This window comes from Bubalus kerabau, chromosome 20, assembly GCF_029407905.1.
Source record: "Bubalus kerabau isolate K-KA32 ecotype Philippines breed swamp buffalo chromosome 20, PCC_UOA_SB_1v2, whole genome shotgun sequence".
Lineage (NCBI taxonomy): Eukaryota > Metazoa > Chordata > Mammalia > Artiodactyla > Bovidae > Bubalus > Bubalus kerabau.
The window spans coordinates 21,743,033-21,887,211 of NC_073643.1; the positions used below are offsets into that span (position 1 = coordinate 21,743,033).

At 37.7% G+C, this 144,179-nt stretch overlaps 1 pseudogene; it reads left to right on the plus strand.

Annotated features, from left to right (window-relative positions):
- Positions 1-86,317: 86,317 nt before the first annotated feature.
- Positions 86,318-86,859, plus strand: LOC129635400 (tRNA-splicing endonuclease subunit Sen15-like; annotated as a pseudogene).
- The last annotated feature ends 57,320 nt before the right edge of the window (positions 86,860-144,179 follow it).

Genomic DNA, 144,179 nt, shown 5'->3' on the forward strand with positions numbered 1-144,179 from the left:
GGTGATATATTTTCACTGGGATATTTTCACTGAGGCAACTTGGGATAATAACTATTGTCTAGCAGTTAGCCTAGAGCTTCCTCACTCTTGGTCTGAATGTATTCTGGAAGGATTTCACTGGCTCAAAGAGTGCTACAAATATCATTCAAACCCCAGACTGATAAATGTGAAAAGATTTGGCAGTTGAGAATAAGGATTGTGGTGAACATAAGCAGCAGTCTAAATCTAGAAATCAGACTATCAGATGTTTGAAAACCAACAATACCAAATATACCACATCCTTACTGAGACTTTCTCTGATGGCATTAGCCCATTTTAATATGACCAATTTCTGAGTTTTTGAATGCCTTTGTTATTTCAATGTCACAATTAAGACAAAGTTAAAAATATATTTATTATCATTGCATGTGAAGTATTTTACTGTTTTTATTCTCTCTGCCTGTATATGTTCCCAACAAGCACTTAAGAGCCTTACAACATATATGACTTTGTATAGAACACATTAGATGATAACAGGTTGCTACATTTAATATGTTTGATGGATACAACGATATGAAAGAACATGATGAACTGAAAGGTTAAGATAAGAGAATTTAAACAATTTTTACTTTGTTGCATGAAATTTAATTTGGTCAATTTGGGGTGATGTTAGATGGGAAAAAGTGTCACTCTCTACACCAAGCTACAGTATATGTGAAAAGAGGCCTGGGTGAGATCATAAAGGGCCAAGCACAAACAAAAATCTTAATCCCATACGAGGTAGACAGGAGATCAGAAAAGAACCAGAATAGGCATGAGGTGGTCTTAAGGACTGAGAACTAGGCAGTCATTCAGGGGTGGGGTGGGGGGTCATCTGCCTCAAACACACTAGAGGAAAGTTCAGTAGGGTCCCCCACAGTCAAATAGGAGTAAGGCAGTATGGTGGCTGAGAGCCTGACATACTAAGCCAGACTGCCTGAACTAGATTTTTGGCTCTGCCTCTTGCCAGCATTACAAATTAAGATGCTGAAGTAAGTTACTTAACCAATGTGTGCTTCAGTATCACCATTAAAAACAAATGAGAAGCTGATGATAAAACAACAGATTTCACAGGGCCATCATATGGATTAAATGAGATAGTTTAAAGCTTCTAAAACTATACCTTGCAATAGGGATAAAGTATTATCAGGAGACACCACCTGAGGTTTAAGAAGCCAGAAAGAAAAACACCAATACAGTATACTAACGCATATATATGGAATTTAGAAAGATGGTAACAATAACCCTGTGTATGAGACAGCAAAAGAGACACTGATGTATAGATCAGTCTTATGGACTCTGTGGGAGAGGGAGAGGGTGGGGAGATTTGGGAGAATGGCATTGAAACATGTATAATATCATATACGAAACGAGTTGCCAGTCCAGGTTAGATGCATGATACTGGATGTTTGGGGCTGGTGCACTGGGACGACCCAGAGGGAGGGTATGGGGAGGGAGGAGGGAGGAGGGTTCAGGATGGGGAACACAGGTATACCTGTGGCGGATTCATTTTGATATTTGGCAAAACTAATACAATATTGTAAAGTTTAAAAATAAAATAAAATTAAAAAAAAACAAATAAAATGCAATAAATATAGTTCAATGCATCAAAAAAAAAAAAAAAAAAAAAGAAGAAGAAGACAGCCAATTGCTATTAAGAATCTTTGATAAGGGGCATTGAGGTTAAATCTCAAGTCCTATGTTTAACAGTATTGACACAAAATAAATAGACTGCCATATAATTCTCCAACAAAGATGGGTTTATTCTGCAACAGCAGAGTCACAATTCAGGGTCTGCAACCTTTGCGAACCACATGTAAGACCACCACAAGGCATGAGAAAAAAAAAAATAGAGAGAGAGGAAAAGGAAATTGTGGGGACTACAGTAAACAGATAGTCTATGGCCTTTCATCGGCTGAGTCCTTGCCAAGAAGTAAGAGGGGTCTTTCTTCTTCCTGTAGGGCTCTGCTCTCACCACAGGGCATGGGAGCCCCTCTTCTGGTCTCCCAACTCTATTTAATTGTGGTTTCTATTTATTAACTTTTTTACAAGGGTCTGGATGAAGGTTGAGTCTTTTTGGAAGACACACAATTTCTAGCTCAAGGAAGTAAAATATTCCTTATTCCTGTAACAATCAGGAATACTCAAGATGTGATGGGACTTTTAAGAGTCCAGTTACTAAAATATAGGTTCAAGGATTAAGAAACCCCAGGAAAGGGATGCTGGGTGGACATAACCTTACACTGAGCCATCAACTACTTGCAGAGATTTGGTGAGTGGAACAGGATTGGTCTCAGGTAGGCCTAAACGCAGAGGCTGTTTAGTGATTTCAGTTCTGGGAATTTGCAAGTGGAAGGATCAAGAAACTAGAGGGAGCACTGGAATCTTGAGAGGACAGCTGTCTCTCTGTGACTATCAGTTACAGGCAGAACACGGCGTATTTGCAGGGAGGACCACTTCTCCAGACACTTCATAAACTCTGAAGCCAAAGGGTGGGGCTCATCTTGACCTTGGTGGTGATCACCCTTATCCTCTGTGTAACTTAGTTACTCTACAAAATCTTCACATGAGCATGCTCACAAAACAAATGACCACATAGATTTTGTAGCAAACACTGGTCAGTTTGTCTTTTTGTCTTATCATCTTCTTAAGGATAACATTTTTAGCTGAGTTTTATAATTTGACTACATACTCTGAACATCTGTAAAGTAAATCAGTTTTTCAAAGTGTATTGAGATATAATTGACATATAACATCATATAAGTTTCAGGTGTACAATATGTTTTGATACATGTACATATTGTAACATGTTTGCCAGAATATGGTTAGTCAACACAGCTTTCACTATACATAACTACCATTTAGTTGTTTTTATGGGGCAGGCATTAAAGTTCTATTTTCATAGCAACTTTCAATTATATTATAAATTATTATAACTATAGTCACCATGCAGTACTTTTCAGTCCCAGAACTCATCTTATAACTTAAAGTTTATACCTTCTGATGAACAACTCCCCAATTTCCCCCAACCCTCAGGCACTGGCAACCATCATTCTACTCTTTGTTTCTATGGGTTCAATGTTTTTAGATTCCTCATATAAGCAATCTCATACAGAGATTGCTTCTACCATCAATCTCTTCTACCATCCAACTTGTTTCAGTTAGCATAATGCTCTCAAGGTCTACTCATATTATCACAAACGGCAGAATTTCCTTCTTTCTCATGGCAGGATAATATTCCATTGTATACATATGTATGTATAACTTTATCAATTCATTTATAGAGGGATACTTAGTTGGTTTTCTTATCTTGGCTATTGTGAGTAGTGCTTCAAAGAACATACTGCAGATATCTCTTTGAGATATTGATTTCATTTCCTTTGGCTATATAACTAGAAGTGGGATTGCTGGATCATATGGTAGTTCTATTTTTAATTTTTTAAGGAAACTCTATACTGTTTTTGACAGTGGATATATCACATTACATGGATGGAGAAGTCTAATGGGCTGCAGTCCATGGGGTCGCTAAGAGTTGGACACGACTGAGCAACTTTCCTTTCACTTTTCACTTTCATGCATTGGAGAAGGAGATGGCAACCCACTCCAGTGTTCTTGCCTGGAGAATCCCAGGGACAGCAGAGCCTGGTGGGCTGCCATCTTTGGGGTCGCACAGAGTCGGACACAACTGAGCGACTTAGCAGCAGCAGCAGCAGCATACCACATTACTTCCCTTCCGAGAAGATTGGAGGGATCTTTTTTCTCCATATGCTCTCCAGCACTTCCTTATCTCATTTCTTTTGAGAATACCCATTTTCACAGTAGTGAGGTGATATCTCATTGTGGTTTTGATTTGCATTTACCTGATGATCAGTCATGCTGAGCACCTTTTCATGCACTTGTTGGTCATTTGCATATCTTCTTTGGAAAAGACATTCTATTAATGTGGCATATCCCATTTATTGATTTGTATATGTTGAACTATCCCTCCATTCCAGGGATGCATTCCATTTGATCACAGAATATCATTATTTTAATGTGCTTTTGAATTTGGTTTGCTATTATTTTACTGAGTTTTTTTGCATGTATGTGCTTCAGGGATATTGGCCTATATTTTCCTTTTCCTGTAGCATTCTTATCTGCTTTTAGTATCAGGGTGATGCTGACCTCATAAAATCAGTTTGGGAATGTTCTCTTATTTTTTTGGAAGACTGTGCATTCATGTTTTTCTTTAAATATTTGGTAAAATTCTCCTGTGACATCATCTGTTACTAGACTCTTCTTTGTTAGAATGTTTTGGGTTACTGATTCAATCTTGTTGCCTGTCTGCTCAGATTTTTTATTCCTTCTTTCATACTTGGTAGGCTGTATGTTTCTAGGAATGTTTCCATTTCTTCTAGGTTTTTCAATTTGTTGGTGTCTAATTGTTAAGCATAATCTCTAATAATCCTTTGTATGTATGATCCTTTTTTGTAAAGTCTTCTCTTTCATTTCTAAAGAGGTCTGGCATATTCAAACGCAAAGAACTGTGGTGTGAAACAGGAAGAATCTATAGGAAGTCCATGGTGATTGTGCTAGCTGCTGTTTCCTTCAGGGCATAAGCTTCTGGGGTTATCTGTAGAGCAGATTACAAGGAACTGTGGTCACTCCTGCCACATAGCTGATATGGTAAACTCTGCTCTTCATCTTTTTCCTAGCTGTCTTTCATCTTTGCAAGTCTCTGGATAGGGTGAAACCAAAGCCAGGTCTATCAGTTTCTTTCTGGCTGAATTTTAGACTTTAAGTCAGTATTTTGAGTACCTGTAAAGCAAGCTATTCCTTAAATCTCATTTACACTCTCAGCTGTGTATTATGTGTATTTGTATCTGTATCTACTGTATTTGTATTTAACCACCATCTCTGACCACCTTAGCATCTGGCACAGTGCTAAAGACAGACAGATATCCATTAATGACTGCTAAAAAAGTACATGCATTTATAGAGAAGAGCCAGATACATTTTTCCTGTTAGGGATGCACTAAATTGTGTGATGAGCACATGGCTTGGTTTGTGACTCATGGACTAGTGGGATTTGCTAGACAGAGTGGGGTTTTCTGGTGACAGTTTCTAATCTCTGTTTCCCTCATTCTTAACACATCTATTTTTGGCCTTTGTTGCTGTTTTGAAGCTTTTCAGAGCTAAAATGGAGTGTAATATTACGGAAGAAGAAGAAAGCCGAAGGGGCTCTTTCTTTTATTTTTAAATTCTATTTCTTGTTTGAAGGTCTAGGAAATGACCCTAAGATGCCAGTCTAGGTCTTCTCAACTGATCCATCAGAGCTTCAGTTTCCCTGCTTTGTTGGCCTGCAGCTCTTTCAGTCTTAAGATACTGGTGTATCCATCCCTTTCTAATTTTCCAGGTCATTAGATAGCAGTTTTGAGAGAATCACCAGGGATCAAGAGACTTCAGGAAATCCGTACATCATCCATTCCTAACGCAAGATCATAGGTCACCTCTTAGGTTCAAAAGTCACAGTGAAATGAAGGACTAAACAGAAAATACTTATGATTGGTTTTTATTCCCAGGATATTTTATTGAAGCCTATAGTTTGAGATTATTCAGGCATTTATATGGAACTATTTTTTAATGTGATAAATAAAAAGGTGACAACTGCCCAGGATTTAGCTTTATTCAAGGCAATCCTATTCCAGAATCATTTATTAAATTTGCACTTAGGAACTATTTTTTTTCTATCCTTATTTTGAGGTTAAATCCACTAAATGTTAGTTCTACACTATGATTTGCAGGTTAAGAATGAAATACATGAGATTTGTCCAACACAAAAACATGATAGACTGTTGACCATGATGTTTTAATTTTTAAAATAAAAAAATAGTTTTTTCTTTATTAGAAAGAACATGGACCACAAGTTTGATTTAAGTGATTTGGGGAAAGATCGGTGATTTTATCTAAACAAAGCAGCCTCTTCTGCATGAGCACCACTTGTCTAGTATTACCTGTCATAAGGTCATAAAGTGCCAAAGTTTGGATTTAGAAAGCCAAATTTTAGACTCTTACTTCTGAGCATCATGTAAAATGAACAATAGTTTGGGACAGTACAGGGTTATAATCCTAGTTTCTCCACTTATTCAGCATGAAGTTGTGGGTGAGTTACTTAGATCTTAGCTTTAGTCTTTCATCTGTAGAACGGCAAGCATCTATATTTCTTTCTTGGGGTTACTGTGATATTTAACAATAATATTTATAAAAGACATAAGGTGCCATCTAGCACTTGGTAGGTTGGAAATAATTCTTCTTTTTTAAGATTTATTATTTTTTGAAAATATGTCAAACCTTTCTGGCCACTTATAAATCCTTCCACATACGATCTCATCTTTTACATGTTTTCTTGATTTCCTCTTGCCCTCCTTTACTCTCCAACTCTCAAAATAGAGAAGGTAAGACATGTACTAGATAGAAATAATTCAATTAAAAATTCTTACCATGTATCTACATTATTGTCTCTTTGAACATGTAAGACTATGGTATGGTTGTAAGACATCCTTGTCTTAGGGATCAGACATTTGGATTTAAATCCTAGCTTCATTTTTTATAGCTGATTAGTCTTGGATGAACCTCCTTATAGAGAATTAGCATACTTAAGTGCAAAATAGAGTATACTGGGTTGGCCAAAAAGTTTGTTCAAGTGTTTCTGTAAGATGTTACTGAAAAACCTGAATGAAACGTTTTGATCAGCCTATTATATAATATACATAGAGAGAGTCATAGATATATGTGCATGCATATGGGTATATATATGTGTGTGAGTATGAAAGTCATTTTTAGTCACTCAGTCATGTCTGACTCTTGGTGACCCCATGGACTGTAGCCTGCCAAGTTCCTCTGTCCATGGGATTCTCCAGGCAAAAATACTGGAGTGGGTAGTCATTCCCTTCTCCAAGGGATCTTCCTGACCCAAAGATCGAATCCAGGTCTCCTGTACTGCAGGCAGATTCTTTACCTTCTGAGCTACCAGGAAGCCCTGTGTGTGTGTATATATGTATGTATATTATTTTGTATATATTACAAAGTATATACCATAATTAATCATATTGTATATGTATACTCTTCTATATACTCTTTATGAGTATATATTCCAAAAATGTTGAAGGAAAAATCCAAGATACAAACAATTGTGTATGGTTTGATGCAATTTATATAAAACATCCATAAAAAATTGTTTATGGTTAGATAATTGATGCAGTTATTACAAAGAGGATGTTTACAAAGCACCAGAACATATTTTAATGTTTCAAAATTATTAAAAAATTTGCCCCCATAGATGATGTTACAAAGGGTAAAATAGCTCTGTTGGTAAGTTATCTGCCTGCAGTGCAGGAGACCCAGATTCAATTCCTGGGTTGGGAAGATCCCCTGGAGAAGGAAATGGCAACCCACTCCAGTATTCTTGCCTGGAAAATCCCATGGACAGAGGAGCCTGGCAGGCTACAGTCCACAGGATTGCAAGAGTCGGACATGACTTAGCAACTAAACCACCAAACCACCACAAAAGGAATTTACCTTCATGTCAAAATTTTTACTTAAAGAATGCAAAATGCTATAGGATAACTGTTGTGGATGTGGAATCACACATACTTTCTTTAACATCCCTTATGTGATCTCAGTCATAAAAATTATTTTTAAAACTTTTTTTTATTAGATCAGTTGGGAGAATTCATATAAAATGATTATTAGTAAGTCATACTTTTTAAGAAGTGCAGTTCTCAAAACCTAAAGGAGTCAGGGACCCCTCATAAGGATTACATGAAGGACTACTAAAGTAAGAATCTTGCAACCAGTTATTAGTGATCAGAGACTTGATTTATCACCCACTCCTATCATAAATGTTGGCTTTGTTATTCATTTGTTAGTCATATACCAAACCTATCTACATAAAAATATGATTTTTCCTCTTTTCCTCCTTTGCTCCTCCTGCTTCTCTTTCTCTTCTTTTCCTTCTTCTCTTAAAGTAGAAAACATGTTGAGATACAATTGAAGTTAAGAACTGAAAGAACATGTGATCTGGATGTACCACCAGCTCATCTGAGCCAGAAAAATCTCAAACAATACTACGTAACAACAACAAGTTAAAAATGCTTACAGCAATTCACTCCTCTCCATATTTTCAAAAAGTAAATCTAAGAGTAAAATTTATTATTTTTGAGCAACCTATGTGATTTGGCCATGTCCAGCCATCACCTATTAACTATTTATTTTTTTCAACTTGATGCCACTTTTTCTAATAAAGGGGAGATTTGATAATACTATATATTTCTCCTCTATAAATAGAAAGTCTTACCATAAACCGAAGGTAAAAGTAAAAAAACAAAACACACACACACAATAAAATAATGTTATTAAATTAGTTTGATGCTATTTTCTGCACATTACTCCAAGCATAGAACACTTTATTTGTTCCAAAAACATAAGATTATTAAATACTCTAAAATTTATTCTTTTGATGAAATGAGAAGGATGAGTTTATGAAAAATTCAAAGTAATTTAGCATTGTATCCACATATTACCTAAACCATTATGCAGACTTCCCAAGGGAAATCTCACATTAGGGAATCACTGCTATAGTCCTATACACCAGAATATTTGCTATTCCTAATACATTTTATCTTTTCCTACACAGGTCCTAGAAGAGTCTTTACTGTCTTTTCCACTTAGGAATAAGGGACTAATATCTCTACTATCTATAAAAATCTTAAAAATTAGAAAAGTGGACAAAATATATAACCATACAGTTCACATAGGAAGATATACAACTGATCTTCAAACATATGAAAAGATGCTCTCATTCACTAGTAATGAAAATTATGCATATTAACATTACAATGAAATACTGTTTTCTATCTACTAAGAAGACCAAACTTGGGTTCCCTGCTAGCTCACACAGTAAAGAATCTGCCCGCAATGCAAGAGACCCAGGTTCAATCCCTGGGTTGGGAAGATCACCTGGAGAAGGAAATGGCAACCCACTCCAGTATTCTTGCCTGGAGAATCCCATGAACAGAGAAGTCTGGCATGGGATCACATGGCATGGGGTCACAAAGAGTTGGACACGATTGAGTGACTGACACACAAGAAGACCAAAATTGACAACAAAATCCTCTAAGTACATAAGACTTTTTGCAAATGATTATATACACTTAGGGCTTCCCTGTATGCTTCCCTGGTGCCTCAGATGGTAAAGAATCTGCCTGCAATGCAGGAGACCCAGGTTCGATCCCTGGGTCAGGAAGATATCCCCTGGAGAAGAAAATGACAACACATTCCAGTATTCTTGCCTGGAGAATTCTATGGGCAGAGGAGCCTGTCCAGTTGGACACAACTTAGCAACTAAACAAAAGCAACAAACATACACTCATACTGTATTTTTCAGTAACTTCTTATATGACTTGGGAGTATCACTATCCATAGTTAATCAATAACTGTTGCTGCTTTTCTACATAGCTCAGATGTGCTCAAACACTGTTGTGTATGAGAATCGTGGGAGGAACTGACAAAATTAACAAGGCAAAGCTGTCCAGTACTTCCACAAACCTAAGCCTCTGAATTCTGATTCCAATATATGTTTGAGAATCACTGTCATAACCCTTAAGAGTTTTCTATGACAGAAGCAACTTAAAACTGAAACACCAGAGATTAGAAATATCTACTTTTGATATTATTGCTATGAGATTCTTATTTAAAAATGCTTCATGATTTTTTTCCCTCTTTCCAAAGGCAATTCTGGTATATACCATAGTTTGAAAACTACAGGTCAATCCTATTGACACTTCAATCTAAACAGAAGATGCTGCCATATACATACGTGTGTGTGTGTGTGTGTGTGCATGCACGCACATGTGCACACACACGTGTGTATTTCAAAACCAATACCAGGGAAGCATAGTACTCATCATATATCAGAAATCATGGAAAGAGAATACCCCTTCTCTGCCTGTGGTATTATTGGAGCTGTCTGTGGTTCTGAAATTTTTTTTACTGCTTTTCTGGAGTGAAATTTAACATCATTGTTTTTTTTTTTTTTTTCCCTTCCCTCATTTCCAGTTTGTTGTTCTACAGTAAATCAGACATTAAACCTATCACTATAGTAAAGTAGTTCTCAACTAGGTGAGATTATGCCCTCAAAGGACATTTGACAATGCCTGGACTCATTTTTTTAATTGTCAAGACAAGTTTGTGTGTGTGTGTATGTGTGTGTGTGTGTGTGTCCTATTGGTATCTAATGTGCAGAGGCCAAGAATGTTACAATGCACAAGACAACCCCTCATACCAATAATACCAAATGCCAGTATTTTTGCTGTTGAGAAAATCCATCATAGAATAATGGTTATATGCTGGGTATCCTGACCCTGATTAGTTGAATTTTTTTTTAATATAACAAACAGCAAATGCATTCAATATGCTTTGCTTTTACAACCACTACCCATACCTAAGACACTTCACCTGAAATATTACTAGTGCATTTTTCATAAAGGACCCAATGATTGTTTCTCCCCAGTTAAAAAGAAAGCCACCTGCCTCTCATTGTCCTTAGCATAAAATCCAAACTTTTAACCAAGATCTATGACACCTTTTGTGATGTGAATAACATCTACATCATCAGCTTAAAACAGGACCATTTTCTTCATGTTCATTTTTCTCTATCCTCAATGCCTTTGGAAATTAATAACACATGAGAAAACATTTCCTGATTTAAAGAATTCACTCTTGGCCTAGAAAAAGCTCCCACCCTAACTTTTGCATGTTAATTTATAGTCAATCATCCAGAATCAGCTTGGAGTCCCTCAAAACGGTTTTACTTAGCTACTCTATTTAAAATGACTGCCTTTAGGACTTCCTTGGTGGTCCAGTGGCTAAGACTCTGTGCTCCCAATATGGGGGCCTTGGTTAGATCCCTGTTCAGGGAAACTAGATCCCACATGCCATGACTAAGACTCGGAATGGTCAAATAAATATTTTAAAAAATAAAGTGACTGCCTTTAATTATCAGTTATCACAGATTGGTTTTATATTTAATTATACATTTACTTATGTCATTTTTCCCATCCATACCTCAGTATAAGCTACATGAGGAAATATATCAAATATAACCTCCTAATCATGTCTTTCCATATTTAACCCAGTGCTTGACATACAGTAAAAAATAATTTAAAAATAAATAAATAAATAATAATCGGGCTTCCCAGGTGGCTTAGTTGTAAAGAATCTGCCTGCCAATGCAGGAGATACAGGAGACTCAGGTTCAATCCCTGAGTCGGGAAGATACCCTGAAGGAGGAAATGGCAACCCACTCCAGTATTCTTGCCTGAAAAAATCCCAAGGACAGAGAAGCCTGGTGGGCTACACTCCATGGGGTTCCAAAAGAGTCAGGCATCACTGAGGACTGAGCACACATGCAAAATATAATTATTCAATGAAGAAATGACCTATAGAAATATTACATGCATCCAAAACAAAATAGAAGTGTTACAGCAAATTGCACTAAGACAAAAAAAAAAAAAAAAGAAAATGTAAAAATGAAAAGAAAACACAGATCATTCATTGGGACAAGACTAAAGAGAATCATTCTCAGAGAAGTAAAATTAAACCATCCTAAAATGATTTCACTTTGAAAATCTAAATCAGTGTTTAACAGTGCAAAGGCTCAAAATTACAACCGAAAAACAGATCAAATCACTGGAAGTAGTCTCATTTTTAATTAAACATCATCTCTACACCTGGATCCACTGCATACCCTGTTTACTTTGTTAATTATGTTGTTTGAAGAGCAGAGCAAGGCACTTATACAGAATGATTTATTGACTCAACAATGTAAATTCTGTGGTTTTGAAGACACTTTGGGTGTGCTTGAGACAAAAGAGATAATTGGTCTGCTCAAAGCATTTTAGTTTCAGTTGTTCTTCACTTTCACACATATAGAACACAAAACAAGATCATTTGGTTTCATTTCTATTAGTAGGTCCATAGTGAAAGCTACATTGTGTTCTTTGTTTCTTGGAAAGAAACCATTTTCAGACCATTGAAAGAAGTTTGTCTTGTGCAACTAACACACAATAAAACATCTACCTAGTACAGAAAAAAAATATATGCCAGCATGCACACACGTACATAACAATAGCAGACACTCTAAATTTTCAAAGGAAGCCCAAGAATAGATATCAAGGAAAGCACTGACTTGCAATGAATTAAACACGAATTGACTTTCTCCCTTTTCTACGCAAAAGAAATATTTTTTGTACATGAAAGTATGCACACATTTTTTTTTTTTTTTGGTGTGGGGGGGTGAAAACTACTTTGTGTTAGGTTGCTTACTGTTTAATTTAAGTGCTCATATCAGAACCTAGGGAAACAGTTTTATCCATTCCCAGGGTTATACATTCAGAGACTTCTGAGACTTTTGTCCTGGAAACTGCACAGAGGATGGGAGATGGCAGGACAAATTAGTGGTTCACAAATTTTCATTCCCTTCTGGTAAACATTGTTTATGGTTATTTTTGACTCTTCCTTCTTTCCTTTTTTCTGTTTCTTTCTCTCTTGCTAGGAAACTTTTGGTTGAAACAAACATTAGGGATTCCTAGAATGTGGTTTGAAAACATATATGCCGTATTAATTTCTTCAATGGTAGACAAAATCATAAGTGAATCTTTTTATAATAAAGAGTATGGCTGGATCTCTTTTCATAAACTTTTTGATTTGAAAAATATTTTCATACCCATATATGCAATCAAATAAAAAAGAAAATAAATTATAAGAGTTCTTACCATTAACTAGAAACATTTTGCAGTCCACTTGAAATAGGGGAAAAGGGATTGCATAGTGTAAGCATTTTAGTAAATGAATACTTTTACTCCTCTAAAAACAGTCAGTAACTTCATTTTCATTTAATATTCCATTATGACACATATGACTGGAGAAGGCAATGGCAAATCACTCCAGTACTCTTGCCTGGAAAATCCCATGGACGGAGGAGCCTGGTGGGCTGCAGTGCATGGGGTCGCTAAGAGTCAGACACAACTGAGCGACTTCACTTTCACTTTTCACTTTCATGCATTGGAGAAGGAAATGGCAATCCACTCCAGTGTTCTTGCGTGGAGAATCCCAGGGATGGGGGAGCCTGGTGGGCTGCCATCTATGGGGTTGCACAGAATCGGACACAACTGAAGCGACTTAGCAGCAGCAGCATGACACATATGAATAATATGCTATTATAATAGCTATGCTACATTCAGAATTATATATTTTTCTGCTTGTTAATGGGTAAATATTTATCTGTCTTTAAAATTATTTTAAAGTTACTTTACTTGAGTACTTGATTTTTTTCAACTTAAACTTACTAGAAGATAAAATACACAATTCTCTACATTATTTTCACAACCAACAATGAATAAAGATCTCCTACAAATAAAAAGGAAAAAAGAAAAATATGTCTTTAATCAATAACCATAATTCTACAGATGATCTCACCAAGCATTAGCGACCTTGAATGAAATCATTACATTTCCTTCTCCAACAGAGATCTCTTTCTTCACTGTTCTTGACAAAGTTCAGTAATTTTCCAGAATATTTTCTTTTTATACAGCTGTATTGACAAAAATACCTTTGAGGGAGGGAAATACTTTGATAAAAAACAGTATTTATATTTCACTTATATTTATAAGTGAACAGAATATCCAGAAATTTCTAGGCCATGAGACAATGTAATATAAGCTTGCTTAATATACCATAAAAGTGCCAGTTAATGCACAGAATATGTTCCCATTGGTATTATTTCCCACTTGGTTCCATCTCACAATTCAAACATAATTTTCTAAGCAATCCTTTTTAATATACCTATAATATTTTTTTCTTTGCCTAATGTAACACAATAGTCATATTTCGATGTAACTGCCACTCACTAGAATTTACATTTTTTATTCCTTCAAAAGCAAAATGGTAATTATTCTTCCCACTGTGTTGAAGATCTGTGAACCTAATCTACTATTGTTCTGTCAAGATTAGGATTTCTTTCTTTTTGTTTGTTTTGCACTGCCTCTCAGTCTTGATATCCATATTCATGTGTAAAATCACATTGCATAGAACAGTTTATAAACTTTTAAGTCAATATATGATGAACATTTTTCATGTCATTAAACATTCTTCTATAACATTATAAAATCATTTAAAATAATCTCATAGGATAGCCAACAAATAAGATCTTACAACTTGTATTTGATGAGCATTTATGAAATTTTTGTTATTTTAACTAATTTTATGATCAAAATCTTTTCAAATTTTCCAGTTTCACAAGTAAAGAATGGTGCTGTGTTACATGTATCTTTTGAGAAGATTTCGTATCAGTTCAGTTCAATCACTTAATTGTGTCCGACTCTTTGTGACCCCATGGACTGTATCACGCCAGGCTTCCTGTCCATCACCAACTCCTGGGGCTTACTCAAACTCATGTTCATCGATTGGGTGATGCCATCCAACCATCTCAGCCTCTGTCATCCCCTTTTCCTCCTGTCCTCAATATTTCCCAGCATCAGGGTCTTTTCCAATCTGTCAGTTCTTCGCATCATGTGGCCAAAGTATTGGAGTTTCAGCTTCAGCATCAGTCCTTCCAATGAATATTCAGAACTGATTTCCTTTAGGATGGACTGGATGGATCTCCTGGCTGTCAAAGGGACTCTCAAGGGTGTTCTCCAACACCACAGTCCCAAAGCATCAATTCTTTGGTGCTCAGCTTTCTTTAAGTCCAACTCTCATATCCACACATGACTATTGGAAAAACCATAGCTTTGACTAGATGGACCTTTGTTGGCAAAGTAGTATCTCTGCTCTTTAATATGCTGTCTAGGTTGGGCATTTTCTTCCTTTTCTAGCTTTTCTTCCAAGGAGCAAGCATCTTTTTATTTCATGGCTGCAGTCACCATCGCAGTGATTTTGGAGCCCCCCAAAATAAAGTCTCTCACTAATTCCATTTCCCCCCCATTTATTTGTCATGAAGTGATGCAACCAGATGCCAACATCTTAGTTTTTTTGAATGTTGAGTTTTAAGGCAACATTTCCACTCTCCTCTTTTAAGTTCGTCAAGAGGCTTTTTAGTTCTTCCTCACTTTCTGCCATAAAGATGGTGTCATCTGCATATCTGAGGGCATTTTGATTTCTCACAGAATCTTGATTACAGCTTGTGCTTCATCCAGCCTGGAATTTCTCATTATGTACTCTGCATATAAGTTAAATAAGCAAGGTGACAATATACAGCCTTGACATACTCCTTTCCTAATTTGGAACCAGTTTGTTGTTCCATGTCCAGTTCTAACTATTGCTTCTTGACCTGAATACAGATTTCTCAGTAGGCAGGTCAGGTGGCCTGGTATTCCCATTTCTTGAAGAATTTTCCATAGTTTGTTGTGATCCACACAGTCAAAGGCTTTGGCATAGTCAATAAAGCAAAAGTAGATGTTTTTCTGAAACTCTCTTGTTTTTTGATGATCCAACGGATGTTGGCAATTTGATCTCTGGTTCTTCTGCCCTTTCTAAATTCAGCTTGAACATCTGGAAGTTCAAGGTTCATGTCCTGTTGAAGCCTGGCTTGGAGAATTTTGAGCATTACTTGGCTACAGTGTGAGATGAGTGCAATTGTGTGGTAGTTTAAACATTTTTTGGCATTGCCTTTCTTTGGGATTGGAAGGAAAACTGACCTTTTCCAGTCCTGTGGCCACTGCTGAGTTTTCCAAATTTGCTGGCATATTGAGTGCAGCACTTTCGCAGCATCATCTTTTAGGATTTGAAAGAGCTCAACTGGAATGCCATCACCTCCACTTGTTTTGTTCGTAGTGATACTTCCTAAGGCCCACTTGACTTTGCATTCCAGGATGTCTGGCTCTAGGTGAGTGATCACACCATCATGGGTCATCTGGGTCATGAAGCTCTTTTTTGTACAGTTCTTCTTTGTATTCTTGCCACCTCTTCTTAATATCTTCTGCTTCTGTTAGGTCCATGCCATTTCTCTCCTTGATTGTACCAATCTTTGCATGAAATGGTCACTTGGTATCTCTAATTTTCTTGAAGAGGGCTCTCATCTTTCCCATTCTATTGTTTCCCTCTATTTCTTTGCATTGATCACTGAGGAAAGCTTTCTTATTTCTCCTTGCTATTCTTTGGAACTCTGCATTCAAATGGGTATATCTTTCCTTTTCTCCTTTGCCTTTGGCTTCTCTTCTTTTCATAGCTATTTGTAAGGCCTCCTCAGACAGCTATTTTGGGGTTTTTTTGCATTTCTTTTTCTTGGGGATGGTCTTGATCCCTGTCTCCTGTATAATGTCATGAACATCCATCCATAGTTCTTCAGGCCCTCTGACTATCATATCTAATTCCTTTAATCTATTTGTCACTTCCACTGTATAATATAAGGGATTTGATTTAGGTCATACCTGAATAGTCTAGTGGTTTTCCCTACTTTCTTCAATTTAAATTTGAATTTGGCAACAAAGAGTATATGATCTGAGCCACAGTCAGCTCCCGGTCTTGTTTTTCCTGACTGTATAGAGCTTCTCTATCTTTGGCTACAAAGAATATAATCAATCCGATTTCTGTATTGACCATCTGTGATTGAATATAGTTATCATAAATTGAAGAGTGAGTATAGTTATCATAAATTGAAGAAACTGGGCAGTGTGTTTTAGATGATGCATTGTCTCATTCAATATTCATTAATATTATTAAGTAGACATATGGTTAATTTCACAAGTAGATATTAATTTCATTAGTAGACATTAATTTCATAAGTAGAAATATGGTTCACATTTGATACTGGAGACAAACAATTGTAGAAAGTGATTACCTTACTCTGTGTCACAAAGTTAATACTTACTGGACTCTGCTATATGACCCAGACATGTTTGATATACTTTTATAATGGAGTGCTGATAGTTTATTACTTTATTTATATATTAAGCTGTTAAATTTTTTATACTAATACTATGCCATTGTATTTTTAAATGAGGTACTTTTTATTTTAGTAGAAATAACAGAATCACATGAAGTTGTAAGAAATAATTTAGACATATATCTTATATTCTTTACCCATTTTCCACCAATGGTAATGCACTGCAATGCTACAGTAAAACATGACAACCAGCATACTAACAATCAAGATACAGAACTTTTCTATCATCACAAGAATTTTCCCTTATATTGCCTTTTAATAACCACACACTTAGTGGAAGAAACAGGGAAAAGTACATCTATTCTACATTCCTGGAAACAGAAGTCTATAAGTGCCAAAAGAATAACTTCCTTTAATGAAAATAGGATATAAAATTATCTCTATATAAAGTATAAGTTTTACCACATTTTAAATTGATCTTGAGGGCACCTACCAGAAGTCCTGGTAGAAATATTTTTCTGTATCCACACGTTAGTTTGCAGTTGAATATTCTCTTTGCTAATGGGACCTTGTGCAAAATGGCAGTCAAATATTTCATAGATGTTGCTATAAAAAATGAATCACTTCAGTGGAAACAACTATCCTACACTCACAGTATTAAATTTAGAAGCTGAAAAGAGTCATTTATTTGTATCACCTACCGCCTAGGAGACTTGAGTCAAATTACTTTATATCTCTGGGTCTCAGTTTCTTCCTGTGAAGAACTGGAATAAGCACTTACCCTCAAATTTATGAATCTTACGTTATAACAATAGGAGCAATATATTGACACCTAACGTGCAAATAGAACCACTCAGGTGGCCAATGTTATCCTACTCATTTAGCAGATTAACAGATAAAGAAATGGAGTCTATTAAGAGGCACTGTCTAATGTCAAATAGATCCTATGTGAAGGGAATGCAGAATAAATACTGAATAGCTTTCCTCCAGAGCCTTACTCTTTTAACTTGATAGATGAGAAACCATTTTACTAAATGGATCCACTGAATAAAAGAAAAACTAATACATAAGAGGTTGTAAGAGTTTGCTTTAAGAGAAAGGCCAACAGGTATGCTTATGTATAATAGACCTTTATCACCAAGAACAGAGGTTAGGAATAGAATCCATTCCCGCCATCTCTATCCACTGATTGTCTAAGTATCTGCCAGCAACTCATAATTCTAGCTATAGATAATATTTCCAGGCTTAAGAAATAGCAACTGCAAATGGACCTTTGTCAGAAAAGACTATCTATGCCTGCAGTCTTTTGACCTCCACAAAAGGGAGAGCTGAAACACTTCCTTAACAAGAGAAAGCATCCTGACAACCTATGCTAGGCTTGTCACCTTGTGTGGGAATTTCTCCCTGATTCAGACTCAATGTGTGTTCTATGTTGTGCTTAAGCATTTGTGTGATATGGCACCTGGACAGCCCCACTGCCATCTCTTTTTCTTTGGGGAAAGGGGCATGGCTCTTTGTTTTGTGGCATAAAAGAGATGTGTGCAGGCCAGTGGTCCTGTGTCAACTGCTAAGAAGGACCTGCCAGCCATGGGGGACAAACTACTGAAGCTAGTCTTGCTTTGTCTCATCGCTATGTGAATATTGCTTCACCCAATGCTTCAGTGCATCATGTTTTTCTTGGCAACTCCAATACCAAGAGCACTAGACTGAAGTGTTTGTTTGGAATTCTACTCTTGATTAACATATGCCACTTGGGCTTCCCTTGTGGCTCAGCTGGTAAAGAATCTGCCAGCAATGCAGGAGACCTGGGTTCAATCCCTGGGTTGGGAATACCCATGGAGAGGGGAAAGGCTACCCCTCCAATATTCTGGTCTGGAGAATTCCATGGAGTGACAAAGAGTCAGACATGACTGAGTGACTTTCACTTTCACTTTTAGAGAAGAGAAAATGAAATACCAGAGTATGGATTGCCATTAACAATGGGTGGGTGGCAAGACCGGAGATGCAGGCAGAGGTTATATCATATAGACTATGGTGGACATGGTTAAATCATGTGGATTTTACTCAGTGTGTTGTCAAATTATTTTTGAGTGCTTTTGGCAGGGAAATATCCTTGTCTGATCGAATTTTGGAAAGGCAGGCATTGGTTGTGTATAGTAAAGGTCACAAAAGAGGTAGCACATAAATAACTTGAAAGGCTAAATCTCAGTCAAAATAGTGGGTGTTAGCCTTTTCTGTTGTGTGCAGAATGGAAGAAGGAATTAGATCAGCTTACTTACAGGGGATGGATTGTTATGTATAACAATAAATTATAAATAACCTTTAATGAGCATTCACTTTGTGTTAAGCACTACTGTAAGCACTTTACATATATTATCTTATTTAATGCATTTTCTCTCTGAGATAGATGTTGTTATTACCCTGCTTGATAGATGTGACATCTAAAGCACAAAACAGTTATGTAATTTGCTCAAGGTCACACAGCTGTAAGTGGTGCAGCCAGGATTTAAACTAAAGGGGAAAAAAAAAGACTCCTTTAATTAAGGTTGATTGTTGCTAACAATGGGCATTTTTTAGGAAAGGAAAAATGTGATTCTAACATAAGGAGGATTATTGTATAAGGTAATTTTTAACTTTCCTTCTCAGAGTCCCATATTTATAAAAATAGAATTTTTAAGAATATGGGGTGTGCAATCTGAAAAAAGACTTTCCACTGATTTATTTACTTTGAGTAAGAATTACTAACTTTGTAAGCAAACAAATTTTAAATTACATTTCCTTTAGAGCTAATGTAAGCAATTTTTATAAATTTAAGAAATATTTTATCAATAATTTAGGAAGAGGTAATTTATTTCTCATATTGCCACTCTGGGACCATAATATTTCATACTTTTATTTTTGGTAAGACAATTTTTATTATTATAATTTAGTTATATATTCATCTATTTTGATTTCATTAATCTTGGCACTGTAAACCTAGTGGAGCCCAAACTCTATCGGTTTTTTTCTGCTTTATAAAATTCTGGCTATCCACAACAACACAATGTTTATTGAGTTACAGATGTTCAAAAGCAAATAATTAGTGAGAAACTAACAAAGTAAGTGACAAGATAGCATTCAGGAGCCTAAGTGCTGGCATGGGTGAGGTAGTGTCAGAGAATGGCTTTGAGCATTAAGTCTGGCACAGGGAATTATCTGTAATCAATTTAGGCAGGAAGATTACAGGAAGCAGTATGGCACAAGGGCTAGATGGGGGAACTGCTTGGCAGCCCAGTGGTTAGGACTCAGGGTCTCACTGCAGAGGGTGTGGGTTTTACCCCTGGGAACTAAGATCCTGCAGGCCATGTGGTACGACCAATGAAAGGGAGGGCGGGGCAGGTGAACCAGATGGATTACAACAGACATCCAAGTACATACCTCAAAGGGATGTTTCTGGATATTATAAAGCCAGGAAGAGAGATATAACTCAAATTGATATATAAGAAGTTATTAATGTATTTGACTAATTGATTAGTCAATTAGTCAAAACAATAGAGGAATTAGAGGACAATTAGAGGAACAATTAGAGAAAAAAATAGAAAAGGAAAAACTAGAGATCTCTACAAGAAAATTAGAGTTTCATGCAAAGATGGACACAATAAAGGACAGAAATGGTATGGACCTAACAGAAGCAGAAGATATTAAGAAGAGGTGGCTAGAATGCACAGAAGAATTATACAAAAAAGATTTTCATGACACAGATAAACACGATGCTGTGATCACTCACCTAAAGTCAGATATCCTGGAATGTGAAGTCAGTTGGGCCTTAGGAAGCATCTTTATGAACAAAGCAAGTGGAAGTGATGGAATTCCAGTTGAGCTATTTCAAATTTTAAAAGATGATACCGTGAAAGTGCTGTACTCAATATTCCAGCAAATTTGGAAAACTCAGCAGTGGCCACAGGAGTGGAAAATGTCAGTTTTCATTCCAATCCCAAAGAGAGGCAATGCCAAAGAATGCTCAAACTACTACACAATTGCACTCATCTCACATGCTAGCAAAGTAATGCTCAAAATTCTCCAAGCCAGGCTTCAACAGGACATGAACCGTGAACTTCCAGATGTTCAAGGTGGATTTAGAAAAGTCAGAGAAACCAGAAATCAAATTGCCAACATCAGTTGGATCATCAAAATACAAGAGAGTTCCAGAAAAACATCCACTTCTGCTTTACTGACTATGCCAAAGCCTTTGACTGTGTGGATCACAACAAACTGGAAAATTTTTCAAGAGAGGGGAATACCAGACTACCTGACCCGCCTACTGAGAAATCCGTATGCAGGTAAAGAAGCAACGGTTAGAACTGGACATGGAACAGCAGGTTGGTTCCAAATTGGGAAAGGAGTACGTCAAGGCTGTATATTGTCACCTTGCTTATTTAGCTTATATGCAGAGTTCATCATGAAAAATGCTGGGCTGGATGAAACACAAGCTGGAATCAAGATTGCCGGGAGAAATACCAATAACCTCAGATATGCAGATGACACCACCCTTATGGCAGAAAGTGAAGAGGAACTAAAGAGCTTCCAGATGAAAGTGAAAGAGGAGAGTGAAAAAGTTGGCTTAAAACTCAACATTAGAAAGCTAAGATCATGGCTTCTGGTCCCATCACTTCATGGGAAACAGATGGGGAAACAGTGAGAGACTTTTTTTTGGGGCTCCAAAATCACTGCAGATGGTGACTGCAGCCATGAAATTAAAAGACTCTTGCTCCTTGGAAGAAAAGTTATGACCAATCTAGACAGCATATTAAAAAGCAGAGTTACTATTTTGCCAACAAAGTTCTTTCTAGTCAAAGCTATGGTTTTTCCAGTAGTCATGTATGGATGTGAGAGTTGGACTATAAAGAAAGCTGAGCACTGAAGAATTGATGCTTTTGAACTGTGGTGATAGAGAAGACTCTTGAGAGTCCCTTGAACTGCAAGGAGATCCATCCAGTCCACCCTAAAGGAAATCAGTCCTGAATATTCATTGGAAGGACTGATGCTGAAGCTGAAACTCCAATACTTTGGCCACCTGATGCGAAGAACTGACTCATTTGAAAAGAGCCTGATGCTGGAAAAGATTGAAGGTGAGAGAAGAAGGGATGACAGAGAATGAGATGGCAGAATGGCATCACCGACTCAATGGACACGAGTTTGAGCAAACTCCGGGAGTTGTTGATGGACAGGTAGGCCAGCATACTAGACTAGGACACGACTGAGCAACTGAACTGAACTGAACTGAATGGAAATGAATCAATTTGACTAAAGTTATAATACAGAATGGAAATGGAAATTCAATCAATGAGTATTCACAAATTTACAAGTGCCTGGAACTTGCTAAATTATCTGACTATTACACATATAATATTTTCTTCTGAGCTGGAAGAATTTCTTAATTATTTAGGAAAGATAGAAATGTCATATGTCAACACATAGGGAAATATAAATTCATGCTAGAGATATTTAAACTCATAAGAACTTACCATGGTAAATGAGCTTGTCTGATGGCACAGTAACAAAACCAACAGCCAATTTATTAAGGTAGAAAAAAAATTCACAATTACTTTGTTTGAGACCAGATTTATGAGAATTAATATATAAAAGGTTAGAAACTGAATGTTACAGTGAAATGTTAAGTTCAAGAAATATTTTCTAAATATAAGGTGTGACTGAACAAATATTTATACACCAATTATTTTTTATAATTCAGAGAAATAGAATTTGACTTTACTTTTGAGAAGATCACAGTTTTAAAGGAGAACATGAAAACTAGTGTATTTAGGTCTGTTTGTTAAATTAAAACAACTTTAAACTTTTGACTAATTTTTATGTTTTTACCATATTACAGTTACCATGGATGAGGTATGCTGGGAGCGAGCTCCGCCCGTGGCAAAGGTCATGAGGAAGGAGGCTTGGCATACGCAAAGGCGGGATTGAGCCTCAGGAGTCCCCCTGGAAATTCTCGAGCATGTACCCCCAAAACCAGAGTCTGCCTACCTTCTGCTTTGTGCTCTCACCTACACCTCTGACTTTACGGGGGGACTGTCCCCCACCACCTCTCTCTGAAAAAGAGTTAACTTACAGCTCCAGTTGATAAAGTTCCTGGGCGTGACAAGAGTGTTTCAACCTACAAACTCCTTTGGAAGTCCTCTAGCCTGCCTGAATAGGTTCTTCTGGCCACATGTGATTGTTCAGAGCCTCCCAACTGTGAGAGGCATGAGATGTTCTAAACTGTCTAAATACAGATTCCTTTGAGCAGTTAAAAGATTGATTAGAAATTGTATTGGTGAAGGGTTTTTCACTTGTTGGGCCAATGTTTGCTGCTAAGTCTCCATATCCCTTACCTGCTGTGTCCCTGGCAGTGTATTGATTGATATAATTGGTGTAAGTAGTAGCTTTAATGTTTGTAACCTGGGACCCTTGAGTTAATTCTTTTTCTTGTTATAGCCCACCACACCTTTGCCCTTTAGGAATGCAACTTTATCTAATGCTTTTGGAGGGTGGCGCTTGACTAATCACCTTTAGAGAAAAATAAGTTTTCTGAAGAAAGGGTCTTATAATGTTAACAGGCCTCCGGGCCAGAAGATGATGCAAATCACCTACACTTTTGCATATGATAAGTTTGCAGGAAGAAAGCCTGGCTTACTGCATGACTCTACCCCTTCCCCCATTATCCTCTATGAATAACTTAAGGTATAAAAACTACTTTGGAAAATAAAGTGCGGGCCTTGTTCACCGAAACTTGGTCTCCCAATGTCATTCTTTCTCTCACCTTCTGGCTGAATTATTCAGCCTCTTTTCTCCACTGAATTTCCTCACTGAGCTATCCTTATTTAACCACTCTTTATATCCTTAATTGGCGTTTAATTAAACACTGTTTCCTGATCCTCGCCGACGCTGTCCCCGCTTCGAATTCCCTGGGTCCACCGGGGCTGGACCCTGGCAGAGGTATATAAATTTTTGTTTTGACATACATCATATATATTAAAAATATATATATTTTAAATATATATTTATATATATATAATTTATATATATATATATATTATATATATATAATTTATATATATATATAAATAATAAAACATATATATTAAAAATATATATAAAAAAAAGTATATTAAAAATAAATTTTTAAACTAAAATTCCACTTCTTACAAGCTGTTTTTCTTTTCTGAGCATCAATTTAAATCATAAAAATGACATGAGAATAACAAAGTGCTCTATATTATCTAAATTATAAAGCTAATCTTAGGAATTCAATCTAAATTAGATTTTTCACAATGATAATAGAGTATACCTATGTGAAAAGGAAGCACTGGCTTTGAGTTTGTCTGCTTTTGCACTACTGTATCCTCAGTGCCAAAATCTGCCTGATTCTGTAATGGATATACTCCTATATGCAGTAGATATTCAACCTCTTTTTTAACTTTTTAAAATTAACTTTTAATTAATTAATATTGCATATGGCTTCCCTGGTGACTCAGCAGTAAGGAATCTGGCTACAATACAGGAGATGCAAGTTCAATCGCTGAATCAGGAAGATCCCCTGGAGAAGGGAATGGCAACCCACTCCAGCATTCTTGTTAGAAAATCCCCTGACAGAGAAGCCTAGTAGGCTACAGTCCATGGGGTCACAAAAGAGTTGCACTTAGTGACTAAAAACAACAACATATAGATTAAAGAGCTATGGATCATAATGAGACAATTCAAGGAATTATCAAAAAATGAAAACACATGTAATCATCATTTAGATTCAGACACTTCTGGGTTCACACCTAAAACCCAAAAGTCCCTCTTCTGCCCACTTCCAGTCACTATGCTCAGCATCTTTCACAAGGGTAATGGTAGCCCTGAATACAAGTTATTTAAGAAATAAGATTAAATGATCAACTTTCAGTTCAGTTCAATTGCTCAGTCATGTCCAACTCTTTGCGACCCCATGAATCTCAGCATGCCAGGCCTCCCTGTCCACCAACTTCCGGAGTTCATTCAAACTCATGTCCATCGAGTCGGTGATGCCATCCAGCCATCTTATCCTCTGTCGTCCCCTTCTCCTCCTGCCCCCAATCCCTCCCAGCATCAGGGTCTTTTCCAATGAGTCAACTCTTCGCATGAGGTGGCCAAAGTATTGGAGTTTCAGCTTTAGCATCAGTCCATCCAATGAACACCCAGGACTGATCTCCTTTAGAATGGACTGGTTGGACCTCCTTGCAGTCCAAGGGACTCTCAAGAGTCTTCTCCAACACCACAGTTCAATAGCATCAATTCTTTGGTTCTCATCTTTCTTAACAGTCCAACTCTTACATCCATACATGACCACTGGAAAAACCATAGCCTTGACTAGACGGACCTTTGTTGGCAAAGTAATGTCTCTGCTTTTGAATATGCTATCTCGGTTGGTCATAACTTTCCTTCCAAGGAGTAAGTGTCTTTTAATTTCATGGCTGCAATCACCATCTGCAGTGATTTTGGAGCCCAAAAGAATAAAGTCTGACACTGCTTCCACTGTTACCCCATCTACTTGCCATGAAGTGATGGGACCAGATGCCATGATCTTAGTTTTCTGAATGTTGAGCTTTAAGCCAACCTTTTCCCTCTCCTCTTTCACTTTGATCAAGAGTCTCTTTAGCTCCTCTTCACCTTCTGTCATAAGGGTGGTGTCATCTGCGTATCTGAGGTTATTGATATTTCTCAGTTTTCATAAATGACAAGATAATTGTCTACAAAGCATTTGCCTTACCAATTTGAAATGCTTCATTCATCAGCTATTATCTTTTCAGCAGCTATCACTTAAATGTATGTGTTTTTAGTATCAATACTACATTTATTAAATAACCAACCCCCATGTATTTTAATATATGTTTTGAAAATTCTCCACTCATGACTTGCCTGCTTCTGAATATGAATGTCTGAGTGTTCTTGCACAGGTGTTAATCTACCTGAAATTTGTCCCATAAAAATGCATCAAATTTTTATCATCCTCTGATCCCTGTACAAATATTGACTAGATTAATTAAAAGGAACATTGATTTCTTTCCAAAATGGAATCCTTCCAATCATAATTTTTGTCTCCTTACATATGCAAATCTTTCTTTTTTCATGTACCTCAATGAAACTTTACAGTTTCCTTCATATAAGTCCTTCAGATTTCATTTATGTTTATTTATTAGAGATTTTACATTTGGATTTTATTTTGGATAAGATCTTTTACTGCCACCTTATTTTCAAACTGTCTATTGACATAACCTATGAAAATTATAGATTATTTTATAAACAGCTATTGGAGTTTTAATTGATTCTAATAGTTTCAAAAGTATTTACTGAATACATGGCATTATGTTAATAACTTTTATTAACTGAATAAATGGTATTGATTTTTGAGAGAAGTATGACAACCATAAATAATATCAATAAAAATAGTATATTCCAGTAACAAGACTCTCTATATCCCACACCTTGTTATCTTTATTCAGCAATGGTGTCAACATTCCACTGAGATAGTAAAACACAAAATTTTCATATTTTTCAGGAAATATTTCTCTTCAGCTGTCCAGTACAGATTCTCTCTAGTGATCTAAAACCACTTTTGTATTCTCAGACATGACTAGAAAATTTTAAGAGAAACATTCAAGAAACAGCTAATTTCAAGTAAGACTAGAGAGAGTTAGAGAAGAGAAATGGACTAGAAGTTGTCTGGTCTACATAAACTTACTCATTGCTCTAAGAACTTCAACATGAGAAATCTAGAACTTCAACATGAGAAATCTGACTTAGATTGGATAACTGTTCCAATTTGTGTGCCCTCAGAAGACTTTGAGATGGGGAGTAATATGAACAAAAATTTATTATGGATTGTTCTTGGGGTCAGCACTAGTTAAAAAAGAAAGGAAGGAAGGAAGGAAGGAGGAATGGCAGAAGAGAAGTTGAAGACCGAGTAGTTACAACGAAGACCTTGGCTGGTACCATGGAGAGCTCCCAGGCTAGGCGGACTCCTCAGTCTTGCTCCTTTGTCACAGGAGGGTTTATCTTGATACTCCTGTATGGAAGAATCACTGGATGAAGGCTGACCCCTAGGAAAGACAATGACATTGGGAGAAGCTGAGCAAAAGTTCTGGTCTAGGCTGACAGATGGGGGAAGTTTGCCAGCAGCAGATACAATAGCTATGGGGAATAAGTAAGATACTGAAGGGGTTGTGGGCAGAACATCACAACATCCACAAGCGTAACCTCCGTGTACTCATAAAGAGTCAAATAGATACTAGAAGAATGAGTTAGATGGATGCCTAGAAAGCAAATCTCATAAACCACAGACTAGGAATCTAGCATCATTTTTCAGCATATAAATTATTAAGTAGACATTTCTTAAGCACCTCGAATGAGTGGAAGGTGAAAACTGGAACTAAAACGTCATCTTAACTCATTTCCATTTTCTCTGAATCAAATATTAATAGCTTATATTGTGCCAAATAAGAAAGTAGGACTGCAAGTAATAGTCATCCTAGTATAAAATAAATCATATTTTCCATTTGAAAAGTAAAATAAAATAATTTTGGAAAAGGAAACGTACATATATATATGTAAGTGTGTGTCTGTGTGTCAGCCAGGCTTTTGATTAATCTTTTGTTTCATGCCAAGCTGGCAAAAAAAAAAAAAAAAAGCCTTGGTAAGCCTTAAAACTGAAGTTTCAATAATGGTTGAATGTCAGATTCACGTTTTACAAGAGTAAAATCTTATGGCAGAGTCTTCTTTTCTGCTCTATCACATTCAACCATTTAATGATGGTTTGAATGATTGCATAGTTTGCTTAAAATATCCCTTGACTTTATCAGGTCTAATGTTAGGTAAACTATGTACATTATGGCTTCCAAGGTGGCTCAGTGGTAAAAAATCTGTCTTTACAAGTTCAATACCTGGGTCAGGAAGATCCTCTGTAGAATAAAATTGCAACTCACTCCAGTATTCTTGCCTAGGAAAGTCCACAGGCAGAGGAGCCTGGTGGGCTACAGTGCATGGGGTCACAAAAGATTTGGACACAACTTAGCAACTAAACAACAGCAACAAATGTACATTATATCATTTAAGGGCATAATTCATGTAGAGATAAATGTATAAATGATTCAATCCAGAGAGGAAGAGCTAATGTAATACATGGCAGCATAAGAATCCCAGAAGATATGTATTAGTTATAATCATATTCTATATGAGACAAGTATAATAATTATACGTTCCATTATTTGGTTCCAAAAGGAAAATCATAAACAAAGGATAAGATTTATATAAGTAAGACAAATACTTGAAGAAAAATGCCAACTTAGTTTTAGTTTACGATTAATTCAATACAGTTAAATAGTGCTGTATAAAGCAGCTAAAATTATGTTAAGTATGTTTCTCATGAAAAAAACTGTCATTCCATACTGAAAGAATTTTCCAGATAGAAAGCCGCACAATTTAGAGCCAAAGTCCAGTTAGTCAGGCCTGCCTTGAGCCCACAAGGCTTAACTTTTGATTAAGCTAGTTTGCCCTGGTTTACCATTATTTATAGTAATTCTCTTTTATCTGGGATAAGGGAATTATGAGACTTATTCCATATAAGCCTAAAGGGCAGGACAAAAATTTATCACTAACTTCTCAAAAGAGAGAGAGAAACTGACTAGAGAAGTTTCCCTAAAATTTAGGTATAAGATCCAGAAAATCCTGTCAAATAAGACACTATGTTCTAGGTCACTCAGGGTATTCAAGAAGATGTTAGAAAAACTTGGTGATGACCTGGGCATCATGTGGGGAAATATACCAGATAATCCACGAGGTCCCCTCCAATTCTAAAGATCTGTGATTGCAATAAACAATTCTCTGATCAAACAATTATTTTGCCATTTTTAGCAAAAGACTTTAATATATAGTCAGGGCTTCACTCATAGCTCAGTTGGTAAAGAATCCACCGGCAATGCAGGAGACCCTGGTTCGACTCCTGGTCAGGGAGATTCCCTGGAAAAGGGATAGGCTACCCACTCCAGTATTCTTGGGCTTCCCTGGTGGCTCAGCTGGTAAAGAATCTGCCTGCAATGCAGAAGACCTGGGTTTGATCCCTGGGTTGGGAAGATCCCTTGGAGAAGGGAAAGCTATCCACTTCAATATTCTGGCCTGGAGAATTCCATGGACAATACAGTCCATGGGGTTGCAAAGAGTTGGACATGGCTGAGCAACTTTCACTTTAATAAATGTCAAACAGTTATTCTGTAACATGCCTTTAAAGTGTCCCAATACATAATCCTAGTTAAAGAAATTTCTGGGCTTCATGGGTGGTGCTAGAGGTAAAGAACCCATCTCCCAGTGCAGGAGACCTAAGAGATGTGGGTTTGATCCCTGGGTCAGGAAGATTCCCTTGAGGAGGGCATGGCAACCCATTCCAGTATTCTTGGCTGGACAATCCCATGGACACAGGAAACTGGTAGGATATATTCCATAGGGTCTCAAAAGAGTCAGACTTGACTGAAGTGACTTAACACACACACAAGCAATTTTTATTGCATTATCAACTTGTAGATATGATTTTATTCTCAAAAACTTCCATAGGTTTAAATAAAATGAAATCAATGAAAAGGTATAAACTCTCACAGGAGATGATACATGATGGGAGACCAGAATATTTTGCCCCTAACTAAATAACTGCCAATATAGAATGAGAAAGTTTCTCAAAATCTAATTTGGATCACACAAACCAGGTTGTCTGTAGAAACCATACACTGATCATTGTCTTTCAACAAAGAACTTTGAGGACATAAAAACCACTTTTCTGCAACTGTAAAGTATTGAAGAATTGAATCTAATTCATATATTAATGGTGGATATATGTGCACCAGAAGAATTCCTAGTCAGAATAGATAAATAAGAAGACAATAATTTTTTTTTATTAGAATCAAATGTTCCTAGATAAATAGAAAGTCCATTTCCCTCAGGAGAATCTGGAGGTAGTGACAGACATACTGGAGATATTTTGTCTTACATAATTTATTTAAATTTCTTTAAACTTAAGATATTTATTTTTCTAATATAATGAGAAAACACCCATTTTAGGGAATTTTTAAAATTATACTTTAAGAACTTGAAGAAATAACTAGAAGAGAATAAAAATCACCTATGCACCAATGGTGTTGGAGAAGACTCTTGAGAGACCCTTGGACTGCAAGGAGATCCAACCAGTCCATTCTGAAGGAGATCAGCCCTGGGATTTCTTTGCAAGGAATGATGCTAAAGCTGAAACTCCAGTACTTTGGCCACCTCATGCGAAGAGTTGACTCATTGGAAAAGACTCTGATGCTGGGAAGGATTGGGGGCAGGAGGAGAATGGGACGACAGAGGATGAGATGGCTGGATGGCATCACTGACTCGATGGACGTGAGTCTGAGTGAACTCCGGGAGTTGGTGATGGACAGGGAGGCCTGGCGTGCTGCGATTCATGGGGTCGCAAGGAGTCAGACACGACTGAGCGACTGAACTGAACTGATGCACAGATGACTACTATTTATATTATGGCGCATTTTAAGTCTCCTATACATAATACTTTTGAGGTGAGATTTCTCAACATATGCTTTTCTTCATTTTTTCAAATCAACATTAGTTCAAAAAACACTCTCCAGAGTATATTCTCAATTCCTTCATCTTTAGTTCATAGTTCAGAGAGAATCACAGATCTTTTTGACCATCTGGTAAAAAGGAAGGATCCTCTCCTCCCCAAAATGCAAAGTCACATTTCAGAAGTAAATTATATTTCTGGGATGCATTAATCACCCATGGATCTTAGGTTAAGAGGCCCTGGTTTAAAGACACAATTCTTTGTAAATGTTGTAATTCATTGTTAGCACATGTTACTAAACTCAACTGAGGTAGACGCAGAATAAATTCATGAAATTTATTTGATTTCCCTTGTACATCATACACATTAAATGCATTATACTTCATTTTCTTCTCATCATTATTTTTAACACTTTTGTTTGCCTAATATTTCTAAAATGTACTCAAATTGTATGTGTATGTGAATCTTTTTAGGGAGCAGGTCTGATGTTTCCAATCAAAAATTTGAAGGAAATTTTTTCTTTACAAGAAAAAAGCTGGGAGACTTATACAGTATTCAAGCTTTTCTGTCACAATTAGCTTCATTTAACTAAAAAATGTTTGTACATGAAATGATACCATGGTTACCAAAAGAGAAATACAATTGGTGTACTTGATAAATCTAGAAGCTTTAACTTCTAACTGCTAACTGATACAGAATGAAAGAGCTAAAAAAGAAAATAAAAAATAAACCTCAAAACAACAACAACAAAAAACCTTTATATTCTAAGGCCAAACAAGAATGGTATAGAAACATGTTTAATATGGCATTGGGCAAAGTATAAATCATAGATTTATCTCCTTATCCTTTTTCTCTTTACTTCAAGTACCTCCACTAAAATAGATTTTGGAGGCTATACAGAATAAGGGCTATGTACCTGACTTGGTTTTGAGAAAGACCTGGGATCAGATTTCAGCTCTTCTACTGGCAGACGTCATCTGGGTCTTTTTGCTTCATCTAAAATGGGCAAAATCCCGACCTCTGCAGCTTGGCTCTACAACTAATGAAAACGGATGCAGAACTGCATCTGACACACAGAAAACACCCAATAAGTGAAATTAATTATCACTGTAGAGAGAAAGGCAATGACACTCAAAGAAAGTTATGTTAGTGGCTTCAGCAATGGATAAGGGGTGACAAGTGAGTGAATTTGCTTTTGTTTTTCAGTCGCCTAGTCATGTCCGACTCTTCATGACCCCATGGACTGCAGCATGCCAGGCTTCTCTGTCCCTCACCATCTCCCAGGGTTTGCCCAAGTTCATGTTTACCCTCCTGGAAGAGGGAAGGCAAACCACCCCAGTATACTCACCATGAGAACCCCATGAACTATACAAAGAGGCAAAAAGTAGTGAATAGCTAACCTTAAACCTGTGAATTTCAATGTTCATGCTTCACCTGCCCACAGTCCTCAGGGTACAGTGAGTATTTGCCACAGACCTCTACCCATTACTTCCTTTTCTTTTTCCTTTCATTTTACTCTAGAAGAAGAGGCCGAGGAACCCTGTGCATATTTTACCCCGATTCCCCTCTAGATTTTCTCTAGCTATTGCAATAGATTGTTCTTAGCTCCTGGAAGGAATGAGCTGGATATCTAAACTTAAAAATAGAACTATCATGTTAGGGAGGTAGGTGTGTTTCTCTGGGAATCTGTTAACATACCTATGTGTTTCCTCTATAAAGATTAGAGGAAAATTTGTGATTAATGCCAGGTTATCTACAAATCTTACATCCTCCTAACACAACTGCAACACTATTCAACAATGTGCCCTGAAAACAGATCTCTGACAGGAGCAGAGAGTGAAGAAGGTGGCTCCCAACAGCTAAACCATGCTTTTAAAGAGAATGATGTCTTCTTCTGTGGTGTTGCATCTTTTGAAACCACTGATGTATCTAAATCTGCCTCTTTACTCTACAGCTGCCATCTAGGGTTTCTATATCAGATTATCAGTAATAATCAATCATACATCAGCTAGCTATTGAGACACTAAATTAGTCTCTGGCTTATACTTAGAGGGTAAAGAATCTGCCTGCAATGAGGGAGACCCGGGTTCAATCCCTGGGTCTGGAAGATCCCCTGGAGCAGGAAATGGCAACCCACTCCAGTACTCTTGCCTGGAAAATCCCATGGATGGAGGAGCGTGGTGGGCTACAGTCCATGGGGTCGCAAAGAGTCAGACACGACTGAGTGACTTCACTTTCCTTTCCTTTTCCTTTATACTGGACACGCAAATATTGTTAGAGAGAACATGACGTAGACCAGGCAAAGTGTTTAGTACAAACAAATGTCAGTGGTGGACAAGACAGACATCTATGGCCCTCATAAAACTTGCAATCTAGTGAAAGGACATATACATTAGAACAATTACATTCCTGTAAAAATGTATCATTTTCAGTTGTGCTCAATATGTTGAAGAATGTTTATTTTAAGTGCTGTGGAACATAAAATCAAGAGGTACCTATTCTAAGGATGGAAAGAAAGACATTTTTTGAGGAAGTAAAATTTTAGCTGGAGATTGCCATCTGATAACCCTACAAGAATAGACAAGTGATATACCTGAGTGAAGCTGAGTTCCAAGTGCATAGGGATATATTTATATGGGTCCTCAAGTCTCATTTAAAAGGGTTATTCATTAGCTAACAGCTCCAGCTGTCATGTACAAACAAAAATCCAAATGTTGCCAGATCCTCATTTAAAAAGAGATGATTGAAACTAGATTCTAACTGTGCAATTTTGTCTTTAATGCATAAAGCATTGTGTTGTTCAACACAGAAGCTTGTGACCTATATTTAAACTAATGCTTAAAGTTTACGTTACTGGTAGGAGTTTTTCAGAAGAGGAGATGGGAAATTCCAAGAAAAGTGAACAGCATTAGCAGGAATCCAAAGTAGAAAAGGAGATTTATACTTGAGCATAACATGTGGCAGGTTGGTAGAGATAAGACTGGCTGTCTGGTTGGATCCCAGTTATACTGCCTAGCAGTTGTTTTAGGAACATTGGGTTTTATTTTTAAGAACAGGGGAGAGGTATTTCAGAGTTTTAAGTGGAGAGTTAGAGCAGGTAATTGCTAGGTGCTAGTGTATCAAATCATGTAGATGGATATCTTCCTCGGGAGAGGATGTCTTCTAGTTCCTGTACCACTTAGCTCAATATTTAAGATGACACTTCCACAGTTCCCATCACACTTATCAATAATTGTAATTATGAGGTGAGGTACTATAATATTCAGAAAGATTCTAAAATGTCAGAACTGATAGTAGTTTTGGAGATCACCTACCTCAGACCTGCCATGTTAAGAAGTGAAGCTTTAAATATATTGACCTTTGTATGAATATATCATGCACTTAAAGGCAGATAGAAGTAGAACCCCAGCATCTACTAGCCCTTGCTTTTTTCATAAATCTATGCCACTAGCTATATATGTGTGCTTAGCCACTCAGTCGTGTCCGACTCTTTGCAAGCCCATGAACCGTAGCCCACCAGGCTCCTCTGTCCATGGGATTCTCCAGGCAAGAATGGAGTGGGTTGCCATTCTCTTCTCCAGAAGCTATATATTCCATCATCCTAAAAAGTCTACATTACAATGTAATACTCTTGTCTATCAAAATTTTCTTTATTAAACATTCTAAAAGTGCATAACAGTAATAAAAATAAATGTGTTACAGCAAAAATTATATATATATATATAGGCTATTTAGAGTATATGAATTGATGATATTAGTATAACTACAATTTGTTATGTTCAAATATCTACATACAGTCTTATCAGTTCATTCACAGTTATAGGAACACTAGGAGAATGCAGTAAAATCTTGACATTCTCTTTTTGAAGAACTAGCATCTGTTACTGTAAGACAGATATACAGAACTGTTTGGTAAAAACCACATTGGTCTGAGAAGGATTTTTAATACTACCTGGGAAAGCTAGCTGATGATCTTATGCCTTATTTTTATCTTAATAGTAATAGTGGTTAACATTGTCTTAGCACTCATTATAGATAAAGTACTATTAATGTTTTAATATTAATGCCTAAGATCATTAAATATTTTAAAATCTTGAGTCCTTAATCATTTCTACAATCATAGGATGTGGTATGACCATTTTCACTTTACACACAGGGAAATGGAGGATCAAACAAAAGTCACCCAGTTAAGAAGTCTCAGAATTAGGATTTGAAATCAGGCACTGGGTTTCTGGAGCTTGTATTTTAACTATCACACAATTTTACTGCTTACTCCTGGTTCCTGTATTAATCTCAATAATGAGAACAATGTAAATGACCTCTAGAAAAAATATAGCTAGTTTTGCATTTAAGAAAGTGAGATATTGCACTTGTTTTCAGATCTTCTCACACTTATGATAGAAAGTAATTTGGAGAAGTCAGAGAAGTATAAGAAAGACCTTGAAAATTTTCAATATAAAGGGATATAGGTGATAAAAAGATTCCATGTCAGGCTGCAAGAGATGGTGGATAAACATAAAACCAATAGTTGAGCACGGTTAAGCACTTCACTCAAAAATATGTTTGGATTTGAGGTTCAGAGGTTCACACTCTAGCTTGGGAGCCATATTTTTTTCTATTATTTAGCTGCTGGGACTTACAATACTTTGTTAATTAGGGATATTATTTCCCATTTCACAGCATGGCAGTGAGAACTACATGACATAGCACATGGAAAAACATTTGAAAACTCTAAAATGAAATATATATGCCTTGTATGATTTTTTTTTTTTTACTATAAGCAGTTAGTTATTTAAGAACTACAGGAAAGTAGCATCAATATGAAGCAAAAACAGAGGGGGAAATTGCCTAAAGAAAGGCACTAATTACTAATATAAGGGATGAATATTTTAAATATAGTTTTAAAACAAAAGTACGGGTGCAAATAATATATGCAGTCGACTGTCTATGTCTGCAGGGTCTACATCTGCAGATTCAACCAATTGTGGATGAGAATATATATATATAATTTCAGAGTTTTCAGGAAGCAAAGCTTGAATTTGCTGCAAAATGGCAACTATTTGCATAGCAATAATGTTGCATTATATATTATAACTAACCTAGAGGTGATTAAAATATATGAGAGAATGTGTCTAAGTTATATGAAAATACTATGTAATTTTATATAAGAGACTGGAGCATCTGGGGACTTCAGTATCTGTGAGGGTATCTGGCCACCAGTTCCCCCGACAGATAATAAGGGACAGCCATACTTACAAGCATAACAAAATGACTGGTGATACCACCATCAAGTGGAGGAAAGTATTTTTCTCTTGGTAATGTCACTGGAGATATAGTAGAGTTGTAGGGTGATATCCTTTTATATAAATGTGTGGTGTTGGAGAAGACTTTTGAGAGTTCCTTGGACTGCAAGGAGATCCAACCAGTCCATCCTAAAGGAGATCAGTCCTGAGTGTTCATTGTTGGACTGATGTTGAAGCTGAAACTCCAATATTTTGGCCACCAGATGTGAAGAGCTGACTCATTTGAAAAGACACTGATGCTGGGAAAGATTAAGGGCAGGAGAAGGGGACGACAGAGGATGAGATGGTTGGATGGCATCACTGACTCAATGGACATGGGTTTGGGTGGACTCTAGGAGTTGGTGATGGACAGGAGGCCTGGCGTGCTGCGATTCATGGAGTCGCAAAGAGTCAGACATGACTGAGCAATTGAACTGAACTGAACTGAACTGAATTATGCATATACATATATGTATACACATACATATGTATACACATACATATGTGTATATATATATATATATGCCTTTTGCAAGCTTACACACATATAAATCATGTGTAGATACAGATGCATGACAAAATTATAGGTGATTTTTTATCTTTTATATTCTTCAAAAATTTTATAAAAGAAGAAAAAATGGTAAAGCATTACAGAAAGATCTACTTATAAACAGTAGAAATACATATACACATATTTAGGTAAGAGGAAGGAAGGAAGGAAGTAAATAAGTAAGTGAAGTCACTCAGTCGTATCTGAGTCTTTGCGACCCCATGGACTGTAGCCCACCAGGCTTCTCTGTCCATGGGATTCTCCAGGCAAGAATCCTGGAGTGGGTTGCCATTTCCTTCTCCAGGGGATCTTTCCGACCCAGGGATCAAGCCCAGGTCTCCCGTATTGCAGACAGACACTTTAACCTCTGAGCCACCAGGAAAGCCCAGGTAAGAGGAAACCAAAAAGTTTTTAAAAGCCTATGTAGATAAGTTAAGTGGAGAAGGCAATGGCACCCCAATCCATTACTCTTGCCTGGAAAATATCATGGACGGAGGAGCCTGGTAGGCTGCAGTCCATGGGGTCGCTAAGAGTCGGACACGACAGAGAGACTACACTTTCACTTTTCACTTTCATGCATTGGAGAAGTAAATGGCAACACACTCCAGTGTTCTTGCCCGGAGAATCCCAGGTACAGCGGAGCCTGGTGAGCTGCCGTCTATGGGGTCGCACAGAGTCGGACACAAATGAAGCAACTTAGCAGCAGCAGCAAATAAGTTAAGATGGGGCAAAAGAAAATATTAATATGAGAGTATGTTTCACTTGCTTAGAGAAATAGAAACTTGGAGATATTGGAGAAAGCCCCAGATTTATGTGTAAAAAATAATAGTAAACATTTATTGAACACTCCTCATGTGTCAGGCATAGTCATTAACACTATCATATAATATCCTCCAACTAATCCTATGATTGGGACACTATTATTATTCCTATTTCACAAGTGAAGAGGAATCTAAGGATAAGAGCAGCTGATTAATTCCTGAAGGTGACCCAGTCAATCGGTGGCAAAACTAGGCTTCACATCCAGTTCTGCCACGCTGTAAAGACCTCAGTTAACCACTTCTTTATTGTTATAATACTACTGACTGGACAAAACACCAAATACATGAAAGCACATGAATTTTGGAGAAAAGGAAAAAAAAAATAATAAGGTGCTAAAGGCAAGGCAAAAACAATGAAAAAAAAATGTGCTCACTACCATATATCATGAGGAATTTGCAAGCTCAGGATAGCCCATTGTGAAGACAAGGGAAATACAAAATTCTTGAGACAAAGCCCATCAACTATGTGAGGACTCAGGAAACACCAGGATTGAAAAGCATCTTGTTGCTGAACTCAATCTGTAAAGCCTTTGCAGAGATTGGCTTTATGACAGTCACTAAAAGAATGGCTATATGCGGCAAACAGAGCAATAGTTTAAAAAGAAAAAAAAATGCTTTTTCTGTTACACTCCAAGGAAATATGACAAGTATAAAGGAGGGAGACAGAAAATTTGTGAGGATTGTAATGGCAAGTAAAGAAAGCAGTAGAGAACTGTAAGTATTAAGTAAGCTGGGGAATAAGACACCAGAAATAACTGCAGAAGTATTTCAGCAGCCACATTGCTCCCTGGAAGAAGACAAGGTAAAATAGGGAATTGAGATTTTTAACGAAAAAGAGGTAACACCCTTTTCTGGAGCAACTAGGCAAAAATTAAAGAATGTGGAGGCTAGAAAAATTAGGTTATCATTTATGCTTCTGATTCAAATGGTTGAAAATATAAAGAAATATATTTAAGACTCCTTCAATAAATTTATCTTATATACACTGTGCTGTGCTTAGTTGCTCGGTCATGTCCAAATCTTTGCAACCACACAGACTGTAGCTCCCCCAGGCTTCTCTGTCCATAAGGATTCTCCAGGCAAGAATACTAGAGTGGGTTGCTCTGCCCTCTTCCAGGGGATCTTGCCAACCCTGGCATCAAACCTAGGTCTCCTGCATTGCAACTGGATTCTTTACCATCTGAGCCACCAGGGAAGCCCAAGAATACCAGAATGGGTAGCCTACCCCTTCTCCAGGGGATCTTCCCAACCCAGGAATTGAACCAGGGTCTCCTGCATTGCAGGCGGATTCTTTACCAGCTGAGCTACCAGGGAAGCCCCTATCTTACATACACTAATTTTAAAAATATTTTTTTATCTCATGAAACAACATTTAGGTGAAAAAAAGTGGGAAGAAGCAAGGGTTTTGTGAAAAATTGTACTCTTATTACAATATAGGGGGTAGAATCTGTCACAGCTTGAATAACAATTGGTCTGAATAGCAGACATGTCCTTTAGCACTGAGAAGTAAAATTGTACCCTATTTTTTACTGAAAGAACTCTATGTTCTCCCTTGGGAAACAATTTCTGCCTTTCATAAAACCAAATATCTGCCATCTATTGGTTCTCTCAAATTATCTCTTTGGGCCAGGAGGCTCAGTTATTAAGAGTGTCATTAATACTGAGGTAGTCTCAAAGATAAGGAGGACAAAGAAGCAATTGTCCCTGGGCCTAAAGGGGAGAGATAGTCTACAAGTGAATTTGTATTACTGAAATGCTCACGTCGAAAGCATCAGTTGAAACAAAGCATAAAACATGAAATGACTGGGTATCAATGGAGAGAAAAAAGCAAACGAGATAAACTGACAATGGTACTAGGCTAGATAGATCTCATATAATGGAAAGAAATGAATTACAGAGATGAGACAGAAAGTGGAAGTGGGAGGGCCAAGCACTGTTTAAAAGATGGGGACACATAAGAATCATGAAAGAGAGAAAGGTAATGTATTGCTAGAATGAGCATCAGGAACCTTGTCATGAGAGAGAGGAAAAGATGGAAAAGTTATGGAATGTAGCACAAGGGCTGTAGAAGTAGAAATATAAAACTCATCAACTTAAGCATATTAATTAAGGCATACATTTCTATGCAGTATCTATACCCAGACTGCACAATAAGTATTAGATTACAAAAGTACATGAAAATGTTACTAAACCAAAAGGAAAACTGTCTTCGGACTACCAGGAAAATGGGAGCACTTTTTTTTTTTTTTAATTGAAGTATAATTGACTTATAGTATTGTGTGAATTTCAAGTGTACAGCAAAGTGATTATTATATATATACACATATGTATCATTTTCAGATTTTTTGCCTTTATAGGTTATTAGAAGATATTGAATATAGTTCCCTGTCCTATACAGTAGGTCCTTGTTGTTTATCTGTTTTATGTATTAAGTGAACTGAAGTGAAAGTTGCTCAGTCGTGTCTGACCCCATGGACTATACAGTCCATGGAATTCTCCAGTCCAGAATACTGAAGTGGGTAGCTGTTCCCTTCTCCACAGGATCTTCCCAACCCAGGGATCAAACCCAGGTCTCCCGCATTGTGGGCGGATTCTTTCCCAGCTGAGCCACAAAGGAAGCCCAAGAACACTGGAGTGGGTAGCCTATCCCTTCTCCAGAGTATCTCCCCAACCTAGGAGTTGAAACAGGGTCTCCTGCATTGCCGGCAGATTCTTTATCAACTGAGCTCTGGGAAGCAAATTATTAGAGAAGCTTTATGTATAGTAGTGTGTACATATTAATCCCAAACTCCAAAATTCTCTCTCTCCTTTTCCCCTTTGGTAACCATAAGTTTATTTTCTATATCTATGAGTCTATTTCTGGTTTGTAAGTAAGTTAGTTTTGGAACACTTCTATTTAATAGACTGAAACGGATGGTAGAAACTTCAAGATACCAGATTCAAAGGATGCATGTGATTATGGCTAAAGTAGTCAACCCCACTCCCCTCTACATATGCCCAGAAAGATTGCGATGCCTGAATCATACCACACTGTCCTTCCACGGCCTGCTCTAGACCAATCCGTCTCCCAGGTGAGAGCTCCACGTCATCTTGTATGTCTGTCCAAGGCTCTCTGCAAACAGAGATATCCCAGAAAATTCAACAGCTGCTCTGGTCCTAGATAAAAGTAAGGAAGTGATGGGAAAAGGCAGGGAGAGAAGGAATGATTGGAAGAGAAAGGATACAATGGGTTGAACTGTGTGTCTCTCAAAAATGTGTTGAAGTATCAGCCCATAGTATCTGTGAATTCAACCTTATTTGGAAATAGGATCTTTGCAGATGTAAATAACTTAAGAATAGATCAGATCTTATTAGGGAGACTAAGGCTACAGAGAATAAGGCCATGTGAGATGGAAGTAGAGACTGGAGTGAGGCAGTAACAAACCAAGAAATGCCGGGAATGACAAGAAGCTAGGAGGAGGCAAGCAAGTATACCTTCCTAGTGCCTCCAGGGAGAACGTGGCCCTACTAACACTTTAATTTCAGACTTTGGGCCTCCAGGATTGTCAGAGAATAAATTCCTGCTGTTTTGAGCTGCCCTGCCTATGGTACTTTGTGACAGCAGCCCTGGGAAAGTAATGCAGAGGGAGAGAAAGGGAAGCATGGAGGGAGGACAGACATGCTGCAGCCGTGAAACACACAGGCACAGGACCTCACTTGACCATTAGCCTCTCTCTCCTGCAAAGGGAGTCATAAACTGTCTTGGTTTAACCATGATGATAATATCTGTGGGGCCCATGTCAATAGGTTTTGAAACATTTTTGTCTTTTTTCAAATTGATCATCATAAAAATGTTTGAATAGATACATGTCATTTATACATATTCATCTTTGTATAAATAGACAACTGTGCTAACATACTAACCTTTATTAAACATAAGTAAATAAAAACAGTGATAAAATAAAGAATAAAGGGATATCTTAAATATCATTGTATTTATTAAAAATACATGGAAGTGAAAGTGACTCAGTCATGTCCAGCTCTTTGCAACTCCATGGACTGTAGCCTGATGGTCTCCTCTGTCCATGGAATTCTCCAGGCCAGAATGCTGGAGTGGGTAGTCATTCCCTTTTCCAGGGGATCTTCCCAACCCAGGGATCGAACCCAGGTCTCCTGCACTGCAGGCAGATTCTTTATTGTCTGAACCACCAAGGAAGCCCAAGAATACTGGAGTTGGCAGTCTATCCCTTCTCCAGCAGATCTTCTGGACTCAGGAATTGAACTAGGGTCTCCAGCATTGCAAGTGGATTTTTTACCAGCTGAGCTACCAGGGAAGCCCAGAATAATACATAAAGTCACTTTTCCCACTAAGTTGCTATTTTATGACATATTGTTAATAATAACATTTCCAATGACAACAACTGGATTGTATGTGATCTAATATTTTTTCTTCAATTTTGCTCTAACACTATGTCACAAAGCTTTGAGAAGCCCTGGTTCAGATTCACTGTGTTCCAGTACTTCATGGTAATGACTCTCAGAACCTCAGAAAGATGCACAGATCCACTGATGGAAGGGCTTTGTGGACTGTTCTCACTAAATCATGGAACTCATTTTCCAACCTCAATCACCAGTTAATGTAAGATTTGGATTAAAACTAGTGAAATCTATCTTTCTTGCTGTCAGTTGTGCTTTCAAAGCAGAAGGTGTATTTTCTCCAGTTTGATCAAAGTGATCAAAAAGTCATTAAAACTCTTCATGTAAAGCTACTGAAAGTGAGTGAAAGTGAAGTCGCTCAGTCGTGTCTGACTCTTTGCAACCCCATGGACACCAGGCTCCTCTGTCCATGGGATTTTCTAGGGAAGAGTACTGGAGTGGGTTGCCATTTCCTTCTCCAGGGAACTTCCCGACCCAGGGATTGAACCCAGGTCTCCCACATTGTAGACAGACGCTTTACCGTCTGAGCCACCAGGGAAGTCCTGAAAAGCTACTGAAACAGCCTAAAAAGCTTCAAAATCCCACTTCTGAGTGTAAGTATCCAGATATGAGGTTTTATAGGTGATATACTTAATATTTTAAAAAATAAACTCAAATAATGATGGAAATATCCCCACACACCTCTTTTTAATAGCTTTCTCCGTTCCATGATTTTTTTTTTTTTTGCAAAGACAATAATTTTTTTCTCACTCACTGTTAAAACATCATTTTTACTGTGAAGACAAAAATTAAATGTGACAACAACACAATAGAGACAGCTTCCTTTATGGAAGTGAGTAAAGCTTTGTAAGGTGTGCTTTTAGGGATACTGGGAACAGGACTGATTTCTTCCCATAACAATATCAAAGAAAGGTCCATTCACATCATGACCAATCAACATCTTTAACAGGGAAGTGCCAAACATTCTTACTCTAACATAGCAAGAGATTTATATGTGTGGTAAATAAAGTCAAATATATGTGTGTATATATATACTATAAATATGCATACTATATTCAAACATATGTACCTATATATGTGTGTATATGAATAAGCACATATATGCAAATGTGCAGCTATGTATATTTATACATACTGTGTATATATTCTGAGGGAAGAAAGACACTGGTTGAGAATCAATCCATGCATCCCAGTGTCTTGCACTCCAAATATAATCTGGCACTTTGAATGTAATATTTCTTGTAGTCCTCACAACACTTTATGAGAAATAGGTGTTATTATTATCCCCAAGTATATAGAGAAGGAAAATAAAATGATAAGAGATGTTAAGATGAAGAATGGGGAATAAATAAATGAGTATGGGTTATACTAATAGCAACTGTCAGGACTTGGTGCTGTCAGAAGTATCTGATTCCAAAGTTATGGCTCTGATATTAGCTCTATTCTGATTTCAAGTTTTGATGGGCTTGGAAGTGAGATGACAAAAAAACTCAAATATACTGAAATCTCTGTGAATGCTTAGTAAGTGTCTCAAATAGGGTAAAATTGAAGGATGTAGAGGAATTAGTACTGATTAGAGGTTGATAATTAATAAAGCCTACTGCAAAATTTTGCTTAGGGTTCACTCATATTTGTGATCTTTTTATATAAATAGCTAAAATGGACATAATTACATAAGACATGTGATTGTGTGAGAATGTGTTTGAGTTTTTTTCAATACTCAGAGTGCATATATAAAATGTACATCAAAGCTTGATGAATTAGAGAAAAACAATGCAGAAAAGAAGGTTAAGTGCAGTCAAATTACTTTTTCTTCCCTTTCAGCAATTTATGTCCTGATTCAGTGACTCCTGGCATACTCTTTGGATATCCATTATGTCTGTACAAGCAAAATATTTCTGGCATCTAGTCACAGAAAAACCTTCTTCTGTCTGTTTGACTCTTTATAACATTTGGTATATTATGAACAAGAATGGTATGTTTAGGAGACAAAAAGGAAGTTTTAAGAGAAGAGAAGGGACAGTGTGTCTCACATAGGGCTCTCAGTACTGGTTGCCAAGAAAGCAGATGAGAAAATGAAAAATAGCTGGAAAGTTTTTTGTTGGAGATTTGGGTCCTATTTACAATAAGAATATAAGGGGGAAAAATCAAACCTTAAGTTACAGGGCATTATAGTTAAGGGCACAATAGAGGTGCAGATAAAAATGGAAACCAACATCAAAGAGAGGTCCTGAGGAGTAAGTAGTAATTAGCTAGAAGTTTACACTAGGCATGTGATGAGGAGAGAGCAGTAGCCAGATAAAGAACATCAAGAGTGCTGGCAGAGAAACTGAGGACACAGATAAAGAGACTACCACATTATCCTCCAATTAAAACAATTATCCTCCAATTAAAAAAAAAAAGAGGGCACATGGGAAATCCATATGAAAAGCCCTGTAGTTCTGATGGATGAGCTTCGTTTCATTTAAGTAGTTGTATGTGGGGTACCTGAATGTGTTTTTAACTCTGGCATCTGACTAAAGTGGATAAAAATAGCAGAAAATATTCTGCTTTTATTTTCTACTTTTTACTTTCTATTACTTCTCTCCAATTTTCAAAGTAAAAATTGACTACAAATGGAAAATGGGTTTGAAAAGTGGGCCATAAATTATTACTCAATGTTCATTACTAGAAAATAAAATTAATTCAACTTGATTATGCACCTATCATATGCCAGGCACCATGCATGAGAGAATTACTTCTTGCAATCCTCAAATAACCCTAAGAAGATATAAAGAAATAAAATTGACGATGAGTTGATCATTGTTTAAACTGGTCATGAGCAGATAACCATCTAATAGACCTTTCCCTTTAATTTTTGTATAGTTTTAAATTTCCAAAATTAGAAAAAAATAACAGAAATAAAATCATTTATAAATTATTAATTCCATTATACTGATGAAAATATTGAATTCTGTCTTAGTCATAGTCTGAAACAAGCAATGGGTGGCAGAGGTAGAACTTAGATCCAAGTCTCGCAATAGCAATAGCAGCATCAAATTCTCAACATTTATAGATCAAGACAGTTTCCACCTCATGATTCTCATTTTGGGTCACAGTATAGCATCAGAACTGGTCTAGAACAAAGACTTTCATTTTCTCTCCAGATAATGTGCAAACAAGCAACACATTGATACCTGAACAATATTTGCCCCATGACATAAGCTTATTCAGCTATTGAGTAAATAAATGAGCTTTGGTCAAAAATGACATCAACATGAGTCTCTCACTCTTCTAAATTGGTGCTACTGTCCATCAGTGTTGGTGTTGTAACACCAAAGGGGTGTTACAACATCCCTTTGTATGGCGTTAAGAGCAAAAATCCAGAGTCTGGGAGACCCGTTTTTGAATCCTTTGTAATAATTAAATATGAAGATAACCAGAATATGTTCCTGAAAATTGTGATTTAGTAGATATGGACTGGAGTTCGGAAATGTGTTTTTCTGTTTTTAAAAAATGACTTTAAATAATTTTTATCCTCAGAAAGGTTTGAAGAACACTGGGTTTAGAATATGTGTGTATGTTATATATATCACTCATATGTTTTTATACTCCATAAATATATGATATTCATACATACCATGAACAAAATTAAAATACTTCTATATTCTTCAAATATAAACACAGCATATTATACTTATTTAAATATGAAACATGTATATGTTATATATAAAACCATGATAAATGTCATATATACTATAAGTAAAAATAAAATGTTTATTAGATTTGATTGCACATAAAACTTTGAGGAATAGTATGTATATTCTCTACATAAATTTAAAAGCTATATTTTTGGCATTTCTACTGTATTAGGGTTCTCCAGAGAAACATAATCAATAAGGGATATATATACACACACACATTAAAAAACACTTATTATAAGAAATTGGTTGACAGGATGATGAAGGCTAGAAGCCCTACAATTGTCCCTCCACAAATTGGAGAACTATGAGAGCCAATGGTGTATGTTCAGTCTGAGGGGAAAAGAATACCAATGTCTTACAGAGGACAATCTGATTTACTCATTCCATCAATTCACATACTAAATCTCATCCACATCATCTGAAAACATCCTCACAGACACACCCAGATATAATGCTTAGCCAAATATCTGAACATCCTGTGGCCTAATCAATTTGACACATAAAATTAACCATAACATCCACATATAAATAAAACAAAATTAGGCTCATGTGCTATATGTTTCCAATAGAAATGAGAAAGATCTTTACTTTTTTGTTGTTTAGTCACTAAGTCGTGTCCAGCTCTTTCATGACCGCATGGACTAAAGCTTGCCAGGCCCCCGCATCCATGGGATTTCGCAGGCAAGAAAACTGGAGCAGGTTGCCATTTCCTTTTCCAGGGGATCTTCCTGATTCAGAGATCAAATCTATGTCCCCTGCATTGCAGGTGGCTTCTTTAACACTGAGCCACCAGGGAAACCCCTACTCTACATTGACTTGTACACCTAAACACTTGAAAGAGAGACAGAGATCTCACCATAAAGGATAATAGCTGATCATTAAGCGATTGGCCAAAAATTTACTGAAAATCCATACTGAATATTGAACATTCTTAACTACCCCCAACTGACTCATCTAACAGACATACTGGATTTGAAACCTGCCAAGGAAAAGGAAGTTTTGATTTTCTTTTTTTTAATCCTTTAAATAAGTTGACGTCTTACCTTTCCAATTGATTTGTGCATTTCTTTAAGAAGATGGACATTCTTTTACATCCCTTGCATGATCTATGTCCCTTTCATGAACCACAATAGCTAGTATACAATAATGAATAAATATTAGCAGATTAGGAAGAGAAAAAAGGAATTATGTTGCTAGAATTGTCACAGTGTCAATTGAACATCTCCAGGGCTGCAGAGTTTTTCCATGATGCCAAGGAATATGTTTAGTCCACAGCCTTATCAATGAAGTGGAAAACTCAGGTTCAACTTGCAACATGTAGATACAACAATATGGACTGAAACAAACAAACAAACAAAAACTAACAAAATAAAGTATTTTATAAAACTCACAAAGCTACAGAAGCAGTTAGATGCTTTAATACAGGCAGTCATCAACATTAGTTCCCCTTGAAAGAACTACATGAAAACATCAAAGATTAGTGCAAAGATGTTTTTGTGTTCAGTGGAAGAAAATGTTATTTCTTGGAGACAGTAATTTTGTGCAATTTCTTATATAAGAAGTCAGCTTTAAAAACAGAATTTCTTGAATAAATAATAGTACTAAAACATAACCAGATGAAAACAAAGGTATGTGCAGCCCAGAGGTATCTTGTATGTGAATGGTCAACATTACAGATAAGAACACCTATATAGGAGCAGGATCAAGAAAATTTCTTGAAGTTGATCAGGAAAAAAAGAACTTTAATATCACCCATAGAAAAACACACAGCAATCAGAAAGCACCTGTGAGGGGTAAAGGAAACTTGCTTAATAGTCTTTCTTTTGCAAAATAGAAATTACTTCAAAAAGTAAAGTAAGCTTTTAGCTGACAGTCTATTACTTGTCTAACATTATCAAGTGTAGTAAATTAACTTTCTATTTCCTCTATTATTACCCTTTCTAGAGACTGAGTCGTGGTTTTGAAAGGCAATGGGAGGGAAAAAAAACAAAAACATTTGCGATGCTAGATAAACATGCAAAAAAATAATTCTCTTCAAGTAGAGGACACTATCAAAAATATAACTTTCCCCTGTTTAAAAAATGTTAACTTAGGAGAAAGAATGTATGTGTCAGCTCTTTCACTAAAACAAAGAAAAAAAAAGACAAGAGTTTCATTTCACTTTATGAAAGACAGATTTCTCCTTCCTTAAAAAAAATCATTTTGAAACTTGAAAAAACAGGAATAAATGATTCAATGAAAAAGCATGCAAACAAAGGTAATGATTACATTTAGGCACTGTACGAATCATTCAAGAAAGGTGAAAGAGGCTAAAAAAGTGAAGGATGAAGTTGAGTTCTAGAACTATCTACTTAAATTCAAACTAAAAGTGGAAAAAAAGACTTGTGCTTAGGAAAAAATGACAATAAACATCCTATAGAAGGTTACATTAAAAAAGACAGGAAAGTCAATATGGCTTTTAAAGTGCACCTATGAATATGACATAAGTTGTGTTTGGCAGCTGAGTAATAGCTCAGTTGGTTAATGATTTCAAACATGACAGTCTATCGATGCAGATCATATTGTATAAACATTTCAGGCAATAACATATTTATGACTTTACAATCATTTACTGTTTTATTTTTGTAAGTCATCTATGTTTAATGTCTGGTAGTACATAAAAATAATTCAATACAAACAAAAATACTAAGTATTAAACAGAAAATTTTCAGGTGAAAGCTGTTTCCAATTGGGAATATAAACAAAGAACTCAACATACACATATGAATTTAAAATAATTATTTTTATTATTAAACTATATATGTTTTATTACTCTTATTATTTTATTACTTTTTCAGATTTTTTCAAACTAAATACAATATTTTTCTATAACTGGCTATTATTCAAGGGTAACACATACTTTGTATATAATGGAGCTGACTAACCAGTAATAATGTGCTATATTTCATACTAATTATATACTATAAAATGCTCTATCCTAATCATTAATATAGTGTAATTTATACTAAGGTCAAAGAAGACATAAATGAAGATTTTTATCTCTCTACTGTGATAGAGTGTATCTTTTGATGACATCATATTAGATACTGTAGAAGAGAAATAAGATGAAGAGAAAAAGTAATAAAGGATTCCCTTGAATATATACTCTAGTATTACTCTGGTGAATTGAAAAAGACTCTGCTGCTGCTGCTGCTGCTAAGTCGCTTCAGTCGTGTCTGACTCTATGCTACCCCGTAGACAGCAGCCCACCACGCTCTCCCGTCCCTGGGATTCTCCAGGCAAGAACTCTGGAGTGGGTTGTCATTTCCTTCTCCAATGCATGAAAGTGCAAAGTGAAAGTGAAGTCGCTCAGCCGTGTCCGACTCTTAGCGACCTCATGGACTGCAGCCTACCAGGCTAAATAATGACTACCTGATAAGTATTTTTAAAAATTGTTATTAAAAAAAATAAAAGCATACTCTTTTATTTTGAATGTGGTGGTGGTGGTAACTTAGTTGCTAAGTCATGTCCAATTATTTGCAATCCCATGGACTGTAGCCTGCCAGGCTCCTATGCCCACGGTATTACTCAGACTAGAATACTGGAGCAGGTACCATTTCCTTCTCGAGGGGATCTTCCCAACTCAGAGATCAAACCTGTGTCTCCTTCATTGTAGGTTGAATATTTACCACTGAGCCACTGGGGAAGCCTTTATTTCGATTAAATGATTAAAATATTCACATATTAAAGTTTTCAATTGTTCATGCTTATGTTAATAATAAAAGATCCTTAGTGGATCTTAACAATTCTGATAGTTGACGATGACAAAATAACAAAATGTAAATACCTCCCTTTTAATGATTACATTTTCTTTACAGTTCAAGAATATGGGTATGAGTGTGTATCTATTTCATCTGTCTATCGAGAAAGATGGAGGAGGGCAGGTACAAATTTGTTGTTGTTGTTCAGTCTCTCAGTCGTGTCCGACTCTTTGTGACCCCATGGTCTGCAACACACCAGGCTTCCCTGTCTTTCACCATCTCCTGGAGTTTGCTCAAATTCATGACCATTGAGTCAGTGATGCCATCCAACCATCTCATCCATTATTATCCCCTTCTCCTTCTGTCTTCAATCTTTCCCAGCATCAGGGTCTTTTCCAATGAGTTGGCTCTTCACATCAGGTGGCCAAAGTATTGGAGTTTCAGCTTCAGCATCAGTCTTTCCAATGAATATTCAGGACTGATTTCCTTCAGGATGGACTGGTTGGATCTCCTTGCAGTCCAAGGGACTCTCAAGAGTCTTCTCCAATATCACAGTTCAAAAGCATCAATTCTTCAGTGCTCAGCTTTCTTTATGGTCCAATTCTCACATCCATACATGACCACTGGAAAAACCATAGCTTTGACTAGATGGACCTTTGTTACCAAAGTAATGTCTCTGCTTTTTAATACACTATCCAGGTTGAAAGCATATTCAAAAGCAGAGACATTACTTTGCCAACAAAGGTCCGTCTAGTCAAGGCTATGGTTTTTCCTGTGGTCATGTATGGATGTGAGAGTTGGACTGTGAAGAAGGCTGAGCGCCGAAGAACTGATGCTTTTGAACCGTGGTGTTGGAGAAGACTCTTGAGAGTCCCTTCGACTGCAAGGAGATCCAACCAGTCCATTCTGAAGGAGATCAGCCCTGGGATTTCTTTGCAAGGAATGATGCTAAAGTTGAAACTTAAGTACTTTGGCCACCTCATGCGAAGAGTTGACTCATTGGAAAAGACTCTGATGCTGGGAGGGATTGGGGGCAGGAGGAGAAGGGGATGACAGAGGATGAGATGGCTGGATGGCATCACTGACTCGATGGACATGAGTCTCAGTGAATTCTGGGAGTTGGTGATGGACAGGGAGGCCTGGCGTGCTGCGATTCATGGGGTCGCAAAGAGTCGGACACGACTGAGTGACTGATCTGATCTGATCTGATCCAGGTTGATCATAGCTTTTCTTTGAAGGAGCAATTATCTTTTAATTTCATGGCTGTAGTCATCATCTGCAGCGATTTTGGAACCCAAGAAGATAAAGTCTCTCACTGTTTCCATTTTTGACCCATCTATTTGTCATGAAGTAATGGGACCAGATGCCATGATCTCAGTTTTGTGAATGTTTATTTTTAAGCCAGCTTTTTCACTCTCCTCTTTCACTTTCATCTATAGGCTCTTTAGTTCCTCCTTGTTTTCTGTCATAAGGGTGGTGTCATCTGCATATCTGAGGTTATTAATATTTCTCCCAGCAATCTTGATTCCAGCTTGTGCTTCATCCAGCCTGGCATCTCATATGATATACTCTGCAGAGAAGCTAAATAAGCAGGGTAACAAAATACAGTCTTGACGTACTCCTTTGCCAATTTTGAACCAATACCCTACTTGAAAATTAAGCAGGTACTAATACCTTACTTGAAAATATTGTCTGTCTCGTCATGTGAGAGAAACTACTTTCAATTAAACAAAATTATCTTGAACAGATAAAATTTCTAAATACCAGTCAAACTGTAGGAAAAAGAAGTACACAGGCTTAAAAGTTAGTTACAACTCAATGTTTCCAGTTACTTTTTGTAGTCAGGTTTCAAGATCATGTATGTCCAATTAAAAATCCTTCATGTTAGTATCTCTCTAGATGAATTTAGATGAAAAATATGATATAATCAAGTAATTAAATGTCCTTTCAGTTCTTTCCTGATTCTAAGCCTTTACTGTGATGTCAATATCATCATGAACAATTTGCTTATATTATCACCATTGTAATAAACACAAATTTATAATACTCATTTTTATTATGAGCTCTTAAAACTATCTATTTTGTTAATATTAAACACTGTGATCACTGTTTACAATAGTGAAGATATGGAAGCAACCAAAGGGCACATCAACAGACAAATGGGTAAAGAAGATGTGGTATGTGTATACATATATATATATATATATATATATATACACACACACACATATATGTACATGTATACGTACTAACATATGTTTATATCTACATACACATATTGGAATATCACCTAACCATGAAAATGAATGAAATTCTGCCATTTGCAGCAATGTGGGTGGACTGAGAGAATAATATGCTTAGTGAAACAGGTGAGACAAAGATAAGTACTGTGTAAAATTATGTGTGGAATGTAAGAAAAATATTACAAATGAATGTATATGCAAAACGGAAACAGACTCATATTATAGAAAACAAATTTTTGATTGCCAATGGCAAGAGGAAAGGGTGGGGGATATTTCAGGGGTATGGAATTAAGAGATACAAACTACTATGTATAAAATAGGTAATCAGTAAAGATAAGCACATCTTGAAATAACTTTTAATGGAGTATAACCAGTAAAAATACTGAACCACTATGCTGTAAAACTGAAATTAATATGATATAAATCAACTCTACTTCAATGGGCTTCCCAGGTGGCTCAATGGTAAAGAATCTGCCTGCCAATATAGGAGACATGGGTTTGATCTCTGGGTCAAGAAGATCCCTTAGAAACGAAATGGCAACCCACTCCACTATTCTTGCCTGTAAAATTCCATGGACAAAAGAGCTGGAGGTCTACAGTTCATGGGGTTGAAAAAAGAGTCAGACATAACTTAGTGACTAAAACAACAACAACATACTTTAATAAAAAATATTAAACACTGTCATTTTAAGAAATATATCCTTTGGATGATTATATTTTAAAGTCTTCAAATAATAAAATATTTTTCATCTTCATAATTCTTATTCTTCTTATTCTGTAGATTATGACTTTCACATTGCCAACTTCATCTACTTGTGTCATATTCCATATTGGGGAGTGAGGGGGAAGTCAGCTAAGAGATTTAGAACCTAGTAAAGTAATGCTCAAAATTCTCCAAGCCAGGCTTCAGCAATACGTGAACCGTGAACTTCCAGAAGTTCAAGCTGGTTTTAGAAAAGGCAGAGGAACCAGAGATCAAATTGCCAACATCCACTGGCTCATCGAAAAAGCAAGAGAGTTCCAGAAACACATCTATTTCTGCTTTACTGACTATGCCAAAGCCTTTGACTGTGTGGATCACAATAAACTATGGAAAATTCTGAAAGAGATGAGAATACCTGACCATCTGACCTGCCTCTTGAGAAATCTGTATGCAGGTCAGGAAGCAACAGTTAGAACTGGACATGGAACAACAGACTGGTTCCAAATAGGAAAAGGAGTATGTCAAGGCTGTATGTTGTCACCCTGCTTATTTAACTTATATGCAGAGTACATCATGAGAAACACTGGACTGGAAGAAGCACAAGCTGGAATCAAGATTGCCGGGAGAAATATCAATCACCTCAAATATGCAGATGACACCACCCTTATGGCAGAAAGTGAAGAGGAACTAAAAAGCCTCTTGACGAAAGTGAAAGAGGAGAGTGAAAAGTTGGCTTAAAGCTCAACATTCAGAAAACTAAGATCATGGCATCCGGTCCCATCACTTCATGGGAAATAGATGGGGAAATGGTAGAAACAATGTCAGACTTTATTTTATTGGGCTCCAAAATCACTGGAGTTGGTGACTGCAGCCATGAAATTAAAAGACGCTTACTCCTTGGAAGGAAAGTTATGACCAACCTAGACAGCATAATCAAAAGCAGACATTACTTTGCCAACAAAGGTCCGTCTAGTCAAGGCTATGGTTTTTCCAGTGGTCATTTATGAATGTGAGAGTTGGACTGTGAAGAAAGCTGGGCACCAAAGAATTGATGCTTTTGAACTGTGGTGTTGGAGAAGACTCTTGAGAGTCCCTTGGACTGCAAGGAGATCCAACCAGTCCATTCTGAAGGAGATCAGCCCTGGGATTTCTTTGCAAGGAATGATGCTAAAGCTGAAACTCCAGTACTTTGGCCACCTCATGCGAAGAGTTGACTCATTGGAAAAGACTCTGATGCTGGGAGGGATTGGGGGCAGGAGGAGAAGGGGATGACAGAGGATGAGATGGCTGGATGGCATCACTGACTGGATGGATGTGAGTCTGAGTGAACTCTGGGAGTTGGTGATGGACAGGGAGGCCTGGCATGTGCGATTCATGGGGTCGCAAAGAGTCAGACACGACTGAGAGACTGAACTGAACTGAAACATCATTTGAATGGCTTAAGTACAAATGCTTAAGTGTTTGCACAGTCACAAAGTTTGAATATCATAACAGTAATAGTATTCAATAAAAAAGCAAATAAAGTCAGCTCTTGTGCTTGAGTGAGTGAATAAAAGATTCAACTCCCTGAAGGTATTCAAACAACAAGATACTTTTCAATGACTTAATAATGTCCTTTTACAAGGCAGGATGGTAGCTGAGTCCTCAGAAAATGAAGGGAATACATTAATTTAAAATCATGAGTAAACCTAATAAAAATCTTTTTTATTTCAAAGAAATAATGGATATTAGTTGCTTCTGTCAGTATAAAATTGAATTGTGGGCTTTCCTGGTGGCTCAGTGATAAAGAATATACCTGCGAATGCAGGAGACATGGGTTCTATCCCTGGTCCAAGAGGATCCCACATGCAGTGGAGCAACTAAGCCCATTCACCACAACTATTGAAACTGATCTAGTGCCCTGGAGCTTCATCTACTGAGCCCATGTGCCACAACTACTGAAGCCTGTGTGGTCTAGAGCCTATGCTCTGCAACAAGAGAAGCCACCACAATGAGAAGCCCATACACTGCAAATAGAGAGTAGCCCTTGCTCACCAAAACTAGAGAGAAGCCCGTTTAGCAAAAAAGGCCCAGCACAGCCAAAAATAAATAAAAGAGCTGCATGAATGGACATGTTGATATCAAATCATACATCTGTCCTGTTTAGTTTGGGTAGTCATTTGGATGTATAAATTCCAATAAAATTTTCTGTAAATTATTTAATGTACTGTACTTAGTTGCTGAATCATGTCCAACTCTGTGATCTCATGGACTATAGCCTGCCAGGCTCCTCTGTTCATGGGAATTCTCCAGGCAAGAATAGTGGAGTGAGTTGCCCTGTCCTTCTCCAGGGGATCTTCCCAACCCAGGGATTGAACCCAGGTCTACTGCACTGCAGGCGGATTCTTTACTGTCTGAGTCACCAGGGAAGCCCTAATTATTTAACAGGTACTAAAAAGTGTCACAAACTGTGAAATTTCTCCTAAAGAGTATATTTTAGCTTTTTAAAGAAAGTTTATAGCACAGGAGTGATATCACCAAACTGGCAGCATAAGTCTTTCATCAACATAGGAATGGATGAGACATATATAGGATGTGGTACCTATATACAATGGAATATTAGTTCAGTTCAGTTCAGTCGCTCAGTCGTGTCTGACTCTTTGCAACCCCATGAATCGCACATGCCAGGCCTCCCTGTCCAGCACCAACTCCCGGAGTTCACTCGGACTCACATCCATCGAGTCAGTGATGCCATCCAGCCATCTCATCCTCTATTGTCCCCTTCTCCTCCTGCCCCCAATCCCTCGCAGCATCAGAGTCTTTTCCAATGAGTCAACTCTTTGCATGAGGTGGCCAAAGTACTGTAGTTTCAGCTTCAGCATCACTCCTTCCAAAGAAATCCCAGGGCTGATCTCCTTCAGAATGGACTGGTTGGATCTCCTTGCAGTCCAAGGGACTCTCAAGAGTCTGCTCCAACACCACGGTTCAAAAGCATCAATTCTTCAGTGCTCAGCCTTCTTCACAGTCCAACTCTCACATCCATACATGACCACAGGAAAAACCATAGCCTTGACTAGACAAACCTTTGCTGGCAAAGTAATGTCTCTGCTTTTGAATATGCTTTCTAGGTTAGTCATAACTTTCCTTCCAAGGAGTAAATGTCTTTTAATTTCATGGCTGCAGTCACCATCTGCAGTGATTTTGGAGCCCAAAAAAATAAAGTCTGACACTGTTTCCACTGTTTCCCCATCTATTTCCCATGAAGTGATGGGACTGGATGCCATGATCTTAGTTCTCTGAATGTTGAACTTTAAGCCAACTTTTTCACTCTCCGCTTTCACTTTCATCAAGAGGCTTTTTAGTTCCTCTTCACTTTCTGCCATAAGGGTGGTGTCATCTGCATATCTGAGGTTATTGATATTTCTCCCGGCAATCTGGATTCTAGCTTGTGTTTCTTCCAGTCCAGCGTTTCTCATGATGTACTCTGCATATAAGTTAAATAAGCAGGGTGACAATATACAGCCTTGACGTACTCCTTTTCCTATTTGGAACCAGTCTGTTGTTCCATGTCCAGTTCTAACTGTTGCTTCCTGACCTACATACAGATTTCTCAAGAGGCTCAGCCATAAAAGGAATGAAATTGAGTCATTTGAAGAGATGTGGATGGACCCAGAGTGTCATACAGAATGAGGTAAGTCAGAAAAAGAAAAGCAAATACTGTATCAATATATTAACACATATATGTGGAATCTAGAAAAATGGTATAGATGATCTTACTTGCAAAGCAGAAATAGTGACACAGATGTAGAGAATGAATATCTGGATACCAAAAGGGAATGAGGGGGATGGAAGAATTGGGAGATTGGAATTGACATATATATATAATTGATAATGTGTATAAAATAAATAACTAATGAGAACTTTGCAACCCCTTGGACCAGTCAGGCTTCTCTCCAAGGAATTATCCAGGCAAGAATACTGGATTGGATACACATTCCCTTCTCCAGGGGATCTTCCCAACCCAGGGACTGAACCTGGGTCTTCTGCATTGCAGGCAGTTTCTTTACCATCTAAGCCACCAGGGAAGCCCCCTAAAAAATGAGAACATGCTCTACAATACAGGGAACTCTACTTAATGCACTATGGTGACCGGAATGAGAAGGAAGTCCAAAACAGAGGACATATATGTATATGTATGGGTGATTCATTTTCCTGTTCAATAGAAACTAATACAACTTTGTAAAGCAACTATATTCCAATAAAAATTGGTGTAAAAATAAATAAAATATATACAAAATACATATATATGACACCAAATAGTCAAAACAATCTTGAGAAAGAGCAAACTGGGAAGCATCATAGTTCCTTATTTCAACAGCATATCTTTATTATGATAAAGCTAGAGTAACCAAAAGAGTAGGGTACTGACACTAAAACAGACACAAAATGTAAGAGCATTTAGAGCCTAGAAATAAGCCTAAGTCAACCAATATTTGACAAGGGCACTAAAAATACTCAGTGGATAAAAGACAACCACTGCAATAGATGGTGTTGAGAAAATTAGATATTCATATGTAAAAGAATGAAATTAGACCCATTTTTCTGGGCTCCAAAATCACTGCAGATGGTGACTGCAGCCATGAAACTAAAAGACGCTTACTCCTTGGAAGGAAAGTTATGACCAACCTAGATAGCATATTCAAAAGCAGAGACATTACTTTGCCAACAAAGGTTCGTCAAGTCAAGGCTATGGTTTTTCCTGTGGTCATGTATGGATGTGAGATTTGGACTGTGAAGAAGGCTGAGCACTGAAGAATTGATGCTTTTGAACTGTGGTGTTGGAGAAGACTCTTGAGAGTCCCTTGGACTGCAAGGAGATCCAACCAGTCCATTCTGAAGGAGATCAGCCCTGGGATTTCTTTGCAAGGAATGATGCTAAAGCTGAAACTCCAGTACTTTGGCCACCTCATGCAAAGAGTGGACTCATTGGAAAAGACTCTGATGCTGGGAAGGATTGGGGGCAGGAGGAGAAGGGGATGACAGAGGATGAGATGGCTGGATGGCATCTCTGACTCGATGGATGTGAGTCTCAGTGAACTCCGGGAGTTGGTGATGGACAGGGAGGCCTGGCGTGCTGCGATTCATGGGGTCGCAAAGAGTCGGACACGACTGAGCGACTGATCTGATCTGATCTGATCTGATTATACCACTAACAAAACTTAATTCAAAATACATTAACAACTAATATGTAAGACATGAAATTCTTACAGAATAAAACATACGAAAATACCTACTTGACATGGGTCTTGGCAAAGTTTTTTTGGATATGACATCTAAAGAACAAACAAAATATAAATAAGCATGTGGGATTACATCATACTAAAAAGTTTCTGTATAGCAAGAGAAAGAATGAGCAAAGTAAAAAAGACAGTCTATAGAATGGGGAAAAGTATTTGCAAACCATATATCTGATATTATATCCAAAATATATAATGAACGCATACAACTTAACAGCATAAAACAAAAAAATAAAAACTCAAAACAATCCAATTTAAAAATGGGCAAAAGATCTGAAGAGAAGTTTCTTCGGGAAAGATATAAAAAAGCCCAATAGGTACATGAAAATATGTTTAATATCACTAGTCATTAGGGAATGTAAATCAAAATCACAATGAGATATCATGTCACAACTATTAGAATGACTATTATATAAAAGATAAGAAATAACAAGTGTTTGTAAGGACGTAGAGAAAAGGGAACCCTCATACACTGTTGATGAGATTGTATACTTGTAGCCACTGTGGAAAACAGTATGGAGGTTCCTCAAAAACTTCAAATAGAACTGTCATATGATCCAACAATTCCACTTTTGTGAATATATAAAAGAAATTAAAATAGTTTTAAAAAACCCCATGTACATAGCAGCATTATTTACATTAGCCAAGATGTGGAAACCTCTTTAGTGTTCATGGACAGATAAGTGGAAAAAAGACGCTATGGTTATATGCACACAATGGAATGCTATTCAGCCATAAACAAAAGGAAATTCTGCCATTTGTGACAATATGAATAGATGTTACAGACATTATGGTAAGTGAAATAAGACAGACAAAGATTGTATAATCTCACCTAAATGTGGAAAACAAACAAAATTATAAAAAAGTGAAACAGATTTCTGGTTACCAGAGGCAGAGTTTGGGGTAGTGGAAAATGGAGGAAGATGGCCAAAAGGAACAAACTTCCAGTTATAAGATAAATAATAGAGGAAAACAACAGAATGGGAAAAACTAGAGATCTTTTCAAGAAAATTAGAGATACCAAGGGAACATTTCATGCAAAGATGAGCTCGATAAAGGACAGAAATGGTATGGACCTAACAGAAGCAGACGATATTAAGAAGAGGTGGCAAGAATACACAGAAGAACTATACAAAAAAGACTTTCATGACCAAGATATTCACGATGGTGTGATCACTGACCTAGAGCCAGACATCCTGGAATGTGAAGTCAAGTGGGCCTTAGAAAGCATCACTATGAACAAAGCTAGTGGAGGTGATGGAATTCCAGTTGAGCTATTTCAAATCCTAAAAGACGATGCTGCGAAAGTGCTGCACTCAATATGCCAGCAAATTTGGAAAACTCAGCAATGGCCACAGGACTGGGAAAGGTCAGTTTTCATTCCAATCTCAAAGAAAGGCAATGCCAAAGAATGCTCAAACTACCACACAATTGCACTCATCTCACATGCTAGTAAAGTAATGCTCAAAATTCTCCAAGCCAGGCTTCAGCAATACGTGAACCGTGAACTTCCAGATGTTCAAGCTGATTTTAGAAAAGGCAGAGGAACCAGAGATCAAATTGCCAACATCTGCTGGATCACGGAAAAAGCAAGAGAGTTCCAGAAAAACATCTATTTCTGCCTTATTGACTATGCCAAAGCCTTTGACTGTGTGGATCACAACAAACTGTGGAAAATTCTGAAAGAGATGGGAATACCAGACCACCTGACCTGCTTCTTGAGAAACCTATATGAAGGTCAGGAAGCAACAGTTAGAAGTGGAATGGACATGGAACAACAGAGTGGTTCCAAATGGGAAAAGGAATACGTCAAGGCTGTATGTTGTCACCCTGCTTATTTAACTTATATGCTGAGTACATCATGAGAAACGCTAGGCTGGAAGAAACACAAGCTGGAATTCAGATTGCCGGGAGAAATATCAATAACCTCAGATATGCAGATGACACCACCCTTATGGCAGAAAGTGAAGAGGAACTCAAAAGCCTCTTGATGAAAGTAAGAGAGTGAAAAAGTTGGCTTAAAGTTCAACATTCAGAGAACTAAGATCATGGCATCTGGTCCCATCACTTCATGGGAAGTAGATGGGGAAACAGTGGAAACAGTGTCAGACTTTATTTTTTGGGGCTCCAAAATCATTGCAGATGGTGATTATAGCCATGAAATTAAAAGATGCTTACTCCTTGGAAGGAAAGTTATGACCAACCTAGATAGCATATTCAAAAGCAGAGACATTACTTTGCCAACAGAGGTCTGTTTCGTCAAGGCTATGGTTTTTCCAGTGGTCATGTATGGATGTAAGAGTTGGACTGTGAAGAAAGCTGAGCACCAAAGAATTGATGCTTTTGAACTGTGGTGTTGGAGAAGACTCTTGAGCATCCCTTGGACTTCAAGGAGATCCAACCAGTCCATTCTAAAAGAGATCAGCCCTGGGATTTCTTTGGAAGGAATGATGCTGAAGCTGAAACTCCTGTATTTTGGCCACCTCATGCGAAGAGTTGACTCATTGGAAAAGACTCTGATGCTGGGAGGGATTGGGGGCAGGAAGAAAAGGGAATGACAGAGGATGACTTGACTGGATGGCATCACTGACTCAATGGATATGAGTTTGGGTGAACTCAAGGAGTTGATGATGGACAGGGAGGCCTGGCATGCTGCAATTCATGGGGTCACAAAGAGTTGGACATGACTGAGCGATTGAACTGGGCTGAACTGAGGAGTATAATATACACCATGGTGAATACATAACACTTTGCTGTATGATATAAATGAAAGCTGCTAACAGAGTAAATCCTAAGATTTCTTATCACAATTTCTTTCTTTATTTTTTTTAAACTTTTCTTCATGAGATGTACTTTATGAGATGATGAATGCTAATTAATTTTATAATGGTAATCATTTCACAATATAAGTCAAACCATTATGCAGTATACCCTAAACACAATATAGCAATACATGTCAATTATATCTTAATAAAGTTGGAAAAAATAAAAAGTATAAGCTAAAATATCAGTATCTTTAAAAAACAATAGTAATGTATTTTTAAACTATTGAGGTGTCCATTAACAATACTTTGAAATATGCATTGTATTATCTTTTCAGCAAAGTCCTAAACTTTTCTAGTCTTCTTAATATTTTCATCCTAATAGAATATTTCTTAATGTCTACCACATATATTCAGTGTTATTAGACTATAAATTTAACATTCATTGAAATCAGTAGCTTAATGAAGACTGCTTATATAGCCACCATTTGCACCAAATTTTTCAGGACAGATGCAATTCCCTGAATATAGAAGCAAATTAGATTTAATCTGTATAACATCTGAGGCTCTGTCAAATAAACACACGACAAATCAGGAAAAATTGTGTGAATGTATTTTAAACCACACATCTTAATTTTGGGTTTAAAATGTATAATCACTGAAAGAATTCCTCATGTTAGTGAGACTTTCTATCTCAATGAAAATTCTTATGTTCTATAGCATATTCTGTCCCTTTGTATATAATACCTGCCTGCATGCTCAGTCACTCCAGTCGTGTCAGACTCTTTGCCACCCTATGGAGTGTAGCCTGTCAGGCTTTTTTGTCAAGGCAAGAATACTGGAGTGGGTTGCCATTTCCTCCAGGGGATCCTCCTGATCCAGGGATCAAGCCTGTGTCTCATATGTCTCTTGTATAAGCAGGCATAGTTCCTTACCACCAGTGTTATCTGGGAAGTCTGTGTATATAATACATTTTATTGTATTTTATATTACAAAAATATTCGTTTACATGTAGAAAATCTAGAAAAATACAGATAAGCTCCCAATAAAAGAAAAATAAGAAGCAGGTACAATTTCACCATTCACAGCATGTTTAGGCTTTGCTCGTTTCTTTAACATTTAAGCACTTAATTTTGACCTGCTTTTCATTTCCTCAGTACCTAGATTTCAAACTGTCTCCATTCTACTGCTTTTATCTAACAATGTGATTTTTGTCATTTAGGTCTATTTTTTAAAATTTCTCCTGCTCTCACCTTCTTGAACTATTCTTTAAAAGGCAATGTAGCTTTCCTCTCTTTCAGAAAGGCTGGAAATCTTTCACTTGTCTGAGCCTCTTTCCCACAAAAAGCAGAGGAAACTTGTCTCAAAGCCAATTGCAGTAGATTTTCCTGGAAGCCATTCTGCTTACACTCCACTTGGGTAGAAATGATCTTCAAAAACCTTGAGGAGACAGTCTCATTTCACTCTCAGTGTGCATCTTAGCTTTGATGGTGGAGACGTGGACTCCACTTGAGGGCAGAGACTTCTCACTGCCACAAACATTAAGTAATTTTCACTCCTTCCTGAGATTAATCTCAGCATTATCTTGGCAAGTGGTCATGCTATTCTTGGGTCTCTGAATAGCACTTTTTCTTAAGGGGCCCTTGCTGGTTCCCTGTGTGAACTTTCTGGCAAAGTACAACGTTATGATTGGCTTGTACTATATGAAGGTTTAAATGGCACCTTTAAATAACCCATGTTGGAAATAAATGACACAAAACCAGAAAAAAAAAACTTATATACAGTTCAAAAACATTTGTGTAGGTGTGTGTGTGCATGTGCTGCTCACCAGCGTATCTTAGAGATAGCATAGGTTCAGTTCCAGACCACCATAAATAAAGTGAATATTGCAAAAAAGTGGGTCACACAAATTTTTTAGTTTCCCAGTGAATGTAAAGTTTATATTTACACTATACAGTAGTCTTCTAAGTGTGTCATAGCATTATGTCTAATAAGATACGTACAAACCTTAATTAAAAATAGTTTATTGCTGCTGCTGCTGCTGCTAAGTCACTTCAGTCGTGTCCAATTCTGTGTGACCCCATAGACCGCAGCCCACCAGGCTCCCCCGTCCCTGGGATTCTCCAGGCAAGAACACTGGAGTGGGTTGCCATTTCCTTCTCCAATGCATGAAAGTGAAAAGTGAAAGTGAAGTCGCTCAGTCGTGTCCGACCCTCAGCGACCCAATGGACTGAAGCCCACCAGGCTCCTCCGTCCATGGGATTTTCCAGGCAAGAGTACTGGAGTGGGGTGCCATTGCCTTCTTCAGTTTACTGCTAAAAAATATTAACCATCATCTGAGCCCTCAGTAAGTCATAATAGCAATGTAGAGAGTGAACTTGTGGACACGAGGGGAAGCAGATGGTAGGACAAATTGTGAGATTAGGACTGACGTATATACACTACTATGTGTAAAACAGATAGCTAGTCGGAAGCTGCTGTCTAGCACAGGTTGCTCAGCTTGATGCTCTGTGATAATCTTAGAGGGGCTGGACAGGGGGTTGGGGTAGGAGGGAGGCTTAAGAAGGAGCGGATATATGTATACATATAGCTGATTCTTGTTGTATAGCGGAAACTAACAAAACATTGTAAAGCAATTATACGCCAATTTTAAAACTAAATAAAATTTTAAAGAAATGTCACTGATCACAGACCACCACAAAAATAATGAAGTTTTAAATGCTGTGAGAATTAGCAACATGTGACACAGAGACATGAAATGAGCAAATGCTGTTGAAAAAACGATGCCAATAAATTTGTTTAACACAATGTTGTCACAAACCTTCAATCCGTAAGAAATGAAGTTTCTATGAAATACAATAAAGCAAAGTACAATAAAATAAGGTATTCCCATACTTTAAAACATATAAAACATACATTGAGACATTTCTCCCCACTGGAAAGTTCATGGTAGAAAACTCAAGTTAAGAACAGGCACTATAACTTGATTTTTTAAGTGTTTAAATAAGTCTGCTACTTAGGTCTGCAAAAACATTGTATAAGGCATTTTCTTTCTTTTGTAATGCTATATGTCCCTGTTGGTCTTTTCAATGAAGCTAGTTTGAGAAGCCATGGGTACAAAACAGAACAACAGTTAGAGCCAGCCATTCAGAAGTCACTGATATTGCCACTCAAAGCTTGAACTTAGTTCAGTTTAGTTCAGTAGCTCAGTAGTATCCAACTCTTTGTGACCCCATAAGCCGCAGCACACCAGGCCTCCCTGTCCGTCACCAACTCCCGGAGTCCACCCAAACCCATGTCTATTGTGTCGGTGATGCCATCCAACCATCTCATCCTCTGTCGTCCCCTTCTCCTCCTGCCCTCAATCTTTCCCAGCATCAGGGTCTTTTCAGATGAGTTAGCTCTCTGCATCAGGTGGCCAAAGTACTGGAGTTTCAGCTTCAACATCATTCCTTCCAAAGAAATCCCAGGACTGATCTCCTTTAAGATGGACTGGTTGGATCTCCTTGCAGTCCAAGGGACCCTCAAGAGTCTTCTCCAACACCACAGTTCAAAAGCATCAATTCTTCGGCACTCAGCTTTCTTTATAGTCCAACTTTCACAACCATACATGACTACTGTAAAAATCATAGCCTTGACTAGATGGACCTTTGTTGGCAAAGTAATGTCTCTGCTTTTTAATATGCTGTCTAGGTTGCTCATAGGTTTCCTTACAAGGAGCAAGTGTCTTTTAATTTCATGGCTGCAATTACCATCCGCAATGATTTTGGAGCCCAGAAGAATAAAGTCAGCCACTGTTTCCATGTTTCCCCAAGAAAAAGAATTAAATAGACAAAAGGATTAGGAACTCTCGTGTGATAAATTTCTGCCCTGCTTCTAGTATTAATTAGCTCAAAAACTTTGGTCAGGTTTCAACATGTCTATGCCTTCATTTCTTCAAAAATAAAATGAGGATAGCTGACCAAGTGATCGCTAAATTCCCATCTGTCCTTAGAATCCTAGCATCTGTGATTGTTTCTATTATCCAAGAAGAAAACATAAATCCATCAATTATAGTGAACTTTAATTTGAAGTATGGATAAAAGAGGTTTTATTGGATATAATGCTCTCGTGTAGCTCTAGGTAGGTTGATTTTAGATAATTTTTTCAAATGCCAACATCTTCATGGGTGAAATGAGAATAATTTAAAGTTCCAAGTGTTCTTCTGGTGTTCTAGTGAACAAAAATAAGTGTAAAGATTCTACTAATTTTAAATTTCAATGCATATGTGACATCATTTACATGTATGTGCAAACATACATCTATCAATTATGTACATGATAGTCCTTAGTATTTTTGCCTTAGCTTCCCATATGCTTGTTGGTTAGATAACTGATTAATTCATTCTACCACAGGTACTACATGGACAACACCAAAATTTTTCTATGTTATATATAGGTCTGGACAGGAGCTCCAAGACTCCTCTGTCCATGGGATTTCTCAGGTAAGAATACTGGAGTGGATTGCCATGCCCTCCTCCAGGGGATCTTCCCAACCCAGGACTGAACCCATGTCTCTTTACCACTAGCACCATCTGGGAAGCACCAAAATTTACCTCATCAATGTGTAAATTGATCTGTTATAGGTAGGTGAAATTATATCTCAAACAATATCTTCTCTTAATAGTCCACCAGCTAGAAAGCAGCCTTCTTTGCAGCTAAGTGTGGCTATATGGCTTCCTTCTGTCCAATGGACACTCCACATGGGTGAAGTGATGTGAGGAGTTTTTGAGTTAAGTTTCTGAACAGCTTCTGATTACCTCCCAGCCACTCTTTCCTTTCTCCTCCTTCCCTTTGCAAAATTGTTGCAGATGGATCAGCCCTTAGACTTATGGAGATAAAAGAAAACAGGGCCACTCTCCATCCTTCAAACTCTTACTCTGAACCATTATGTCAGAGAAAGAAACTTCTATGTAACTTAAGCTTCTATATTTTGGGATGTCTTTGTTAAAGGAGCTTAGTAGCATACCAACATAGTGCCTGCTGTCCTGGATTAATTATTCATATCATCCCCTTTCATGCTCAAATGTGTCCTAGGTTGGATGACAAATGACACAGAAGGTTATTTTTTATATTGTGAGCTCATTCTCCCACCTTGCGAAATATTTTGTCCCAATAAGCATTATCATTCAACTACACTGTTTATTATAAAAAGTATTCTCACCTTTGAACAACCTGAAGGGCAGAGACTGATGCTTTTATTATGTTTTGAAAGTGAAACAGGACAAACTCTACAAAGCCTTTGAAGATAAAGGCACAGAACAAAAAAGCAGCTCAGCACAATCTTCATTCTTGAAAAGAATGGCTTTCAAAACTATATTTCAACTTGAAGATTATCTGCCTATCAAAAACAAGAAAAGCCAACAATTCCATGGGGACAGCCAAGTCATGGCCAAGAGTTAACCAGAAAGTGCAAGGGAAACCAGTCCTGGTCTGGGAGGAGGGGATGGCTTTGATATATTAGATCCCTCCCGAGGATTGAAGTATATAATATGTCACATTGTAAACTTTCTTGAAAGTCTTGACCAGAAGGCAAAAATTCTATGACACAAAGCTTCACACCAGAACTAGGGACCAAGTGTTGGACAAGATTGGGGTACATAGCCCTGCCCTTGTTTTGGTCTTTCTGGGCAATACCACCATCTCCCCCTTCCTCTTCAGCAAGTGCTACCACACCACTCTCTTGTGCATTAGGATTAATTCCGTTATACCTTTTATTCTTGTTTTGATCAGTCACTAGGAATCTCACATAATCCCATAGCTTCATTTTGAATCTGTCTGTATGCATCCCCTTTTCTGTGGCCTTCTCCTGCCTGTCTCTACGCCCCAAACCTTTATCTACTATGTGTGGGAAGGGAGGGTCAAACAAAACTTCCTACTTCTCAACCTCTCTTACAATCATTCACTTTACGTTCTTTCTCTGTGACCTGATTCTCCTATAAGGACACTGCTTTCCTGCAGTTCCCTACAGTAGGTGTATTTCATTTTTTCCTTTTGTGCCCTTGTTCATATTTGCAGGTATGGAGGGGGGCCCTCTTTGCTCCTCATTACTGCTTTCAGATGCCTCCCTCCCTTTGACCTAAAAACATCCACAGATTGAAGCTTCATCCATCAAATCACACCACCAATCACCAGCCTTTTCTTAATCATTCTACAGTGTTATCTCCTGGAGTTTTTCCACTTGCCATACTGTCATTCTCTAAAGTTACCCTCTCACTTCTTTGTGAGTTACATATACTTGTAAATAATTCTTCTAATTCCCTGGATTCTCAAATCCTTCACCTTCTTTACTCCAGAGATCCTGTTCTTCCCTCAGAGTTCCTCTCTCACTGTTTCTTGGCCTTGCTATTACTAATAACTGCATTCCCTCAGTAATATCAATGTAACCACCCCATTCACCAAATGACACCTATCTTTTTTTATTTTTTCCAGTTTAGTTGAGATGTAATTGACATACATTATTGTGTAAGTTTAAAATGTACAATGTGTTAATTTAATAAACCTATATGTTGCATAATGATTACCACCATAGAATTAGCCAACACCTCTATCGTGTTATTATAAACACCATTTATTTTATTCTGGAGGACATTTCCTACCATTTAAAATTTACTCCCTTTAACATGCCTACTCCAACATTTCTGCAACTACAATCATAGTCCTTTGAGCCTGCCAACATTTTACTCTTTCACCCTGCTCCTACCCTTTCCTCTTCTTTAATGAGCCAGTTAGATTTCACTACTAATTATTATGATTTCTTTGTATACCTCCATCTATTGGTTACTCTTTTCTGGCAAATTCTCAACCTTAGTTAAGCCACATTTTCCACATACTCAGCACAGAAAAATCGGCTGAAGAAAAACACACAGTGTATTAAACGGCATTGCTTTTCTTGACCCACTCATCTAAAATGGTCCCTTAGTGTTGTTTTGCTTTGTTTTTAGTAAGAACACTGTGACCCCAATAGCCAAATCCAGACTAAACGTCTGATTTTACAAATAATGTTGTAGGGCGGACACAGCTATATCCATTTGTGTTTGTATATTGTCTATGGCTGCTTTCCCTGTAAGTCAGAATTGAGAAATTGTGAGAGTCCAAATAGCCCAAAGCTAAAATCTTTACTATTTTGTCCTTCATAGAAAAAGTGTGCCAATCTCTTCTCTCCTCCATTCACTCTCTCGTTCTTCTAGAAGAAAATTTAAAACCTTCTCCTTCTCAACTTTTCAACAGTACCTCTCTGATCCTCACTTTTAGCTGAAGCTCTTATTTCTGATTTTATTTAGGAAAGAAAGGAGTATGCTTGGAAGATCCACCATACCACCACTGTTCTTTCTCTCCACTAGTATCTAGGTCAAAATAATCAATAATTTCCATTCTAATTGACAGTTTTCATTTTGTTACTAGAGATAAATATTCATGTTCATCTCTACCTTAGATCTTTCTTCTCATCCACTCAAGAGTGTCACTCTAGCAATTATCATGCCGAAGAATTGATGCTTTTGAACTGTGGTGTTGGAGAAGACTCTTGAGAGTCCCTTGGACTGCAAGGAGATCCAACCAGTCCATTCTGAAGGAGATCAGCCCTGGGATTTCTTTGCAAGGAATGATGCTGAAGCTGAAACTCCAGTACTTTGGCCACCTCATGCGAAGAGTTGACTCATTGGAAAAGACTCTGATGCTGGGAGGGATTGGGGGCAGGAGGAGAAGGGGATGACAGAGGATGAGATGGCTGGATGGCATCACTGACTCGATGGACGTGAGTCTGAGTGAACTCCGGGAGTTGGTGATGGACAGGGAGGCCTGGTGTGCTGCGATTCATAGGGTCGAAAAGAGCCGGACATGACTGAGCGACTGATCTGATCTGATCTGATGTTACTAAATTATCCATCCATTTCCCCCTCTCTACTGGATCACTCACATTAGCATACAAACATGCTGTGAATTCTTCCATCTTCAGAATTTCTTCCTTTGATGCCCACATTTTCTTTAGGCTTTTGATTCACTTTTTAGTTCTTCTTTGTAGAAGACTTTCTCAAAAGTGTTGTCACCACCTCTACATTCTTTCCTGAACTCACTGCAATTAGACTTTTACTTCCATCACTCAAATGAAATTTCTCATCAGGTTCACTAAGAACCTCCATCCTGCTAAATTCAACAGTTGATTTTCAGCTTTTTTTTTCATACCTAATCTACTAGCAACACTGAGAGTGAACCCCTTATTCTCCTAACTCCTTCCTTAGCAGGCTTCTAGGACATTACACTTTGTGCTGATTTTCTCCCCATGTTACTAAAGGCTCTTCTTCCTCTCTCTGACCTTTAAGCTTTAGTGTCATTGGGCTTACTTCATGGGGCTCTCTACTTTCTTTTGGTCATCTCACCCAGGCCCATGGCTTTCAGTACCAACTCTATCCCATGATTAGCATATTCTCCTCTGAGTTTCACACTCATACAACCAACTGTTCACAATCTTCTAAAAAAATTGTATGTCCAAAGTCCAATTCCTGACATCTGTCTTCCCCCAAAACATGATCCCCCAGACAATATTCCCCATTCCAGGCAATAGTAATTCCTGTCAGGTAGAAATGTTTGATTCACCTGCTCCTCTTCCTTTCATACTTTCTTATCTCAGAAGCTGAGTCTTTACATTGGCCTGTGAATCTCTTTATGATCTGATTTCCAGTGCCTCTGTGAATAACCTCTGGCTACTCGCCTCCCTGCTCCGTCTGTTTCAGCTGTTCTGCTCTTGGTTTGAGCATCCAGGAATGGTTCAACCTCAGGGCCACTGCATTTATTCTTCAGGCCTATCCTGTGCTGACAATTTATAACCCCATCTCTGCTTTATTTTTCTCCCTAGTATTTAATACCACCTGATATACTTTATTTTTATTATATATTTGTCTCCTTTCACCCACTAGAATGTAGATTCCATAACATAGGATTTTCCATTCCTTTTCTTCCGTGCAGTATCCCCAGCATCTGGAATAGTTTCTGGCTCACAACAGGTTTTCAATACATATTTCTTGAGTTTAAAAATGCATTAATCTTCTTTAAAGATTGCAAAAGTAAGCAGACATACAAAAATTGCTGGAGGAGAAAGAAGAATCAAGAGGTTTTCTCACAGAGACATTCTCTCTTATCTGACCCTGAGATGCAAGTAAATACAATTAGTCACAAGATTGTGTGTGTGTGTTTATTAATTTATATTCTGTTTAATAAAGTATAAGCTGTCAGTTCTGAAAGCTTTTGTTAGGGGATCTGAAGTGGAAAATTGGCTGCCTTGCATATTTTCCTTCTTGTGAATTGAGTTTGAGAAAAATCCCTGGTGGTCACACTAAACATGCTCTATTGGACTGACTTAGCTCAGAGAGTAGTCTGCAGGCTTTTATCTCCCATTCACCAATTTCAATGCAACAACTTTATAAACTATGAAATGCTCCATTTTTCCTAGGTAAAATGGATTACAACTCACATGCCTTCCTGGTATGGTCAGTGTCTCCTAGAAAAAGATGAAGCCAGTAAAGCCCTCACTACCACAGAGGCGAGAATCAAATGATACAAGACAATAAGATACCACTCTGTGGATGAAGGTGTCCACTGAAATAACCTAATCATCTTTGAGTACAAATTTGGGATTTGGATAGGGGATAAAGCCTATGAGAGTACCCTTTTAGCCCAATTAATCCAGTCACTCATTTAATTCATTTTGACTCAGTTCTTCAGAAAACATTGTGCACAATGACTGCCGAATGCATTGCTGCTGTTCATTGTTCAGTCGCTTAGTCTGAAGCAACTTAGTAAGTCTGACTGTTTGCAAACCTATGAACTGCAGCACCCCAGGCTTCCCTGTCCTTCAATATCTTCCACAGTTTGCTCAAACTTGTGTCCATTGAGTCAGTTATGCCATCCAAACATTTCAACCTGTCATATACATTGCAAATGTGGTAATAAATAAAATTGTACACAATCTTATTGTGATATGAAAATTCTATCAGACAAAAATATAATGTACAAACATAAATATCAGGTAGTGACTATAATTATGAGATACATAATATGTGATGATATGACAGAAATTGGAAAACTCTATAGAGTGACCAGTGATGGCTCATGAAAATGATTTCAAATAACAAAATGGGACCTGATTTAATAGGGGTATTGAGAAGCATTGGCAAAGTGAGCAGTTAGTTCTGGTATCAAATCATCTAGACAGGAATAAGTAAATGCTGCATGGGTTTACAATTATGTCTAAGCTATAGAATGGTCAGTTCAGAGCTGCTTTTTCCATAAAAATCAAGTTTATTAAATATTTAATAATAAAACTAACAGGCAACTCGTATAGAAATGTGGAAATAGAGGGTAAGAGAAATTAAACAAAACCCATATATACTCTCACTACCAAAAGATTTTATTTTCTATATGCATACAATGTGTTATTATTTTTATTTCTTTAACACATCTCTGAGCATGCTTCATTAGATTTATTCTTGAGGAAAAATCCCATAAATCAGACTTCCAGTCTGGTCTTCATAATTATGGCAGCTTTATAAAGCATATTTGGTATTCTAACAGGAGGTCTATTAACTCTCATTCTATATTCTTACTTAATTTCATTTTCTGTATATTAAATAAATAATTAACAAGAATTAGGGAACTTTGTTTTTAAATAATTAGGCAGAAATACATTTCAAATACAGCTGGTATCTTAACGCTTATATATGTCAAACTATGTCAAACTACAAAATCTGAATTCCTATTATTGGACCTAAGTCTACAAAGTTACAAAGATTAGGTAAGTGTTAGTTGCTGAGTCGTGTCCAACTCTTTGAGACTCCATGGTCTGTCTCTGGCATTCTCTAGGCAAGAATACTGGAGTGGGTTGCCACTCCTTTCTCAAGGGCATCTTCCCTACCAAGAGATCAAACCAGGGTCTCCTGCATTGCAGGCAGATTTTTTACCATCTGAGTTACCAGGGAAGCCCACTACGTAAAGATGATATTTAAAAATTCCTGCATTATTCAAATGTTATCAGTTCAGTTCAGTCACTCAGTTGTGTCTGACTCTTTGTGACCCCATGAACTGCAACATGCCAGGCCTCCCTGTCCACCACCAACTCCCAGAGTTCACCCAAACTCATGTCCATTGAGTCGGTGATGCCATCCAACCATCTCATCCTTTGTCGTCCCCTTCTCCTGCTGCCCTCAATCTTTCCCAGCATTAGGGTCTTTTCCAATGAGTCAACTCTTCACATCAGGTGGCCAAAGTACTGGAGTCTCAGCTTCAACATCAGTCCTTCCAATGAACAGCCAGGACTGATCTCCTTTAGGATGGACTGGTTGGATGTCCTTGCAGTCCAAGGGACTCAAATGTTATACCAAGATTGATTTCAGCTATTGAGCTACATAATCAATCACTCTACCTATAAATAAACTTATGATATTAAACATTCTGTAAAAAAATAGTCTTCTCTAATTATGTCCCCAAATGGATCAACATGTTATCTTAATTTACTGCTATGCAGCTGACCATGGGAAGAAGTACCGGTTAAGTTCTGAGGGATCTTGGATAACTACCAGCTTTACCAAACTGGATGGCATTGGGCACATCATTCAATTTTTGTGCCAGAAATCTATGATTTGTAACAAAGCATTCATAATCCCTGTCTCTTGGCATCCAGGGGTGTTATGAAGATTACAAGAGATTATCTAAATATATCAATTATTATTGTTATTGAGTCGTTAAGTTGTGTCTGAGTCTTTGTGATCGCTGGACTGTAGCATGCCAGGCTATATCAATTATAGTAGATTAATTATTACAGCATGTTGATTGAACTGGCATGTTATATGTGATCATATGTTAAAATCGACATTCTAGGAATCAGTGAACTAAGATGGACTGGAATGGGTGAAGTTAATTCAAATGACCATTATATCTACTACTGTGGGCAGGACTCCCTTAGAAGAAATGGAGTAGCCATCATAGTAAACAAAAGAGTCTGAAATGCAGTACATGGATGCAGTCTCAAAAACGAAAGAATAATTTATCTCTGTCCGTTTCCAAGGCAAACCATTCAATATCAAGGTAATCAAAGTCTATGCCTGGACCAGTAATGCTGAAGAAGTTGAAGTTGAACAGTTCTATGAAGACCTACAAGACCTTTTAGAACTAACACCCAAAAAAGATGTCCTTTTCATTATAGGGGACTGGAATGCAAAAGTAGGAAGTCAAGAAACACCTGGAGTAACAGGCAAATTTGGCCTTGGAATACAGAATGAAGGAGGGCGAAGGCTAATAAGGTTCTGCCAAGAGAACGCACTGGTTATAGCAAGCACCCTCATCCAACAACACAAGAGAAGACTCTACACATGGACATCACCAGATGGTCAACACTGAAATCTAATTGATTATATTATTTGCAGCCAAAGATGGAGAAGCTCTATACAGTCAGCAAAAACAAGACCGAGAGCTGACTGTGGCTCAGATCATGAACTCCTTATTGTCAAATTCAGACTTAAATTGAAGAAAGTGAGGAAAACCACTAGACCATTCAGTTATGATCTAAATAAAATCCCTTATGACTATACAGTGGAAGTGTGAAATAGATTTAAGGGACTAGATCTGATAGACAGAATGCCTGATGAACTATGGATGGACATTCGTGACATTGTACAGGAGACAGGAATCAAGACCATCCCCTAGAAAAAGAATTGCAAAAAAGCAAAACGGCTGTCTGAGGAGGCCTTACAAATAAATCTGAAAAGAAGAGAAGCAAAAAGCAAAGGAGAAAAGGAAAGATATATCCATTTGAATGCAGAGTTCCAAAGAATAGCAAGGAGAGATAAGAAAGCCTTCCTCAGTGATCAATGCAAAGAAATAGAGGAAAACAATAAAATGGGAAAGACTAGAGATCTCTTCAAGAAAATTAGAGATACCAAGGGAACTTTTCATGCAAAGATGGGCTCAATAAAGGACAGAAATGGTATGGACCTAACAGAAGCAGAAGATATTAAGAAGAGGTGGAAAGAATACACAGAAGAACTGTACAAAAAAGACCTTCCAACTAGATAATCCAGATAATCACGATGGTGTGATCACTCACTCACCTAGAGCCAGACATCCTGGAATGCAAAGTCAAGTGGGCCTTAGGAAGTGTCACTATGGACAAAGCTAGTGGAGGTGATGGAATTCCATCATTTGAGCTATTTCAAATCCTAAAAGACAATGCTGTGAAAGTGCTGCACTCAATATGCTAGCAAATTTGGAAAACTCAGTAGGGTCCACAGGTTAGGAAAAGGTCAGTTTTCATTCCAATCCTAAAGAAAGGCAATGCCAAAGAATGCTCAAACTACCACACAATTGCACTCATGTCACAACGCTAGTAAAGTAATGCTCAAAATTCTCCAAGCCAGGCTTCAGCAATACATGAACTGTGAACTTCTAGATGTTCAAGCTGATTTTAGAAAAGGCAGAGGAACCTGAGGTCAAATTGCCAACATCTGCTGGATCATCAAAAAAACAAGAGAGTTTAAGAAAAACATCTTTTCTGCTTTATTGACTATGCCAAAGCCTTTGACTGTGTGGATCGCAATAAACTGTGGAAAATTCTGAAGGAGATGGGAATAGCAGACCACCTGACCTGCCTCTTGAGAAACCTGTGTCTAGGTCAGGAAGCAACAGTTAGAACTGGACATGGAACAACAGACTGGTTCCAAATAGGAAAAGGAGTACATCAAGGCTGTATATTGTCACCCTGCTTATTTAATTTATATGCAGGGTATATCATGAGAAACGCTGGGCTGGAGGAAGCACAAGCTGGAATCAAGATTGCTGGGAGAAATATCAATAACCTCAGATATGCAGATGACACCACCCTTATGGCAGAAAGTGAAGAGGAACTAAAGAGCCTCTTGATGAAAGTGAAAGAGGAGAGTGAAAAAGTTGGCTTAAAGCTCAACATTCAGAAAACTGAGATCATGGTATCCGGTCCCATCACTTCATGGGAAATAGATGGGGAAACAGTGGAAACAGTGGCTGACTTATTTTGGGGGGCTCTAAAATCACTGCAGATGGTGACTGCAGCCATGAAATTAAAAGAAACTCCTTGGAAGGAAAGTTATGACCAACTTAGACAACATATTAAAAAGCAGAGACATTACTTTGCCAACAAAGGTTCATCTAGTCAAGGCTGTTGTTTTTCCAGTAGTCATGTATGGATGTGAGGGTTTGACTATAAAGAAAGGTGAGCAGAGAAGAATAGATGTTTTTGAACTGTGGTGTTGGAGAAGACTCTTGAGAGTCCCTTGGACTGCAAGGAGATCCAATCAGTCTTCCTAAAGCAGATCAGTCCTTGGCGTTCATTGGAAGGACTCATGTTGAAGCTGAAACTCCAATACTTTGGCCACTTGATGTGAAGAGCTGACTCATTTGAAAAGAGCCTGATTCTGGGAAAGACTGAAGGCACGAGAAGAGGATAGGATGGTTGGATGGCATCACTGACTCAATGGACATGAGTTTGGATGGGCTCTGGGAGTTGGTGATGGACAGGGAGGCCTGGCATGCTGTGTTTCATGGGGTTGCAAATAGTCGGACACGACTGAGCGACTGCACTGAACTGAACTGATATGTTAAAAAGTAAAATATTTTGTACAAATTTAAAATATAATACCTCTATTTTCATATCTGTGGTGCACAAGGCAATAAAATGCACACAAAGTAATTTTCAACCAAAAAGGACCTACCTATAGCACAGGAACTCTGCTAACTTTTATGTGGCAGTCTGGGATGGGAGAGGAGTTAAGGGAGAATGGGTACATGTATGTGTACAGCTGAGTCCATTTGCTGTCCACTTTAAAGTACTACAACATTGTTAGTCAGCTATACTCCAATACAAAATATAAAGTTTAAAATTATATATTAAAAAGAATATATAAATATGCATATATGTGTGTGTGTGTGTATATATATATATATATATAAAACTGAATCACTTTGCTGTGCCACAGAAATTAATGCAACAGTATAAATCAACTATACTGCAATAAAATAAATTTAAAAATAAAAAGTTTTCAGATTACTGTAGCCTTTTTCCATTTGAAAGTTTCATTTGTAATCAAACTTAAAGTTAGTCTTGGGTTTTAGGTCATCCAGAGCCTCACAAGAATTCGGAGTGAAAGTCCATCTGTGGTTTCCCATCACAAATTCACAATTTCAAGTAGAAGAAAACAAAAGAAACTTGCCTATACAGTTTTGTTGTTATTTGTTTGTTTAATTGAAATTCTTTAGCAAAAGGTTTAATCAGTTGTTTGTACTGATTGGCTAATGAGAACACATTTAACCAAGTGCAAAACATCTGGTCAATTTGATTGAGTCCATTATTCAAGCTGCCAATTTTATTTTAAAGAATGCTAATAACCACATTTGGATCATTATAGTTAGCCCCAAATTTCTAAATTATTTGAATCACTCCCTTTCCTCTTTTGGTGAGGATGTTTGGTAAAACTAGCACTAGCAAATTATCTAGGTAGTATCCCAAATCTGCGTACTACAAATGAATACAAAGCTGTCAGGACAAGCAATGATGTTGCCAAAACTCACTGACTCCTAATTGCCCTTGTGGATAGGCTGGACCATGGAAAGGGCAGGGAGAACAAGCTAAACCAAGCAACAAGATTTCATGATTGCCAACTCACACAAGACACCAGAAAAAGGAGCCTCTTCCCCAGTCAATCTATGATGATTCTGACTAGTGAACAGTACATATTGTGGACAGTTGAAGTATTTACCACACTGGGGCTTCCCTGCTGGCTCAGATGGTAAAGAATCTGCTTGCAATGTAGGAGACCTAAGTTTGATCCCTGGGTCAGGAAGATCCCCTGGAGGAGGCCTTGGCAACCCACTCCAGTACTCTTGCCTGGAGAATTCCATGGATAGAGGAGCCTGACAGGTTACAGTCCATGGGGCGGCAAAGAGTCAGACATGACTGAAATAAATAACACTTTTACTTTTCACTTTCATATGATCAGTGTCAGTGGGAGAAGTGCCCCAATTATTCTCGAATACAAGCTTTAATTTAAATATCAGAATGTTTTTCCTTCCTCTGCTACTGTCTATTAAAATAAACTTTGAACTTGAATGCGCAATTTGCTGTTAACCTCACACCTCATCATAATACTCTCAACACTAACAATAATAGGAAAAGCTGCAAGTAACATTTACTAACTTTGTCTACAAGGTTTATTTATTATCCTGTTTTTAGAGATGATGTTACAAAGGCTCAGAGGGGGCTAAGTAACTTGTCCAAGGCTAGAGAGGTATTAATGGTAGAAGTTCATTCAAACCCATGCTATACAAACCAAAGCAGACATGATTACTACATTACTATGTTCATGAGAATAGAGATCTGAACCAATGATAAAATCAAAAGTATGACTGTGCTCAAGAATGAACTTCTTATAATTAGATCCATTATATATCACAACCAGTTATCAAATAACACTGTGTGAAGTCCACTCTATCATATTTTGAAATATTTTGATATATCTGTCTTCCTTTAGGGGCTTCCCTGGTAGCTTAGATGGTAAAGAATCCGCCTGTAATGCAGGAGACCCAGGTTTGATTCCTGGATGTTGAGAGGCTCCTCACACATGCTTCCAGTAGGAAGGCAAGGTTATAATCTGTTTACCTACCTGATCCTCTTTCTAGATCTTGAGCTTTCTACAGATAGGCATATTTCTTTATTTTTATGTCTCCAGCACAGTCTTAGAAGCATAGTCTTATACATGAATAAATGATTTTTGAGTAAAATTTTCCACTAAAGCTCGGTATGGCAAGAAGATCTTTGGAGTATCTCTAAACTTCACAATTCCTCAGCACAAGTCTTCACAGGGACCTTCCTGTTCCTGGTAGTGATAGCTATTTAAAAACACTGAAACACCTCACTGTAGTAACGGATTTTAAGATTTTAGGGAATATTATTCAGTTTGAATGCAGATGAAAGATGAACCATTTCTTGGCATGATGCATCATAGTTTCTATATTTTGGTATAGCAATGCACCACCAAAATTAAATACATGTAATTGTTGTCTGGTGATAGGACTACTATTCCTAAGCAATTAGAAAGGCCTGTCAATGTTCAAATGCTCCAAGGTACTCGAAAACAAGCCAGTGAAATGCCAAATGAGTCCTTCACATGATAAGGATCTGAGAAAACAAGAACATAGCTACTAAAAAATATTAGCTGAGTTTGGAAGCAAGCACTATGAATTTCAAGATGTGGAACCTTGGGCAAAGTACATAAACCATTTGTCTTAGATTTCTCATCTTTAATATTGGAGATAAAAATGGATTTTTGTGAACATCGAATACCTTAAGCCACACAAAGCACAAAGCACTTAAAATAATATCTAGCATACAGTACTCAATATATTTAACTTCCTATGGTCTATTTATTTACTTAGAACATCAATAATTATAAGAGGTATCTCTTTCTGCATTTGCTATGGAACTATAAAAAGTAAAGACAATTGGGATCGTAATCAAATTTTTTGTCTCAACATATGTTTCCTCACTACAGTTTTGTTTTTTTTTCTGCCTTCAGTGAAAGAGAAGGTTAAGAGATCTATCATTTTTTAGGCAGTGTGCCTCTATTACTTAATCTGATCCTGAAATCATCCTAATAAATGAGGTTTAAATAAATTACTTAACTTATTCAGATTTACACCACTTATCGGTGGTTGAGATCAGAGTAAAACCCAGTTTCCTCTGATTCAGAAAACTATATTTTACAGCATTGTTTTTCTTTTCATGTGTTGGAAGATGAGAGCAATTTGGGGATCTAGAGTTAATATAAAATTTTAGTATGATGTTAAGAATAAACACATCTTTAATAGTTTAATACATTCACAATGTACTATTTTAATACACTTTTTCAACCAACAGATCACAAAAATACAAATAAAATTTGGTAATTTAATGGGGTCACATAGTTCTACTACAGATCTCTCTCATATGGGGGTGCAACAGAACCAGAGGAAAAATGTCTTGGTATAAACTGTATGGAGGATTTAGAATGGGGCTAGAAGAAAAGTGAAGTCCCATAAAGTGAGTGTCTACCTTCCAAATTTTTACTGAATGAATGAATGAATGAATGAATGAATCTGTGCATGATATTGATATATACATAGTAACAGAAAGGGACTGTTAGTCTGGGAAGATAACCAAAGAACATTTAAGAGTGCTTCATTAGGAAGAGAATGAAAATTCCCCTTCTCCCCTGCACAGAAGAATATCTAGAATGGCTTTTTCCATCAATGTAAATTCCAGAAATGTGTGAATTGGTATTTTTTTATGAAAAGGTGTATGCTCAATTAAATTTGGCAAATAATATATAACCACTCTTGAGGTGCCCTGGTAAAACAATCTTCCTGCAATGCAGGAGACCTGGCTTCAGTCCCTGAGCTGGGAAGCTCCTCTGGAGAAGTGAATGGCAACCCACTCCAGTATTCTTGCCTGAAGAATTCCATGGACAGAGGAACTGGTGGCTTGCAGCCCATGGGGTTGCAAAGAGTCAGACATGACTAACACTTTCACACTTTCATAACCACCTCTTAGAGATCCATCAGCCACAGAGGCAAATTATAGGCTCTGAAAAATCTTATGGTATGATAACCCAGAAAATCCCTAATCTGTGTAACCACAGAAGTGCTTCATCCCATAACAGCCATTAGCCTCTGACAGAACTATTAATAGTTATCCAAGGCACGTAATTTGGGAAACAATCTTCTACAGGATTCTTATCCATAAGAATGTTATTTAGCCAGTTCCCTTTTGATACTTTATGTGATTAAGTTGTTAAGTGTTCTATTCAAAATGTAAGTGTTGGGGGCGGGGTAGATAAGGTCTTTCACAAAAGAAAACCACAATTCCTGAAATGAGTCTTTCATCCCCAGAGGCCACAAAAACAAGACCCTTGCCCTCTGCAATGTCAGCTCATGGCCATCCAGGCAGCAACGCTTCATCTCCCAAACTGCCCTTTCCCTGACTGTTCACTTGTGTGGTAGAAAGTGGTCCCTCAGGGAAAAATGGCTCTGGGGATTGTTAGCAGGTTATACAGCTGAGTTAACTACAAGGCTGCTGGCAGGCAAGCAATGCTTTTGTGTGCCAGAGAGAAAACAGAGCAAAGCAACTGCTCCTGGGAAACTCTCTGGTTCAGTTCAGTTTCTAACAGGCATGCAGCAGGCTTCCCACCGTGGGACCTCTCTCCATACTGACTGGGCTCTGAAACCCCTACAGCTGATGCCACTGAACAGGAGGGACAGGGAGCCTTTGAGGCTCTGCCAGGACATACTGGGATAGGGAGAACCAGGGTCCTCTCTCTTGAGGGTGGTCAATCTGATACCTTCCAAATCTCTTTGAAGAAGATATGCTGTCAAGGCATAGGGGCTGATTCTGAACTTCCCCTGGAACATACAAAGCTGAAGCAAAGAAAGTCACAGGCTGATATTCTCTGCTGTTACCCACAGACTGTCACACTTTTGCTCACTGGACACTACATTCTGGGGATTACACCAGGATTTTTATTGTCATGACTGTATACATGCTAAGTTGTGTCCAACTCTTTTGCGACCCCATGGACCATAGCCCGCCAGGCTCCTCAGTCTATGGGATTGCCCAGGCAAGAATACTGGGTTGCCATTTTCTCCTTCAGGGGATCTGCCCAACCCAGGGATCAAACCCGTGTCTCCTGCATTGGCAGGTAGGCTCTTTATCACTGAATCACTGAGAAGCACCAGGTTCTTTAGTAGATGAAAAATGAGCAACATAATACTCTCCTTTGTCCCTCAATGAGCTAAATATTAATTTGATGAGATAAGATGGATGCATTTTAAAAAAGATAAATAGCCATGCAAAGCAGTAGATCAATTGATCAAAGCTAATTTATCAGGTGAATTGAATGGATTAAAATTGCTAGAGGATGACAGTTCAAGCCAAGAGAAATGACTTTGGGGAAGAACTGCTAAGTCGCTTCAGTCGTGTCCGACTGTGTGTGATCCCATAGATGGCAGCCCATCAGGCTCCACTATCCCTGGGATTCTCCAGGCAAGAACACTGGAGTGGGTTGCCATTTCCTTCTCCAATGCATGAAAGTGAAAAGTGAAAGTGAAGTCGCTCAGTCATGTCTGACTCTTAGCGACCCCATGGACTGCAGCCTACCAGGCTCCTCCGTCCATGGGATTTTCCAGGCAAGAGTACTGGAGTGGGGTGCCATTGCCTTCTCTGGGGAAGAACTAGGAGGAAGTAAAACAGTAGCTCACTGCAGGAGACAGAAGAACTTGGCTGAAGAACAGTTTGAAAGAGAAATTTAGAATGGTGAGGAATCCTGGTTACCAGGCTAAAGAATAAAATGTAGGCACTAATGTTTGTTGAAGAGGAAAGTGAGCTGGTTTCCCATCTCTTTGATGCTACATCCTCTTCCCCTAAAAGCATAATCCCACGCTCATTCTCACCAAGTCGTTTGCTGTCACCCACATGCACCTTGTTCTTGCCTGCTTTTCTCTGTCAATGCTATTCTTACTCTTTGGAACGTCTTTTCCATCTTTGTAGCCTGCCGACCTCTTCCTATTATTTATGTAGTTCAACTATTCCGGCTGACCTGTCACTGAGTACAAACGTTAACATCAGTGTAACATTCAAGATCAATTCCCAAATGACCAGAGTCCTTAGTCTCACCTACCTGGGCAATAGATATTGGCTCCCTTACAACATCTTTTAAGTTATTTCTGAGGGGTTCACATGAGAAATATTTATATTCAATTGCTATGATCCTGAATTCTTGTCTACAGGACAACTGCTTCTGGAGAAATCATCTCTTCCACTGCTGCACTGAACCATTATTTGTAATCCTTCAGTAGTGACCATGCTAAGCTCTCAAGGGCCAGAGCCCTGTAGTGGGAATAATGGGTTTGGTGAAGGGGTGATGTGTGCCAGTGGGTTTTCCTGTTCATTCTGTATTGAACAGCTGCCATCACTGGCTGCATAAGCCCTTTCTTAACTGCAATCACTTCAAAAATGTACTGAAATGGCCTTTGTTTTACCTGTTTTTTTTTTTTGTTTGTTTGTTTTTTTGTTTTACCTGTTTTGTGCCATGTTCAACCCTGTACCAAGGGTAGTAGAGACACAATACTGTTGGAATAGGCCTTTATCATAGTCTACCCATGGAGCTAAGAATAAATGAGTCTCCCATGAAGCATTTGGCCTAACAGTAGAAGGAAGTTGCTTTCTGATAATAAAAAGAAAATTGGGAATATTTTACAGAAAATTAGCAGATGGATGTCATAGAAGCAGAAATAATAACTGTTCGCCACTGCTTCAAAGCTATACCATTTGCACCCAGGATCTCTCAGTCTTTTATCTTATAAGCTCTCCTTCTTCAATAAACCCTGAATCCCTTTTCCAAAGAAATTAATCAAAAGCAACCCAACAATCTAAGAGAGAAAAGGGAAGATACATGTTATGTCATACTATTCATCATCCTTTTCTCTCTGTTCTCAACCCATCAAGAATAAAGCCTTTCAAACACCATCCTCAGTCCCCTTCCCTATTTCAGAACATTTACTTCTACTTCTGACAATAAACAAAAATGCCAGGGAGAACTACCATGGAACTATAAGCTCACCAGGTTCACTGACCAAAAGTTAACCTGGTTTGGCCTCAACTAAAATACTCAGCTTTATTTAATTGCACCTCAATCATTTTATCTTCTGGGAGTCTTCTAAGGGACACAGGGCCATAGTCAAGGCCCTGCTTGTCCATTTCTTAAAATCCCTGTTTATTACTTTATTCTTTATTACTCTAAATTTCTTGCTTTGCTCTAAGAATGAGAGTCTCAATATCAGGGATCATATCTTTTTTCATTGAATCATACTTAATTCAGTACCTTTCATCACCAAGCTTCCTAAACCTAGAATAATGCAAAACAGAGAAAAAGCCCCCATAAATAATTGTTAAAATAATAATTTAATAAATAATGAAACAATGAATAATGAAAGATTTAATTTAGAAACTTCAGCTTACTGTCAGGATACAGGTGGTTCAAAGCGGAGACAGCTAATAGGAAAAAGTTAATTTTAAGTGAACTCTGTCTTTTTACATCCCAGAGCCATTACCAAAAATTTCAAGAAGTTCATTGTATAACGCAATTACAAGGTAATCTACACAGCAAGTTGCTTAACAAGTTCTCCGGTCTCTGTGAACTTTAAATCTGTTAAAAACAAAACTGGTAAGAAGCATAGGTAAACAAACATCAAAGTCAATGACATAAATTTGGATTGTTCACAAGTTCAGGGTAAATATATAACACAGGCTGACAGGTAGCAAAGGAGTTAAGGGGTGGCACTGGAGGGAAGAAAGACGAAACTAGAAATTTTACTTCTAAACAAGGGAAATTTCAACAACACTCAAAAGCCTAATTCACCTCAAACTGTTGTTTCATTTAAGGAAAGTGAAATGATACAAAGACTTTCCATTGAATAAAACCTGGGCCAAAGTGATGGACAAATTATTCTTTAAACATTTGCCACTGACATTGAATAAAGCAATCAAAAGAGAGCAAAGGATTTCTAAATCTACTCCATTCTCCCTTGAGAGCATGATTCAAGTAAGAACTATTGCTGTGTCTGTCTCTCTGGTTCATTTGAAAATTGAAATGTCTCTTCAATTCAAAGAGAGCAAAATGGAAGAGAGGGATGGTCTGCAAGCTTACAAAACTAGCTGATAAGTCTGAATGGGAGAAATTGTCTAAAATGGAACTATTAGGAGTTCCACAGACATAAAGAGTATGAATTAGTCTATACTGGTATCCCTAGGCTGATAAGAAGTTGCAAGGGGACCTGGTATTGAGGGGAACTTAATGCCTTTCATGCCATCCTTTCTCCCACAGGAGATCATTCTATGCACATACATATTCATCTGATCAATATACATCTATTGATGATTTATTTATCATGCAAGACATTCCTAGTGCTGGAAATTCAAAGATAAATAAAACATAGACTGTGAGAAAACCATAATTCAAACAGACACATGCACCCCAATGTGCACTGCAGCACTATTTACAACAGCCAGGATATGGAAGCAACCTAGATGCCCACCAATACTTGAATGGGTAAAGAAGATGTGGTACATATATACAATGGAATATTACTCAGCCATAAAAAGAAACAATCTGGGTCATTTGCAGAGATGTGGATGGACCTAGAGTCTGTCATACAGTGTGAAGTCGGAAAGAGAAAGAAGCATCATATACTAAGGCATATGTGTAAAATCTAGAAAACCGGTACAGATGAACCTATTTTCAGGGCAAGAAAAGAGACATAGAAGTAGAGAAAGTAGAGTACATGTAGGGAGGCGGGTGGTAGGACGAATTGGGAGACTAGGATTGAGGTATACGCATTGCCATTCATAAAACAGATAGCTGGTAGGAAACTGCTGTATAGAGCAGGGAACTCAGCGTGGTGCTCCGTGATGACCTAGGGGCCTGGGGTGGGAGGAGGTGGGATAGAGGTCCAAGGGAGAGAGGATCTATGGATACATATAGATGATGCACTTTGTTGTACAGCAGAAACCAACATGACATCACAAAGCAACTACATTGTTGCTGTTGTTTAGTCACTAGGTCATGTCCAACTCTTTGTGACCCCATAGACTGCAACCCATCAGAGTCCTCTGTTTATGGGCTCTCCCAGGCAAGAATACTGGAGTGGGTTGCTATTTCCTTCTCCAAAGGATCTCCCTGACCCAGGAATCAAACCTTTGTCTCCTGCATTACATGCAAATTCTTTGTTTCTCAGTTGAAAAAAGAATAAAAAGTGAAAGTGAAAGTCACTCAGTTGTGTCCAACTCGTTGTGACCCCAGTCCACGGAATTCTCTAGGCCAGAACACTGGAGGGGGTAGCCTTTCCCTTCTCCAGAAAGAATAAAAACTTAGCCCCTATTTCTGGTTCTGCTAATGGCAGTGTACCTTATGTTAAAATAACCATACTTCAGATAAAAATTATAAACTCTAGACAAAATATAAAATATAACACTTTGGAGTAACTGAAGAGGGAAGAAAAGGGGTCACAAATTGCAGGATATTTAACCCTTGAAAGAAGTGAAAAGCCCTGGAAGAGATCTGTTTCTACAGGGTTTTTCCCTCTGTAAGAACCCCCAGTGCACGCAGTGAAGAACAGCTTTATTATAAGCAAAAATATGGACTCGATTTGTTTTAGATTTCAGAGAATGAACTTTGTGCTGCCAAAGTGGCTGAACATTGATAAGAAAACAGCTGGAAAGAAAGGACATGCAGTTGATGGGAGCCCCATATCCAACTTTAATCTTCCTTAAATTCTGGACTGACACGTGAACTGTTCACCTATGGGAGATATTCTAAATGTTCCAGTGGGAAATAACTATTAACAGTTGAATGTCCAAAACAGAGATGTTAGCTGCTACCAATCACTGTGGAAAGAAAGTATTTGAACCTTGTCAAATCATATCATTTTGGTAAACACTTCTTGAATTTTCTTCCTGGCAAATAATAAAACTAAACTTAAATCAAGGTAATTATCAAGTAAATTAAACACTTAAAAGAAAAAAAGAACACTACCTTTCGTAAAAAAATGATATGATCTAGAGTCTTATCAATGTTATGAACATTTATAAAACAATAAAGAAATTACCAGACATATAAAGAAGCAGAAAATGTGACTCACTGAGGCAAAAATGTCAATAAAAATGGACCCCAACATGATCCAAGTTTTAAACTTAGTAGAAAAGATTTTCAAAATAACTATTAGAATTATGCTCAGGGTTTTAAAAGGATCATAGACAGGGAACCAATTTCAGCAAAGAAATGAAAATTATAAAAAGAATGAAATAGAAAACCTACAATAGAAAAGAATACTATTTAAAATGTTTAAAAAGATAAATTTATTAGCATATTGGATATTAAGAGGACAGAACAGTGAATGTCAAGATAAATGAAGATTAAGTAATCAGTAACAAAGATAATTTTTTAAATGAACAATGAATCAGTGACCTTAAAGAAAATATTAAATGGTCTAATATATGTGTGTTGGATTCATCAAGAGACAAATAAAAATGGTAGAGAAAAAGTACTGAAGAAATAATGGCAAAAAATTACAATTTCAATGAAAATCATTGACTTCAAAATTCAAGAAGCTCAGCAAACTTCAAGCAGAATTAATACAAAGAAAGATATAACAACATGATCTTAGACTATCACAATCGAACTGCTGAAAACCAAATACAAAGAATTCTTGAAAGTTTCCAGAGAAAGAAGGTTCATTATATACAGAAAAAAATTTTGAATGTAAGTTGACTTCTCATTAGAAAGAGTGAAATTAGAAGACAAAGAAATGATATTTTAAATCTAAAATAAACTCAACAGTTTATGTGCAGAAGAAAAATAAGTCAAAAATGAGAGTAAAATAACAATTTTTAGATAAAATAAACTTGACAGACTCTATCACCAGCAGACCTGCAGTGTAAGAAACCCTAAAGAAAATTCTTTCTGATGAAGGAAAAAGATTCAAAATTAAACATATATACAGACAAAAAGAAAAAAAGAAAAGAATCAGAAATGATAAATAGGCAGTAACAAATACTTTTTACATAATAACACAATACTTTTTCATCTCAGTTTCTTTAGAGACCAAATGACAGTTGAAATTTTAAAAATTATACCATTATATTATGAGGTCAGTAATGTGCATAAATATAAATATTTATATGACATGATAGTGCACAAGATAGTGGAAATCAGGAATTAACTATTATAAGGTTCTATTGTTGGAGAAGGAAATGGCAACCCACTCCAGTATTCCTGCCTGGAGAATCCCATGGAAGGAGGAGCCTGGTGGTCTACAGTCCACGGGGTCGCAAAGAGTCGGACACGACTGAGCGACTTCACTATTGTTTTATAATACCCAGTATGTTGTTAAATCTAAATGGACTGTGATATGTTACAGATCCATACTGGAATCACAAGAAAAACCACTAAAAATATACAAATAGAGGTAAAAAGCTAATATAGGAATTAAAATAACCAGTTTAAAAGGAAAGAAAGAGAAACAGATAAACTAAGAACAGGTGGAACAAAAAGAAAAATGTTTAAAGGTTAGACAAACGTCAGTCTTATCAATAATTATATTAAATATAGGGGCGTGGAGAGAGCCGCGCGGTGCACCACGGGCATGCCACGTGGCTGGGCATGGAGGAACGCAGAGAGTCCCAGCCGACCGCAGGCGCGACCGGGTGGCGATTGCGGTGGCGGCAGCGCCCACCCACGGCGCCCCCCCTCCCCGAGGACATCTGGATGGGCACGCACCCTAAGTATTTAGAAATGATGGAGTTAATTATAAGAGATGCCACCCAAGCTTATACAGCGTTCTTGGCTTGCCTGGACCTCATAGCGAGTAAAAGCTGGCATGAAGTAAACTGTGTGGGATTACTAGATCTCTAGCTCATCCGCCTTCTCAGCACTGAGACAGAAGCAGAAGGGTTTACAGTCTGTGGTACCTACGCCCATCAGTGCTTCCCTCAGCCATAGCAGGATAAGGGGGATCTTGAAGGCATCCTGAAAATTGCAAGGTGATCCCGATTGCCTATGTCTTTTACTTTGGCCATAGTGGAGTCTGACTCCACAACAGTCTACTACAAACTCACTGATGGATTTATGCTGCCAGATCCTAAGAATATTTCCATTAGAAGATGACACCTATACTTCTTGATGCTTACTTTATTCACACAGAACTGGATTGTGAACCATCAGCTTGGTTCATCTTTGATTTGAGATAGTAAGAGATGACTTAGCTGGTCCAATTCCAGAAGTTTTCTTTTTTGAAGAATAAAACTTTCCCATATAGAAGAATGTATTTTGTTAAAAAAAAAAATAGTTGCTCTAGAAATTTCTTATCTGGAGACAGTTTAATTACAGTCTTATGCAAGTTTATGCCTATGCTGTATTCAGAAGGATAGAGCATTCTTGAGATCACCATCCCTTTTCCTTACTCAACTTTCTCAGTGCCTCTTGGTCAGGACAGCTAGTCTGAAGAAATGGAAAATTTACTGTAATCTGCTCTTTCATCCTCAATAGAAAGTGTTCTTTTGATTGGTTTTCACAGTGCAATTAATTTTACTTCCTTCTTTGGTTAATTTTAAAGCAGAATTAAAAACACGCTCATCCAGAGTATAAAACTGCATATGTAGATTAATAGGGACCAAAGAAGTGCTACCTACCAGAGTACTGGGCCTTTTTTTCCCCATTCTTACTACTACCACCCTACTGTATCATAGCTAGAATATTACAGGAGAGGTATTAATAGTAGGGGACACTGTGAACCTTAAAAACATTTCTTAAGTAGACCCAGTTTTTCTACTTTTGTTAATACCTCTTAATTAATTGTTGTCTAGAAAGGTGTTTTAAAAGTTGAAGGCAAGAGTCAGCAAAATTTTCTGGAAAGTGCCAAAAAGGAACTACTTTAGGTTTTTCAGGCCATATAGATTTTCTCACAACTTCTCAACTATGCTGTTTGTGGGACAAAAATAACTGTGGACAGTATGCAAATGAATGGATATGGCTGTATTCCAATAAAACCTTATTTACAAATGCAGGGCCATAGTTTGCCAACTCCTGCTCTGGGGAAATAGTCAATAATCATATATAGCTAATGAATGATGTGTTATGTTACCATTAAAAATTAGTAATGAATGCACTGTAAAACATGAGAAAATACTTAGTAAAAGGAAACAAGCAAGATACAAAAGTGTATGAATGTGTATGATTATGGCTGTAAATAACACACCAAAAGAGGACAAAAATAAATTCCTAACTGTGGTTATAATAGGAGGGCAGGACAGTAAATGGATGACTTTGTCTTTCTTTAAGATTTTAGTTTTTCTTTATTTGTATTACTTTTATAATAAAAATGTTGTAAAGTAAAAAAAAAATTATTACATTAAATATAAATGAAATATACACATATTCAAAAGAGATGAAGACTGGATAAAAAGTTAACACCCATCTATGTACTTGACTAAAATAGTTACATTTTACTTTTCTACTTTGCTTTTTAATATTTTTTGTTGTAGTAAGAGTTACATAATATAAAACATACTATTTTAAGCATATTTAACTGTTCAGTTCAGTGGCACTGGGTACATTCACACTATTATGCAACTTTCACCATCACCCATCATCCATCTCCACCTTCCTAAACTGAAACCCTGTCCACATTAAATACTACTCCCAGACATTTGTCCAAAGAAGACATGCACATAGCCAAGAGGCACATGAAAAGATGCTCAACATCACTCATTATTAGAGAAATACAAATCAAAACTACAATGAGGTACCATCTCACACCTGTCAGGATGGTCATCACCAAAAATCTACAAATAATAAATGCTGGAGAGGGTGTGGATAAAAGGGAACCCTCTAAAACTCTTGTTGGCGATGTAAATTGATACAACCACTGTGGAGAAGAGTATGGAGGTTCCTTAAAAAAACTAAAAATAGAACTATGATAGGACTGAGCAATCCTACTCCTGGGCATACACCTGAAGAAGACCATAATTCCAAAAGATACATGTACTCCAGTGTTCACTGCTGCACTATTTACAATAATCAGGACATGGAAGCAACCTAAACATCAACAGGGGAATGGATAAAGATATGGTATATGCATACAATGGAATTATTACTTAATCATAAAATAGTTTGCAATTTAAATATCAAGAACTGGAGTGCTGAAAGTCAAAGGATAGAAAAAACTAAACCATTTCAACAGTTAAGTAAGAAAGCTGGGGTGGTTCTATTAATTTCAAATGAAACAGATTTCAGCAAAGCTGATTTTGAAAGAAAAATTGTGTATTTTCTTATCATAGATTAGAGTACCCTGCAAATGTTAATTGGGCACAGTTAATAGTTCTGTTCCAAGTGTTCAATAACCTAGCTAAATTTTTGTTGACATATACTATCAATTTCTGAAAGAACAGTCTTATCTCTAGGTATAATTATATATAAGTCTACTTATTAGATACATCTTATTAGTTTTGCTTCATGTATTTAGAGGCTCCACTCTTCTGTGTGTGTTATGTCTTTTTTAAGAATCAATGCCTTTTCATTATTCTTATTTATTTCTGATAATATATCTACTTTTAAAGTGTAGTAGGTCTGGTGGTATGATTTCTATATAGTCACTTCAGTTGTTACATATTTCCAATATTTTTTACTTTTAATATATCAGCATTTTTTATAGGATATAGATATCATTTTTAATCCACTCTCACAATTTCTGCCTTTTAATTATAATATTCAGACTAGCCATATTTAATTGTTGATGTGGTTGAATTGAAATCTACCACACTGCCCTTTTCTTGTTTTTCCTTACTCTTCAATTTTTTTGCTGCTTTCTTTTTAATTACAGTGTTTGTGATTCCATTTTATCTCCATGGCTGGATTAATAATTATATTTGTTTGGGATGTCTTTTGTATATTTTAGGGTTTACAGTACTCATAAATTTATCAAACTCCATATTCATTTATTATCATGTTCACTCTCTTAGTCGTATCTGACTCATTGCGACCCCATGGACTGCAGCACACCAGGCTTTCATGTCCATCACCAGCTCCCAGAGTTGCTCAAACTCATGTCCATCAGGTCGGTGATGCCATCCAACCATCTAATCCTCTGTCATCCCCTTCTCCTGTCTTAAGTCTTTCCCAGCAGCAGGGTTTTTCCCAATGAATCAGTTCTTCTCATTACGTGACCAAAGTATTAGAGTTTCAGCTTCAGCATCAGTCCTTCCATCAGTCCATTGGAATATTCCTGAATATTACAATAAATATTCAGGACTGATTTCCTTTAGGATGGACTCGTTGGATCGTGCAGTCCAAAGAACTCTCAAGAGTCTTCTCCAATACCATAGTTTAAAAGCATCAATTTTTCGGCATTCAGCTTTCTTTATAGTCCAACTCTCACATCCATACATGACTACTGGAAAAACTATAGCTTTGACTAGACAGACCTCCATTGGCAAAGTAATGTCTCTGCTTTTTAATATGCTGTCTAGGTTGGTCATAACTTTTCTTCCAAAGAGAAAGCATCTTCTAATTTCATGGCTGCAGTCACCATCTGCAGTGATTTAGGAGTCCAAAAAAATAAAGTCTCTCACTGTTTCCATTCTTTCCCCATCTATTTGCCATAAAGTGATGGGACTAGACGACATGACCTTAGTTTTCTGAGTGTTGAGTTTTAAGCCAACTTTTTCACTCTCCTCTTTCACTTTCATCAAGAGGCTTTTTAGTTTTCCTTCACTTTCTGCCATAAGAATGGTGTCATCTGCATATCTGAGGTTATTGATATTTCTCCCAGCAATCTTGATTCCAGCTTGTGCTTCATCCAGCCGGGCATTTCACATGATGTACTCTGCATATGGTCAGAGTACATCATGTGAAATGTACTCTGTACATTTGTCACTCTGTATATTGTCACCATATATTGTGACAATATTGTCACCATATTGTCACAATATACAGCCTTGATTTGGTACTTTCCTGATTTGGAACCAGTCTGTTGTTCCATGTCCAGTTTTTTGACCTGCATACAGATTTCTCAGGAAGCAGGTCAGGTGGTCTGCTATTTTCATCTCTTGAAGAATTTTCCACAGTTTGTTGTGATCCACACAGTCAAAAGCTTTGAGATAGTCAATAAAGCAGAAGTAAATGTTTTTCTGGAACTCTCATGCTTTTTCAATGATCCAATGGATGTTGGCAATTTGATCACTGGTTCATCTGCTTACAATGCTGGAGACCCGGGTTCCATCCTTGGGTTGGAAAGATACCCTGGAGAAGGAAATGGCAACCCACTCCAGTACTCTTGCCATGGAAAATCCCATGATGGAGGCTACAGTCCATGGGGTTGCAAAGAGTCAGACACAACTGAGAAACTTCGCTTTCTTTCTTTCTTTCCTGTGCCCTTTCTAAATCCAGCTTGAACATCTGAAAGTTCACAGTTCAAATACAGTTGAAACCTGGCTTGGAGAATTTGGGCATTACTTTGCTAGCATGTGAGATGAGTGCAACTGTGCAGTAGTTTAAACATTCTTTGTCATTGCCTTTCTTTGGGATTGGAATGAAAACTGACATTTTCCAGTACTGTGGCCACTGCTGAGTTTTCCATTTCACTGGCATATTGAGTGCAGCATTTTCATAGCATCTCCTTTGGATTTGACATAGCTCAACTGGAATTCTGTCACCTCAACTAGCTTTGCTCATAGTTATGCTTCCTAAGGTACACTTGACTTCACATTCCAGGATGTCTGACTCTAGATGGGTGATCACATCATCGTGGTTATCTGGGTCATGCAAATCTTTTTTGTATAGTTCTTCTGTGTATTCTTGCCACCTCTTCTTAATACCTTCTGTTTCTGTTAGGCCCATAACGTTTCTGTCCTTTATTGTGCCCATCTTTGCATAAAACGGTCCTTTTGTATCTCCAATTTTCTTGAAAATAGCTCTCATCTTTCCCATTCTATTGTTTTCCTCTATTTCTTTGCATTGATCACTGAGGAAAGCTTTCTTCTCTCTCCTTGCTATTCTTTGGAACTCTGCATTCAAATGGGTATATCTTTGCTTTTCTCCTTTGCCTTTCACTTCTCTTCTTTTCATAGCTATTTGTAAGGCCTCCTCAGACAACCATTTTGCCTTTATGTATTTCTTTATCTTGGGGATGGTCCTGATCACTGCCTCCTTTACAATGTCATGAACCTCTGTCCATAGTTCTCAGGGGCTCTGTCTATCAGATTTAATCCCTTGAATCTATTTGTTACTTCCACTGTGTAATCGTAAAGGATTTGATTTAAGTCATACCTGAATGGTCTAGTGCTTTTGCCTACTTTCTTCAATTTAACTTTGAAATGTGCAATAAGGAGTTAATGATCTGAGCCATAGTCAGATCTTGGTCTTGTTTTTGCTGGCTGTATGGAGCTTCTCCATCTTTGGCTACAAAGAATATAATCAATCTGATTTCAGTATTGACCATCTGGTGATTTCCATGTGTAGAGTCGTCTCTTGTGTTGTTGGAAGAGGGTGTTTATTATGACCGATGCGTTCTCTTGGCAAACTCTGTTAGTCATTGCCCTGTTTCATTCTGTACTCCAAGGCCAAATTTGCCTGTTACTTCAGGTATCTCTCAACTTCCTACTTTTCCATTCCAGCCTCCTATAATGAAAAGGACATATTTTTTGGGTGTTAGTTCTAGAAGGTCTTGTAGGTCTTCATAGAACCATTCAACTTCAGCTTCTTCAGCATTACTGTTTGGGGCACAGACTTGGATTACTTTGACACTGAATAGTTTCCCTTGGAAATAAACAGAGATCATTCTGTCCTTTTTGAGACTGCACCCAAGAACTGCATTTCAGATTTTTGTTGTTGTTGTTGACTCTAAGGGCTATTTCATTTCTTCTAAGGGATTCTTGCCCATAGTAGTAGATATAATGATCATCTGAGTTAAATTCACTCATTCCAGTCCATTTTCGTTCACTGATTCCTAAAATGTCAATGCTCACTCTTGCTCTCTCCTGTTTGACCATTTCCAATTTACCTTGATTCATGGACCTAACATTCCAGATTCCTATGCAGTATTGTTCTTTCAACATCGGACTTTATTTCCATCACATCCACTTCTGTGTGTTGTTTTTGCTTTGGGTCTGTCTCTTCATTCTTTCTGAAGTTATTTCTCCACTCTTCTCTAGTAGCATATTGGGGAGTTCATCTTTCAGTATCCTATCATTTTGCCTTTTCATACTGTTCATGGGGTTCTTAAGGCAAGAATACTGAAGTGGTTTGCCATTCCCTTCTCCAGTGGATCATGTTGTGTCAGAACTCTCCATCATGGTCCATCCATCTTGGGTGGCCATGGCATGGCTCATAGTTTCATTGATTAGACAAGGCTGTGGTCCATGTGATCAGTTTGATTCATTTTCTGTGATTATGGTTTTCATTCTGTCTGCCTTCTGAGGGATAAGGATAAGAGGCTTATGGAAGGTTCCTCCGGGGAGAGACTGACTGTGAGGGAAACTGGGTCTTGTTCTGATGGGTGGGGCCATGCTCAGTAAATCTTTAATCCAATTTTCTGTTGTTGGGTGGGGCTGTGTTCACTCCCTGTTGTTTGACCTGAGACCAAACTATGGGGGAGTAATGAAGATAAAGGCGACCTCCTTTAAAAGGTCCCATGCATGCACTGCCACACTCAGTGCCCCCAACCCTGCAGCAGGCCACTGCTGACCAACGCCTCCACCGGAGACTCTTGGACACTCACAGGCAAGTCTGGGTCAGTCTCTTGTGAGTTCACTGCTCCTTTCTCCTGGGTCCTGGTACACGCAAGGTTTTGTTTGTGCTGTCCAAGAGTCCTGTGTGAGTTCTGGTGAGGTTCCCCAGTCCTGTGTGAGTTCTGGTGGCTCTGTGTTGGCGACCTCCTCCAAGAGGGCTTATGCCACATCCAGCTCTGCTGAACCCAGAGCCCCTGCCCCTGCAGCAGGCCACTGCTGACCTGTACCTCCACAAGAGACACTCAAATACTCAAAGGCAGGTCTGGCTCAGTCTCTGTGGGGTCTCCTGGTGTGCACAAGATTTTGTTTGAGCCCTCTGAGCATCTCTGGCTGGTATGGGATTTGATTCTAAATGCAATTTCGCCCCTCCTACCATCTTTCTGGGGCTTCTCCTTTGCCCTTGGATGTGAGGTATCTTTTTTTGATGGGATCCAACATTACTTTACCAACAAAGGTCCATCTAGTCAAAGCTATGGTTTTTCCAGTAGTCATGTATGGATGTGAGGGTTGGACTATAAAGAAAGCTGAGTACTGAAGAATTAATGTTTTTGAACTGCAGTGTTGGAGAAGACTCTTGAGAGCCCCTTGGACTGTAAGGAGATCCAATGAGTCCATCCTAAAGGAAATCAGTCCTGAATATTCATTAGAAGAACTGATGTTGAAGCTGAAACTCCAATCCTTTGGCCACCTGATGCAAAGAACCAACTCATTGGAAAAGACTTTGATGTTGGGAAAGATCGAAGGTGGGAGGAGAGGGGGACAACAGAGGATGAGATGGTTGGATGGCATCAATGACTCTATGGATATGAGTTTGAGTAGGCTCTGGGAGCTGGTGATGGACAGGGAAGCCTGGCATGCTGCAGTCCATGGGGTCACATAGAGTTGGACATGACTGAGAGACTTAAATGAACCGAACTGAACATTCTTCTGTTGCTGGTTGTTCAGCAGTGAGTTGTTATTTTGGACTCCTTGCAGGAGAAGATGAGCACACGTCCTTCTACTCTGCCATTTTGTAGGCAATATTATCATGTATCTTCATAGTTATCATTAAAACCTTACAACAGTATACTTCCATTATTCCCTCCCATCTTTGTGCTATTGTTGTTATGTATTTTAATTTATATAATCTAATGTTATAAACACCATAATAAATTATTTAAAAACATTTCTCAATATGTTTTTAAGATTTAAAAGGGTAAAAATGAGAAGAAATGTATTTATACTTCCATTTCTTCCCTCCCATCCTTATGCTATTGCTGTCATCTATTTTAATGTATATAATTTAATGTTATAAACACCATAATAAATTATTTAAGAACATTTCTCTAAAAATGTTATTATGATTTAAATAAGTTAAAGGTAAGAACAAATGTATTTTGTATTTACCCACATATTTCTTATTTCGGAAACTTTTCATTTCTTTGTGTGGGTCCAAATTTTCATCTTGCTTATTTTCCTGCTGCTTAAATAATTTTGTTTAGTATTGCTTATATTGCAAATCCTATGACAATGAATTTACCCAGTATCTACATGTTTTAAAAAGTCTTCATTTTGGGTTAAAGGATTTTGAAATGACTTTTTTTTTTCATTCAACACTTAAAAAATGCCATTCCAATTTCCTCTTGGCTTCATAGATTTAGATTAGAAATCCATAATTAGTCTTATATTTATTCTTCTATACATAATGAGTCCTTTTTCTTGGACATCTTACTTTATTCTCTTTATCACTGGTTTTCAGCATTTTGAATGTTTTTTTTTTTTTTTGAATGTTTTAATATTACTTTGTTTACAACTTGAGGTTCAGTGTGTATCCTTAACATGTGAATATTTAGTTTTCATCAAATTTGTGAAAATGTTAGCTGTTATTTCTTTCAATGTATTTTTTCCTCTACTCCTCAAACTGTCTTTTTAGAACTCTAATTTAATTTATGATAGATCATGTGATAGTGGCCCACAGCTCATAGTACACTGCTGCTATTATTTTTTAGACTCTTAAAACATTTTGTACCTCAGTTTGGATAGTTAATATTGATATATCTACAGAATAGCTAATACTGATATATCTACAACTGCATTGAATGTTTCATCTATATAGTCTAATACACTGTTAATTTCATCTAGTATATTTCTTATCACAGATACTTATTTTTCACTTCTAAAATTTAAATTTGTGTGTTTTTTTCTTCCTCATTATGCTCACATTTGCCTTTATCTGTGGACATATTTATAATAAATTCTCTAAGAACTCTGTCTTCTAATTATATGATATCAATATGCTTCTAATGATTGCTTTTATTTTCCTAGATATGGGTAGTATCTTCCTGCCTGTTTGCACAGCATGTACGATTTGATTAAATGCTGGATATTGTAAATTTCATGTGTTTGGCTACTGATTTTATTCTGTTTCTTTAAGAGTATTGGACTTTTTTGGCTCTCAACTAAGTAATTTGTAAATCACTTTATTATTTGAGATTTGTGTTTGTACTTTTCTGTGGGTGGCATAAATAATCCTTTATTCTTGGACTCATTTCTAAGGAATGATGATTCTCAGGAAGCTAGTTGTTATGGATTGAATTGTGTCCCCCCAAAAGAAGATGCTGAGGTCCTAATCCCCAACACCTCTGAATGTGATTTCATTTGGAAATGGAGCTATTGCATATATAGTTAGTTAAGATGAGGTCATACTGGTGTCAGCCCTTAATCCATTATGTCTGGTGACTTATAAAAAGAGGAGAAGAAAAACTCAGCAAGACTGCCATGCGACAACACAGGCTGACACTGGTGTGACTCATCCATAAGACAGGAGTGCCAAAGGTTCTCATCAAATCCCAGAAGGTAGAAGAGGTAAGTAAATATTCTCTTCTAGAGGTTTCAGAGAGCCCTGTGCCCTGCTGACACCTTGATTTTTTAATTCTATGCTCCAGAACTCTGGGACAGTAAATTTCTGTTGTTCTAAGCACCTAGTTTGTGGTATATGTTATAGCAGCCTAAGGAAATGAATATACTAATCAATACCCCATGTATGACAAAGTTTCTCTGATCTTGCTATTGGGAATGGCTCAAAAAGGCTCTTGAATTGATCTCTAGAATTTTCTCTTAGGAATATTCTGGCTTTCAAATTCTAGCCCCTTCAGTTGCCTCACACTCTTGTCTGTCTCCTTAAATGAGACTACTGACTCCATGAGTCCCCTCCCTGTTCCACAGCCTGCAAACTGCTGGCGGCTTGGTGAGGTGTAGGGTTCACCTCCTGTTTCCCTTCTCTCAGGACTCACAGTGTTTTACCTCCTGTAGTCCATTGCTTCATACAGTTTTTCTTGTGTTCTAGCTGTTTATGGTAGATAGACAATTCTCATAGAACTACTTCTCCATGAGTGAAATGGAAATTTAATGTATATCATTCTCAAGGGAACATGAGTAACACCAGCTAGACCAAATGCCAAGTCATAAAGTCAGTGTAAATTAACTCAAAAAATAGAAATATTACATAGTACTTTTTTCTAGATGCAATATATTAAATTAGAAATAAGTACGATAAGAATTGTTAAAAGCCCCAAACACTTGGAATTTAAATAAAACATCTCTAAATAGCCAAAGAGTCAATAAAAAATAAGTAAGGGAAGTTGGAATATCTTTTGGGTAATGATTATAAAAATTCAGCATGCCAAAATTTTGAGAATATAGATAAAGCAGCACTTAGTTGGACAATTACACTTTTATATGTATGAATTTGAAAAGTAATTTAGCATCAGTTACCTGTTTTCAATTTAATTAGCTAGAAAATAAGAACAAATTAAAATGAAGGTAGGTGTATGGACACAATAAAGATAAGAACAGAAACTCATTAAAATATAAAACATACAGACATTTGAGAAATTGCTACATCAAAGCTTGTTTTTTTAATTAATTTATTTATTTTAATTGGAAGCTAATTACTTTACAATATTGTAGTGGTTTTTGCCATACACTGACATGAATCACCCATGGGTATACATGTGTCCCCCATCCTGAACTCCCCTCCCACCTCCCTCTCCACAAAGCTTAGGTTTTTGAAAATAAGTAAGTTTTAGAAATACTGATGAAGAACAACAATAACAAGAAAAAACAAGTTGTCTAATATTAGAAATTAAAAAGGTCATGTAACTAAAGATTATACATAGCAAAAAGTTAATAAAAATTAATTTTGAAATGACTTTATGGTGATGAATTCACAACTATTAAAAAAATTAAGTTGAGAAAAAGAGGACTTAATAAAATTAACACAATATAAGATAAAAATTTGAATAACCTTACTTTAAAAAAAAAATTGAATTAATTACCCATCACATCACAGAGAATGGCCAATGTCAGTAGCTGAGTTGTTTTCTCAGTTTGTTTCCTCCCCATATAAAGATGCAGGCTACTCATAGACCTATGGTCAATTAATCCTCAACAAAGGAGGCAAGAACATACAATGCAGAAAGGACAGTTTCTTCAATAAGCAATGCTGGGAAAATTGGGCAGCTGCATATAAAAGAATGAGATGAGAATATTTCCTCATAACGTATACAAAAATAAATTCAAAATAGATTAGAGTCCTAAATGTAAGACCTGAAACTGTAAAACTCCAAGAACAGAACATAAGCAGAACACTCTGACATAAATCACAGAAATATTTTTTGGATCTGTCTCCTAATGCAAAAGAAATAAAAGCAAAAACAAATGAGACTTAATTAAACTTAAAAGTTTTTGTGCAGTAGTAAAGGAAACCATCAACGGAACAAAAAGATAACCTACTGAATGGAAGGAAATATTTACAAATAATATGAGAAAGGGCTAATACACAGCATGCAAAAATAGCTCATACAACTCAATATCAAAAGAACAATCTGATTGAAAAATGGGCAGAAGACCTGAATAGAAATTTTTCCAAAACAGACATACAGATGGCTATCAGGTGCATGAAGAGATGCTCAACATCACTAATCCTTAGAGAAATGAAAATCAAAACCATAATGTGATTATATATTCTATAATAAACTATATGGGAAAAGAATGTGAAAAAATGGATATATGTATTTATATATGTATAACTGAATCACTTTGCTGTACACCTAAAACTAACATAACATTGTAAATCAACTGCACTCCAATGTAAATTTACATTTTAAAAAACCCACAATGCAAGTTTACCTCACACAAGTCAGAATGGCTATCATCAAAATCTACAAATAACAAAAGTTGACAAGGATGTGGAGAAAAGGGAACCCTCTTACACTGTTAGTTGGAATGTAAACCAGTGTAGCCTCTATGGAAAGTAATACAGAAGCTCCTCAAAAAGCTAAAAATAGAACTGCTATATGATCTAGCACTCCTTGGTATATATCCAAAAATAAAGAAATACATAAAAACAGTAATTCAAAAGTTACATGCACATCAATGTTCATAGCAGCACTATATATAATAGCCAAGATATGGAACTGACCCAACTGTCCACCAACAGATGAAGTGGATAAAGAAGATGCAAAAATATAATGAAGTATTACTCAATATATAAAAGAACAACATTTCACCATTTGCAACATGGATGGACCTAGAGAGTATTATGCTTAGTGAAACAAGTCAGACAAGTACAGTATGTAATCACTTATGTGTGGAATCTAAAATATAAAACTAATATATATATCAAAACAGAAGCAGACTCGCAGATATAGAAAGCAAACTAGAGGATAACAGTGGGGAGAGGAAGAGGGAGGGACAGGATAGGGGTGTGGGATTGACAGATACAAACAATTAAGTATAAAATAGATAAGTAACAATGATCTATTGTACAGCATAGAGAATGTAGCCATTATTCTGTAATAACTTTAAAGGGAGCACAATCTATAAAAATGTTGAATAACTATCAAACTAATACAATACTGCAAATCAACTATATATCAAAAAAACTGCAGGCTAACTTTTAATTTGAACTGTTTCTGTTTATTTGGGTTTTTTTAAGTCCAAACTCATGTAATTTATTTAAAAAATTTTTTCTATGTATTAAATTACAATACACTCCACTAGAGAAAAGCTTCACCTACAATCTCTTGATGCTTACCCTTGTTTCTACTTTGGGCACTGAGTCAGGGTGCTGTGAGAACATGTTCTTAAGACTATCAGAAGTGCTATTTTCAGTATCTACAAAGTACACCTTTGAGATTCTCAAACGTTCTTTTGCCCAGCTAGAAGAAGCTTTAAAACTTTCTGAGCTTTCAACCAAGAGATTTATAACTGTAACACTGATGTAATCTTTACCCCAAGGATGCATTTTTATTGGCAACGCTTTGTATTTGATATATGCATAATCCATTTTAATTTTAGAGTCTTTTGCTGGACACAATTGAGGATGAGAAAGTTTTATTTTAAAACACCAAGTTTTAGTTCTTCTCCATTTCCTCCAGATAATGCTTGAAATCTAGCTCATTTCTCTCCTGTTATATTTTACTCAGGTATTATTATAGACAGCTAATAGAAAGTTACTGACACTTTCAGCTGATTCTGATTTACTAATTGTGCTTCCAGTACATGACCTCAATCCTAGTCCTCTTTCTTCTAATTCCTATGGCAATAACTATGCTGCCTATTGGTTTCCACTAGCAGCTCCCAGGGGCCTTTCAGTCTTCTATGTGCTGCCCAGTCATAAACCAGCACCATGTGTTTTAGGTTGTTACTGCAGGACCCTTGTAGGAGGTTCCGATTTCTATGTCAGTTATATGTTGTTGTATAACCTACTATTCTCAAAACATGCTGGCTTAGTTTTATTCACTCATGATTTTGTGGGTCAGAAATCCGATAGAGCACAGTGGGCACAACTTGTCTCAGATCTTTATGATGTAGACATTTGGAAAAAACAATTTCACGAATATCATGCCACTGATGAGTGACTAGAAAAATGGAATCCATCGATTCTAGTGGAGCTAGCTTGTTCATAAATTTTTATATTCTTTCCTATTGTTCCCCAGAACTCACCTCAACAAAGCTCTACATCTAGATCCTATTAATCCATTGGAGCTGCTCATGTGAAACAATTATTTAAAAAGTATTACTGTAGAATGGAATGTTAGAAAGATTGAGATAGAAGTTGATGTTAAATTTTCATACTTCTATGATTGTTTCAGGAGAAGGCAATGGCACCCCACTCCAGTACTCTTGCCTGGAAAATCCCATGGACGGAGGAGCCTGGTGGGCTGCAGTCCATGGGGTCGCTAAGAGTAGGACACGACTGAGTGACTTCACTTTCACTTTTCACTTTTATGCATTGGAGAAGAAAATGGCACCCCACTCCAGTGTTCTTGCCTGGAGAATCCCGGGGACAGGGGAGCCTGGTGGGCTGCCATCTATGGGGTCGCACAGAGTCGGACACGACTGAAGCGACTTAGCAGCGGCATGATTGTTTCAGAAGCAGCCCACATGATCACCATCCTGCCTGGTTGTATTTTTAACAGATACACAATAACCCAGAATATATAAGACTCCAGAAAAAGGTGTTCAAGATCTTGTACCATCTCTCACAGTAACCTTCAAATTACAAAAGAGCAACTTATATACTTCTCCTTGTATATGTGCTTTTATCACATAATTCTGTGTGATTTATCCCAATTACCTAATGCAATTCTAACCATCCTTCCAGATTTAACTTGCATGCTCTTTCTTACATCAAAAATTTCTTGATCATCTCTGCAGAATTAATCCTTCCTCTAATGTCTTAGAGGACATAAACTAATAACTTCCTCTTATCATCTCTTTAGGTACATTAATCTCAGTGCATTTTAAGTTTCTTCAGTGTTAAGAATCAGATTGAATTTACCACTAAATGTGAAAAAAAAAGCAGTGGTTCTGTAGTATATGAACTAAGCCTTTAGTTTACAGTTGATTTTGGACAGTATAAGAAAATAAACTCTTAAGGATTTTAGTGCTGTAAAAATATAATATTATCCCTTAGTAATTGAGCATGTATTCCAGATCAGGCTTTGTCATCATATTGACCTGTATCTTCTGAATGAATCCTAAAGAAACTCATGAAGTAATATCAATATTTACATCAAGAAACAACAAAAATACTGAGAATTTCAGGTTAAATTACACGCCCAAGTTCTTTTAATGCCAAATCATTCATGTGTAGAAGCAAGACATGACAGAGAACTCTGATTAAAATATTCTTGTTATAGTACTTAACTCTATAATCTACCAGGGAAATATTACTATTTTCTTTATCATAGACAAAGTACAAAAGCAGCTAAACAGATACCAATCATGTTTGCTGGGCATCTGTAGTAAAAGCCAGAATAGACTGCCATGGACAGATATTGTAAAAAATTGATGCATAGCTGAAAATCCACACAATAAAAAATGCATTCCCTTTATATATAATTAAGAAGATACAGAAACACTCATTGGGAAAATAAATAAGTGCAGAGATTTGAAAGATTGGATATTTAGTTAGATAAACTGTACTTTCCCTTTCCTAGGGTGATCACTAATCATTATGTATGTCAGATCATTTCATGTCACATACACAGCTCAGTTGTGTAAATAACTATATAATTCCTATTGTAAATTAATGATTCTGCAAATAATGATACTGAAAATAGATAGTATTATAAATAATGTTACATAAACAACAATTGTTACATTCTAATTAAACTCAACAATTAGATTCTACTTAGGCAGTGGAAATTGTATCATTAGTCAAAAATTATCTGATAGGTATTACTTATTGCTAATAATAAAATCATGCCACTTTGATTGTTTTGGGATTAATTTACTCTCCAGTATATCCATTATATCACTGAATATTAATACTGCCTTTGCAGACACATAAATTAAAGAGATGCATTCAGAAATTCAAACCCTTCCCCTTGTATAAATTTCACACTTGACTTTGCAACTTTTTACTCTCTGCCTCTCCAGAAATCCTTCTTCTGACCCACCTATTAGTGTCCACTTCCAGGACCACTCCTATTATCAATTTCTGTCTTAAAGTCCAATTAAGGTACAGAATTACCCCAATTATATTAAAAGAGATTGTTTAAGATAAAGAATTATAAACAAAGATTTTATTGTTTAGTAGGTAACTGAGAAGACAAACAGAAAACACCAAAATATCATAGAAATAACACCTAGAGGAAAAAACTCTCACACCTAGAACTGAAGAAACAGAAGAAGGAGGTTGAAAGCAATAAAAAACAGAGGCTTGGAGCAGAGGACTCTCGAGGTGGAACTCAAAGGAAGAGGCTCAACTCAATTTGCTCTGATTTCTCTGAGCTCAGAGCTTTAACCCCAGGTGACAGGTGATGGGAACTCAACTCTCTGAGGATGGAACATGTGCTAATGCTGATGCTTCTCAGGAACGTACAATGAGGCAGAATCTGCATGTGTTAAAAACAAGCATGAACTGGATTTAAGTACTGCTGTGGGAATGGACATACCCATTGCTGAGCTGAAGAAGGCTGGAGTGATGCTTACAAGAAGCACGTTTCAGGAACAGGGAGCAGACATGGAGCTCACTGGAAGACACCAAGGGGGAAAAAAAAAGAGGGAATAAGTCCCTTCTTGTCCTCTAGCACCCTCAACAGTCAGAATCTAACAGGGAATCAGGAGAAAGGCAGAAGTGTAGTTCGCAAACTTTCAGCCCCAGTATCACAAAGCTGAGTGCAGAAGCATCAATTTGGGTAACAGAAGCTTGAGTCTGGTGCCTTAGACCAGTCGGCCACCCTGACACATCAGAAGCATGAATTTGGAGTGAAAAGACTATAGCTTAATAAACTGGACACTTTCTTCACATTTGCATTTCCACTTGGCCAAGACTTACAGGCAGGGACATGCCTTAATCATCTACTTCCTCAGTATCTGGTCCTGTCCCAAATTCCAAAGAGCAGTCATTTTATTCTTAGAAAACCAAACAAACAAACAACAAAAAAATTGTGTGTTTGTGTGCAGAAAGAGAAACAGACAGACATGAAGAGACAGAGACAGTTTCTACCATGTGCCGGACATTTTCTTTTAGTGATTAAACAGGGAAGAAAACAAATACCCTGCTTTCATGGAGTTTATGTGCTCAATAAGTTTTGAATAAACAAACACTCAATACTACTATCTCCTTGTCTCTAAATTGCTTTCCTTATAGGCTATCTTATCCTCCTTGCTTCTACCTCTCAGTAATGTCGATTAGTTCCTTTGCTGGCTTCTATTTCTACCTCTACCCTTAGACATAAATATTCCCCAAGTTTCACCTGCCATATCTCTGCTCTTTCCTTGCTCTGCTTTCACCCACTGAGATCTCTTCGCTTCTTACAACTTGGACTGTAACCCAAATCATCCCAACTCAAATCCTTCATCACTTGTCTGCTAGATACTTCTGTTTGGATATGCCTCCACAGGGCTTCCACGGTAGCTCAGTGGTAAAGAATCTGCCTGCGGGGTTCAACCCATGGGTCAGGAAGAGTCCCTGGTGGAGGGCATGGAAATCCACTGCAGTATTCTTGCCTGGGAAATTCCATGGACAGAGGAGCCTGGCAGGCCACAGTCCATAGGGTCACGAAGAGTCACACACGACTGAAGCAACTTAGTACGCATGCATCCCTCCCTCCATAACTTCAAACTCATAAAAGCTCATCAACTCTTCCCTTGCAACCCCTTTATACCTAATAAGGGCAAATTTGGGGGTAAAACCATTTCTGCTTATATGCGTATGCCTGTATGTGTACATGTTTATATAAAATATATGTTTGCTGCTAAGTCACGTCAGTCGTGTCTGACTCTGTGTGACCCCACAGACGGCAGCCCCCCAGGCTCCCCAATCCCTGGGATTCTCCAGGCAAGAATACCGGAGTGGGTTGCCATTTCCTATTCCAGGGGTTCTTCCTGACCTAGGGATGGAACCCTTATCTCTTACATCTCCTGCATTGGCAGGTGGGTTCTTTACCACTAATGCCACCTGAAAAGCTATATATGTATGTATGTATGTATATATATATTTATATGTGGGCTTCCCTGGTAGTTCAGATGGTAAAGCATCTGCCTACAGTGCAGGAGACCCGGGTTCGATCCCTGGGTCGGGAAGATCCCCCGGAGAAGGAAATGGCAACCCACTCCAGTATTCTTGCCTGGAGAATTCCATGGACCAAGGAGCCTGGTAGGCCACAGTCCATGGGATCACAAAGAGTCAGACACAACTGAGTGACTTCACTTCACTTTATATATATATGTATACACACACACACACACACACACACAAATGTAATGGGCCATGGTAGAAAATACACTTTCTACCAGGAGTTGTGGTCAGAAATATCCCATTTAAAGTCAATGGAATACATGGAGACAAAAACTGCAGCTTATAGGAAAAATAAAAATCAGATCAGATCACTCAAAACCTATATAATGTTGTAACTAGAGCAGTAACCAAAAGAATAATTTATACCTTGGTTGATAATTTAGATAGCCTAGACAAGCTACTGTGGAAAATTTTAAAGGTTCTCAGAAAGACAAATCTTGGGATGCTGACTTGGAGGTGTTGAACAAAAGCAGACAGAAAATGGAGTTTGCATTAGCAGGGCTGCTGTTAATGTGAGCATGGGAGGAAGTGGACCCTACCTTTAACAGAGAACCATCCAGGGTTATAACTGCACCTCTGTAGGGACAGGGACTGGGTGTAGGGATCTATTTTTAAATATCTTATCTTCCCTAAAGCCCTTCAGCCTGAAAGTCTTCAGCCTTAAAATAGAGCTGGAACATTTCTGTGCAGCACTTAGGCTTAGAGCTTTTTTCTTTCCTGGCAAAATATTAAAGCCTGCTGCAGTTCTTCTGCCTCTCCTTGCCTAGGATAAAATCACATATGAACAAACACTGCTTCTATACTAGAACATCTTTACTATATACAATCCTGGCCATACGTCCCAGTTTGTTCTGATTTGAGCCTGCTGCCTTGGCATAATTACTGACATCACCCCTTTCACCCTCAAAAATCTGTGATGGAACAGTAAATTATATGTCATTCTAATTATTTCATTACTTACCATATATTGTGATAGAACAGACTTAAAACTGTATACAATAAGTTATAATGAATGCAGTGATAAACGGCAAGCATACGTTGACAGAAATAACAGGGAAGACATAGTTAATAAGATGCTCTAGTGCTAGCCACCACGAAGAACTGCCATTTAAGATGAAATGTAAGCAGGAACCAGCAGAGAAAGTGTGAACTACAGACAAGGAGGCAGAGGAACTAGCTTATGCAAAGGCCCTGTGGTAAGAAATCATCCAGCAGCCTTGAGGAAATAAGGGACAGGAGCTTAGGTGGAGAGGAGACTGGGATGGTGGGTTGAACTTGTGGTATTGGTGTAGAGAGCTGGAGCCACAGGTAAATATAGACATCCATGTGGCAGGACTTACTGATGGATTAAATAGTCCTGAGGGAGACAAAGGAGATAAAGGTGACTCTCAATTTCTAAAAGAAACTGGAAAGCTGCGGATTCATTTTATAACTCTCTCTCTAAACTCTCAAGTATCTTTAGTGAAGTGAAAAGTGTTAGTCATCCAGACATGTCCGACTCTTTGCAACTCCATGGACTGTAACCTGCCAGGCTCCTCTGCCCATGGAATTCTCCAGGCAAGGATACTGGAGTGGGTTGCCATTCCCTTCTTTAGGGGATCTTCCTGACCCAGAGATCAAACCTGTGTCTCCCACACTGCAGGCAGACACTTTACCATCTGAGCCACCTCTGAGTCAGGTACGGAAAAGTAAAACCCATGTGTTTACAAACGAGGTTGGATTAAAATTGCAGTTTTCACAGATGAAACAAGTCAGGCTCACTTGGCTAGAAGGCCAAACACTATATTTGCAGAAAAAGCAATTTCTAATTACCATGGATAAGCCAATTTCTAAATTATTTGACCCTCTCTAAAATTTGCATTTCAAAAAGACAGCAGAGATAAGGACACAAGGAACACCAGAGAGGATATCTGCATCTCAAAGATATAGGTAAATTCTTTCTAGGATGAGTTTGTTTCCCCTTTGTTTAGTATTTACAAGCTTCATAAGATGAACAGGGAAGGTTTTGGGAGTGGTGAAAAGACTTTTGGAACCACCCTTCTGGTCCTGTAAGGACTATATCTGTAAACCAAGGATAGTTTTGTTTTTCCCTCCTTTCCCAAAAGAACTGGGTGCCCCCCCCCCAACTGGGTGGCCTCTTTTGATACGTGTATTGGAAAAGGGAATGGCCAACCACTTCAGTATTCTTGTCTTGAGAACCCCATGAACAGTATGAAAAGGAAAAAAGATAGGACACTGAAAGATGAACTCCCCAGGTCAGTAGGTGCCAATATGCTACTAGAGATCAGTGGAGAAATAATTCCAGAAAGAATGAAGAGACAGACCCAAAGCAAAAACAACACTCACTTGTGGATGTGACTGGTGATAGAAGCAAGGTCCAGTGCTGTAAAGAGCAATATTGCATAGGAACCTGCAATGTTAGGTCCATGAATCAAGGCAAATTAGAAGTGGTCAAAAAGGAGATGTCAAAAGTGAATGTTGACATTTTCAGTTCACTTCAGTCGATAAGTCGTGTCCAACTCTGTAACACCTTGAATTGCAGCACGCCAGGCCTGCCTGTCCATCACCAACTCCTGGAGTTCACCCAAACTCATATGCATCAAGTCAGTGATGCCATCCAGCCATCTCATCCTCTGTCGTTCCCTTTTCTTCCTGCCCCCAATCCCTCCCATATAAGGGTCTTTTCCAATGAGTCAACTCTTCGCATGAGGTGGCCAAAGTACTGGAGTTTCAGACTCAGCATCAGTCCTTCCAATGAACACCCAGGGCTGATCTCCTTTAGAATGGACTGGTTGGATCTCCTTGCAGTCCAAGGGACTCGCAAGAGTCTTCTCCAACACCACAGTTCAAAAGCATCAATTCTTCGGCACTCAGTTTTCTTCACAGTCCAACTCTCACATCCATACGTGACCACTGGAAAAACCATAGCCTTGACTAGATGGAGCTTTATTGGCAAGGTAATATCTCTGCTTTTGAATATGCTATCTAGGTTGGTCATAACTTTCCTTCCAAGGAGTAAGCGTCTTTTAATTTCATGGCTGCAGTCGCCATCTGCAGTGATTTTGGAGTCCCAAAAAATAAAGTCTGACACTGTTTCCACTGTTTGCCATCTATTTCCCATGAAGTGATGGCGCCAGTTGCCATGATCTTTGTTTTCTGAATGTTGAGCTTTAAGCCAACTTTTCCACTCTCCTCTTTCACTTTCATCAAGAGGCTTTTGAGTTCCTCTTCACTTTCTGCCATAAGGGTGGTGTCATCTGTATATCTGAGGTTATTGATATTTCTACCAGCAATCTTGATTCCAGCTTCTGCTTCTTCAGGCCAGCATTTCTCATGATGTACTCTGCATATAAGTTAAATAAGTGGGTGACAATATACAGCCTTGACATACTCCTTTTCCTATTTGGAACCAGTGTGTTGTTCCATGTCCACTTCTAACTGTTGCTTCCTGACCTGTATATAGGTTTCTCAAGAGGCAGGTCAGGTGGTCTGATATTCCCATCTCTTTCAGAATTTTCCAGTTTATTGTGATCCACACAGTCAAAGGCTTTGGCAGAGTCAACAAAGCAGAAATAGATGTTTTTCTGGAACTCTCTTGCTTTTTCCACGATCCAGCAGATGTTGGCAATTTGATCTGTGATTCCTCTGCCTTTTCTAAAACCAGCTTGAACACCTGGAAGTTCACGGTTCACATATTGCTGAAACCTGGCTTGGAGAATTTTGAGCATTACTTTACTAGCATGTGCTGCTGCTGCTGCTAAGTCGCTTCAGTCATGTCCGACTCTGTGTGACCACATAGATAGCAGCCCACTAGGCTCCTCTGTCCCTGGGATTCTCCAGGCAAGAATACTGAAGTGGGCTGCCATTTTCTTCTCCAAAGCATGAAAGTAATAAGTGAAAGTGAAGTCGCTCCATCATTTCCGACTCTTAGCAACCCCATGGACTGCAGCCTACCAGGCTCCTCCGTCCATGGATTTTCCAGGCAAGAGTACTGGAGTAGGGTGCCATTGCCTTCTCCGACTAGCATGTGAGATGAGTGCAATAATTGTGCAGTAGTCTGAGCATTCTTTGGCATTGCCTTTCTTTGGGATTGGAATGAAAACTGACCTTTTCCAGTCCTGTGGCCACTGCTGAGTTTTCCAAATTTTCTGGGAATCTGCAAACTAAAATGGACTGGAATGGGTGAACTTAACTCAGATGACCATTATATGTACTATGGTGGGCAAAAATACCTTAGAAGAAATGGAGTAGCTATCATAGTCAACAAAAGAGTCCAAAATGCAGTACTTGGATGCAGACTCCAAAATGAGAGAATGATCTCTGTTCATTTCCAAGGGAAACCATTCAATATCACAGTAATCCAAGTCTATACCCCAACCAGTAATGCTGAAGAAGCTGAAGTTGAACGGTTCTAGGAAGACCTACGAGACCTTCTAGAACTAACACCCCAAAACAATGTCCTTTTAATTATAGGGGACTGGAATGCAAAATTTGGAATTCAAGAAACACCTGGAGTAAAAGGCAAATTTGGCCTTGGAGTACAGAATGAGACAGGGCAAAGGCTAACAGAGTTTTGCCATGAGAATGCACTGGTCATAGCAAACATCCTCTTCCAACAACACAAGGGAGGACTCTACACATGGACATCACCAGATGGTCAACACCAAAATCAGATTGATTATATTCTTTGCAGCCAAAGATGGAGAAGCTCTATATAGCCAGTAAAAACAAGGCTGGGAGCTGACTGTAGCTCAGATCATGAACTCCTTATTGCCAAATATAGACTTAAATTGAAGAAAGTAGGGAAAAACACTAGACCATTCAGGTATGACCTAAATCAAATCCCTTATGATTATACAATGGAAGTGAGAAATAGATTAAATGGAATACACCTGATAGATTGAGTGCCTGATTAACTATAGATGGAGGTTAATGACATTGTACAGGAGATAGGGATCAAGACCATCCCCAAGAGAAAGAAATGCAAAAAAGCAAAATGGATGTCTGAGGAGGCCTTACAAATAGCTATGAAAAGAAGAGAAGCCAAAGGCAAAGGAGAAAAGGAAAGATATACCCATCTGAACACAGAGTTCCAAAGAATAGCAAGGAGAGATAAGAAAGCCTTCCTCAGTGATCAATTCAAAGAAAGAGAGGAAAACAATAGAATGGGAAAGACTAGACTAGAGATCTCTTCAAGAAAATTAGAGATACCAAGGGAACTTTTCATGCAAAGACGGGTTCAATAAAGGACAGAAATGGGATGGACCTAACAGAAGAAGAGATATTAAGAAGAGGTGGCAAGAATACACAGAAGAACTATACAAAAAAGATCTTCACAACCCAGATAATAATGATGGTGTGATCACTCACCTAGAGCCAGACATCCTGGAATGTGAAGTCAGTGGACCTTAGGAAGCATCACTATGAACAAAGCTAGTGGAGGCAATGAAATTCTAGTTGAGCTATTTCAAATCCTAAACGATGATGCTGTGAAAGTGCTGCACTCAACACGCCAGCAAATTTGGGAAACTCAGCAGTGGCCACAGGACTGGAAAAGGTCAGTTTTCATTCCAATCCCAAAGAAAGGCAATGCCAAAGAATGCTCAAACTGTTGCATAATTGCACTCATCTCACACGCTAGCAAAGTAATGCCCAAATTCTCCAAGCCAGGCTTCAATTGTACATGAACTGTGAACTTCCAGATGTTCAAGCTGGTTTTAGAAAAGGCAGAGAAACCAGAGATCAAGTTGCCAACATTCACTAGATCATTGAAATAGCAAGAAAGTTCCAGAAAAATGTCTATTTCTGCTTTATTAGACTATGCCAAAACCTTTGACTGTGTGGATCACCACAAACTGTGGAAAATTCTGAAAGAGATGGGAATATCAGACCACCTGACCTGCCTCTTGAGAAACCTATATGCAGGTGAGGAGCAACAGTTAGAACTGGACATGTAACAATAGACTGGTTTCAAATTGGGAAAAGAGTACGTCAAGGCTGTATATTGTCACCCTGCTTATTTAACTTCTATGCAGAGTACATCATGAGAAACACTGGGCTGGAGGAAGCACAAGCTGGAATCAAGATAGCCGGGAGAAATATCAATAACCTCAGATATGCAGATGACACTACCCTTATGGCAGAAAGTGAAGAGGAACTAAAGAGCCTCTTGATGAAAGTGAAAGAGGAGAGTGAAAAAGTTGGCTTAAAGCTCAACATTCGGAAAACAAAGATCATGGCATCCGGTCCCATCACTTCATGGCAAGTAGATGGGGAAACAGTGGAAACAGTGGCAGACTTTATTTTTTTGGCTCTAGCATCACTGTAGATTTCAACTGTAGCCATGAAATTAAAAGACACTCCTGGAAGAAGATTTATGACCAACCTAGACAGCATATTAAATAGCAGAGCCATTACTTTGCCAACAAAGGTCCATCTAGTCAAGGCTATGGTTTTTCCAGTAGTCATGTATGGAAGTGAGAATTCGAGTATAAAGAAAACTAAGCATTGAAGAATGGATGCTTTTGAACTGTGGTATTGAAGAAGACTCTTGAGAGTCCCTTGTGGTGCAAGGAAATCCAACCAGTCCATCCTAAAGGAAATCAATCCTGAATATTTATTGGAAGGACTGATGCTAAAGCTGAAACTCCAATACTTTGGCCACCTGATGGGAAGAACTGACTCATTGGAAAAGACCCTGTTGGTGGGAAAGATTGAAGGCAGGAGAAGGGGATGACAGAGGATGAGATGGTTGGATAGCATCACTGATTCAATGGACATGAGTTTGAGTAAACTCTGGGAGTTGTGGATGGACAGGGAGGCCTGGCATGCTGTAGTCCAGGGTGTGGCATAGTGTCAACACGACTAAGTGAGTGAACTGATAGTGATAATACGTGTAAGCATCCTGCCACCTTTGTCATTCTATACCTCTAAACTACATTTCTGTTGTTTCATGTTGAGGTATATTACGAACAGTGCAGGCCAGAGATATGCAGAATTTGTCAGGGTCTATAAGCACAAGTAAGTCTGTTCCCAGGCGGCGCTAGTGGTAAAGAAACCAACTGCCAATATAGGAGACACAGGTCTGATCCCTGGGTCAGGAAGATCCCCTGGAGGAGGGTATGGCAATCCACTCCAGTATTCTTGTCTCGAGAATCTCATAGAAAGAGGAGCCTGGGGGACTACAGTCCATGAGGTTGCAAAGAGCTGGACATGACCGAAGGGACTTAGAACACACATATTATTTTACACACATTTGTCCTTTCATACATTAAAGAACACATTTCTCTCAACAAGTAAATTTGCCCTTCTGCACATTTTCTCAGAGTAATTCCTCCAGGTTTTTCTCTGTAGTAATGAATTTCTTCTCCTTCCCCTTTAATTCTGATTCTGTTCTTTTTTTCCTTTTCAGACTTGGCAGGGCCCTTTATAGTTGGGAATCAAGATTGGCGTAGATATTCCAAAATCAATTGTTTTTTACTACTCCTCTTAAAAAACACTACACACACAAAAAATAAGCATTTGCAAGCAAACTGGAACCCTGACATAAGGTGACCTCCCACTGCATTCTAGTTGATGATTCTCCCTGGAGTAATTTGATTAAACACTTTCAATTTACTTTGCAGAGAAAAAGCTCTACTTCTACAGGCATTTGTAGACTCCAAGGGAGCTTCCAGCATTTAAAGAAATGTGTCCATGTATTAACAGAGCTTTATTTTATCCAAAATAAAATGTTTCTGTTCCTCTTGTGTATTCTTTCCAGGTACCTAGAGAATTTACAAAATAAAATCAAAGTGAACATATGTGCATATATGCACGTAAACAAGTATATATATCACTGTTACGTTCAAAGCCATATATTAAGGTACATTTATTATACATAATTCATGCTTCCCATTGGATTAGCAGTAAGGAATCCACCTGTCAATGCAGGAGATGCAGGAGACGAGGGTTTGATCGCTGGGTTGGGAAGATCCCCTGGAGAAGGGAATGGCAACCCACTCCAGTTCTTGCCTGGGAAATCCCATGGACAGAGGAGCCTGGTGGGCTACATACAGTCCATGGGGTTGCAATGAGTTGAACATGACTTACAGACTAAACCACAACAACAGTACTTGATACACATAGTAGCGCTATTGGACTGATCAGTAAATATAGATGCCTTAAGTTTTCAGTCTTCCAAATTTTTCCAGAAGAAATGACCACATTACAAAGGTGAACAAGTACACTGAGAACAGATTGCTTCACAGTGTGATATGAAGTGACCTGTATTGTAAGAAAAAATGATGTTTCCTAAGATCTAAGCTAGAATCACAAATCAAAATCGTACGTGCGTGTGTACGCACCAGACCTCCAGGGTATCTACACATACATATCTACAACAGAGCTTTGCAACATTTTAGGTACATAGGACTCTTTTGAGGATTTTGTTAAAAAGGCAGATTCTAAACCAGGAGATCTGGCATGGGCCATGAGATGACACCTTTATCAGAGCTCCCAGGTGATGGCCATGTTGCTGGCCCACAGGCCACACTTCGAGTAACAGAGTTTTAGAGTCTGTGCACCACTGCCTGGTCTAGTACTGATGTGCTGTCACTGGCAGGTTTCTCCTGCCTGTTCCATTTTCAGAAGTAACTGGCTCATTCTGAAGGCCTGAGAAACAAAACACAGTGGGGAATGCTTCTGCTGATTAGAAAGAGTTCAGAAAACATGATCATTTTTACAATTTGAAGTGCCTATTCGATTCACTTTCCTAATATAGTACATTGAGCACAGAGAGGCTCAGCAAGGCATCATCCACCCGTGGGCAGTTGGATGCCCAATTTATTTCCTGAGCAATATTCACTGGGCAATGCTTGTATCACCTCACTTGCTATCACTGCAGAATGGAATCAGCTTTTTAGACCCTGATCCAGGAACATATAGCTCCTCAACACCAATTCTCAGCTTCTCTTTGCTGAACAGCCATCAACAAATAAGCTAACTCTTTAAACAGACAGCCTCCTATTTAATACCACTGGGGATGGCAAGAGTGCCTGCAACTTTCACATTTTTTTCTTAATCTAACTCATACTTTGTTCAAATGCTGAACCATTTATTCAATTGGCCAAAAAGTTAGCTCAGGTCTTTCTGTAACACTTTATGGAAATAATATCTGAAATTCCTGACTTCCACTGTTGCTCTGTTTTTAAGGGAAATTTTTCCATCTGAAAGGTTCACCACACCCTTCATGCACTGGTCTTTTGCATCACACTAACTGCAGTTGTCAAGAAATAAAGGTGGTGGTGGTTTAGCCACTAAGTTGTGTCCAGCTCTTGCAACCCCATGGACTGTAGCCCACCAGGCTCCTCTGTCCATGGGATTTCCCAGGCAAGAATACTGGAGTGGGTTGCCATTTCCTTCTCCAGGGAATCTTCCCTACCCAGGGATCAAACCTGGGTCTCCTGTACTGCACGCAGATTATTTACCAACTGAGCTATCAGAGGAGCAGACTAATTACATGCATTTGTATCCTTTTCTCGTATAATCTTCACAGTTAATATTCCAAGTATGTTTACTTATCTCCTTTTTTAAATACCAAGAAACTAGGTCAAGAGACTCAAGGGAACCACTAATAGAACTATTAATGAATCTGCCCATCGGAACTCAGGAAAGATCACAGTACTAAATGAAGGCTATTTCCTATAATCAAATAAAAGGAACACAGAAAGGCTTTGTGCCCAGGGGCCCCAAGGAACCCTGCTGGGCACCAAAGTTTCCTTTGTCTTGCCCTTATACTACACATTTACTATCATTATTTGAAGCAGGAAGTATAAACATCAACAGTTTAAAAAAAAATAGATAAACATGGAAATTTTTGATTATTTAACAAATACCCTAAAAGGTGGCTAGAAGGATACAAAAAATGAGGAGAGAAGAAATGTAAGCAAGTACTGAGGAAAAGTAAAAGATAATAAAATAGAAGATTGAAAGAGAAGAGGACACATTTAATTCTGGATGGATTATATACTGAAATGTTTTAAAACCTTCTCTAAAACCCTTAGGACAAAATATAGGAAAATACACTTAAGGTATAAGAAAAGATTTTTCTAAAGCATCCATAAACAGCATAAATATAAAGGAAATGAATATAAGTTAAACTACATGTATAAAATAATTGTCTGTATAACAAAGAATAGCATTTCCTAAGTACCCAAACAAGCTGCATCCTAAATGAAGATATTTGAACAAACAATTAATGAATGTTGTGCTTGCAGAACTCACACAAATTAAAAAGATCTAATGATCTTATAGAAAGGATCTAATAGAAAAATGGGCAAACAATGAATGAGCAATTCTTAGTTGAAGAATCCTGTTTTGATAATAAATATATGAAGAATATTATGAAGAATATATGAAGAAATGCAAATTTTAAAAAGGTAACTTTTCTCATCCATTAGATTGCCAAGAACATAAGGAAATTGACAACACCAAGGAATGAGGAAATAGCGGTCATGTAAGTTATAGTCCTAATTATTTAGGGAATATCTTGCAAATACCTAGCTTTACTCTTTACTATCTGTGCCAGAAAAACTCTTCTAAAAGTCATGTGAAGACATACACAAAGATATTATCTGTAACATCTAGCATTGTGAAATTTTTCAAATACACATTATTTTAATTTAAGAGGGATAGCTAACCAAATAACCTAATTGTGTCATTTCCATATAATGGTATACTAGGTAGCAGAAACAATAAAGGAACTCAATCTACACGTTATCATGTATGATTCACAAACTATTACATTTTAAAAATGAAATTTTCTTAATGATATACATATCATATCATAGTGAGAGAGAGAGAGAGAGAGAGAGAGAGAGAGAGAGAGAGATATGCCATGCCATAGATCTTAAATCATTTTCAGTCATGGGTGTTTTTCCTTGGCTGCACGTGATACTTTCTATATTTGAAATGCTTCATATACAAATAACAAAAGGAAAGGGAAAGAAACTGAGGGAGAAAAAAGGGATGGATAATAATGTAGAAGAAAGCAGATGGCAAGAGAAAAAGAATTACAACTAGTAAATAAGGAATAGAAGCAGAAACAGAAAGGGGAAAAAATTACAAGAACATCAACAAAAGTTAGCTGAGAGGGAAGAAAGACTCATACCCTATCCCCTGGTTGGTCCTATTTCTTTTCCTCTTCCTTGCATCTTTTTTTCACTTGCCATAGCTCCTCTTTAACAGGACTTAGAAATAAGCGATATACATAAAGTCAAGCTACACAGCCTATCTTTTATGCACAAACATGTTCACCTGCCATTCTCTGAAACAAAATCCCCTGAGAAGGTGCTACATGAAGTTTTTTTCAAAAAGGTAAGGACAGAATGAGCACAGTTAGAAACTTGTATAGTAACTGAATAAATTCATTTTCCTTGAATTCAACAATAAAAAGTGTAGGCTTCTTTTTTGGGTATGCTATTTTGATTTTATTGTTCTGTTATTTTACATTTATATTTTCAAAAGTATCAGTCTACAACAGGTTGACTATTTAAAAAGATAATAATAAGTGTTTTCCAACAGAGTTTGAGAAACACTGCTCTGAGGATCAGAAGAAAAGAAGGAACTCCTCCTTTGCTCCCTTTGTGAGGGGTGTGTGTGTGTGTGTGTGTGTGTGTATGCCTACACACCTTTGAGTTTTGGTGGGGGCTGTTGCTCCTCAGTTCTCTCCAGAGTATTTCTCATTCTTAGATCTAGGTTAGTAAATCCCAAGCAACTCAATGAATAAAAATGAACAAACAACAACAAAAAACTTTACTCACTATCTCAACAGAAACGACTTGAAATTTATTTTGAAAGCTACCTTTATTAAGGATTCAGAGAGAGCAGAACCATCCTCAAAGAGAAATAACCAAGGAACATGGAGAGCCACCCTGATGTCTGCTTGTGGGAGGAAGTCTATCCCATTCAGGGGGCTAGTGCTGCCCAGGTGTGGGATTTCTCTCCAAATGCATCCTGAGCCTGAGACTGCTATAAGAGAGGTCTTACTTTAGATCTTGACATGATGCCCTTCTGGTTCTGGCTTTGGCGCCTACTTCCTAGAGAAGTTGACCTTACAGGACAAGACAACAGCATGGTGAACACCACAAGCTTTAGCACTGGATAGGACTGGCTTCATCACCAGCTTTGGTTAATTTAGGCATTATTTTGTTAGGTTTTTATAAACATCCTCTGTTTCAGTTTTTAAACCAAAAAAAAAAAAAAAAATAGAAAAAGAGGAAAGTGAACACATATAAGATTGCAGTTGAGAAAGATCTTCGTACATGAAAAGTGTTCTTCTTAGTGACAAATAATCAATTATTATTCCTTGTACTGCTGTTAATAATATTGTTAATAAAAATAGGAACCATGTCCATATGGACCCCTCAGAGTTATTCTCAGAAAGATAAAAATTTAGGTATACATTTACCAGGAACTCATTTGAAAAGACTCTGATGCTGGGAAAGATTGAGGGCAGGAGGAGAAGGGGACGACAGAGGATGAGATGGTTGGATGGCATCACCAACTCGATGGACATGGGTTTGGGTGAACTCCGAGAGTTAGTGATGGACAGGGAGGCCTGGCGTGTTGCGGTTCATGGGGTTGCAAAGAGTCAGACACGACTGAGCAACTGAACTGAACTGAAATAAAATATTAATTTTTGGCATTTGAAGGTTTTGCGATATAGGAAATAAAAGCAACAATTAAGTCAACACAGAATGACTGTCTTCTAGAATTCTACCAGCTATCTTTTTGAAGAGTAAATAGACATTCTAAGAAGCTCCAGAAGTCAGAATAAGAATCAGTGAATAAACCTTATAATATGTCAGATTTTAACTGCATTAAAAAAAGGACATTCTTAAATACTAGGACTCCAAAACAAAAAATTGATTTATTTGTAAGAGAGCATATATATGTACTCCATTGTATATGTATTGGGTTAGCCAGAACATTCACTGGTGTTTTTCTGTAAGATGTATACACATGTGCACACACACGCACATTCACGCACATACATATATGCATACATACCTGCATAAAAAAGAAAACATGCTATATGGAATCATCTTATGTATCATAGCACATTGTCTCATTTGGTTTATCAAAATCATGTGCTGGAAATGTATCATATAACACTCTGCTGCTGCTGCTAAGTCACATCAGTCATGTCCAACTCTGTGTGACTCCATAGACGGAGCCCACCAGGCTCCCCCAGCCCTGGGATTCTCCAGGCAAGAACACTGGAGTGGGTTGCCATTTCCTTCTCCAATGCATGAGAGTGAAACGTGAAAGTGAAGTCGCTTAGTCATACCCGACTCTTAGCGACGCCATGGACTGCAGCCCACCAGGCTCCTCCGTCCATGGGAGTTTCTAGGCAAGAGTACTGGAGTGGGTTGCCATTGCCTTCTCCGATATAACACTCTAGGACATGTTAATACAAGAACACTGCATCTCAGACCTTGTAAGTAACTTAAGATTCTGAGCTTGAATAGAGGCCAAGCCAGATTTTGAATGTAAGTAAATCACAAGTTATTTATTACTGTGCTGCTTGCTTTGGTAGTGGACCTTTTTTTTTTTATCATTTTTTTAGATGTCTTTATCATTAAGAGGATGGTTTTGCTCTCCCCCTATGGGGATGTGACAATATCTATAGACATTTTAGTTGACATAATGTAAGGTTAAGGTTTTTATAAGCACCTGGGAGGTAGGTCCCAGAAATGCATTGAACATCCTACAACAGAGGGAGTTAGCTGATGCAAAATGTCAGTAGTGCTGAGCTTTGAAAACCTTGCTAATTCACAAAAGTTTTTTGAATCTTTAAGATTGGCTTTTCCACCAGGCTTATTTACATGCTACTGTCAGATTTAAGAAGGTGTCCATTGTGTTTCTATCTACACTATTTCTAACTTTATTTTTTCTCCTAGTTCTCCATTTAGTTTTTTTTTTTTTTTTTCCAAGGTTTCTTTTAAACATTTCTTTCTTACAACTGCTCATCAGGACTTATGTTTAACCTGTTAAAACACTGGCTAGCTTTCCTGTCATTAAAATGCAGTAGTTACCAATTCTGAGGGAATTTTCTACTCAAGATAAACTTGGAGTCCAATTCCTTTTGGGATTATTTGCTCCCATTTGCACAGTTTTTCTGAGAAAAGCAATTCCCTATGTAAATGCATGTTATACAAGTCTCTGGGACACTCCAGGCAGCCTGCTCTTCTGCAGCACCACATCTTGGAAATTGCCTATCACTGTGGTTCTATCATCTAGGGAGCAAGAGAAGAAGGAAACCTGCATTTCCCTTCCTTTAGGCTTTATCAGGGCGAGACACTTCTCTACTGATTACCACCTCCTCCACTGAGACTCAAGCTCCAAGCAGCACTGGGCTGTGACAGCAAATGAGAATGATGTGAAGGTACCATTAGAGCTTCCTAGTAGGCAGAAGCATGCCCTGAGGGCAAAAACAGTCGCTCGATTGGTAGGCACAATCTGATTTTGGCACCTGTATTGTGGCTGTATTATCATAACTGGATCATTAGAATATAGGGAAATGGCAGATTACCTTCAACTGATACTTCTATTGACCACTAAAACACAATCTTTCTTATTTTGGGGGAAAACTGAACTATTTTAAAATCTTGAGCTTTGCATAACCCAATAGAAATGCTAAGATAGAGATTTATATGAAAATAAACATCATAGAATAAAGCAAAGAAACTTGAACAAACAAAAGTGAAAACTATTTTTAAAGGATTTAGTCTTTTACGTGTGTAGAGTATCTAAATACAGTAAATGTTAAATAAGTTTTTATTAAATCAACCCATCAATGAACTGCAAAATTCTACCAATTACAACTAGTCATTATAATACCTGTCCAGGCCTTCACAAAGATCCATCTTATTAAAATATTAAAAGCTAAAATGAGATGAAAATAATCATAATTTATACTTTACAAGGCACAGTGTTAAATGGTTTATATGAGATTCACATTTAATTCACACAAAAGTCCTATAAGGTAGGCTATAATATTAATATAACCATTTTGCAGTTGAGAAAACATGTTTGTTCAGAAATGTCAAATACATTGTGAGCCACAACTGGAATATGAACCCAGGTCTACCTGTACCTGAAGTTCATCCTTCTAGTCACTATTAATTGTTTAAATGTGTAAATTTTACTATTTTAATCTGAATTTGTACTTTCTGTAATTAACTGGTATAGAGGTACCTGTCAGGATTTATCCAGGAGTTCATTTAGTTAAGTTTCAACTCCGTAAGGCTAAATAGGATCTAAGAGTGTGTCTATTTGTCCCCAGAACCATGCACAGCAGCAAGGATTCTATCTGAGGCATCCAATCTTCCCACCCACTTAGATGTCTTCTTGCTGTTTTGCTTTATTCATATATTCAAGAGGCCCACAGCTATTTCCCAGGGAATTTTGAACTGTTTATTTTACTAAGACTGGGCTGGATGATCCCTCTCCTCTTGGGACATACTTGCTTGTGAACTTTAGACTCTGCCTTGGACACTGAGCTCTGTAAAGACTAAACTTAATCCCAACTACTAGGTCAAGGTAGATCCATACCAGCTTGGACCTCACACTCATGAAGGGCTTCAAATTGACAGTGGTGATATTATCTCCAAAACTGGAGGTATACTTATAGGACTGATACACTTGCAGGAATAAAGAATAATACATTCATTATACATCTTTAAACATGTATTATATTATCTGACCCCTCCACTATACAAGCAAATCTTTTTAAGAACTATGTTAATTACCATGTGAATTGCATATTCATCATCATGTATTATTTTTGTGTTAAAATTGTTTATATGTTAATATAAGCATTTAAATTATATCAGCTTTGATAGCAATATTGTGGCATTTTTATTTTTTAAACATTATCTCAGTCTCAATAAAATCAAGTGACATGAGCTTTTTATTGAATTGTGAAGGACTTGTGGACCTATCCTTGAGTTCCTTGAGTTCCACTAGCACATAATGTCAGGAATAAGTGGAAAACTAGTTTCAGCTCATTCTTCCCTCTCTTACTAAATTAGAAATTCTTTAAAAGTGGGCACTCTAATTTTTAAATAACCACAATATTTGACATAAAGTAAATTTATTAAATAACAGTCACTATATGGTCCAGCAACCTGACTCCTGGGCATATATTCAGAAGAGACAAAAACTCTAATTCTAAAAGAAGACATACACCCCATTGTTGATAGCAGCACAATTTAAAATATCTAAGACATGGAAGCAACATAAATGTCCATTGACAGATGAATAGATAAATAAAATGTGACATCTATCTATAAAATAGAATATTACTCAACCATAAAAAGAATAAAAAAATGCCATTTGCGGCAACATGGATGGATCTAGAGATTATCATACTAAATGAAGTAAGTCAGAAAAAGACAAGTATCACATCACTTATATGTGGAATCTAAGAAAGTGATACAAATGAACTTATTTACAAAACAGAAACAGACTCACAGACATAGAAAACAAATTTATGGCTACCAAAGGGTAAAAGCCGGGGGAAGGGATAAATTAAGAATCTGGGATTAACAGATGTGTGTATGTATATTAGTCACTCAGACATGTCCAACTCTTTGCGACCCTCAACTGCAGCCCACCAGGCTTCTCTGTCTGGAATTATCCAGGCAAGAATACTACAGTAGGTAACTATTCCCTTCTCCAGGGCATCTTAATTCAACTATACTTTAATTTTTAAAATTCATCAAAAAAAAAACCCCATAAGTTTCTTAGTTTCTTCTTTTTTTCTTTCATTTAGAGACTCCAAAAGATGACAGAAAGATCTTTTTTTTAAATCTCATGATCTTTATAGAATAAACTCTAATTTGCTTCAGTTGTAATCATTCTAATCTCTATTCCCTGCAAAAAAATAGAAGCAACATATTAGAGTGCCAGGGCAAAGACAGAAGCAAGGTGTTATTGAAAGTGGGGGTGGCAAAACTACTGAAATTAATTCAAAGAACTCAAAAGTTGCAGCATTTTTGGAGTAATTAGTGGGGAGATGAACACCTTGTGTACACTTCAATGGCTATACAGGGGATCACTGTCACAATAGTTGATGCACATAAGAATGATTCCTGGTTCTCAGCAGAAGGTAGATTTCATGCAACATCTTCTTTTGAAGAAGAAAGGTCAGAGTTGCATTCTTTAGGAAGATTTTGATGTCAATGTCTAAAGTGAGGGAAAGTTGCGGTACTTAAAGCCTTGGGTAGCTGGAAACTCATGTAAAAACTCACTTTCCTGGGATAAATAAAATACTTGATAATAAGACCATGACCTTCACAGCATCTGTCATTAAATTGTTGATCTGGGATATCTTTTGAAGGGATATAGCTGAATTGGGGAGGAGTAATAATTAATAATGTTTACTCAGAAAGTGTCATGCTGTCCATGTTTTTACCAAAAGGCTATGCATCTTATCAAGAAATTTTAAGTGCCTAGACTTCACTGCAACATATTTAAGGAATCAGAAAGCAAGATGTCAGAACACTCAGATAAGAAAAGGGAGAAGGCATTCTGGATAAACAGATGAAGCAAACAAACCTCATTTTTCAGAGCTTCATGTGCCCACTTAAAAATTTGGTCATAACGACCCAGAGGTTACAGTGAACACAAATGAGTATATAATTTGTAAACCGCTTGTAAGTCTCGCAAACAATCCTGATACAATAGAAACAGATTCCTGTACAATATAAAAGAAAACACTGTGGAGTCTTCAGAATTGGTTCAACACAGCCAGAACAATGTTGGTGGAGAGATGTGGAATGGAATTGATTAGGCACTATTCCACCAGTTTTAATGTCTCTTTTGCTCATTTATTAGTGACAGTCATTGTTATAAAAATTTTATAATGCATCTTTTAAAAATTTGTTTCATATATTTATGCTTAAATCAATTTATAGTAAGATGGATTGGGTTCTCTTTCCACAGTGTACTTTCTAATACATGTTTTGTAATTTTCTAGATCAATAATCAGCAAATCTTTTCTGTAGAATGTCAGGTAGTCATCATGAACAAATAGTTCTGAGCAATCAGACATATAAGACAAAGAAGAAAAAGAAAAAAACAGCTTAATGTTAATGTAAAAATATAACCTTTCAGAAAAAAAGTAAAAGAATTTGAGAATCGAGGCCTAGACAAAGAGTTCTTAGACTTGACAACAAAAGCATGATTCATTAAGGAAATAAGGATAAAATGAATCTCATCAAAATTACCAACTTTGGTTCTGTGAAGCACCCTGTTAAGATGATATAAAAACATATAGAGTGAGAAAAAATATTTTCAAACAATATATCTAACAATGAACTGACATCTAGAGTATAAAAGAATATTAAATTTTCAACAATTAAAAAAGTCAATCTAACTGGAAAATATGCAAAAGACATGAATAACTATTTCACATAAGAGAACATACTGATAGCAAAAATAAAAAATACATGAAAGGAAATAAAACTATTACAGAAATACAAATTAAAACTACAATGAGATATCACTGTTACATATCATAAGAGGTAAAATAAAAAATCGTGAGAACATCAAATGCTGTCATAGGTGCAGAGAAACTGGATCATTCAAACTTTACTTATGGAATTACAAAATAAGCAACTTTCATATTATAGCAACTCTGGAATACAGTTTGACAGCTTAAAACAAAAAAATAATCAAATTTTCAGCTGCAAAAGACCCAGCAGCTGTACTCCTGGGCATTCATCCCAGATAAATGAAAACTTTAGGCTATCTTTTTAAAAAATCTCTACACAAGCATCCAAAGCAGCTTCATTTGTAATAGCCAAAAGCAGAAAACAACCAAGATGTACTTCAATGTGTAAATGGTGAAATAAATTACAGTGTATACATATACACAATGGAACACTATTCAACAACAGAAGGAATAAAATAAAAAGAAGGAAATCAACAAATTAGAGGAATCTCCAGAAAAATAGTAGGTGAAAAAAGCCCATTCCAAAGGTAACATACTGTATGATTCCATATATATAACATTCTTAAAAATGACAAAACTATAAAAATGAAATTAATGGTTTCTAGGGCTGAAGGAGAGGGTTGGAGCTGGGAGAAAAACACATGTAGCTATAAATGAGCAACATGAGGAATCCTTTTCATGATTAAACTTTTATTTACATTACTTCATCAATTTTATCCTTATGATATTGTAGTATGTGTTGAAAGATGATACCATGATAAAACGGGATACAGGCCACATGAGATATCTCTATACTTTTTGTTACAACTGCATATGAATTTAAAACTAGCTCAAATTAAAGAGTTTAATTTTCATGAAAAGAGTTTAATTTTTAAAAGGACATAACTATATCTGGCTTTGCAGGCCATAATATCTATGTTGTAACTACTCATCTCTGTCCATGTGATGTTTAAGTAGCCATGGACAGCAAGTAAGTAGATGAACATGTCTGTATTTTACTAAAATGTTTTCAGGTAAACAGACAGCAGGTTGGATCTGTCCCACAGCCTATAATTTGCACACCTTGGTCCTCAATTAAATAATCCCTATAAAAATGATCAATTGTTACACTTAAAAAGCATCACATAACCATGTCTTAACCTACAGCCATGCTGTAATTAATGAGATAGTTCAGAAACCTGAAAATCATACTTAACTCAAATTTTCTTACTATAAAGATTTAAAATCATACTTAACTTGCATTTTTAATACTGTAAAGGGAAGATTTCTATCACAGCAGACTCACGATATCTTTCCCCTTTATGTAATAGGTTGGCCAAAATGTTCTTTTGGGGTTTTCTCTACCATCTTACAGAAACACCTGAACATATGTTGTGGTAAACCCAATGTTTTCACTGCAGTTGCTTTATCACTGCTCTAGTTTCAAATTCTTGAAAAATCCCTTCTCTGTCCTCCGCCATCATGTGTTTAACGCCCTCTTCTTTCTTTCCCCCAATTTCAGTGGTCTCTCTTTCCTCGCACTCTTAATAAATAGATTGAAACTTATTTTGTTAAGTTCTTCCCTGTCTCTATTAGCTACCTAGTACTATTTCCCATCCATAATCCTCACTTTTCCATCAATGCAAAGAACAACTCTCTCTAGGATAGGCCATCTGTGAAGAATGGGTGAGAGGAAAGAAATGCACTCCCAAAGTAAGAATTCTCATTAATGGTTGAGAGGGTGGTAGACTGGACAAACATTGATACACTAATCATTTTTCCCATGCACCCCATGATCATGTCTGAATTAGCTTTGACATACTCCTCTATTTAAGGCAGGGGTCCCCAACCTCCAGGATCTAATGTCTGATGAACTAAGGTGGAGCTGATGCAATAATAATAGAAATAAAGTATTACAAAACATGTAATGCTCTTCAATCATCCCAAATCCATTCTCCTCTTCCCCAGTCCATGGAAAAACTGTCTTCCACAAAACTGATCCCTGGTACCTAAAATGGTTGGGGACCACTGATTTAAGGTATCGCTAGCCAGGGTAAGCAGTTCATGGAGCGCTCTTTTAAAAGCTCTTTGCTGCAAAATGTCACATATAAGATATATCAGAACAAATTCATCTGAAACACTTGAACTGAGAAGGTAACAGATTACACATTCAGAAGAGGGCAAGGAGGTTTAGTTTTGTGTTTTGCTTTGTTTTTGTATAAAAGCTTTCCCTCTGTGAATCCCACAAATCTAGCCATGAAGGACACTGGGTGATTATTTTGAATGATGACCCCTGAAATTCCTTCCTACATATTAGAAGCCTGACTCTCACCCTGGACCCTTTGGCAGTACACATTTTCATCCATCTTGAAACAGAATGCCCTAAACCAATGAAAGAGAAATGAGGCAATCAAATAATGCCTGTCAGAAGGCGAAATAGGCACAGCATATTTCTCCTCATTACTGTGTATTATGAGAGCTAATGGCAGAGATGAATATCTCTAGTCAGAGCCACTTATATAGAAATTTACATTTAAAAGTAATTGCTGTAGATCATAATTGGTTGATTAGGTGTTCTCAACTCCTCAGGCCCTTTTCAGACTTCAGCTACATGATACATACCAGGTTTTCAGAGGGCTAATTTGTGTAAAAGGAAATGTAATTTGTCCCTTATAAAATATCAAGTTGGAAAATGTTATCACCTTCTTTACATCTTCTCAGACCAGTTATTGTCTCCCACTGTAGGAGTCATCAACTACTATGGAGAGAGTAATTGACATGAAAATATAAATTATGAAGTTGAACCCAAATCTATCTAACTTGTATGAATCATTTCACAAATTGATTTTAGAAAAAGACACCCATGTTATTTTATTAATCTTAGTAACCACAATTCTCCGTGCCATATTAGTGGTGAGATCATTATAGCCCCCTTGGAATTTTTCTCTTCTTAAATTATATGATCTCCAATAGGCTTTATGGAAAGTGAGGGATCAATTAGGCTTTTCTTTTTTCTTTCTCTTATCAGAAAAAAAAAAGTATCTCTTCAGTCCTTCAGGGGTTTCTCCATGGCTCAGCAGGTAAAGAATCCACTTGCAATGCAAGAGCACAGGAGACAAGTTTGATCCCTGGGTCAGGAAGATTCCCTGGCAGAGGAAAGGGCAACTCACTCCAGTATTCTTGCCTGGAGAATCCCATTGACAGAGGAGCCTGGGGGCTACAGTCCCAAGGGTTGCAAAGAGTCAGACATGACTGAGCACAGCACAGAGTTCAGCTTAGTCCTCTACTGCTTTGTTTTTGGCTGCCAGAAAGCTCCTCCGTAAATTATGGGATCTATCCAGCCCCAGATAGGAAGACAGTTTACTGCTAAGACAACACTCCAGTGATCTGAGACCCACATTGATAATCACTTGTCTTCCCTTGGAGATAATCAGGGAAGAGAAGACAATATCAACTCCTTAATACCAAAGTCAGATCAAGGTGCCTGCACAGAACTCTTGGAGTTTCAACTCATATTGCTTAGTTCTTCCAATTCACATTCACATCAGCAGACTTGCAGAGCATATAGGACAAGAATGAGGTAGGTGTCTGTGTTCTGTACCTTATGGGTCCAGAATTCCTAACTCCCTGTGGTCCCCAGAGAGTCATATGTAGAAGCCAATCAGATTTTTCTTCTCACAACTGAAACTCAATAGGGCTGGTCATACCCATTTTCTAGATAATGGGTCCACTTTTCTAATGGAGGATATCTTGAGTAATTCACAGATGACCTATCTTTCTAAGAAAAACTTCTTCCAAGCAATTTCAGGTTATTTTTTCTGCTTTCTTTGCTTAGAAAAATTGGGGAGGGGAATATACCAATGTAGTTTCTGTGAGGGCAATTTGCTACAGTACTCATAACATTATTTCAAGGAAATACAGTTCCCCTTCACCAACAACATGTCCCAGAAGTCTCCTGTGCCTTATTTGGTGCTTTATTAATTCAAGCTACTTGCATATTTATTTATATTCCATTCGTTTGAAAATTTGAATTCATTTATTATTTTTTATCTCTGCTTCACTATCTTTATAAACAAAAGTCAACAAAGGGCTTCTCCAACCTAACACTTACTGATATTATGGTTGTCACCATGAGACTTCCAGGCAGGAGTTGTGTCAATTCATTCTTCTATCCATAATGTTTGACATATTGCCTGATACATTTAGGATGTTTACTCATCGTTAGAAAAAATCATTTATGAATGGATGAGAGAAAAGCATGGAGAGAGGAAACAAGAGAGGAAGGGATGGAGGGAAGATGGCAGGAATGGAAGAAGCAAAGTAGGAAGGGTGGATGGAAGACAAGGAAGGAGGAAGGGATGGAAGAAGGGAGGGAGAGAGGAAAGAAGCCATAATGATTTATGCCTTTGGGTCAAGTCATTATAGTATCCAGGCCTCTTCTGATCAAAACTAAAAGAAATTCTGAGAAGTAAGAGTGATTATATCATTAGTCACAAAGACTTTGCTGAAAAATTCTTTATCTGATTTCTTTGTAGTGACAACCTGAGTAAAATGGGGATACCAGTAAGTAAACATTGTAATTGACACTCAGGCATGGTGGAAGGAAAGGATGACTGGCAGGTTACAGTACAGGGACTTTTGTACAACTAAGATCAGTGCAGATTCCAGAAGCAGGGATGAATGTGAAAGAGCAAGGAGAACTAAAAGGTCACAAAAGACAAATCACTGATAACTCTTTGTATTAGAGTTCTCTAGAGAACTCTAAGATAGATAAATTGATAGATAGAGACAAATAGATTGGAGAAAATTTATTACAGAAATTAGCTCATATGGTTACAGAGGCAAAGAAGTCCCACAGTCTGCCACCCACAAGTGGGAGAATCAAGAAAGTCTGTGGCATAATTCAGTCTGAGGCCAGATGCCCAAGAACCAGAATCTAGGCTGTCCAAGGGACTTTTTTGTTCAACAGGAAGCGGGGGTTGGGGGGCTGGATTTACGCTTCCTCTGCCTTTTGGTTCTACTTGAGCTCCCATTGGATTGGATGAGGCTTGCCCACATGATGAGAGTATATCTCTTTACTCAGTCTACTGAGTCAAATACTATTTTCTTCTAACAACTCCCTCACAGACACACCTAGAAAAAAGTATTTTATCAGCTTTCTTGATATCCCATAGCCCAGTTAAGTAGGCACATAAAATCAACCATCTTACTCTTACATCAGCCAGTTTATGAACATTAGGCTCAGAAGCAGCCTGTTCATCACTCACAGTATTTATCACACAATTCAACTTGTCAGCTTCTATAAGGTGGAAAGAAGCAATGGAAAAGAGAAATCATTGAAGGAGAGGACCAGACTTGGAATCAGAAAACCTAGTTTGGGGAGTGCCTACTCTATTTCTGTCTGTTAACTTATCTGAATGCACAAAATGTGCATAATCATAACAGCCCTCCTGGGGTTGTTGTAAGGACTGAAGGACAGACAATTTACCTGAAGCCTCCTAATGAATGATAAAGCACTAGGCAGATTCAAAGAGGTGGTTTTGTTGCCCAGAGATAATTGAGACTAAAACCACTTTCGAGAGAACAATTGCAAGTTTTCACACCTTGATCTCCTATGTGTAATTTAGAAAATTACAGTGTATGGTTACTTCTGAAACAGAGGAGCTAACTACTTGTCTTTGACTTTCAAGGATATTGGATGAAATTTGAAACCATAGGGGCACAAAGAATTAGCTTGGGAAAGGAGCAGAAATAATAGCTCTCTACCGATAAGAGCAAATACATTTTAACGCTGAAATTCCCCACTGTGAGAAAATACCATAAAATTCTCTTTGCACAGGTAATGCATTGGTTATGAACCAGAAACCACTGTATATCTCAATTGCTGAAAAAGAACACTTTGGAGACACCACTACACTACTTTCCTCTATTCTAAAAGAAAAGGTGGTTGATATTTAAGGTGGAATAGGGAATATGTCTTGTTTCTCTTTAATTCTCACAATAAGTCTATTAAAACCTAAACAAACAAAAACATGTATCATCTGAGCTTTTGGAAATTAAAAGACCAATCTCATGCAAGTTTTCCTGAAATGAAACTTTTCATATATTTACGTACCTCTTCATTGTTACTTAATCACCAATTGTTAAATACTTCCACTGAAGTTTATTAACAGATTTTGGGTACTAGTAATATCAACATTCACTATACCCTGGCACAGAGTAGATGCTCTGTAAACCTTGTGTGCATGTGTGCTAAGTCGCTTCAGCCGTGTCTGACTCTTTGCGACCCCATGGACTGTAATCCACCAGTCTCCTCTGTCCATGGGATTCTCCAAGCAAGAACACTGGAGTGGGTTGCCACGCCCTCCTCCAGGAGATCTTCCCGATCCAGGGTTCAAACCCATGTCTCCTGCGGCTCCTGCACTGTAGGCAGATTCCTTACCTCTGAGCTGCTTGGGGAAGCCCCTGTAAACCTTAACTACAGAAATAAACCAAGCCCTAGCATATAAGTGCACAAACCCATGTCAGCCTGCTCTATTACTACAGTGCAGGTAAATTTTATATTTGACTCCATAATACATCTCTACTTGTTTTATTCTAAAGACAGAGTTCTCCTAAATCTTCAAAACAAATTGGCCTTCCAGAAAGATAGCTGTGACTGCCACGTGGACAATTCCATGTGCTCAATCCAAAAATTAAGACATAAGAATTGGTTTAAAAATAGACATTTTGGCAAAAATCATTTTTTCTCCTGATGATGATTTCATCTCACAAATGAACTCATTTAGTGACTTGAATCATGTAACTAAAAGATCAGACTATAGTCAACCAGATCTTTTTCCTAATGAAATCTACTTCAACCAGAAACAAATGAGCACAGAGAATCCGGGCTTACTCCTGGAGATAAATAAGAAATGACACAGTGTATTGGACCAAAAGGAAAATGCAAAAAAGAGACAACTGAAAACTTGTCTTCTGGATGAATCATAATCTCCCCTAACCTTAGTCCTGTTCAGCCTTCCAGTTGCATAGGATTATGCGTTGGGAAAGATCTTAAAGATACATTCTTAATGGGGCACCCTGTTCCATGTAAGTCCTGAGAGATTTAGCTTCATGATTTCTACTTGGGGCTCACACTGACCTTGTAGGAACTAGTAAGGGCCCCTTCGAGGCACTCTCATTGTTCCATCTGGGGGCATAGAGTCCACTGGTACACCAGCTCCCCCTGATCGAGGCTAGGCAAAATGAACATCAACCAGGGGTGCAGTGATGGGGTGAACCACTGCTGTAGACATTGTATCATGTTATTTAGAGCTTCATTCTAGTTGCTTCCCCGTCTCTATCCTGGGACTTCTCTATTCCACTATACTGTATCACTGCCTCAAGTTCATGTGATTTCTTTGGATAATCTCTCCACAATCATAAGCATGCTTGGAAGAGCAAGTGTTTCCAGTATTTGAAGAAATTTATGAGTCAAATAAATGTGGCATGAAGCAAACTCTACCTCTAAACAGATAGGAGACTTTGAGCAAGTTCCTTAGCGTCTCTGTATCTTCTACCCCTTAATTTAGAGACAATGATGTTGTGACGATGATGAAATGAGATGACTATTTCAGAGTATACAGCACAATGTCTAAATATAATGAGGTACCCAATCATCAATGTTTTCTTTCTTTTATTATTTTTTTCCCATGCCAATCCACAACTCCACATCCTTAGAAATTTCATCCAGTTAGATTCTGGAGAGGTAGAGCTTTACAAATTGAAGACTGATGTTTCTGTAAATGAAACAAATTCCTCAGTCCAAAATTCTCAGTACACATTCACTGGCATTTTATGTGTTTAATCCCATTTACTTATCTCAGAAGACTCTGGCAGATATTAGCATTCTTCCTTTGATAATGCTATTGAAGCTGAGACTCAGAAGAGTTAAACATTTGGCCATATTCTCTCACATTTGCTTTCTAAATATAAGTGAAACATTAATAAGTGAAATATTTAGAAGGCAGATTTGTAGGAATTCTTATGTAACACTAAGTCTGAACTGTATTCCAAGCAGTATTCCTCAAAGTAGTGAAAGGTTGTTGCTGAACCACGAAAGACTCCTCCGGAGGAGAAGAATTCAATCCGGTGCCAGAGACAAGGCTTGATTGCTCAGAGCTTTTGTGTAATAGGGTTTTCAGTTCAGTTCAGTCGCTCAGTCATGTCCGACTCTTTGCGACCCCATGAACTGCAGCACGCCAGGCCTCCCTGTCCATCACCAACTTCTGGAGTCCACCCAAACCCATGTCCATTGTGTCGGTGATGCCATCCAACTCATCCTCTGTCATCCCCTTCTCATCCTGCCCTCAATCTTTCCCAGCATCAGGGTCTTTTTAAATGAGTCAGCTCTTCGCATCAGGTGGCCAAAGTACTGGGGTTTCAGCTTCAAAATCAGTCCTTCCAATGAACACCCGGGACTGATCTCCTTTAGGATGGACTGGTTGGATCTCCTTGCAGTCCAAGGGACTCTCAAGAGTCTCCTCCAACACCACAGTTCAAAAGCATCAATTCTTCAGCACTCAGCTTTCTTTATAGTCCAACTCTCACATTCATACATGACCACTGGAAAAACCATAGCCTTGACTAGATGGACCTTTGTTGACAAAGTATAAAATAGAGTTTTATTAAAGTATAAATGGGATAGAGAAAGCTTCTGACATAGACATCAGAAGGGGCAGAAAGAGTATCCCCCTTGCTAGTGTTAGCAATGGAGTTACATACCTTTTAATTAGTTATTACAATGCATCAAAAGAATGTCTCAAGTTTGTGAAAATTTTACTAGACCCACTCCCACAATTTACATTTTAGGATAACAAGATTAGAATTTAACAATAGAAAGATCCTACCAGACCCACTCCCATAATACACATTCTAAAATATCAGGATTAATCAGAATGTTTCCAGGAAGGAGAAACTGTCCTCAAGCAGGATACATCATTGTTGTATAATCCCTAGTACAGAGTTTAAACTGATTTGTATAACTGACTAAGACTAAAGTATGTAGAGGGGAAAAAAAGTTTGTCCTTTCTCCTCCTTGAGAATTCCAGACCCCTATCTCCACTTTAAGAACCCCAGACCCCTTTCTCCTCCTTGGGGACCCTGGACTTATCAATCTGCCTAGGAATTGACTCTCTCAGTAGAGGCACTGAAATCACCGGCGTCATAAGCAGCTGAGCTACTTATTAAAAATTCAGATTCAGGGGAACCTGACTCCAGGCCTTCAAGCAAAATCTGGGTGGTTTTGAGTCTGAACATTTTTTATTTTTAATAAATTGTCTGGATGAGTCTTCTGCTAAGTGTCAAAGCTTGACTATTTCCAACCCCAAGGAAATCAGTTAGTAGATACCTAGTTAACTGACAAATATCCACAGGATTTACTTAATTAATAAATAAATGAATAAAAGTAAAAAATTAGCACCCTTAACTCTGTAGGCACTCTGTAAGCAGAATAGCAAGTCAGACAGACTTTCTAGCTCTATTTCCACATTCCTGCACCCTGAAGGACTGGAGAGAGAACAGGGGCCTAGTGTCCACGTAAGAATGCACAGTACATTGATAATGAAAGTGAAAGTGAAGTCGCTCAGTCGTGCCCGACTCCTTGAGACCCCATGGATAGTAGCCTGCACCAAGCTCCTCCGTCCATGGGATTTTCAAGGCAAGAGTACTGGAGTGAGTTGTCATTTCCTTCTCCAGGGATCTTCCCAACCCAGGGATTGAACCCAGGTCTCTAACATTGTAGACAGACGCTTTACCATCTGAACCACCAGGTAAGTCCACATTGATAATATTGGAGCATTTTTATGTTCTTTATCTTACTTTAGGGAATTTTTTTTTTTTTAATCCAAGAGAAAACTTTCTAGTGAAGACAAGGAAGGCAGCGGTATACTTTTTTTATTTACTTTTCCCCCCAAAGCTTATCTTCAAGTAAAAGTGTATTGTTGGTATGTAGTTTATATTTCAGAGAAGGCAATGGCACCCCACTCCAGTACTCTTGCCTGGAAAATCCTATGGACGGAGGAGCCTGGTGGGTTGCAGTCCATGGGGTCGATAGGAGTCAGACACGACTGAGCGACTTCCCTTTCACTTTTCACCTTCATGCACTGGAGAAGGAAATGGCACTCCAGTATTCTTGCCTGGAGAATCCCAGGGACAGGGGAGCCTGGTGGGCTGCCATCTATGGGGTTGCACAGAGTCGGACACGACTGAAGCAACTTAGCAGCAGCAGCAGCAGTTTATATTTAGTAAAGTTCAAGCTTTCAAATGTGTAACAAATATGTCATGTGGGCTCTAAAATATTGCTGTGAACCAGCAAAAGGCAATTCAGAGTTTTAGGTATTGGAAATGTACTGAGACACATATTTTAGAATCTGTGCTACCAAAAGGACATCTTGAGGAAACAAATAGATCTGTTTACCCGGAAGCTCGCCTGGTCCAGCCAGCAAGATGTGATTTGCTGAATGACAAGACTTGTTTCTATAAACTAACAAAAGTTAGAAAGGGATTATTAGGGAGTGGAAGATTGCCAAGTTTCCATTCCAGATCTCCAACTACATACAACAAATGCTGAAAAGGAAACCATTGATTGATACCCTGGTGAAGGCACTCTCAGAACTCAAGGGAAAAAAAAGAAAATTCTTTCCAATTCATCCCCAAAAGGCATCCCAACTCAGTAAGCTGAGAGGCAAGTTGGAGACCCAGCACCTTTAGAGGACCCATTCAGTTCAATGAATGATCCTGGCAGAAAGACCTACAGTCTAAAGACTTGAAGTTCACGGTTCATGTATTGTTGAAGCCTGGCTTGGAGAATTTTGAGTATTACTTTATTAGTGTGTGAGATGAGTGCAATTGTGCGGTAGTTTGAGCATTCTTTGGCATTGCACTTCTTAGGGATTGGAATGAAAATGGACCTTTTCCAGTCCTGTGGCCACTACTGAGTTTTCCAAATTTGCTGGCAGATTGAGTGCAACACTTTCACAGCATCATCTTTTAGGATTTGAAATAGCTCAACTGGAATTCCATCACCTCCACTAGCTTTGTCCGTAGTGATGTTTCCTAAGACCCACTTGACGTCACATTCCAGGATGGCTGGCTCTAAGTGAGTGATCACACCATCGTGATTATCTGGATTGTGAAGATCTTTTTTGTACAGTTCTGTGTATTCTTGCCACCTCTTCTTAATATCTTCTGCTTCTGTTAGGTCCATACCATTTTTGTCCTTTATTGAGCCCACCTTTGCATGAAAAGTTCCCTTGGTATCTCTTATTTTCTTGAAGCAATCTCTAGTCTTTCCCATTCTATTGTTTTCCTCTATTTCTTTGCACTGATCACTGAGGAAGTCTTTTTATCTCTCCTTGGTATTCTTTGGAACTCTGCATTCAAATGGGTATATCTTTCCTTTTCTCCTTTGCTTTTTGCTTCTCTTCTTTCCGTATCCACGGGTATTCCTAAGGCCTCCTCAGAGAGCCATTTTGGTTTTTGGCATTTCTTTTTCTTAGGGATGGTCTTGCTCCCTGTCTCCTGTACCATGTCATGAACCTCCATCCATAGTTCATCAGGCATTCTGTCTAACAGATCTAGTCCCTTAAATCTATTTCTCCCTCTCACTATATAATCATTAGGGATTTGATTTTAGGTCATACCTGAGTGGTCCAGTGGAAAGTTTTCCCTACTTTCTTCAATTTAAGTCTGAATTTGGCAATAAGGACTTCATGCAATATAGCAGTAAGGATCTCTTCTTTTCACAGCCTGGCGTGCTGCAGTCCATGGGGTCACAAAGAGTTGGACACGACTGAGCAACTGAACTGACTGACTGACTAAATACCTGGACCTCAGCTTACAAATGGAGTTCACCAAGATCACCATCCTTTGGTATCCTGGGTTTGGAGGAGAATGGTGGTTACTGCTAAAGGCAGGCAAAATAAGCCACAGACAGATGATGAAAATATTTTCATAAATGAGATGGACTGCAGTGGGCATTGGTAGAATATGACTTTCAATTTCTGGAGTGGGTGATAGTTGGCCTAGGTTGAATGTAAGTCATCCCCTTTGGAAATTGTAACTTTAGGTTCTTCAATAATCAGTACATGGAATTTACCTGGCCTGAATGCCAGGTAATTTTTAAAAATTTATCTATCATCTATCACATTTTTATAATATTGTATTATCAAAATTGTGAAACATAAAAAATTGAAAGAATTTTATAGTAAACTTGTATGCCCACCACCTACATCCTAACGCTAATGTCTTATTATTTTACTATCTACTCAGTCTCTTATCTATTCATCAATCCATCTTATTTGTGATGCATTTCAAAGTTAATTTCAGAAGTCAATGGATTTCGCCATAAACTATACATATTTATATAACTGAACTAAGTATTTGATTATAGTTTTCTTCTTTTGACAAAAATTTGAGTACAATAACATCCATATGTTGCACTTTGACAAATGCATATATCTCTGTAATGCAAAACCCTATCAAGATATTGAACATGACCACCATCCAAAAAAGATTTCTCCTATCTCTTTCTAATCAAATTCCACCCAGGCTGCTTCAAAGGCCACCATTATTTCAATCAGTTTCTACCATACACTAGTGTTCCTGTTCCTGATCTTTGTATAAATGGAATCAGACAGAAGGTATCCCTGTGTAAGTTTTCTTCTTGTTCGTGTTATTTTTCAGGTTTATACATATTGTTGGATTTGATATTAATTTACTCTTTTTCACTACTGAGTTTTATTTCATTCTGTGCACATATCTGTTATTTGATACCTGGACTGTTATGGTTTTTTGAGTAAAGCTATTAATATTCTTTCATAAAAAGAAGGCAATGGTACATAGATAAGTCTGCCCCCAAAGGGAGGGCTATGTTAAGACTGACATTTTTAGAATTTCTACAATATAATGATAAAAAGCAGACCAACGTTATTCCCTTTTATTCTTATTTTTAAATTCCTCACTTGCAATGCATTCACTTACTGCCTGATCTGCGTTGTCCCCACTATCTACATGCCCTGCCCCCATCAAGAGACCACTAAGACTGTGTTCACTTGGTTCACATTTATTCGTCTGCTTCTGGTGGAGAGTCTGGCACACCTGGCTCAACAAATATTTATTAATTTGCTAAATGTATGACCTACCACTGGCAGTGATAGATAAAAGCAGTAGAATTCAAGTGAGCTTTCTTGTTTCTAAAGCTTCTCTTACAGTCCACTATACTTCTGTGCTAAAATAAATATGCCAAAATATGAGTAAATGTTCTTACTCTCATGAAAATACTTCTTAAAAAGTCTCCTGGAGGTTTTGATTTTAGTCTGTTAGGCAAACCATGTCTTATGTCATGATACTTGGCATTAGTTTGAAGTAAATAACATATTGCCACTGTTCATTGAAATTTAAAATGCATACACATTGAGTCCTTTCTAACCATTTAACTTCAGTTCTAAACAACAGCCAACATTCGTTTTTATGCGATCTTCAAAGGAGTTTGCACCTGTGTGAATAAATGGCTTAAGATTGATCAATTTACTTTGGAATATTGTTTGCTTATTTTCAAGGCTGTTTTTACACGTGAGAAAGCCGATTTAAAATGTCACCACATCTATGAACACACCAAAAATTGTCTTCTTGAGATTATACTGACTCTTAAATGTATATAAACAACTAGCAATTTATTTGTAATTAGTATTCTTCTGTATTTGCAATCCTAATTTCTTGCATTACCTTGACCTCCCACTTGTGGTTTTTCAACAAATAAATGATGTTATGGTCATGTTTTATTGAGGGAAATAACTGCCCATGAAACACACAACTGCTATTTCCTTGGAATCAGTACAAAATTATTTCTGAAGATTTGAAAACAAAAGTTAGCATTTAATTCTTTCCGAGATCAAAGGCATAATTACCAATGCTGGAAGCAAACAATCAGTCCTTCAGACTTAATCTCATTATTTCCTATTTGTGTGAACTCAGGAAATTTACTAAACTTCTCTGTACTTTAGTCTCCTTTGGAAAGAGCAGCCAAACACTTTGAGCCAAACTCACAGGAAGGTTGTGAGGACCAAATGCATTTCTGCACAGACCACACTGAGTCCACAAGGACAGCTGAGTTTCGATGCCAGAGGCTCTGTCTTTCTCAATCCTCTGTGCCCAGCAATCTGTCTTCAACCTTTACAACCATGATATAAATTATGGTGAGTATTTTACAGACAATGCCACTGAGACTCTGAAAGATTGATACAGGATTACAACTCTCTGTCTCAAACATCCTCTCAAACTTCACATACCCTTTCCCTGGTCATTACACTGTAGCTTAAAAGGATGTGTCTGGCAATAAGCAAGGTCAAGCTCTGCTAGCTGTTCAACTACTGCAAATTCAACAAAGAATTTTACTGCATTTAATAAATATTTTATATAAAGATCTGACACAAATTCTCTCAAGTTTCCCTTAAAAATTTAAGAAGTAAAGTTATTTAGAATAGTTTATCCTTTTCAATAAACTAAGAAAACTGACTTCCCCTGAAGTGAAATATGTGAAAACTGCCTGCACGTTTGAAATTTAAGACCTACTCCATTATCCATCTAGGCACCTGCATTTCACCAGCTTTGACTTGACAGACAAGATAAATTCTCCAAAATGCACTGATATATCTCTGAAGAACAGAAAATTCCCAACTTCATCGAATGGGTTGTGTTATGCAATTTAATTTTTGTATGTCCACTTTGCCCCCTTAAAAGAGAATACATCAACAGAGCAATATATTTACAACTGTAGTACTGAGTCATTGTTTTACATGCTTCACTGAGTCAAATTCAATGGTCAAAGGTGAAAGTGGAAAATAAATATTCAATCCCCAGGTGGGAAAGAGAAGCAGTGAGGCAGAGAACTCCTGAATCATAAATCTTTGCCCTGTCAGACAGGCAGGGAGAACATAAGCTAATGAGGCGTAAAAGGTACAAATCCATTTCTGGGTTACTATCTGTCTTCAGAATCATGGGTCAGAGATGCCCAAAGTAAGCTGGAACAATCTGTCGAGACAGTTCCTGCCACACTCCCTCATTCAGGGAGTGAAACTTCTAAGTAAACCTATTCCTATCTAATATAGCAGGAGCTCTGGGAGTCAGGATTTATGGCACATGGTTCTTATTCTTTAGGAATCAGGAATTTAATAAATGGGAGGAAAAAATTAAAATGTTTTAAACATCATCTAAATTAGAGTCTATGGTTTAGAAACCATCTGATATCCTTCTATGATGAATTTTTTGTCTCCCACTTAGGCAACATTTGTTTATGCACAGTGTATTTTTCAAGTAGCTCTTTCTATCTGTTTATTCCTTTCCAGGATAAGACAGATTTTCACCAAAATCATGTTTGGATGAATATGGAATTATCTCTGGGCTTCCCTGCTGGTAAAGAATCCACCTGCAATGCGGGAGACCTGGATTCAATCCCTGAGCTGGGAAGATCCCCTGGAGAAGGGAAAGGCTGCCCACTCCAGTATTCTGGCCTGGAGAAATTATCTCTAGTGGTGAACACATGTGTCCACATTATTTAAAACTCCTAACATGAGACCACCTACAGCTGGGGTCAGGTTGTTTCATCTCTTCTGCGCCCCCCACCATCCACTCTTGAGTTAGAGTTGTTCCAGAAAACAAGAGTAAAGTGTAGATAGAGGTGACTTTATGAGTGTGCAAACTAGGCAGGCACGCTGAGAAGGGTGCCTTTAAATCACTCTTGATTTAAAGCTTTGTTGTTTCTGTCTTGGAATTGCTACTGATTTTAGCTTTGCACCTGTGTTTTGTCAGTGAAATCTGATGGGACAATGAGAAGATGACACAAGCAGAGGAGATACACCCAAAATGCACATCTGCTGCCCTTCCTTGCCATTCTGCCTGCGTGTAGTGGTGCCAGTGCTCCATAAACACAAAATTCTGATGGATCCATATGTGGGAACACAGGGAGACTTGAAGGTAGTACAAGGTAGGCCTGTTCCTTTTATAACGGAGTCAAGTTGGGTGCTGACAGCTCTGTGAGACTACACTTTCTGTTCAAACCAGAACAGAAGATAAAAAGACAACTGCTTTGAAGATAAAAAGACAACATCATTCTAAGAAACACAAACAGCTAAGGAGTCCTATCATATATTTTCTTCTGTGCCAGCCAACTACATATGTAAAAATGGTGACATAGAAGGAGATGGAAACATAGGGAAACCCATAGTTTATTCTTCTGTCTTCTTCCCCATTACTTACTCTAAGTTAAATATGTTAGTACAACATGCATAAATCAAGAAAATAAGTAAAACCAATTGTTAGTTTTGTGCAGTGTTTCTGTTCTTCCGTTAACAATGAAAAACATATGTACAAATGAATTAGAAAATATGAACAGTGTAATTTTGGTGAGTTCACCTATGAATGAAATATGCCTATGTTTTCATTAGTAACTAGTACTGCCCAATATAAAGATGAAAAGTGTGTGCGTGCATGCTAAGTCACTTCAGTAATGTCCAACTCTTTGCAACCCTATGGATGGTAGCCTGCCAGGCTCCTCTGTCCATGGAATTCTCCAGGCAAGAATACTGGAGTGAGTTGCCAAAAGATAAAAGGTAAGTCATGCCAATAATTTAGAATTGTAATTTTTCTTTACATAGATTCTAAAATTCAAGATATCACAAGGTAAGAGAGATCACAAAAGGGAAAGCAAGTCTTTATATTTTAGTGCCCTTAATGGCACTTTTACTTGCTTTTTTAAACACAATCCTACATTTTCATTTTGCACTGGATTCTATGCTTTGTTTAGTTGACCCTGAATGCAGGACAATGTTTTAAATTATTAATTATTAGGGCAAAATATCATTCCTAGAAATAACTAGATCCAACAGAAATACATTGACTATAAAATAGATGATTTTGGTATAAAAAATCTTATATGGTCTTCCCCCTCCTTCCAAACTAGGTTCTACACATGTATGTCAGTTGGTTTATTCTGACCAGTTCATATTCCAAGTTCACTATACATTAAAAATTAACCCTCACTTAGAATATTGGTTAATCAAAATCAAGTACAATGAAGCATCAATACCTTTGTTTTCAAGGGTCTGAGGTAAAAGGGTGTTACATGGTATCTGAATTCAAATCTTGATATACCATTTTACTGTTTTTCTCCTTTCCCAGGAACACAATGTTCCAGAAAATGTTGAGTGAATCACTTTGTTTTCTAGATTCTTCCCCTTGGGACCACCTCTCAGGGAACCAAACTTCTCGGGGAACCAAACTTCATGCTGTGATATGCTCGTTACCCAAAGAGCAGTCATACGTAAGTGTTCTAACCAGCAGCCAGTCATTCACTGCCAGCTATGGGAGGAAGTCATCTTGAATATTTCAGCCCAAAGCTTTCAGCTGATGGTTAGCTTAGGCAGCCAACCACTGCCAGCACAAGAGAAATATCAAGTAAGTACTGTTACTCTTTCTAGAACTTTCCTGATTTCTGATCAAAATTATTATAGTTATTTAAATCCACTGAGTTTTGAGGCAATTTGTTATGTAACCATAAAGAACCAGAACATCAAGTCTTGTAAACTTGAAAATAGCAGGTACAAAGTCCAGTTTAAATGCCCATACAGTTTCTACATTCTATACAAATAGGTTAAAACAACAACAACAATATGGTGAACTAATTAGGAGAATTTTTCCGGAAAAGGTGTCATTTGATTCCACAAGACAAGAAACTTGTCAATCAAATTTTTTTTAAAAAAACTATAGGTATACACGATTAAATACATGCTAGAATCATTAAGAGAGTTTTTCTCAATCAGTATGTTTGAGGTTTCATTATTCATGAGAGAAACATGTCACTCTTTCATAGTGAATTACTGCATGGTTAGTTCAAAGAAAATAATCTAAATGAACACAGAAAATTTCCTCAAGGGTTGTTTATTAATTGCCATCTAACTTTATCATTGTAGTCATAATGGAAGATTGAATAATTTTTCTTTCCATGGATTTTGTTGCTTTCCTTGCCCTCTTTGTTAACATCAGAGAAGGACTTGCTTGATTACAATCTACTCTCCAAGAATCAGTAAAATTCTAATCTGAGCAACCACTATGTTTTTTAGAAAGTCTTTTGAGAACAGAATAAAGAGAGCAGACAAGTAGAGCACACTGCTTGTTTGAACAGGGATGTATTCAATTCCCCAACTTGCAGGGTGCTGAGATACCATAGAGATAAGCATGCAATCTCTTTATCTACTTCTAACAAGCAGAACTTTCTACCTTATTTGTAGGGATAATGTTCTCAGGCTCCACAGAAAAAAGGTAAGTTCAAAACCTTAAACAGCAACTGCAGCAAATACTAACTGAGAATGCAGCCACAAAGGCTTGTCTTACTCCTTGGTTTGTTTCATAAACTCGAACTCAGAATATTAAGGGGGCTAAGTGTTCAAATACCTTGCAGTTAGATTACTTTGAGTTCCTTTTGCTTTTTGGAATCAATTTATCCTACCAAGTTTGGCTGTAATACAAACATTTGTTGAGAAAACCTATATACCTCTATTTCTTAGAATTCTAGAATGTGAGAATTGGAAATAGTAGAGATGCTACAGCTCTGTGGTTTTCAGACTCTGTCCCATGGAACTCTCTAGTTTTTCATATGTTCCAAAATTTTGGTTTAGCATTTATTTGTGGAGAAGGAAATGGCAACCCACTCCAGTATTCTTGCCTGGAAAATCCCACAGATGGAGGAGCCCGGTAGGCTACAGTCCATGGGGTTGCAAAGAGTCAGGCATGACTGAATTGGAAATAATAGAGATGCTACAGCTCTGTGGTTTTCAGACTCTGTTCCATGGAACTCTCTAGTTTTTCATATGTTCCAAAATTTTGGTTTAGCATTTATTTGTAAAACATACTTAATATATTTTTGAATTAAAATATGAATACTACACACATTAAAGATACCTATTGACTGTATCGGGCTTCCCCGGTGGCTCAGAGAATAAAGAGTCTGTCTGCAGTACAGGAGACCTTGGTTCGATCACTGGGTTAGGAAGATCCCCTGGAGAAGGAAATGGCAACCTGTTCCTATATCCTTGCCTGGAAAATTCCACAGACGGAGGAGCCTGGCCGGTTATAGTCCATGGAGTCGTTGGACAGGACTGAGCGATTTCACTTTCTTTCTTTTTTGTTTTCCACTGACTATATTAAAAACCTCAGACCCTCCAGAGTAGGGGTACTCTGCAGACCCCTGTTCCACCTGGGGTGTTTCAGAAGGCATATTGGGGATCAGACTCATGACTTTGAAAATTTACCCACATTCGGGTTCTGAGAGGAGACATGAGCACTAAATGCAGTAAGGTATTATGTATGGCATCCTGGGTGAAAAAGAGGTACACTGCCAACAAAGGTCCGTCTAGTCAAGGCTATGGTTTTTCCTGTGGTCATGTATGGATGTGAGAGTTGGACTGTGAAGAAAGCTGAGCACTGAAGAATTGATGCTTTTGAACTGTGGTGTTGGAGAAGACTCTTGAGAGTCCCTTGGACTGCAAGGAGATCCAACCAGTCCATCCTAAAGGAGATCAGTCCTGAATATTCATTGGAAGGGCTGATGCTGAAGCTGAAAGTCCAATATGTTGGCCACCTGATGCAAAGAACTGACTACTTGGAAAAGACCTTATTCTGGGAAAGATTGAAGGCAGGCAGAGAAGGGGATGACAGAGGATGAGATGGCTTGATGGCATTACCAACTCGATGGACATGAGTTTGAGTGAACTCCAGGAGTTGGTGATGGACAGGGAGGCCTGGCGTGCTGCGATTCATGGGGTCACAAAGAGTCGGACACGACTGAGAGACTGAACTGAACTGAACTGAACTGATACCCCTCAGATTAAGAACTTTCCATCTAGGAGTTGAGGAGAAGGGTTCAGGGGAGTTCTATGCCTCAACCACAGTAGCTACTCTTGCCATCCCCCAGTCAGTCCCATGAAGGAAAATTTCTTAGGGTCTACCACAGTCTTCCTTGGGAGAAGCTGGTGGAGGGCTATATACAAATGCCTGCATCTTGGGAAATACTCCTCATGTGAATCATCCCCTGATACACTACCCTCTGGTTGACAGACTCCCAGATTCCCACACTTGACATCCACCAATTCATCAACTAGTCTCAATTTATCCAATGTTGAAAGAAGTGAAATGCCTCGGTCCTTAGAACTGGCTGAGAGAAAAGGAGTTGAGACTAGAATGTCGAAAAACTGCACTATCTATTTCCCACCTTCACTGAAGGTCAGCCATCATTTCTTTTCTTTGGTGTGTCTCATACCCATTTTTTTTTAACTTTATCTTGAAGAAGAATGATATGTTGATGAATGCTAGTAGGTATAGGTAAAAAGGAGTGAAGAAAAGATGAGGCCAAATCAAAAGGACATCTTCAACTTACTTGACCAGGTAACAGTTTCTGATTCTGGGGAGATCCAAAGCTTCATGTATCATATGTTAACAGGGAAAACAGTGAAATTAAGAAAATTTCCTTCACGTGTATTATTAATAATAAAAAATAAAATTTATAGGTACAAGACTACAAACTCTATAAACTTATGGTGATTATCTCTAAAGATAAAGGTTCAGAAATATTGATTGAGTGTTGTAAGAAGGAGAGGTAATGAACTCTGCAAAAAAGTACAGACCATATGCTCTAGATGAGCAAGTGATTCCATCTCATATGTCCCTGCAGGTGCCCCTCTCTCTCTCCAGATTCTCTTTTAGTTATTTGCCCTGAGACTTCAGGGATAATTTCAAGAAAAGTCACAAACTTTCAGTCTGTCTTTTTCCTGTTATAATAGTTGGAGAAGCGCTATTTCTGTGCTAGGTATTATGAGGAAAAAAAAGATAAAGAAGACAGGACCTTTCCTGACAAAGAAGAATGCATTAAAAGGGAAAGACAAAACCAAGATAAAACTACCACCAATTTGCACCTGAAAATTTTCTACAGAGACCACGATAAAGCTTTAAGAAAAAGATGACACTGAGTTGTCCTTAAAAACACAGGATTTTAAGAAATGGAGAAACAAAATCAGGACAATAAGAGAGAGAGAACGGAATAAATAAAACTTGAGTTGAAGGATTTAGAAGAGTCCAACTTAGGTGGAGAGTAGGGTT